The 144,179-nt window shown below is 35.5% G+C and overlaps 3 protein-coding genes and 1 long non-coding RNA gene across 8 annotated transcripts; 2 read left to right on the forward strand and 2 right to left on the reverse strand.

Annotated features, from left to right (window-relative positions):
• Positions 1-1,081: 1,081 nt before the first annotated feature.
• Positions 1,082-40,168, reverse strand: PLAA (phospholipase A2 activating protein). Its single transcript, XM_067744544.1, has 14 exons — positions 39,857-40,168; positions 33,362-33,555; positions 26,322-26,422; positions 26,114-26,234; positions 23,704-23,871; positions 22,885-23,020; positions 20,638-20,807; positions 16,892-17,049; positions 15,987-16,206; positions 13,836-13,907; positions 10,891-10,959; positions 8,292-8,393; positions 6,594-6,758; positions 1,082-5,560 (listed from the first exon to the last, which is right to left on the reverse strand). Exons 1-14 carry the CDS (start codon positions 40,003-40,005, stop codon positions 4,995-4,997), a joined length of 2,391 nt encoding a protein of 796 aa, XP_067600645.1. The 5' UTR covers positions 40,006-40,168; the 3' UTR covers positions 1,082-4,994.
• A 2,400-nt stretch (positions 40,169-42,568) lies between these two features.
• Positions 42,569-120,837, forward strand: IFT74 (intraflagellar transport 74). 5 transcript variants are annotated; one of them, XM_067744545.1, is made up of 20 exons: positions 42,569-42,689; positions 47,426-47,564; positions 51,053-51,188; positions 53,374-53,422; positions 55,010-55,108; positions 55,275-55,335; positions 57,712-57,771; positions 59,111-59,172; positions 75,939-76,077; positions 77,498-77,560; positions 82,646-82,789; positions 84,133-84,173; positions 86,869-86,948; positions 103,391-103,444; positions 104,774-104,871; positions 105,371-105,497; positions 114,416-114,579; positions 115,488-115,613; positions 119,099-119,159; positions 120,527-120,837. In XM_067744545.1, exons 2-20 carry the CDS (start codon positions 47,445-47,447, stop codon positions 120,643-120,645), a joined length of 1,803 nt encoding a protein of 600 aa, XP_067600646.1. In that variant the 5' UTR covers positions 42,569-42,689; positions 47,426-47,444; the 3' UTR covers positions 120,646-120,837. The 5 variants fall into 5 exon arrangements, with proteins under 5 accessions (XP_067600646.1, XP_067600648.1, XP_067600651.1 ...); XM_067744546.1 differs by lacking the exon at positions 42,569-42,689 and adding an exon at positions 42,715-42,861; XM_067744547.1 differs by lacking the exon at positions 115,488-115,613.
• On the reverse strand, positions 64,133-67,943 carry LRRC19 (leucine rich repeat containing 19). The gene is made up of 4 exons (XM_067742439.1): positions 67,863-67,943; positions 66,099-66,612; positions 65,252-65,440; positions 64,133-64,728 (listed from the first exon to the last, which is right to left on the reverse strand). Exons 1-4 carry the CDS (start codon positions 67,941-67,943, stop codon positions 64,400-64,402), a joined length of 1,113 nt encoding a protein of 370 aa, XP_067598540.1. The 3' UTR covers positions 64,133-64,399.
• Positions 120,838-122,012: 1,175 nt separating the features above from the next.
• LOC137227914 (uncharacterized) lies at positions 122,013-137,345 on the forward strand. Its single transcript, XR_010945053.1, has 3 exons — positions 122,013-122,589; positions 124,482-124,575; positions 133,527-137,345. It is a non-coding gene; the product is annotated as an uncharacterized lncRNA (long non-coding RNA).
• The last annotated feature ends 6,834 nt before the right edge of the window (positions 137,346-144,179 follow it).

Raw genomic sequence — 144,179 nt, forward strand, 5'->3', positions numbered from 1 at the left:
TTTTGTGATTTATTATAGTGTCCAGGAAACCCAGGGTCAAGTTTTAAGTCCCAGGAATTCATCTTAGGCCTAGCATCAATATCAGCTTACCTACTTTACAGAAGTATGTTGGTCAACTTTCTCCTCTAAAACTTCCATTACCCACCTTATTCTGAAGGCTGTTTTCCTCCATGACAGGCACGAGTGGTTTACTTTTGCCCTCAAAGTCAAGATCCTGCCTTTCTTAGTATCCCTGGAAAACAAGCATCCTAATTTCAAATATTAAACAAATAAAACCTGATAACCACTTTAGGAAGCAGACAGGTGGAAAAATATTTAAGAACAAGAAAACTTCAAAAAAATGTTCCCCCATCTTTGTTGAGATGGTAACTAGAATGCCAATTATACCATTTTTATTCTCCTAACCTCCTTTAGTTAAGGGAAGGAAAACATCACTAAGGAAGCTCAGATATGATGCAATCAAGTAAAAAAAAAAAAAATCAAACAAAAAACAAGTACTAATCACCTGTGAATATTCTGGCCACAATAGTCTAATTTCAATCTAACCAAGCCTTTGGATTTAGCTTTCTGTTTATAGGAAATAGGTGTGGCAGGCAAATTCTAAGAGGGCCACCAAAGATCCCTCTCCCTGGTATTCATAACCTTGTGTAATCCACTTTTTTTGAGTAATTTACTTCCAAGCAATAGAGTATCTTGATGTTGACGGGATGTCATGTTTGTGATTAAATTATAAAGATTCTTGTTGGTCCTGCTAGCAGACTGTCTCTTCCTGGCTTTGATGAAGCAACTGGCCATGTCAGGGAGGCCCACCAGGCAAAACTGATGGCAGCCTTGGCCAACAGCCAGCTAGGAACTGAGGTCCTTAACTCAGCAATCAAAAAGAACTGAACACTAACTACATAAGTGAGCTTAAAAAAATGCATCCTTCCCCAGTCCAGCCTTCAGATGAGACCCCAGCCTTGGTGGGCACCTTGATTGCAGCCTCATGTGAAACAAAGAAGCAGAGGAAGCAGCTAAGTTGTGGCAGGATTCCTCACTCACAGAAAATTTGAGATAATAAATGTGTGTTATTTTAAGTCACTAAGTATTGAGGTAATTTATTAAGCAACAGTAGATAATACAGTAGGGTTATAAGAATGTTTGTTACAAATACAAAACGGGAGTAGTTAACACTCTGGATTGGCCAACACACTTCAAAGTCAATGATAAAAAAAAAAAGAGATGGAGGAACTGTTGTAGATTAAGAGACCAAACAGCCATATAACCAAATAACTAAATTCAATACATAAACCTTGATTTTTTAGATTAGAGCCTTTAGAACAAAAGTTATAAAAAACATTCTTAGGACAATGAGGAAATTTGAATATACACTGGATATTAGATGTTATGAAATTACTAATTCTTTTAGTATGTGGTTATTAATAAGAATATTCTTTAAAATGTTTTTTCTTAAAAGATGCATAATGAATTATTTAGTTGATAAGTGTGTTATTTGTAACTTATTTTAAAATAATTTCAAATGGAAGTATTAATAATAAAGCAAATATGGCAAAATGTTAACAACTGCAGAACCCAGTTGGCAAGTCCATGGGTGTTCATTGTATGTATGAACATTTTCATTAAAAAATTGAAAGGAAGCACATGGAAAAATGTTAAATGAGCCTTCAAAATTGTATTTATAATGACAACTACACTGTGCTACAGACTGAATGTGTCTCCTCAAAATATGTTGAAACCTAATCTCCTACGTAATGGTATTTGGAGGTGGAGCCTTTGGGAGGTGATTAGATCATGAGAGTGGAGCCCTCAGGATTGAGGGGTTCCCAGAGAGCTCCCCCCTCCCTTCTGCCATGCAAGGACACAGGAAGACAGCATCTAAGAGCCAGAAAGTGGGCCCTTACCAAACACCAAATATGCCAGCACCTTTATCTTGGACGTTCCAGTCTCTGGAACTGTGAGAAGTAAATGTTTGTTGTTTAAGCCACCAAATCTATGGTATTTTTGTTGTAGCAGCCGAAACAGACTGAGATACTGTGTATAATTTTCTACAGAAGAATGCACTAGAATTTAGAGTAATTATAAATTATTTTTTCTAATGATTGAATAACATTCCCTATTCTCAGGTGGGTAATTTATATCTCAAGACCTCTAGGAAGGATGATACATCACTAATGATCCTCTATACATTTTATTATTTTTTCACAAAATAACCATAATATACAGTGATAACTGCTAAGGAAGCCATAACCCAGTCTTATCCCCAGAATTATCTTTGTGAAGGTTTTTAGCTATGCTTCTTCCATTATTTTAAGAAGATTATGAGGTAGATAAAAAAAATTTGTCACATTGTTATTTAGTTATAAATTCAGCTAGTCATGAAAAATAATCATAACATGCTCATTTTATTTATTTATTTATTTACTGGCCACACCGTGTGGCATGGGGGATCTTAGTTCTCTAACCAGGGATCGAACCCTGCCCCCCTGCAGTGGAAGCGTGGAATCCTAACCACTGGACAGCCAGGGAATTCCCTAAAATGCTCATTTTTAAAAATGTAATGCCAGAGGGGGACTACAATAGTTAATGAATTAGAGACAATGATAAGTTAGCTCTTTTGCAGGCAACTGTTTCTAATGCAATATGAAGGACATTAACTCCAAGACTTTTACCACTGGAGGTGATTTGGCAACATTTATCAAAGTTTAAAAATGTGCATTAACTTGACCCACCAATTCCAAGTATAAAATGTATCCGAAGGAATTAGTAAGAAACATGTGAGATTTGCCATAGCATTGCTTGATAGCTGAAATAGGAAACAATGTCAGATAATAGGAAATGGGCACATCGATATAACATATTTATTAAGGTGGAAATATGTGTACTATATGTCAAGTTTAAAAATCAGGTTATTGAACAATGTGTATCATACAATCCTTTTTTTAAAAATAAAACATGTTTACATACCAATTGATATGGCACAATATGTCAAGAATGATTCTCTCTGGGTAGTGGAATTATAGGCAATTTTTATTTAATGTGTGTGTGTTTTATTCAATGAATGTGCATTTTTCTATTCAGAAAAAAATAATAAGGGAATGGAAAAAAGTAACTTAAGTAACTTTAAGTAACTTAAAAAAATCTTTAAAACAATTAGATCACCACTTATCACTTATCTTTCAAGTGGGATTTTTTTTCCTTTTTGCTAAACTGTATTTTGTAATTTTTCTTCAATAAACATAACAGTATAATAAAAGTGGTTATAAAAACACTTGCACACTAATGGGAAGCAAACAGTGTTTACCATTTGCCACCCCTTACATTCTGAAGAGTAAACTCCTATTCTTAACGAAGACTTTACATCCTACCATTATTCAAAGGTACCTAGTATTGCAAAATATTGCAAATAAATTGCACTTACAATTGCATGCTAAACATGACATGTTAAAAAGAAAGCACTGTATTGTAAGCACTGAACCAGGCTGACCCAGTTACACTCTTAATGCAGTCATTTAACTTTGACTTAACCCCCTAAATCCCAATTCAACAAAAAGCAAAGCACAGGTAACTAATGGAACCAGCAAACAATATTTAACGTCTGGGTACACACCAGAAAATTGCAATTTAATACTTAGCAAAATACATATCCCCTCAATTTACATTTTACCCATGCTCTTTTGATATTCCAAAAGTTTTTCCTTGGACTAATCTAGACAATCAAACCATTCCTCTCTTATTGGGGAGGAACTGTTCTTCTTAGACTGCAATTTGGCATTAAGCCAGGAAATTCATGGTTCTAAATATCATAAATGTTGGGAATGATCCTCACTATTTCAGATTAAGAATAGTTACACTTCTCTTAAGAAATTAAGGTTCTCTTAGACACAACAAATTATATAATTAATGGGTTGGTTCCTTCTTGGTGTTAGTTGCTAGGATGTTCATAGACAAATTTGTGACCCCTCCCTCTCTAGGAAGTATGGCATGGTTTGTACTTTTCCTTTTTTCCATCATGATTCATCCCACTATCTTTACTTCTGAAAATAGAGATAACATCACCCTACATTTAACAGGATTTGGGAATTAAATATCCAAGTGTTTAGCACTATACCGGGACCATGTTAGAGGCTCAAAAATACTAATTTCCCATGACAGTCTCTGGACTTGCAAATAACAGTTTGATGTATTCTTGCTCGCTCAATTGCCTGATAATATTCAACACATTCCAAATTCCCTTTGATATAATGGAAATGACCAAAAATAGACAATCAGATATCGAAATTGGAATGAATAATGAAGTTACCTCAAATAGTGAAGGGGAAAAGAAACTGGATCATAAGCCTGTAGTCAATTTGGGGCTTCATCTGTCTGAACTGATACACATAACACAGCTTAGTAATTTGCTTTTACTTCAACTGAAAATAAGCCATCAAACAAACTTTCTATTTACAGAGGACTTAAATGAAGAAATTATTTTATATCTTTTCAATATATGGAATAATTTATAACAAACTTAATTTTAAAAATTCTAAAGTAGTTGTCCTAAAACAAAACCTTGAAATCAATCAGTGCTGTTGAAAGAATCCAGCAATGAAAATGAGTAGAGCAGAAATTAAATAAAAGACAACCACCAACAAGTAACAGTCTGGGGTATATAAGTAGTAAAGCAGATTACATAAATAAAAGCCCTTGTCTTCTCCTAGTTGGCTAAGGTAAGGGAACTACACCACTGTAGTTGTGTTGCTGTTGGTCATAGCTCATTCTTAATTTATATCTGAACTATTAAAAAACCTATCCCCATTACCCAGGAAAATTTCACAGTTCACCAGTGCAAAAATTTTATTTCTCCTTGGTTTCCCCTCCCCCGCCCCCACTTTACAAGATCTGAAATTTTACTTAATCCACAGCATTCTTTTCATCATCTGTAATCAGACATGTGAAATGTGAGGAAAAAAAAAAAACTTATCAATTTAAAATCTCAGTCCCCAAGCCCACTGTTACAGTAAATTCAGGATAAGTCTACAGCATTCACTTACTTTAGCTGGTTCTGATACCGAGGCATACTTTTTTATTTGAGAATCAACGCCTAAAGATTTGGCTAATTGTACAGCGTTTGAATCATCACTGATAAGTGTCCCAAGAGCCACAAGAAGTCTAAAAGTGGCTTCCAGGTCTTGTACAACTTCCAAGACTGTGCTAATTACTGACAAGCACTGAGCTTTCCCTTCAATGTTATGGTCTTTATGAAAACAAACAGAATAGTTCAGGGTTAATGTAGCCAGAGCAATGTGAATGTTCTTATTGCTCCCTGATTTCAGTTCTATTGCATGGGACAGTAGTGATTCTCTCTGGGACATCATGAGCTTTTGTCCTGCCTGGCCAACAAAACAATTGCAAAAAGTCCTGAGAGCAAGCAGCTGGTTTGCTGGCTTTCCTTTAGGGTTCAGAAGACTGATGAGATGGCTGCTGAACCAAGCTCCTTCTTTTTCATTGCAGAAGTTCTCATTCACACTGGGATGTTTAATTGATAACCGAAGAATGTCAAGTGCAGGAAAGACAATATCTATTGAAAAGAAAAATTCATTAATGTTAAAAAAAATTTTAAACATTAAAAATCATACGCCTGCTTTACAAAATGTGTATACTTCTGAAACTTGTGTTAACTGATTTTTCATATTTATAGAAACTGCATTTATTGCTACAAGATCACATTACTTTAAAAATATGGTAACTCTCCTGGGTTACTAAAATAGCTTGACATACAGTGAGTATTCAATAAATCTTTGTGCAAAGAATAGGATTGGGACCTTGCTTTTAAAAAATTCTAAAACAAGACCAAAGAATTGAGGGAAAGTTCTTTATAGGAGAATTCCAGTTCACAAATGCCAATAGGATGCTTATTATACACATTGGTAGAAGGATTTATATTTAAGGGACTGGGTAGACACCATGTAAATGAATGCGCTAAACAATCTTAACGTCATTAAAAGTGAGGAAAGCAGAAATTATGGGCCCTGTGATATAAAGGTAGTATGCAACATTATTTATAAAGGATATTCACCTGAAAAAACTACTGAACCAGAATCTAATTATGTCTAGCAGGAAAAACACAGATAGAGGAACACATTAAGTGATCAGCCAAATTCAAAATATAGGACATTTTGCAGGAAAAATGATTTTTTTCTCCAATAAATCAATTACATGAAAAAATAACGGGGAAGAGGACACTTTTAGAATAAAAAAGAGTTAATTAACTAAATAAAAGAAAACATACTTATAGCAAATGTTTGTAGCCTATGTTTAACAGGTCAGATAGAGTTTTGTGGATGGCTTGCAGGGAACCCACAAATGCTCTGAAAGAGTATACAAAATGGTCCATGTATGGGATCATTACATTACCTTCAGATTCTCTTAAGGTATGTGACCAAAGCAAGACTATGAGTTACAGTGGTATAGTGAATCCTTTTTGTGAAGTTTTTCCCAATGCGAATTTCAACTAACATGTCAACTTTTATTTAATCCAGAAACACCAGTAGTATGAAATTAAAAGATATAATTTCTGCTTTCTAGTTACATTTTAAAGAGTGTTTCTGTACCTTCAGGCCAGTTAACAGCTTTCCATAAAATCTGAAGTTGTTGGGCTGTGGGTTTTTCTGAAGAATTATTACATATTAGAGACAGTATCTTTTCAAGAAGTACCAAGTCATCCTCAGTTAACTTCTTCTCTTCCGATGCAGTTCCATTAAGTTCCTTCAGTTTACCTAGAACCCAAATCCAAACCTTCAATTTTCTCTAACTGTAATTAGGCAGATATATCACATAAATGCCAACATTTTCAATAAAAGTACTCTACCACACACCATGGGGAGGTAAGACTTTTCACAGCAATTATCAAAGACCATAAAACAAGAATAAGGCCTGGGAGTAATTTTAAGCTGAGTATAGTATAGAAAAAGAAAGATTACTGTTATGATTTTTATTTTACCTGTTGTCTTCTAAGATCTTCTAAAGCTTTTTGCTTTGAATAAGTTTTTAAGTATACCATATTTGTTATCATTTTGAATGCTTTTCAAAGTAATATTATGTCATATATAAGTCAATCCCCTACTTTCTCAGAGAGAAAATTTATAACATCTTTTAGCCAACTTATGGCAACTTCTATGACTACCAATGAAATAGTCAAAAAGCTAAATGTGTATTTATATTTAATTTATTGACTTAGTTTCATCTGTACATTTGACATCACATTTAAAAAAAAAACATTTAATTTGCTTCCCATAATATTGACATTTCATGAAACTATTTCTTTCAAACTCTTCACATGCATCTTCAATATCAGCATCTTTGTCATCATTAATGTTACTTTGAGTCATCTAACACTATTTCCTCAAAAGTTTTCATCTCAAAGAATAAAAAAAGGCCAAATTTCCATCACAAAAGGTTTAAGAAGATACAATGTCCAAATTTACAAATTTTTATCTATCATAACTGGAAACTTGGATCTATTTCATTATTCTTTGGCATTAAAAATTGCTTAACACTAACAGAATATTAAAACAGTTTATTAAGGGAATACAAAAAGAGATCTTTTATATTTGTACAAGAGTTTAAAAATGTCAAGTTGTCTAAAAGTGTGTATACACTTCTTTATTGTTCAAAAATAAAGCAATTAAGAAAAGACCTATGAATGATTTTTATAAAGACAGTATGAAGGATGATGAGAAACAAAACAAACCTCCCCAAAACAATAACACCCCTGTCATATATTCAGGTATGTATGTTATCTTATCTCAATAGACTCCCACCATAATCTTTGAGGAAAACAGAGCTAGTAATACTCTCAGTCAAAAATAAACAAACAAAAAACAAAACCTAGTCATTTTGTTTTGAGGAAAACATTAACAGAAAAAGCAATGAAAGCCAACTGAGCAGTTTCATTTTTACAGACAAGATCTTTGTTTTTTAAATGCTTTACTCATTCGTTTTCATTATTTTTTTTCTGAAATCAGTTAAGAGCTTAGGGAATGTGACTGATATTTTTCCCCTTTAATTTTTTTTCTCATTAAAGTCATCAAAAAGCATTTACTTATATTTGTGTAAGGTTTCTTATAAAGTATTAATGTCCATTATCAGATCGTGTATTTTTAGTTGACTCAGTTGTGTAATACCAAAATACAAGTCTCTATCATGTAAGCACCTGGTTCCCAGCACATGCTTAGGACAGAAACAGCCTTGAGAGTAACTCAAGGAGTCTGTGGATATGTGAGAAAACTATTTAATTAAAATACACTTACCTAATATTTGTGTAGGGTTTGCTTGATCAAAAGTGACAGCCTCTTTTTTAGGAAAATAAATATTCACTGTCTTAGATGCAGCTGATTGGTAGGCACTGTTCCCTATTTACAGAATAGAAGAAAGTGAAAATCGTTCAGAGTGGTCAAGAGCAAGATTTTTCTAACTGATTTTTGTTTTCAAAATTACTGAGATACATAACTATTCAGTGCATGCAATAAAATAACAACCAACTTCAGAAAAAAAGAAAATAAATCCGTAAGATTTTATATACTGTATATATTTGTTAATATAATAAATTTTAGTTTTTGGAATGGGAGCTTCATTGTAAAACAAAGCCTTTCCATTTCATATTTTCTACTTCTCTCATATTTTTAAGATTCAATCTAAATTGAAAGTTTTTAAAAGATCAAAGAACACAAAACAATTATGAAACTTTCCATTTCCTTCTTCTCCAGGCATACTAATCTCTCTTTTCTCATTCCAAATCATGTAGTAGGCATTGTCATTTTCTCCAATCATTTTCTACATCATTTTTATAAATCCCTCCCAAGTTGTAAGCTCCTGAAGGGCATATGTATTTACTTCTTAAGTCCCCATTATAGTAACACTAACTCAGTATCTGATGATGAACAAAAAACTGCCACAAGATGAAAATTCAACAATACTCAGTGTATAAGCTACTTCAACTAAAGCATAATTTAAATCTCATTTATGTCTTTCATTTCAAATCTTAATTTATACAACATTTTTGTTCTGATGTAAAATGAAGGTATTTTGCAAAAATATGAATAAAACATTTTAATCTTCTGAGTATATTAGGAATAGAAAGGGGGAAGGTAGATAAATGAAGAATGAGGTAAGTGCACAAAATTAATTCTAATTGCTTACAAAGCATAAAATATTTATTGACATGATCAAAGACACTGCCTGTACTCCTGGTTGTTAGAGTCTAGTTGTGGTAAGGAGACTGCAAATCAAATTATCATCCAAACAATTAAATACAATGAAAAGTTCTCTGAAGGAAAAGTATAGGATGCATTGAGAGCTTATGACAGACTAGAGGATCTAGCAAGAGGTATATGTGCATATCCAGGAAGTTTCACTGAATTCATTTAATAAATACTATACTGCAAAATTAAATAAAAAAGAAAAAGGAGGGAAAAAGCCAAACAATAATTACTGGTCAAAATAGCAAAGTAGAGGGCACAAGTATTCCCAAAGAGAACAGCAGTACCAAACTCCTGAGGTAGAAAACTGCATGCCATGCTCAAGACACTGATGCAGGCCAGTATGGAAGAAAAAAGGCAGAGAGGAATGTGATACAAGGCGAGAGAAAATAGTCAATGGGAAGCTATTACAGGGTTTTAATCAAGGGAGGGGCATAAACAGAGGACGACTGAGAGGCCAATTTGGAGGCCATTATTTCATTGGTCTAGGTGAGAGATGACAGTGGCTTAGATAAGGTATACAAAGGTCCATTACATATACCAAACTGTTAAAAACTTTAATTTCTTAAAAATGAGAGGAAGCACTGTTAACTTTAAGACTCTTTTGTAATACAACAGGTATAACATTACTAAGAATTTATTCCATATAAAATGATTTACATATATTTCGTAATTTTAAACTCTTATTTCTAGGAAGTAGATATAACTTTACAAATGAGAAAAAGAGAGGCACAGAAACAGAATGACTTGCTCAAGGTAAAACACATAAAAAGTAGTGGAACTGAGATTTGAGTCTAAGCATTCTCACTCCAGAGTCCTTAATCTTAATTACTTACTACATTAAACTTCAATACTGCCAACCAATGTTACTTTCACAATGAAAAAATAGCTTAAAAAATCACATACCAACTTAGTTCTCAAGTAGAGTGCTGGGTTTATGAATATTTTATTATGCTCAATAACATATATGTCACACATATTCCCTTGTATAGAATAATAGGGAAATATATATGCCAAGAGATCTGTCAAGCTTACAAGAGGTGAACCACAAGTTCGGTTCTGCGTTTTATGGCAGCCTATACAGAGTAAAAAAGTATGCCTGCATATATTCAACAATGCTAAACAAGTAAGATGTGTCAGGGTTTAGGCTGGATACTAAGAATAAAAAAAGTTAGTTGCTCAGGGGAAAGCCAAATATTCCAGGCCTAAATCGTAAAAGCAAATTCTTTCCTGAGTCCTCTCAATGTGTAAATAATATTCTAAACACATTAAGTATGTAAGAATGAAGTGGAAGAGATGGGAATAACTCAGATTTTGTAAGGATAGTGAGGAAACCAGCCTTAACACAGTAGAACAGCAGTTTTCAATCCTGGATGCACATGAGAAAATTATAAAACTACTCTTGCTAAGATCCCAACCCAGAGCAACATTAGATCAAGTGAGCATCGCTGGGGATGAGGTTGAAGTAGTTTTTCTAAGGTCCCCAGATGATTCTAATGTGCAGTAATGACACAATTCTGAGAACATTCTAAAAGCCAGGTCAAAAGTTTGGTCTTGATTTACTGTATAAAAAGTTTTCCAGCAAGAAGAAGATGCCAATTTCCTTAACCTTTCATTACATAAAAAAAAAGAGGAAATGAAAAATGTGTACCTGTAAATGGATCAACTCCAGCTATAGTAGCTCCCATACTTGCAGACCCGGGTACATACCGACCACCACCTAAAATGCAATAATACTCCTAGTAAGCATAGGTAACAGCAAATGATAAAGTTCAAACTGCTCCTTCTTTACACAGAATGACTTATTTTCATTATTAGTCACACTTCAGAATGACATCTTAATAAAACAGCTGTAAATTTAATACAGCAAAATGCTTAGAACAGTATCTGGCATGCAGTTAGATCTCAATAAAATTAGCCGGAAAAGTAATTCTCAAGTTATAAAATAAATATTACATGCCTTATATACTATAATTATAGAAGTTTAATGAATTATAAAAGCATTAATAGATTGGAGAGAAAGAAAGTCAGAAGTTTCCATAATGAAATGTGAACACTATTTTATTGAAATAGAGATGGGATTAGTTGGCACATAAGACAAATAGAAAAGAAACTAGGTAAGAGTTAGGGATGCTATGATAATAGCCCAGTCTCAGATTTGAGAATACTTGTAGCTGCTTTATTGAAAATGGAAAGAAAGAAAGAAACAGGAAAAACAAGTGCAGAGACAGAATCAGCAGGATTTGGAGATGTTCGGAGTCCTGGATCAGCCTTTGTGGGAAGAAGAAAGATGAGCTATTGTTCTAGCCCCTCTAAGCTTAATATTCAGGAGTTGGTATAACCAGTGCAACAGATACAGAAAAAGAAAACAAAACTAAAAAACAAAACTGCAGATGTGAACAGGATTCATTAAAATAATGAAGAACACAGAATAAGTCGATTTGCTGAGTTTTTACCATATGCTGGCTAGCATGCTAAGCATCTTATATGCATGAATCATTTAAATATTAATTAGAGATCATTATTATATAATATTTCAGAAGAGGAAGGCTGAATAATTTGCCCAAGGCATTATTATGAGGCAGAAAGTAGTCCTACACTGTTCCAAATGTGGTTCTCTGACCACCTGAATGAGAGTCACTGGTTCAATATGCAGACTCCCAGGGCCTGCCCATAATAATAGCCTAGTAGTTCTCCAAATTAGCTTCACTTTAGAAACCAATAGGGAGCTTTTAAAACTACCTAAACAGCAAACCACACCCAAGACCATATAATCAGAATTCCTGGGGAAGGGATCCGACTCTGAGTATTTTTAACCTCCTCACTAATCTAGTGTATCAGAAACTCTGGGTGGGACCTTGCAATAACTAACTTAAACAAGCATCCCATGTGATTCTAACTGACATTAAATGTTTGAGAATCATATAAATGAGGAAAAGAAAAAAGAATTAAGATTGACCTTAAGTGAGAAGCAAGATGGGTAATGTTTTGGCCCCAGTGCTGTTGGTAAAACTGGAGGAACAATATCAACAATAGTAATAGCTAACATATATTGAGGGCTTAAATATATTCCAGGCATTTTGCTAAACACTTTATATGTACTATACCACTTAATTTTTATAATATCTCAATACGGCAAACGTTTTTACCTATCTTTTGTAACAGTGTGGTTCAGTTAACCTATTAATTCCATAATTCTCTTGGACTTTTAGTATGCTATCTTGCATATCTCCATAATCAGTGCATCTTCTGAGTTACTGACACTGTGCAACAGTGAGACATGCTCCAGTTACGATGGCCCCAGTTGTTCTCTTGATTTTGTTGGTACTGTTTGAAGCTTGGTATATTCTTTCTGTTCCAAAAAAAAGCTGCTAATGAGATTCAGGAACTCTGTTGTTCTAAGTTTCAGAGCATCACTGTGCCTGAATATGCTGATAGAGAAAGTTATCATCTTATCTACTCTTCAGATCTTTACTGCCTTTTCAGGGTCACCAAAGACTTCCTTAATAGCCATCATGCTATCACAACATTTAGCTTGATAGTTGGTTTCTGTAGTACACTGGTACACTGCACAGGGTACAGCTATTTATTTGCATCTGGGCCACCAATGCATTCTTAGGAGAAGGGAAGCTCACTGAGAGCAGTTCACAACTTCATGATACTGACCCAAGGTTGTGTGTTGGTCCCATCTATGGTTTAGAAAGGACTATACGGTCACTTTTAGAGCTCACAGTACTAAGTCTGCAAGGCCAATAGATACCATAAATACTACGAATTTCTTCCCAAATTTGGTATATTGTCCAGGAACTCTGGCTGAAGATCCAACAACAGCATCATAAAATACATCAAATGCTATTCTGAAAACAGAGATTTCTTCAGTTGTATTAAAGTCCAATTTTTTTCCAGTAGTGTTGATGCTGAGGCATGCATACCTTTGGTAAATAAAGTCACTTTGAAGAGACACCAACACCTCCAGGGCTTCATGAAGGCCATTAATAACTTAGATTAGGAAGACTAATCCTGGGTAGCTGGGTGGACTGTCTCCTTCCATGCTAAAGGCAAATTATGCCTGGGCAAACTTCTTGACTGCACTGCTCCATCCAATCTCAGGGACTCACATGGCTCCTTCTCTGCTCGTGATCAGTAGCATCTCGCCAGTGATAGCACTCATGCTGTGTCTTGGTTGGTGGATTCCCCTATTATCTAATTTCACAGATAAAAAAAATAGGCTCAGACAGGTTAAGTAACTTGCCAACTTCTCATAGCAAGTAAGTGGTAGAGCCAGATTCTGAACCAAGGTCTGTCTGACTCTAAAATCTATGATCTTAATGACTCTGCTCTCCTTCCAGGAAGGACCACTGGAGAAAATGATGAATTTTAATAATATGTTATTAAAAGTCATGAGGAAAGCTATAAAAGTACTCGAGGAAAAAGAAAAAATTAGAAGTTAAAGAAAAGGAGATCCATCAAAATTGGAAACACAGATAATAAGGGAATTATCAGTTACTGGATAATATCTTCAAAATGTAAAGCTGTATAATACAAAATGTTATACATTTAGTGAAGAAAGACATATTGATCAAAACTGCTTCCCACCTGTAAAAGGATCTGCTGCAGGCAGTGTGTTAGAAGATCCTGATGAAGAGCCTGGAACATACCGACCACCACCTGTGCATGCAAACAAAGAAAAGTCTCAAGTACGCCAGAATCCTGCATTTCATAAATGGCACATTGCTTACATCAGAAGACTCTAAATTTGGGGAGAAATAAAAGAGCAAGGCTGTCCCATGACAGAATAAGAGGAGTTACAGTCAGAAGTCTTATAGTTGGAAAGGTTAGTAAGAAACTAAAATTTCAGTGATTCTCCAAGTTTTGCTTTTGTTAACTTTAATCCTTTATTATATCTTAGCTTCTGCACTTAAATATTAAAATAACTAGGAATTCAAATACAAAAAGATAAATTGCAGTTGGTCTCTGACCTAAATAATATACACATACAATCAGTTCCTGTTCCTATACGAATTCACTAGAATTCCTGCTGCTGTTGTTGCTATCAAACCACAGGCACCAACTGTGAATCTTTTAGAGAACCCCTGGGTTCATTAATTCATGTGTCAAACAGTGCATTCAGTGCTGAGATCTAGCAGGGAACAAGATTGCTTGTATCCACTGAAGCTTACAACCTACTGGAGAAAATCACAAAGGGGATGAGTGGTTCAAAGGAAACAGGCTTCCCATTTATACAATTACAAATGTGTGGTGTGTGTGAGTACGTTTTGTTAGTATCTCTAAGGAAATAATCAGAGGTGTCTACAAAAAGATATATCTAAGGATGCTGACAGAGTTTCAGAGGAGCAAAAAAGCCAAATTGTTGTTAGATTTCCAGACAGAGCCAGCTGCTTTTCGGTCCTCCATCCCACAAGATAGCTTATGAAATACAGTACTCTTTTGTACTGTAGACTGATATTCCAACCAACAGAAATATACAGGTAATAAACATTTTTTTTTCTTGTTCTGTCAAGTGCATCTGCTGGGAGGGTCCTATCATTTATAGTTCATAGTGAATCAGTCTGATAATCTGTTTAAGTCAACATGCAGGTGAGATTAACTTTATTATGTGAACAAACAATGGAATTTTGAACTAGAAGGAGAGGAGATAATTTAGGAGCATGAAGCATCTGTGAGGGAAGAAGAAAAAAAAGACCTGAGACAAGAAGAGGATATGGGATCCTTGCAATACGAGGAAGAGCACTAGCACATGAAAGATAGAGTCAGAAATAATAGGAACCCATTAACAATAAAGTGTCAATTTCAAATTTTTATTTAGAACTAGCCTTATATCTAAGAAAAGATAGATATAGGGCCAGCTCTATATCTATCCCATATCATGGCCTCAGTTCCCAGGGCCCAGAGCTCAGGCTAATACTTCTAGAATTAAACTCCATTTCCAAGGATCCCAGACTCAAACTAATACTACTGGGATTATAATACTACTGGCATGAGAACCTAATCCCATTAATAACATTTTAGACGCTGTATACTATGTTATAAACAACTGACTTAAAATGAACAGGAGGAGGGCTTCCCTGGTGGCGCAGTGGTTGAGAGTCCACCTGCCGATGCAGGGGACGCGGGTTCGTGCCCCAGTCCGGGAGGATCCCACATGCCGCGGAGCGGCTGGGCCCGTGAGCCATGGCCGCTGAGCCTGCGCGTCCGGAGCCTGTGCTCCGCAACGGGAGAGGCCACAACAGCTGGAGGCCCGCGTACCGCAAAAAAAAAAAAAAAAAAAAAAAATGAACATGTGGAATACAAATAACATGTAAACTAAAACTACCCATAGTTCAGTTCTAGATTTGATGCATAACTAACTAGTTTCGCCTCATGTGAAAACAGAATTTCTATTTACTAAATTTCACCAAAATATATATTTTAAAAAGAAGCAATAACATGAAGGAACTTACAGGTTTCTTTTCATTTCAAATGACTGAATTAGTTTCAGTTTAATTTTATTTAGTTTACAGTGTGGCTGTATTTTTGAAAGAGAACGATTTACAACTGTTTCCATAAATACAAAATTACTATATAATTTGAGTCTCAAAAATATGTATCTGCGGCAAAAACCTGCTGTAAATCTTGGTTTTTATTTAAACAGCTAATCATAATAGGTGTTTAAACACAACAAATAAAGAAAAAAGAATAATCAACATTGGTGGAAGTATATAAGACTTAATACAAACCCTAACTTACCTGTAAACGGATCTGAAAAACTGGGATTCCCAAGTCCCAACATTTGACCTTTTGTGTTATCAATAATAAATTTAGCCACCTGATCCAAAAACATAGGATTCAAATCATTCTTCTGCAAGAAGTTGTATGCAGTTAACCAGGGATCGTCAGTGATGTTATATGGCAGTTTATATGATGGTCCACCTTCGTTGACATCAATTGAGAAAACATAATCAAACTCCTTTAATAGGAATATAAAAAGGAGATAAGTGATTACTATCTGTTCACATAAATTAATGACATACATAACACAGATTTATGTTAATAATTATAGTGCTAAACTTTCTCCAAAGCACAATTTTAAAATCTTCCACTTGGCAAATAATGTTTAATAGCAACCATATGCATGTGGTGCAAGAATAGTAGTTCACTGGCAGGTAGATGTGGGGGATGGATTATTACTACATATTAATTGTAAGACCAAAGGATGGTTTCCAATTAATTGATCTCAAGGCCAAAAGTATTAGCTGTTACCTTACCCTACTCATGAAAACATGCTGGCATTATAAGCACAGCCCTGCAGGGTCCCTCATGGCCTGTCAAGTTAAATATAACTAGGCACAAAGCATTAGATGAAAGGTGACACAGAAGCGCCTAATCCAAAATGGTTGGGAACAGCTTATCTATGTAACTACCAAAAGGCAAATAATGGCAGTGTCCATCACAAATGCAGCTCTCTCTACATGCAAAGATATCAAAAAAAAAAAAAAAAAAGTCTACTTCAAGACTAAGAATCTCCCCATTGAAATCTATTTTTAAATGTCAAAACACCAAAGAAAATTTTATTAGCATGGGGAAAGGTAAACAAAAACTTTTAATTTGTCTAATGCTTTAAGATAATAGCAATTAGAAAGAAGTCGACATACTTTCCCTTCATATAAAACTTTTCCAGATGTTTGCTGATTAGCACCAGATGAGCCAACAACATCACCAATTTTTATCCACCTCCCTTCACTAACACTCCACTGATAGGCTTCGACTTTCTCCCCATCTCTGATTAGGCGAGTCTGTCCTTCTCTAGTACCTTAAAATAAAAATTTTAAGAATCAAAGAGAGAATGGCAGAGTAAATTTTACAAACATTAGATCGAAAAGTTTTAACATTAAAGTTTATATATAAAAGAAAATATGTATTTTGGTTTAATAGAAAATTTTATGAAACAAAATATTTTAAAATGTAATTCTACTGGAAACTGGCCAAAAAGAAAATAACAGTTTAAAAGAAACCCTACTGCGACTTCCCTGGTGGCGCAGTGGTTAAGAATCCGCCCGCCTGCTGATGCAGGGGACACGGGTTCGAGCCCTGGTCCGGGAAGATCCCACATGCTGCGGAGCAACTAAGCCCGTGTGCCACAACTACTGAGCCTGCACTCTAAAGCCCGCGAGCCACAACTACTGAGCCCACGTGCCACAACTACTGAAGCCCGCACGCCTAAAGCCCGTGCTCCGCAACAAGAGAAGCCACCGCAATGAGAAGTGAGAAGCCCACGCACCGCAATGAAGAGTAGCCCCCTCTCGCCGCAACTAGAGAAAGCCCGTGCTCAGCAATGAAGACCCGATGCAGCCAAAAATAAATAAATAAATTAATTAATTAAAAAAAAAAACTCTATTAAGTAAAGGATGGTTAAAAACATGTGATTCTACTAAAAAGCAGCTGGCTGATCGAAAATAAAACAAATTTTATTAACGAGTATCTTCTGACAATACTTCATTTCAGTAAATGATTCTCCATTCTTCTAGCTGATCAGGCCAAAAAGAATAGAAGAGTGTGATTCCTTTCTCTCAATTCTAATCCTTCAGCAAATTCCATCAGCTCTATCTTTAAAATATAGCTAAAAGACTACCTCTTCTCACCATCTCCATTGCTACCTGTTGGTACAAGCCACCATTATTTCTCCGTTGCACTGATTCAATGGCCTCCTACTATAGGCCCTGGAGCACCCTAGAGTCTATAACACTGGCTGTTTATTCTGCCTACGACATTCTCCACACAGATGTTAGCAAGATTTGCCCCCTTGTCTCCTTAAGGACTTTACCTGAAAGCCACATTCTCAGCAAGGCCTTCAGTGGCACAGACTGCTAGCTGTCCTCCAGAGATTCCTGCTCCTATTCCAATGGGTAGAGCTGTAGCTGTCTAGTCGAAGACTACCTTATTCCGCCCCCTTACATTTTGTAGTCCCTAGATTACACACTGAGTAATGGTCAGTGGAATCTGGGTAGGTGTGATAAATGCCAGTTCTAGGCCTAGTTCATCATCTTCTACCCTCCCCTCTTATGCTGTCTAGTGGCTGAATATCTATAATTCAGGGGGACCCTGCAAGCACATGATGAAGATGGTGATTTCAGCATGGGTCCCTCAATGACCCAGAGGAGTAAAATTATTCTACGAACATGTTCCAGCATACCCTGCTGTCAACTGAACTTCAAATGTGCAACAAATAACCTTCTCTTGTGTTAAGCCACTGACATTTTAGGATTTATCTGTTACAGCAACCAGTGCTATCCTAAGTATTATACATTTCCTGACCACTGAATTTCAAACTCCTGTTTTATTTTTTATTAAAACTCAATGCCTGCTTTACTTTTCCCATAGTACTTATCTGACATACTTGTATATTTACTTATTAACTTTTTAATTATCTGTCTCCTCCTGTACAACATAAATTTGTGAGAACAGAGATTTCTGTCCCTTTTGTTGTCTGTATTCCCCAGAGCTTAGACCAATGCAGAGCAGACAGTAGGTACCTAGTAAATATTTATTGACTGTGTATATATAGACAAAAAAATTACATTTTTGCAAAGAACTGTAAGAATATTAAAAACATGAAATAATACAGTGGTGTTCAAACTTTTGGTTTCAATATTTCTTTACAGTCAGAAATGTTATTCAGAAGCCCAAACAGCTTTTTTTATGTAGGTTATATCAGTTGATTTACTGAATTTGAAATTAAAAATGAGAAGAGCAAAAAGTATATTTACTTCATGGAAAACAGTAATAGATCCATTACATATTGAATAAGTAATAGTTCAATGAAAAATAAGTATAGTTTTAAAAATTTAGTGAGAAGTCTGGCATTGTTGTACATTTTTGTAAATCTCTTTACTGTCTCTCTTAATAGAAGACAGCTGGATTATCATACCTGCCCCTGCATTTAACCTGTTGCAATCTGTTGCTTGGTTGATGTATACAAAGAAAATCCAGCATCACACGGATAATACAGTTGAGAAACAGAGGACTAGTTTAATAGCCTTTTCAGAAAAATGTGGATATTCTACAAGTAGTAGATCCTAAAGGTTACAAATTTAGAATCTGAAACTGTATCAATGAACTTTTCATGCTCTATTATACTAAAATCCATTGATCTTATACTCTGAACAGTTCTTTTACCCATGTATGATTTTGTAAGACCATGAACTGGTCATTTGGAAAATACTGATTCACTGAGCTATGCAGATCTTCCATATGATTACACATTTTATTATTCAATATAAAAAAACTGCATTTGTTAATATTACCACTAATATCACAAGTTTTCCAAAATTCAATTTTCACTTGGAAGTCTGAATTTTATCTTTGGCAACGAATGCTGTCAGTTGTTTTCCTTAAAGTGACATTCTCACTTTGTTCATTTTCAAAAAAATATCTGCCAAATACCTAAGCCTGAATAACCGTAGTTGTTCTTTGAAATAAAAATGGAATTCCCTGAAAAAAGGGAGAGTTCAGCCTGCAACTCAAATGACTGCAGAAGTACTTACCCCTGAGGCACATGGTACTTCGGTAAACTGTATGTGTACTTTACATTTTGTCATCCAGAATGTTAAAAAAGACACATACTAAAGGGCCAAAATGTAACAAAATTAATTTTTAATGCTTCATCAGGGACACTCCTAAGGGCAGATGGCATTTTTTTCTTTTTTAATGACGACTGCATACCAGTGAAGAACACCATGACTACCTGAATAGTTTGGTGCCACTGCCTCCATCTACGTCCTAAGGAGCCAGCAGTTCTACCCACCACCGCTTTTATACCATAAATGTAGATGATAACACAGTGTAAAAGGTAAATAACATCTTAGTATTATAAAACTAGCTTTGACCACATGGATATCCTGAAAGGATCTCAGAATCCCCAGGGGTCCACGGACCAAGGGATCATGGACATATCCAACCTAAGATTTCATTTGAGACAACTACTGTCCTCTGATTTTAAAATCAAATGATCCCTAACGCATTAAGCAGACATTGCTTTATTTAAACTCATTTTTATTTTTAGTCTCTACAACCTCTCAGAGAATCCAATCAACCAAAAGGTATTAAATGAGTGATTTCCGAACACCTACTATATACGAGCTAAGTATTAGGTGATTTATTTAAAGAAAAAGATTCCTGTTTATGGGAACTTAGCTCGAAGTCTTTAAAACTGTGAGGCAGAGGCAAAAAGAACATGATTTTTCACTGTGGTTATGCATAATAAAAAGTCTCAAAGATCAGTACCTGGCAATGAGAATAATACTGAATGACTTAACAAAACAATCTTTTTTTCTTGTCACTCATTATTCCAAAAGGCAAACAAGGCAGCATTTTTTACTACTAGATACATTGAAATATTTACCAGGTTCATTCAGATGTTCCCTCCCAGGAAGCTGCTCAGCATTAATGTCCCCTAAATCACCAGTTTTGGAATCAATGGTTGCCTGAGAGAGTTCTCTTTCAAAAGCCTTGATTTCTTCAGCACTTGCTGTCCGATCCTCTGATTCTGTAAACACTCTAATAATACCATCACTATAAGGAAACAGAAAGTGATTTTAAGTCACTGCCACAGTAGGTTAACATTATCACACTTCAATGATCCAAAGCAAAAATAATCTGTATTTGTGAATACGAGAAATGTTACTATGTATTTATTGCTGAGTGTAGAACTATGCCGATTTCAGCACACTACCCTCTATTACTTTCTAAAGCAATGGAAAGGGTGGAAAAAGACTATTTAAGGAAAAAGTTACTGGGAAAGAACAAAGAAATATATATTTAACACAATTTTCAATTCCAAATTAAATATTTACCCTCATAAAAATCTACAGACATAGCATACACTTTTAAAATGAACATTACACACATAGGTATTATGGTATAAAGAAGGGTAGTAAACTGTTTAACTTATAAAGGGCTCAAATACCCAGGACAGGGCTTAGAAAATAGATGCTTGATATCCGTTAATTAGAAATGCATGGAGCCTGTCCTTACTATGCCATTAACTAGCAATGTAACCTAACCCGAATCAAGAAAAAAACAGCTTCACCTCTGGAATAGATGACAGTCCCAGCCTCTATTCTCAGAAAAATGACTTCATTTCCATAATTTCTCTTTGTGAAATTTTGGGGTAGGGGAGACAAGTTAGCCACTTTCAACTGTACTAATCCTACTCAACTCTGCAGAAAAACTTTCTTACTTAACCTTCTACTAACAGCAGTGTTACCCCTTTATTTTTCTTCAACTTTAAATGATTTTAGGGTAAAAATAACTAAACCAACAAATCAACCTCTGGCCCAGCCAAGGAGTAAAATACATCCGCTTTATTAGACACTGTATCCCTTATGGCTGTCGCCCTTTTTCCTCTTGCCTTCAGTGCCACAGTAGTCTATAATCCTTTCCCTCATCCATTTCTTCAAAAATCTCTTTCTATCTGTCTCCTCTCATTTACCTTTTTCTATCATTTTCTATGAAAATGTGATGTCAAAAAAGTCACTGCTAACATCTTTCAAAGCAAATCCAAAAGCTTTCCTAACTTTCCATTCCTTAACCCCTTCATGTACTTATTGACACTGATCACAATCTCCCTCCAAAATCTCTTTTCCATCTCTGAATTTCAACATCTGGATTGCTTTTTGTTTAGGCTACTGGCTTCTTTTTCTACCCACAGTGTATCACAAGTTCAGTCTTTAGTTCTGTTCCTCCCCTTCTATGTTTCTTCCCTCAGAGAAAGATGCCCTATTGCTTGACTCTGGAAGCTCTGTGCCAATCTTGATCTTCAGTCTCAGTTGCTACACTAGGACCCAGTCCAAATGCCCATGACCAATCTGCATGAGTGTGGCTTATCACCACTCGGATCCCAGGAAGTTATCACCTTCTTCACCAAACCAACTCTCACTCTTGTCCATTTTTATTAATGTGGACTTCTAATCATCCAAAGTTTGAAACTCTATCCTTTTTCTGACACGCCCCCTTCTGATCATTTTCCCTCCGCATTATCTCATTTTCCAGTCTTTTATCCATTAGCACTGCAGGGTCAATATTTCACAACTTCACACCTACTACTGCAATTGCTTACCAACTTGGTTTCCTGCCCATTGTCACCACTAGTTAAATCTAACCTACGTATTTAATAATTCATAAGTTCTGCTTTAATCACAGCACTTCTTGCTCAAGAGCTACAACCCTTTAACCCCAAGCACTGAATCTAACAAATGCTGGGCATTCCAGGTTCTCCATAATTAAGCCCCACGCTACCATCTTCCCCTGTCACCCACTGTTCCCCAGCATTGTTCCTCCACCATTTTCCTTCATTATCTTTCAAAACCCAATTCAAATTTCTTCTTCTCCAGAAAGTTTGCCCACACCAAATCTCTAACTTCTCTAATTTCATGTTTCGACTGCAGAACTTACAGTGCAATACTATTATAATATATCATGTATCATTAGTGCAAAACCTGTTATACCTACTACTGTTTTGTTTAGTAACACAAATGTGCCTGTGGTCTCCCCAGTTCACCTGAAATTCCTATGGCTTATCTCTGTGCACTCTAACACCTACCTAAGGCCTAGACACATATTATTGATTGATTGACTAGAATATGAGTACCTCGCACCAACCACAATGTCACCATTGTCTAGCACACAGCAGCACCATATAGACTGAGCTGGAAGTCGGATTGTTTGAGCACATTCCCCATGTTTCCAGATTCTCAGAGATCTGTCTTCTGCTGTTGTCACAAAATCTAAAATTAATGAATACAGGAAAAATTAGTTTGAATATATAAAATTAAGTACATTTATATATACCACCTTTCTAAATAGGCATACTGATTTTTAAACCCCAAGTATTTATAAATTATAGCTTTAAATTTTATGTATTTGTCACTTATACAATATACAACTTCAAAGAATCACATTTTTATATATTTAACATCTTACACACTATACTTTATACCAATAAATTATAAGAAGTCTTTCCTCAGATGCCCAAGAACTTTTTTTTTTTTTTTTTGCGGTACGTGGGCCTCTCACTGCTGTGGCCTCTCCCGTTGCGGAGCACAGGCTCCGGACGCACAGGCTCAGCGGCCGTGGCTCACGGCCAAGCCGCTCTGTGGCATGTGGGATCTTCCCGGACCGGGGCATGAACCCGTGTCCCCTGCATCGGCAGGCGGACTCTCAACCACTGCGCCACCAGGGAACCCGCCTAAGAACTTTTTACAACACACCATCAAGTCTGAATTAATATAAAGATGATCATACAGTTTCCTCCTTTAGGAAAAAGATACTTATGAAATAAAGTTACTAAATTACTCAAGTTACAGTTAGTAAATTGATTTAAATCATTAGCCCTCTGCCCCCCACCTCAAGATGGAATAGAACAATGCTCAATACAAAATTTAAAATATGTAGTATAAGACAGTCTTACCTTTACAATTTGGAAAGACAGATATGCTATAAATATAATTTGTATGACCATAAAATACTTCAAGACACTCGCCAGTGATTTGCCACCTTCTAATACTAGCATCATTTGCACAGGAGAGAAATTCTGTTTCACTCAAAATTGCCAAGCCTCTTACACAGTCTTCATGCCCTGTATGAAAAAAAAAAAAAAAGAACATGATAAATCAATAAAAATGGATCATTTGGTTGATGGCTCTATGTATTTTATTAACATTATAAAACACATACCAGTGAATATTAAAAACTGATTTTCAAGTTAGAGAAATACTTTTTTTTTTTCCAGTAGAAAAACCTGATAGCCAAAATTTGTACTGTAGGCTTGGCAGTATTTTTTATCACCAGTCTTGGGAAGTTCTATATTTACCATATCTTCTCTAAATTATTTCTTAAAAATTTCTTAAACCCCTCCAGAAATAAGTTTCTGATCCCCACAATTTTTTTTAAAGGAAATCCTTTATTTATTGATTGATTGATTGGCTTCACGGCATTTGGGATCTTCGTTCCCGACCAGGGATCAAACACGTGCCCCCTGAAGTGGAAGCTCGGAGTCTTAACCACCGGACCACCAGCGAAGTCCTCCAATTTTTACTTGACAATTCATGTCAACTTCTCTTCCCCAATAACAAGAGTAATTCATAACATACACAATATTAAAATATACACAGATATATAACGAAGAGTAAATATCCCCTAAATTTCTCACCACATAATACTGAGATTAATATTTATAAAGCACCAAGAAAAGAAAAACTAAGATTACAAAAAAGATTTCAATTATTTAAGAGTTTGAAATAAAATATCATAGAAAAGTAAACTTTATTAAAATGTGAAACAGGTTGAGAGAGATTAATTTATCTAAAACCACACAATCAGTGGCAGAGCTAAAGCAAGAATTCAAGTTTCCTGCCTCCTATTCCTGCCTCTTTCGATTCAACCAAAACATAAATATAAAGCCAAACATTGTTGCTTTACCAAGGGAAATATTTCATAATTTATATAAATGCAGGCATTAAAATGATAAAATAAAAATTAATGACTATTGATTTTTTAAAAGGGCAAGAATTTATGGAATGAAAACTTCTTGTGTTATGTTGATTGTATATATATATATACACACACGTGTGTGTGTATTTATTCCTCTCATCAAAGGATATTAAATGTTTTTAAAAACTTGATAAGATTCCAGTTTTTTCAATATTAATTGAGGCATTGTAGATGCCACTACAATTTTTTTTAAAAGACAAAACATTCTCAGAAGTTTGTGACCTAATAAAGGAGACCAGAAGTCAAAACCTTTCCCATGCTCAGTATTTCCTATGCTGATTCAGATTATCTATAGCAGATTAATAAAAACTTAACACATATGTTGTATGTATGGAAGCAGAAACAAAGGGATGTTTAGTTACAACTCATTGTCTACTTTCCACCTACAGATAGTTTTATCTGCACAAAGGGACTTCTTGAAGTATTATCCAGGATGCTGATCAACTTTTAAGGAATAAATAAAAGGAAAAACAAACAAACAAACAAAATCATACCAAAAATGTTAAGTGCCCCACAAATAAATCATCAGTTCTAATATTAGACAGCAGATGCCTCGTTTTAGGAGTTATTTAATAGCTGAGGTTTTAAAAGACTACCCACCTGAAACCACAACATAAACAAAGCCTGAAAGTTGTTATTATTAAACAATGTACTTCAATATTAATAAAAGCACAACTGATGTTTTCCTCATATATGAAGATAACACTACTGACCCACCCTCAATAAGACTTATGCTTGGAAGTTTCAGGCTGAACTTGTTCAAATGACAACCAAAACATAACTGAGTACCAAAAATTACATATATAAAATACACAGAAGCACATACCCATATTGTAGCTATTTATTAGTCCATATCTGGTTGTTTTATGAGAGGTCTCAGTACATATTTTAAAAAGATATTACCGGGCTTCCCTGGTGGCGCAGTGGTTAAGAATCCGCCTGCCAATGCAGGGGACACGGGTTCGAGCCCTGGTCCGGGAAGACTCCACATGCCGCGGAACAACTAAGCCCGTGCACCACAACGACTGAGCCTGCGCTCTAGAGCCCGTGAGCCACAACTACTGAAGCCCGCGCACCTAGAGCCTGTGCTCCGCGACAAGAGAAGCCACCTCAATTAGAAGCCTGCGCACCGCAACGAAGACCCAACACAGCCAAAAATAAATAAATAATTCAAAAAAAAAAGATATTACATATTAACTGTCAGAAAATTTACATTCACCCAAGTTAAATGGCTCAAATACCACTTTAAAACTTCTAAATTTTTGAAAAAAATCACCTGTGCAAATAGAAAGCAAAAAGATTACAAAAGCTGTCTACTCTGATCTTACCAGAAAAAGTCCTCTCGCATCTTCCAGCCTTCCAAAGTTTAATAGTCTTGTCTGCTGATCCAGTTAACATTAAGCCCTGCTCAGGTAATATCTTTACTGCCCATACTGCAGCTGTATGACCCTGTGAGAAAAATGGGTATTAAGTTAAATTGCCACAGAATCATCATCTTTAATTATTTTCTCGAATATTCACATAGAACTACAGTACCTGTAAGGTCATCATGCATTTGTCATTCAGCCAGACTTTAGCAGTAGTGTCCCATGAGCCACTAAGTAATGTCCCAAATTTTCCAGATGAAAGACTACAAACTAAAGGGGAAAAAGGCATTAATTAATACATTTTCATAGAGAAAAATGCTCAACCTTGCTAGTTACTAAAACACTACAATTTTAAAAACACTTTATGAAGTGACAGTATTAGCTACTTAAGGCTCAACTCAATGGAAATGCAGACGAGTGCAGCGGTCAAGAGCACAGACTCTGGTGCCAGACTGAGTGCGTCCAAGTCCTAGCTATACCACTTAGGAGCTGTCTGACCTCAGGGATATTACTTAACATCAGATTCCTAGACTGTAAAATGAGGGAGCAGGATTAAGTGGGCTGCACAATCCCTTCCAGTTCTAAGAAACTACACAGGAAAATAATGCAAATGATTTTCAAACGCTATTTATATAGTTATTTAGGGTCACTTTAGTTAACACGACAGAAAAAACTAGAGTCAAGCTGACTCATTTCATTACTCAACAGTAGTGAAATGGTTAATTAAATGCCTTATGATCTTGATGTAACACTGTACAAGCTAAAAATTATAAGTATGAAAAATTATCTAAAAACATGGAAACAAAAAAGACAGAGTTCTGATTAAAAATGGCAGATTATCCACAGTAATGCTATAAATGGTATTAATCTACAAGGACAAAGAAAACAGAAAACAACATAACTGACTTAGCAAAATGGAGGAGGTTACACAGAAAGCGATTAGAAGCAGAGTAACTGGCCCCACAAAACTGAGACTAAGTATCCAGCCACTAGGTTCCATAGAGGATGGGGCTAAGCAGAGGACCTGAAAAATGAGAACAGTGATTCAAAGGCTGCACACAACAGAGTGAAACACTAGACCTCTCCTCTCAGCCTACAGTGTCAGGAAAGTACATCCTTATCCACTGCAGGAAGGAGACTGGAGGTTTATTCTCTGGAGGAACTGAAGCAGAGTTTCTAGACTCTGGTCACCAGGCATAATAAAGGGCTGGAATAAGGAACCCTAAGAAACACAAGGGGAATAAGTAGAAAGTCTCCATCGTGAAATGTGGTACCTACAGTGTCCCTGCTCCCACAGTATCCGCAGCCAGGCATACATCCCACTCCACCTAAGTAAGAGGCAGGAGGACTCTTTTCTAGAGGACTGAATAATGTTAAAGAACTCCAGATGCAGACATTCGAGAGGGTTTCCATCTAAAAAGTCAGACCATCAGATCACCCTCTAACGAAGCCCACCAAACATCAAGCTCCACCTACATGAAAGAGAAAAACCAAAACAAAGAAACAGAAAAATAAGGGGGAAGGGGTTTGGGGGACCCATAAGAAACAAATCCAATTTCAGGAAGCAGAAGAAAAATCTTCAATACAGTATTATTTGCAAACAGATATTATATAAAAAAAGAACTAATGAGAGAACGAGAAAACTAAATGCTAAAAATAGAAGAACCAAACTGAAAAAATAATAAAAAAAAAAACTAGGGGGAGAAAAGTCTCCTGAGAATTAGACCCAAAAGGCAAATATATGAAAAATAGGAAAGGATAATTAAGAAAGTTAGAAAGTAATTTCAAAATGTCCAACATCTAACAGGGATTCCAGAAAGAGATAATTGTGGAGGGGGAGGAGAAAGATGAGGCAAAGAACACAGAAATAGTACAAGAAAGATTCCTAAAAATGAAGGTCATGATATCTAGATTGAATGAACCCACAGAAGTGCCCAATGAAAGGCACTTTGAGAAACAGAGATAGACATGCATTGTGAAATTTTATAACATTAGAAATAGAGAAGACTCCAAAAGTTTGGGAGGGGACCAGAAAAGTGATGCTATTTTGATTCCCCATCTTTTCTACGGGACAAACTTCTAAATAACGTTATACATTAAAGACAATGGAGCAATGCCTTCAAAATTCTGAGGTTAAATGGTTTTAACACAGGATTCTACGTCTAGCCAAAAAGTCAAATATTCAATAAGACTAGAATAAAGCTATTTTCCAATATGCAAATACAATATATTTAACCCCCATGTCACAGCTTTCTTAGGAAGCTGCAACAGCTGTATTACACTAAAATGAAAGAGTAAGTTAAGAATGACAAAACACGGGATCTAGGAAATAGGGAAATCCGGGATGACATTAGCCCAGGTAGTACCAATCCAACAAAAGTCTAGAAGGTTACAAGAGGAAGTTTCCAGGAAATACATGGAACATATAAATATTTTAACGTGTGTGGTAGCCATTAGTTATATTCATCAAATATTTTCTGCTCTTCACCTTCTAAGCAAATGGTAAAACTGAACTCCCCAGTTCCTTTGGCTTTAGGTATGCTACATGACTTGTTCTGGCATTGAAAAATGAGCAGAAATAATGTTACTTTTAGGCGGAAGCTTTAAGGATAGGTGCACAATGAAGCCATGCTCCCTCCCCACTACTCCAATCTCTGTGAAAGCACATGCTGCAGTGAAGCTTCTGTCATCCGGATCCCACAAGGAGTAGAGCCCCCTGCTGCACTGGATCTATAAGAAGCAAAGCAAACTTATTGCATTAAGCCACTGAGATTCTGGAGTTGTCTGTTACCACAAGGTCACCTAGCCTACCTGACCGATTCAGAATTAGTAGCAAAAGTGAGGCACTGCTGAAGCAAAAAGCTGAAATATATGGCAGTGGTTTAACAGGCAGGTAATGAGGAGACTATTACCACAGAATAGAAGGCTGGTGCTCCTTATCATGTAGTAAGGAACATTTGATAAAGCTGTTACCGGCAATAACTCAGGACATGACAAACTTGTAGTCTAAAGAAACAGGCTGGAAAACAGGACTTCAGTGATGGGTGTCGCTTACTACTGGCCACATTTGGCTAGGTACTAAAAGAATGGAATGAGATCAAGAACTGGCTGGTTCCCAGCCAGAAACGAAGAGTCCAAACTTAGGGATTTGCAGAGTTGGAAGAGCCAATTGCTTCTCAAGCCCAAATGAAAAATGTAAACCCGAGAAGTCCTTTCAGCAGCAAAGGACAACTGAAACCCAGCCATGCAACATGAACAAATCAAAAACATGGCCATCCATCCTGCACAGTGCCAAAACTTCCAAATGGATTTAAAGCATTTTCAAAGCAAAGAAAATTAAGGTTGTTGCCCTGAAAATAAATGCTTTCACCTGGGAAAAGAGCTCAGGGAAAAGAACCTAAAGGTTCAGCTTTCCAACTAACGTCTGAAAGGCACAAGGTTTCAGTAGCTAAATCTGAAGAGGCACACAGGGAAAGAAAGGAGAGATGGGGAGTAATACAGCAAATCTAGACTACAGCTGAGGTATGACTACTGACAAAGAGATCTGACTGGAAATCAAACAGGTAAAAAACATAAGTTTTTCAGAGAGTTATGCTGCCAATAACTAAAAATGTCTGTGACTGTTCAAGACTTAACACGACCCTTGTGCACCTGGCTCCCACAAGCAGAAAGCAAGTTGAAAAAGTTGGTAGTCCCCAAGGAGGGTCAATGTGACCAAGGAGAATAACAGAAAAGAATCCCAGAGGGTTAAAGGAGAGCCATGAAGAACAATGGATTGGGAAACCCCTTTTGGAGACCAGAGGGAACTGATCACAAAAACCTATCACTCTCAGAGTAGGGGGTCCTTGAAACAGCCACCCATCTGAATTTCAGATGACTACAGATTAGAAACTGCTGTCTTGCATTGCTCCCTTTTCTGAATGGGAGTGCTTCCTCTGACTACCCTCAATATTCCACAGTTGTATACTGAGTGAATGGGTGACAGATAACTTGTGTTTTTTGGTCCACGGATCTCCAAATTTAAGAGGAACTATGTCTGGACCTGATGTAGAAACACCTGAGCATCATTTCCCTGATATTTAGAATACTATGTATCATCCAGAAATTCTTAATTTTGAACTTGATGCTGCAACTGGATGGGACTTTTGGCTTGTCTGACATTCAGAGAGAAGTGGGTATATTTTGCCTGCAGAAGAGAGAGCAAGCTGAATAACTAGTGACCAGAGGCAAACTGTGGTAGCTCTCTTTTTGGGCCCTGGCACTTGCCCCGAAGTGTGGGATGGCACTTTCCTCCTCCATTACCTAAAACCGCAACTTGTAATGTAACTGGAAAGTGTTATATATATACACTGACTAAAAAACAGTACCACTCTACCATTTAGAAAATAAAATTTGGGCTAGAAAGCTAACAGAAAAATGACATGACATAAAGATGTCAATCATTAATTTCTTTATTTCCTACTCACTAATGTGGTATGTTTTAAATTTAAAAAAGAAAGAAAGAAAGAAAGGAAAGAAGGGAGGGAGGGAGGGAGGGAGGGAGGGAGGGAGGGAGGGAGGGAGGGAGGAAGGAAGGAAGAAATGACATTTGGCTTCAAACCATCGAGTAACTTAACAAAATAACAAAAGATGACCTTATGATAAAGTAGAAACAAACCAGGCAGAAAAAATACTCTAAAATGTGAAGCAGTATTTTTACTGCACAGGTTTCTACGAGAAACACATTAAAAAAAATCAAGATAGGGCTTCCCTGGTGGCGCAGTGGTTGAGAGTCTGCCTGCCGATGCAGGGGATACGGGTTCGTGCCCCGGTCCGGGAAGATCCCACATGCTGCGGAGCAGCTGGGCCCGTGAGCCATGGCCACTGAGCCTGCGCGTCCGGTGCCTGTGCTCCGCAACGGGAGAGGCCACAACAGTGAGGGGCCCGCGTACCGCCAAAAAAAAAAAAAAAAAAAAAAAAGAATGGATGAATCTTAACATCATGAAAAGAAATATTACATGCCTCCTGTTGTGCTACAACATAAAGTATAAAATTCTTGCTCAAAACTTGAATCTGAATCTGATCAAGCTTCTAGATCTAATAGCTTACAAGACTACGGGACTGAGGAACATGAGGCTAGAGAAATGAGGCTATAACCAGCGGAATTCAGATTACAGGAAATTCTACAGGTAAAATAAGCTGGTTTCAAATAGAGAGGGGATTTAAAAAAAGAAAGAAACCAATAGATGGAAAGACAAGTGGACCTTTGGGTCACAATTCAAACAAACTGTAAAAAGAAACATTTGAGACAACTGGGTAAATTTGAACACTCACTGGATATTTGGTAACGAGAAATTCGGTTTTGTTTTGTTTTAGGTGTGATAATGATATTGTTTTTAAAAAAGAGAGAGGGACTTCCCTGGTGGCGCAGTGGTTAAGAATCTGCCTGCCAGTGGAGGGAACACGGGTTCGAGCCCTGGTCTGTGAAGATCCCACATGCCGTGGAGCAATTAAGCCTGTGCGCAACAACTACGGAGCCTGCGTTCTAGAGCCCGCGAGCCACAACTACTGAGCCCACGTGCCACAACTACTGATGCCCATGCGCCTAGAGCCTGTTGTCTGCAACAAGAGAAGCCACCACAATGAGAAGCCCGCACATCCCAACGAAGAGTAGCTCCCGCTCGCCGCAACTAGAAACAGCTCGCACACAGCAATGAAGACCCAACGCAGCCAAACGTTAATTAATTAATTAGTTAAAAAAAAAAGAGAATCCTTATATTTTTGAGGGGTCAGCAAACTGTGGCCTGTAGGCCATCTGTTTTTGTACAGTGCACAAACTAAGAATGGTTTTTATATTTTCAAGTGGTTGAGAGAAAAAAAAAGGTACTTCCTGACATGTGAAAATTATGACATTCAAATTTCAGTGTCCATAAATAAAGGTTTATTGAAACACAGACATGTTCACTCATTTATTGTCAGTGGCTGCTTTTGCACACAATGGCAGAGCTGAGCAGTTGTGAAAGTGACTGTATGGCCTGCATAGCCTAAAATATTTACTACCTGGCCCTTTACAGAAAGTTTGCCAAACCCTATTGTAGTGCTATATATTGAAGTATTTACAAATGAGAGAGTATATTGGAAATTTCCTTTAAAATAATATTTTGGAAGAAGCAGAAGATGAAGCAAGATAGGCCTTGTGTTGATAATCCTTGAAGCTATGTAAATACATGAGTAGAAAAGATCATTACACTATTCTCTTTTATGTTTGTTTATATATAACTTATAAAATACTATGTCTCTACTTTTGTATACATTTGAAGATTTCCTTCAAAAAGTTTAAAAAAATCTGTATCACCCTGTATTGAAGATTTCCCATACCTACACACAAAACATTTTACAAACTCCTTAAAGAAATTAAGTTTAGACTGCTTATGGGCCATACTATTTGCTTACAGATGTCCCAAACTATTCCAGATACATAAAAAAAAAAGTAGTATACATACTGCACTGATTAAGCATATCATTTTATAACAAAGAGCTGTTAAGCAAACACAAATCCAGGAATATAAAAGAATCAGAAATACAAATCACAGAAAATGCTGTTCAAAAGTATTAAATACTCTCAAATAATGATACCAGAACCCTAAATACATTCCTTCTGGGGCTTTAATTTGCTGCATAAATACAGCCATAACAGCCCAAAGATAAAGAAGTGCTCTCAGTTTTCCTGAGTAAATGAATTTCTTGCACAAGATAGCTGAAAAACCAAAATTACAAAGTATATAAAACCATAATCTTTTCCTTTTTACATATATAATCATGTCAACCATTACTGATGACAATAAGTCTGTAACAGAGAATTTGCAGAACAATGATGATCCAAAAGGTTTTCACTATTAAGCCATAGCTATAGGTAAAAAATAATAATAATAAAAACTAGGGGGCTTCCCTGGTGGCGCAGTGGTTGAGAGTCTGCCTGCCGATGCAGGGGACACAGGTTCGTGCCCCGGTCTGGGAGGATCCCACATGCTGCGGAGCGGCTAGGCCCGTGAGCCATGGCTGCTGAGCCTGCGCGTCTGGAGCCTGTGCTCCGCAACAGGAGAGGCCACAACAGCGAGAGGCCTGCGTACCGCAAAAAAAAAAAAAAACTAGGGAAAGCAGATATAAGAATTTTATCTTCAAAAGGATGAAACTTATTCAAACAGAAAAATACTAAAGCATTATACTCACCAGTATTTTTGTGACCTTTTAGTACATAAAGTGGTGCTGGACTCTCCAGTGAGAAAATGCAAATATTGTGGTCATTTCCTCCAGTGGCGATTAGTCCATGAGGGTACATGTCACTTGAAGGTATGATGCATACACAAGAGACAAAATTGGAGTGGCCGCTCATACAGTGCATTTCTGTAAAGCCCCTGTTAGGACTGGAAAGACATGATAATTCATAAGATATACATTTGTCCTCTGACTTAGCCTAAGATAGACGTTGTCAAAGTACTCATTTTCTTTTAGTATCTAGGTTGAACTTTATATACCACTTTAAGAATCTATTGTTTTAAATTAAATATTAAATACCTAATTTGTCTTAGCTACTACAGAGGCTTAATCAGATTAGGAGAAGTTTAATTAGTGTTTCACTGTTAAGAGTATGTTAATTAACAGAAAGAACAAGGAAGGAAAGGAAAGGAGACAAATATCATAAGTGGTTTTTTTTTTCCTCCATCTGCATTTCTACTTATCAGTGATTGTTACCTTAAGAAATCCCTGGTGAAGTGAAACATTCATGCAATTAGGATAATGGAATCTACTATCAATAAGCCATAAACACATTGAGGACATTTGCACACTCTGAAACGTTAACTTAGTACTCATTAGTATAGCATGTGTATCTAAATAGCTAGACTATCAATCACTTTCAATATGCAAACTAAAGGAACTACTACAGGACATACAAATGACTGCTCTAGGGACACAGCATATTAATAACTGCCTGGGAATGAGAATGATTACCAATTTGTTATACACATCCTTCACTTAGTACCACTCCCTTACATAACAGGTCAAACAACAGATTATGATATACTATATGTGGAAGGCAGTAAGTTAGCTGTAGAGGGGGATAAAAGAATTATATCCCTGATTCAAGCTAAATCAAGGAGTTTGTGATCTAGCTGAAGGAGATAAAACAACTGAACATAAAAGGGAAGATTCCCAGATAAAGACTGCCCACATGCTCATCTATATTCACTCCTTTCCCAAACACCACTACAACAATATGTATAATGTATATTTTATATCTATCTATCCATCTATGTATATTTTAAGAAAGGCATAAACCCACAAGGCCAGAGAGAATAAGAAAAAAAAGAACAGAAATATAACTGAATACTGAAAGCTGACAGAAAAGTAGTAAAGGCCTTAGGATACTTGAAAAAAATGAGTTCTAAGCAGGCATCAGGGAAAGTAAGAGGCCCAATTTACCAACGAATCTGCAGAAGGCTCAAGAATTAGCAGTACTATGTATCTCTAGGAAATGGGAACAAAAAACTAGAATTAGGAAGACTAGTTGAAAGTCTTTGGAATCAGACACAGAATCATATCAAAAAATCTTCAAAGGAAGGTATTTGGTAGTAGCTAGTTTTAACTTGTTTACTTTATTTTGGTGGTGTTTTTTTTTAAGTGTCGTTTTAGAAACTTTTTTTTTATTTGTATTTTTATTTTTGGTTGAGTTGGGTCTTTGTTGCTGGGCACGGGCTTTCTCTAGTTGTGGCGAGTGGGGGCTACTCTTTGTGGCGGTGTGCAGTCTTCTCATTGCGATGGCTTCTCGTTGCAGAGCACGGGCTCTAGGCGTGCGGGCTTCAGTAGTTGCGGCTCGCAGGCTCTCGAGTGCAGGCTCAGTAGTTGTGGCACACGCGCTTAGTTGCTCTGCGGCATGTGGGATCTTCCCGGACCAGGGCTCGAACCCATGTTCCCTGCACTGGCAGGCGGATTCTTAACCACTGCGCCACCAGGGAAGCCCTAGAAACCATTTCATCAATAAGCCCAAAGAAATGTAAAAGATAGGACATGTTTAAAAATCTATATTATATAAACCACTAAATCTACCTAAATGTGTCCCTTAGCACTCCCCAGTACAGATGGGTGCTTGTGTGTATCTACTGTAATGATCTGTGAAGCTCTTAATGGCAGAATCCAGAGCTGGTTCTGCCCAAGTTTGTAGCACAATGTTGTACAGGGTAATCATTAAGTACTTCTTGAATCAGTGAAAAAATGCTTTAAGCATCAAGAAAAAAAAAAAAAAAAAAAGACAAGACACTCCAGCCAGACAACTGCCCCTCTTGTACCCAGCAAAAGTCTGAAGTTTTTTCTTTAGAAAAGGTGAAAGTCTTTGGCTGGGGGTAGACAAAAGGCACAGTTGATCCTTGGGGTTTGAGAAACATGTACATTCACCATAGAGGCCAAGACCACCAAAGACAAAATCTAGAAGCCAGGCAATCATCCTCTAGGCAGGAGATCAGTCCTATGAAACAGTCCAGCCAGATAACCCTACAGTGAAGCTCATAGCCATGAAGCTCCATGGATACACAGATCTTTCAAGTTTTTTAGTTCTCCACCCTTAATGGAAAGCACAGAATAAGAATTACCAGACATTTGGGGTAAAATAGTGACCAAAACAAACAGGGAGGGGAAATAACCAATTTGGAGGAAACAGACCACTAAGGAGAAAATAACTTAAAAAAAATCAGCATTGCCATCCTTAGGTATAAGATATTGCAACCATGAAACAAAAACATAATTTCACAAAAAGTTAAGGCAACTTCTGAGGAAGTATAGTAGAGAGAGAAAGAAAGAAATTTATAGAGAGAAATTAAAAAGCAATTTAGAAACAAATTCAATATATGAATAAAAAGTTCCAGAAAAGAGGACAGAGAAAATAAGACGAAACCAAAGAATTTAAGAAAATGTCCCAGAACTTATGGACATGACTTATGGACATTAAAAGGGACCATACTTAATGAACGTGAAAAATGAATGAATATAGACCACCTCCCAGAGAGAAAAAGTAACACGTCAAGAATAAGAATGGCTTCAGACTTCTCAACTGTAACACAGTGAATACAGTGGAGCAATGGCTTCAAAATTCTGAAGAAAATTTGGAAACTACAATGCTACAAACATTTAAATTATTATTCAAGTAGCTAGGCAGGCTAAAATCATGTTCCAATTGCAAGGTCTTAATACATTTATTATCACTGCACTGTATTTCAGGAAGCTCCTGGAGGATGTGCTCCAATAAGGTATCAAGGAAGAAAACCAAGAAAGTTAAAGGATATTGATAATAGAAATCTGACAAGAGGTCCAAAAAGGGATCCTTGAGAAGACAGTGAAGGGAGATCCCAGGATCAGCTGTGCACCAGAGGCAGACAGACCAGGTCAGAAAGTTTTCATCATCAGGAAAATGAAACTGTTATATATTCAATGTGTCTAGAGGTCTTGAGAGGAGAGTTAGACAACTAGCAAACAATATGAAGTTGAATTAATGATAAATACATAGAAAATTAAACAAATGAAAACCAAAAATAAGACAATTATTAGCTATAGGGAGATCATAAAATTGTTGAGGAAAAGTTATCATAGTTTATTCCACAGCTCAGGTGTAGACTCTGTACAGTCACAAAACACTGATTTAGTCTACATTAAATTAAACTATGTTATAAGGATCAGGACATAGAAAGGATGCATATGTGATGGGGGTTGGTAGAGGGTAGAAATGAGAGCTAAATTTTCATATTCCATAATAAGAACTAACAGAAAATGCTAAAACAGAAAACTAAAAGAAATTTTAAATGAAAAGAAATAGTAGTATAGCACTTTATATACAGATACAGAAGCAAAATTCAAAAATAAGCCATTAAAAGACATGAAAATTTTGCCTCCAAGAAAAGGGAATAGTGGGTCGGAGGGTAGGAAGGGAATGGCTCTAATTTCTTAAACTCTGTATAACTACTTGACTAAGGACCCAAGGTGCTGAGTGTTTACATGAGGGAGAAGTCACTCCAGCCTTGGCATGGTCAGGGAAAATTTAACACATGATGCTGAATCTGAAGTTGGCGTCTTTCAAATACGGGTAGTTTTCAAAAGGCAAAGCAATCGCTGGTGACAGACTTGGGAAATCCAGTTTACTCTGAGGTGGGCTTCTAGAGGCTTGAAGCAGTCTGCAACAAAGGCATGTTGACTGGTTCAGTTCAATGTACAACCAAAAACTGTTATCTCCATTCTGAAGCGCCTTCAGAAGACCCGGAGGCTTTCTGGGTTTTCAGTGGGCTCTTGTGAAAGATGAAATATCTGGTTTAGTCCACCCTAGAATAGAACTATTTTGCCTCCTTGAAACTAAATTAAATCCCCCATCATTACCAGTCCACCCCTACATTATCCACCCCAATTCAGAGTCCTATCAACAATGTACATGAGAAAATAAAAATGTTTACTACTTGGCTCCAAACATTTCACTGCACTTCATTAATTTTATTAATATACCATGAAATAAATAGAAATTGTCAGGATGTCAGCCTTGAGGACACTTTTTATCACACTAAAGGTACGGCTGAGACACTTGTTAGGATGCCTAAGAGTGACTATGAGATGCTCTACCACAGCACTTGGAAATGAGAGGAAAACAACCTTATCTCACCAATCCCTCACTATGGAGTCCTGTGCCTGGTACAATGCAGGCTCTCAATCAGTGTTAATTGAATACCACATGAATTCTAAAAAACAAAACCGAAAGACAACATGAACTAAGTGAAAAAAAAAACAGTTTTCAAAGAGAGGGTCATTGCAGCTCAAAGTTTGTCAAGTTCCTGTGATCCAGTGATTTAAGCTCCCGTCAACCTACCACAGTCCTCCACTGTAAAAGTTTGAGGATTTAGCTGTTCAACAGAATTCAACTATTACAACAAGCATCCTTTAGCTACTCTCTACTGCAATGTTCATATCCTACTGGGCATGTGCTTCTACTGAACAAAATTTTAAATGTACAAGCTTAATCAGTAATTTGTACTCAAATACACAGAAGTTATGTATCAATGTTACCAAGTGGTTTGGAATATCACAGAATCTTAAGCATTAGAGAAGACCTTATCTAATTCAATATAGGAGTTTCCTCTACAATATCCCTAGTTTAGTCTGTCGTATTTTGGCTGCACTACTTCAAAAGCCTCTAAACAGGTCTCCTTCCACATTTATCCCTTTGCGATTCATTCTCCACCTGAAGCTAGCAGAAACTTCTCCACAGGTAAATCAAATAATGTTGTCCTCTGCTTGAAACTCTGAAGGCTTCCACCCACTAACTTCTTTCCTCAGCCCTCTTCCCAGGGCATGATCTGGCTCCCGCCAGCCTCTAAGACCTGCCCTCACCTCACAGTTCATTCCCTCCTGCACGTTGGGAATTTCCTCCTTCTCAATCCAGGGCCACTGTGTTTGCTCCTCCTACAGTCTACAGTGCTCTTCCAATTCAACCCTTCTGGTTCCTCACTCCCTAGACCAGCTCAAACTCAGTATCATTTAAGAAAAAAAAACAAATACCAAAAACACCTTCCTCAGAGAGGCTTCTTTCTTTAACATCACCCTCCACTCAATTCTGTATGTTATATCTATATTTGTTTTCTTCATAGTACACATGCCAATGAGTAATTATTTACTTGGTTGTTTTTTCATCCATCTTCCCTCCCAGACTGTAGGCAGGATCTATAAACACAGGAAATTTGTCTGTCCTTTTCTTCTTCCGGATCACAAACAAATAGGAGCCACTCAATAAACAGTTGTCATCTGAATTTATGGAGGAAAACGTATGGTTTCAATGAGTGAAACCTCTGATGGGAGAGTTACTACCTGAAGTAACTTACCTCAGTTTTTCCCTATCTGAACTGAAATCTGTCTTCCAGGTCTTAAATTTCCTGTTACAACAACTAAATCAGGGCTAAACCCTTGAACTTGATTTGGACTGGAGCTTAACCTTCTGTTTCCTAATATTTTTTTTGATTAATCTCTCTGAAAATCTTTTAAAGGCAATGGGCTTTCTCTCCCCAAGAAAACACACTCCGCCACATCAAGAAAACACACTCCGCCACATCCAGAAGACATTTGAGAGGTTTCATCCCCTCCGCCCAAGTCTATCACATACCCCAGACTAAGAAAGTCTGAGCTGGACAACGTGGAGAGGGGCCAAGACAACTTTTTGCAATGCAATTTTTGAGAACCTTAATTCTCAAATTTGAGGGAAGACTACAGAACAAATTCCAGGGAAAGAAGTGGACTTCCTTAAATTACACATGCCAGATGCTTTCACACGGCCTCATTAAGGAGGGTGCACCTGGCGTCAAAAGTTTTTCAAATCGAAAAGAAACACAGGAAATCATCGTCCACAAACTGAAGCCACAAAAAATAAGAAGTTCGTCCAAGGTGACTCAGTCGTTTAGTGGTCAAATTAGGACAAGAAAGTAGGTCTCTGTTCCCCCAACCCGGTGCTCTTTCCACGTAAACCTCACTAGTTTCTTACACTGCGTGCCCAGACTGCCAGTGCTCTAAGAACTGGGAGGGAGCGTGGACCGTCGGAAAGGCCGGGAAAAGAGGAAAAGGGCAGGATAGGGCAGGAAAGGGTCACTCTCTTCCAGGAGAAGGAAGCTTGCAGCACAGCCGGGTAACAGCGGGACTCGCAGCGCTCACCTGTCTGGGACCCAGAGGCGGGTGGTGCGGTCTCGGGACACGGACACAAAAGCCCCCGGTGGATAGAGGCAGCATACCAGGCCCCGCACGTCCAACTCGTGGCCCGGGAGCGAGCAGCTCAGCCGGTACCTGGCGGCGCCACCCGCCATGGCCCTAGGAGGTCCGGCGCCCGGTGCCCGAGCACCGCGCAAGATCAGTCCGTCTGAGAGGCCGGGCGTGCAGCAGGAGACAGCCTTGAAGGTGAGAGGCGTCGGGACCGGAAGAGCCCGAAGGCCGGTGCGGAAGGGCGGCCGGGAAGGGGCGCGCCCAGCGAGCCGAGTGACACAGCAACCCTGACGTGCGCACCGGAATTCATCATCGGCCTTAGCCCGCCATGACGCAGAGTGTGTGCGTCCCGACTGCTGAGGCCGTTGAAGAACTGAGGCTCGATTCCCTCATGCGCGCTGGACCGCCAACGGAGAAAGAGATACCACCGTCCAGCCCCTCAGAGTGGGCGCCCGAATCCCTAACTTTCCCGAGCCCGCGTCCTCACCGAGCCCCGGCTGAGCTTTTTATTGTGATGCCGGATGTGGGCCGGACTACAAATCCCACAATGCCACGCGCCAGCGGGGCGTGAGTCGTAGGCGCGCCAATCCGGATATTTTAAATCTTAGTCCGCTGTGCTGAGGGCCGTTCTGTGGCTGAGTGAATTTGCGTCGCATGTAGAGTTGGGGGCAGGTTTACGCCGCCGATTTCCCCAAACCTTCTCTGAGTAGTTCCCCGAGATTTTTTTTTTTTAATCTAAACTTTTTTAAATTAAAACGAGAGAGCTTGGGGTCAAGTTGGAAACAAGTCACTTTCCTTGAATTCTGTGAATACTAAGCCGGGTTTTTGGTACTTTAAAAAAAGTTTTATTTTACGTGTTAAAGATTTAAAATTTTCTCTCAAACTGTCACATCTCTATACAAATGGCAAATGCTGGGTCCTTAACGTCTGAAAACACTAAGGGAGAAATGTCAGTAGCTTCTTTGTGAGACAACATACGGAATAGTTGGACAGTTAGAGGTTGTAGGAGAGGAAATATCTTTTTTTCTTTCTACTCTTCTAGCAGAAAAGTTTTCTGCTGGGGCTCTGTAGTAAAAGACAGTAACAAGAGAAAAACAGGTGTTTTAACGTGTATGTCATATATACAAGGGCGAAATTCAGAGATGAATAACTCAAAGAGGTGACGAGAGCTTGGGCTTATATGGCATCTTAACAAAGGAACAATAAGTTTTTACACAAGCGATAAAAGAAAAGAACTTTTAAATCTTTAGAGACAGCAAATTATGGGAAGCCGACTATATGGGAAACTAGCAGTAGTTAAAGGCTAATTAATTAGTAAAGTTTTTATGTAGATTCTACTGGTGCAGTCTCCAGGATGGTAAAGGTCTGAAGTTGTCTCCAATGATTAACTTTTGTCCTTCCTGGTTAAGAAGCAAGGAAGGGCACTTTTGAAAATTTATATTCTGCTTTTAAGCAAATAGCAGAATAGTAGAGAACTTTTCCTGTACCTGCTTTTCACTTGCCTTCCCCTCCAAGTAATCCTTATAATACCAAAGTGGCATATTTTGGGATGGCAAATTCTACCACCCTTCACTGCAACGACCATAAGTATAACAAATGACCATTACAAATATGTTGGTCTCAAATGGAATAATTACGTGAAAATGTTTTACAAACTTTGAGAACTCAATCACATGACATTATTTCATTTTGTATTGCACTGGTTTTAACCCACTTGAAGGCAGGTATACAAGAGAATAAATCTGGGCGTAAAAAATGTATACAAGGGCTTCCCTGGTGGCGTAGTGGTTGACAGTCTGCGTGCCGATGCAGGGGACACGGGTTCGTGCCCCGGTCCGGGAAGATCCCACATGCCGCGGAGCGGCTGGGCCCGTGAGCCATGGCCGCTGAGCCTGCCCGTCCGGAGCCTGTGCTCTGCAACGGGAGAGGCCACAGCAGTGAGAGCCCCGCGTACCGGGAAAAAAAAAAAAAAAAAGTATGCAAGATGGGAATAATGTGAAAATGTTAAAAGTCCAATATGTATGTATGTTTAGAGATCCCATCACATTTTTTTTTTTGAACTCCCATCATATTTAAGCTGTCTATTGGAAGACTGGAAAAAAAACAAACTGCAAGTTACTTTTATTAGAGAAATAGGATTTGAGACGACGTAATTCTCATTTTTTAAAAAAACATGTTTAAAAAACATTATTTTAAAACAACTTTGCTTTTAATTCAGCCCTCACAAAATAACTCTGAAAGGAAGCCTAAAGGTATAAAACTTCCAATGAAATGAAACATGGTACCAGAATCGCATCAATACTTAATGCTGTATCGTCTATGTTGTATTCCTTCCTTCTAACAGGAAGGAAACTACTACTTATGAGAAACAAAAAGACTGTACAATGAATGCTGCCTACCACGGAATAACTTCAAATAAGTCTTATTAAAAAGTCTGATGTATTACAAATAATGTTACACAGCGATATGATAAAACTCGCTGGAGTGAGTTCAGGTCATGCACACAATCAAGAGAGGTTACTCTGATTACAAAGAAAACCAAGGTTTTTAAAAAATATTCTTCCCTAGCCAACTCGCCGTTTTCCCTGTCTTCCAGAGGTATCGAGGTAACAGAAGTTAGTCCTCAAACATCGCGAGAGCATTTCACTCTCGCTTCACTGAGCGAAGGCCGAGGATTGGCCAATCAGGAGGAGGGGGCCTCACCGCGACCAGCCCCCGTTGCCGGGAGACGCGAAGGCAAGCGGCCACTAGGGGTTAGGCCTTGAGGGCCCAGGAAAGCTGCGCGCAGGTGAGCGGGGCGTCTCGGGTGAGCTAACGGGTTCGCGGGCCCGACTAGAGGGCTACGCGGTGGTGGAGGGCTCGGAAAGAAGTGCGAATGCCCTTGAGTCGTGCGACTTCGCTCTTTCCGCGCCCCGCCGCGGAGCGACCTCCCTCCTTCCGCGCCCTCAGCGCTGGCGGAGGTGAGAAATCCCGGTTCCTCTTTGCCTCCCTTGCCGATTATTTTAGCCTTGGAGATGCTGATGCGCTTCAAACAAAATAAATCCAGCTCTTAGGTGTTCTCCTCCGCCAAGGAAGTTCCATTTATAGTCCGGCAGAGCGTGAGGAGAGACCTCAAACAGTCCCTTGTGGAGACCTGCCAAGGCGAGACCAGAGGGAACGATTCGAGCGCCTCAAAGATAAAGTTCACTGTGGGCTGAGGGATTTTACGCGAAGTAATAATAGATTTCTGTCTGTTGGTCAGAGCGGAAGGGACTTAGCAACTTTCCACTTCTTCCTATATGTTAAAATGGTTGATTCGGGGAGGATAATGATTGTAATAATTAGGAGCCAGATATTTCATGTGAAGTATCTGGAATCGTCACAGCGGCTGTGCAAGCTAGAGCTCGCTTCCACACTGCAGATAGGGAAACACGTCCAGAGGGGATAATATGGCTGGTAACTGACGGAGCTCCGTTAGCGTCCCTAAACTTTCTGGAACCTCTCTGGTTCTGTGAATAACCCCAGCGATTGTGTGAACATTTGAATGACTAACCCCGGAGTTAGTGGCATATTTGTTACTAGTGCCTTTCCCTTTTATTTTACCCGGTGGAACTGATCTAATGCTAACTAAACTTCTTCCACGATAGTAAAGCAGTGGCAAAGAAAATCAGGTGGAAATTCTATATATCGTACATTTTCTTAAATTTCCTCAGGAAAGCTGGATTAACACTAATTCTGTTGGAAACAGGTTTATTGTATTAGCTTTCTCTGGGAGAAACCGTTTTGACCACAGATCTTGTCTGCCTTTCAAAAAGTTGTTTCATGAAACTCTCTTTTCTATTTGCAATAATAATAGTAGTAATTTTACTACTTTGTCCGAAAAGTTCAAAATGGCAAGAAAATAGAATCACGGAGCTAGTTGGAATGGGAATGTTGTAAGTTTGGCGTGAACCTATTAAATATAAAGTGATAATGGGATATCTGAATAGAAATTCCCAATAAACAGTTGAAAACTTAGAATTGGTGCCCAGTTTAAAGGACAGAACAGGAGATACTGATTTATGAGTAAACAGCCTAGTTCAAGTTATAAGAAAAGGATGAAATATTATGGAGAGACGAGAAGTAATCCAAGGACTGATCATGAATGATGCTAAGGAAAGCCAGGGAAGAAGTACTGGGCATGGGCTATAGAAACTGAGAAACCATTTTAGTTCGAGAAATGATTTATTTCCTTTTTAATAATTTATTAAATTTTTGTAACTGGCAATGCCTTCATGTGGGAGGAAATTCAGACGGCACAAAAGAACAAAGTTTTTGCCTGGCCCTGAGATATATGCTGGGGATATAAAGATAAATAAGATCCAGCTCTTGCCTTCAAGGTAGAGAAATACTTAAGCAGATTATTTCAATTGGTGTGATAGGTCCTGGGCCAGAGATGTGTATGGATCCATCGTAGCATTTAGGTCAGCCCTGTAAGTTCACATTGAAGAAGGTGGGGGTGGTTATGGTCTGGTCATTGAAGGATTCCTAGGGAGGATAACAGGCAAGATGTGTGTTATGCAAGGGGACCACTCAGGAGGCCAGTATAATAATCCACTTGAGTCCATGAGGCCATGAGCAGTACTGTAGGAATGGAGAGGAAGTTAGATTTTAAGCATATAGGCATACAATCAGTAGTATTATTTCATTAGCTATGGGAAATGAGGGAGAGGGAGAAATCAAGGACTACGTTTCTGACTTGTGTGGCTAGAAGTTGGTACCAAGAGGAAGAGCAAATCTGGGGGAGATGACAATGAGTTTACATTTAAATATATTTATTTTGAAATACTGATGATATATTGAAGTGGAAATGTCAAGTAATTATTTGGATATAAACATCTTAGAGTGTGAGAAGTCAGGACTAGAGATACGGTGTTGTGAGTCATTAGCTTATTGTTAAAACCCTGAGTGTAGATGAGGTGGCACAATGAGAGCTTAAAGAGGAAAAAGAAAAATAGACTGTGGATGATATCTTGAGAAATGCTGCTAATAAAGGCAGGTAGAATAAGATGGAGACTGAAAAAGGAGAAACAGAGGAGGGGAGTGTCACGGAGATGGTTTCATGTAGGAGTGGACACCAGTAACAGAGAGATGACATTTACATTCCTAGCTGCATTGGCAGGAACCCTTTGAATGGAATAGTAGGAATCCAGGAGATAGAGGAAGTGGAAAAAGTAGAGAATAATGGATATAAGCTATTTTTTAGAGTTTGCCTGTGTAGAAAAAGGACATATAAGACTGTATTAAAGGTGGTTTCAGGATCAAGAAATTAGTTTTTAAGGTTAGGAAAGAATGGAACATGATAACAGACTGAAAGAAAGGAGAAAGTTTAAAGACATATGTAAGAGCTGGATAATGCCCCAAAGGAAATTGGGGCAGGCGTGAGGGAGAAGGAGGTTGGTAAGGAGAGGGAAGCTAATGTCCCAGAGGTATGGGATCAAGAGGATAAATCAGAATAGAGACTGATCTTGAATGAAAGAAAGGATGGCTATTGAGATTGGAGGTCAGGGTGGATATAGGAAAGTTTATGTGCTCCAAATGTGATAGATTTCATGTCTTAATTTTCTCAATTATGAAATTGAGTCATCTGCTGAGAGTGGCAAGAACAGACTTAATTAGAAAAGTGGTTAAGAATTGGAATCATCAAGGACGGAGTAGCTTATAAAGGATTAATAAAATAATTTCTGAGATGAGGGTCCATCTAAATTTGGTTACTATGGCTTTGCAGTTCTCCAGTCTGTATAGTCTTGGGATTTCCATCAACAGTGTTCAGCAGTCCAGGTTGAATGTAGAGAATGGTTTCTGATTTTGCCAGAACGGTTGAAGAAGAGTTCGAGGATGCAAATTTGTTGATGGTGCTCCTGAGACAGTAATTTAATATTGAGAAGGAAAGGAGTCCTTGAAACTGACCTCCTCAAGGTCACTAATGGTTTCTTGGATGGGGATTCCAATGGACATTTCAGTGTTCATCTTACTTGAATTCCCAGCAGAAAATGGCATTGACCATTCCTGCCTTTTCTTGGCATCTCTGACACATACTCCTGGTTTTTTGTTTGCTTTCTGAGTCTTTGTTTTCAGTCTCATACTAGTTTCTCCTCTTCTGTGCAATCTCTAGGTATTGACATTCCTGAGGCCAGAGTCTTGGGCACTCTTTTTCTCCATATTCTCTCTCTAGTTCAGTATCTTTAAAACTGTTTTGAACATGACCTATAATAGGACATATATTTTACATTATAGACCAGTATACACATATGTGTAAATTTATATAAATATAACTGAAAAAGAATTTAATGAAACAGTACTCTTCCTATGTGCAGTGAACTCCCTTGTATTTTCTATTTTATTTCATATTTAAACCATATTGGTCATAACCTGCTAAATTGTTTTCATAAGCTACTAATAGGTTGTGACCCATAATTTTAAAATGCTATTTTAAATTATTAGCCCAAACTTTAAATAATAATATATTCTGATGAGTAAAGGAGGGGGCTGGTAAACTGGGAGAGAATGAGTGAATAAAGGAAATAGTTTAAGGGGAGGTGTAGTGAGAATAAAGGTGAGAAAAAGGTAGAAGGAGAGGAAATTAAGGCCAGAGAATAAAGTGTTTCAATTAAGATATTTGAGATGAAGCAATTCCAGATGATGACAAGCTCCAGCTCTGGCCATGGCTATGAATGACTAAAATAGAGTTGAAATAATTATTGAAATTTAGGTCAGGGAACTGTGAAGCTAGAATGTTACATATTGAATCCAGGATCCATATGGAAGTCATCCAGGATGTTGGTGGTACTGGAATAGAGGACTGTGAACAAAAGACTAGTAAACATGGGGGAGAGATTAGGAGGTCCCTAGATAAAAGCAACCAAGAAAGATGCAAGGCAATATAGTTGCGTTATTTGGTCCTCAAAGGAAGAGAATCCTGTTTATTTTTTTAAAAACTTGGAAGAATAATGTTTTGACAGTGACATTGTGGAGCAAGGAGAGTGCGGTGTACTCCTTTGCTTTGGAATTGTGGGACAGGAAGCTAAAACAGCCTTCACTACCAAAAGCACTTTCAGGAGAAGACGGGAACCTGTTACGGCAAAGTGTAAAAGGAACTATTTATAATAGGATTGAGAATATAAAGGAGTTTATTATAGACCAGAAGTCACAGAGAAAATATCGGCAGAGAAGAAAGATACTGGTTTTGCCGGGAGAGAGAACGCTTACTAGAGTATGGGATGAGAGTCCAAGAGAGAAAGATATCTAGAGGGGCTTGCATTTTGATAAGATAACAGGGAAATGAGGAGGGCATGTTGTAATAAATGACTTCATGGTTCTAAATAGAACATTAATGTCAAATCTGAACAGAATTAAAGCAAGCTCAACCTTGTACGTAGTGATACCTGCAATGGCAATTTGCAAGAAAAGTCATCATGGATTAAATGTTTGAAGGAAGGGTATGCAGGTCACTACTATCTTGCTACAGAAGATACCAAAGGAGACCTATTCCTTGTTTCCAAACAGTGGTTAAAGTGAGCAAGCAATGGCCAGTAATCACAAACCTTCAGCAGCTCGGCCTGTTTCTCGAGGTGGGATTGGATTGACAGGAAGGCCTCCTTCTGGAATACGGCCCCCATCAGGAAATATTCGAGTGGCAACTGGAGTAAGTTTAAAAATAATTGAATTATTATGCATATATCCTGGTAGAATTTGGAAAGCTTGTCTATAATAAGAGATTCTTCTTTGTTTTTCTTTATAAAGAAAACATATTATTATATAAGTATGTTTTTTGGAAAACATCTAGAAGTATAAATGTGGGAGAATGTTTGAAAGACACTGTTGTGAGAAAGAGGCCTGCTCATGCTGATATTCAAATTTATTTTAAAGCTACAATAATTTAAGTGGTATAGTGTATTGGTGCCAAAACCAAGTGAAATGGAAAAGACCAAAAATGGAATTGGGCATGTAAGAATTTAATTAATGATTAAGGTGACATTTCAAATTAGTTGGAAAAACATGGAGTATTCAGTAGTGCACTCAAATAACTGGTAAACCATTTTTTTTAAAAAACCAAGTCCCTCCCTCACACAGAATTCTAGATATTTTAGAAATTTTATATTTAAAAAATGAAACCATAAATATATTAGAGGAAAATATGGGTAAGTATTTTGTATAAACTTGGCGTAGTCTAGGCCTTTGTAAAAATAACAGGAAACATCGAGTACTGAAAAGGAAAGTATTTTTATATTTATATATTTGAATTTAAAAAAATTGAAAACATCATAAAAAGGTTAAAAGAAAAATGATAAACTGGTTAAAAAAAAAAGTATTTGCAACATATATGTCATACATAGAATTCAGACTCTTAAAATGAAAAAGGAAAGTTTACTCATTTGTAAAAGCTCTTTCTGTATTAAAGCTATAAATCCTATGTCCAGTCAAAATTCCTTGAGATTTCTCTTGGGGTAGAGGAAGGAATATCATTGTAAAACTATTCTAGCATTCACTTAGAACGGTACAAAGGCAAAAATAAGAAAAAGTACAATACTCTAATATAAAAATATAAGAAGTAAAACAGTGTTCTGGTTGCTACAGCAGCCTAGAAACAAACTCTAGTAAATGTTAAGAGCTTAATGTTAGATAGAGAGTGTCATAAATCAGTGAATCAGTAAGAGAAACACACCACATTAGAAAGAATTGGTAAACTTTATAAGCTGATAATTCTAAGCAGAATAATATCCTGTAAGGATATTTATTACATTTTCATTATAATTATAATAGTGAAAATTTGAGAACAGCCTAAATGGCCTTACAACAGGTTAATCTTAAATAGATTATGATATGTCTATCCCTATAATCGGCTATTAAGTAGCCTTTAAAAATTATTTTCAAAATATATTTCAGGAAATAATATATCTTTATAGTACAGTATTAAGTGAAAAAAGCAGTGTGGTGTCCTTTTAACATAAAGATAGATATATATATATTTACATTTACATAGAAAGAAATGAATACACCAAAATATTCATAGTTATTTCTCTGATGCTCACAAGAGATGGTTTTGCCTATCTCAAGGTGCGTGTGAGGTACTCAAGCTCGGACGGTAGACTAATTGCAAACTAGAGATAATGTTGGGTCCTGTGTTTAAATCATAAGAAGAGCAGCAATTTTTGGAGGGAATAATTTTGTTAAAGTTAGGTTTTCTTAAAGTTTTAAGATTTTTCTAGAGTTTTAGGTAATATTATCAACATCATCATCAACTTATACTGAAATGATTTTTCTAAAGTCTTCATATATATGGTACTGAGCGAGGGTATCTTTTTCTATTATTCTAAGAGTAAGAATTTATGCTTGTTAAATATTTATAAAAGGAATCTGAAATATATTGGCCACCTACTGTTTGCCAGGTGCTTTAACTAATTTTTGCAGTTACTAAAATAGTAATGCTTGCTGTAAAACATGCAAAGGAAAAGTGTCAAGAGTTCCCTCCTTCTACCCCAGGTATAACCATTGTCTAAGGTGTGATGTGTATCCTTCTAGACTTTTTCTATCCATTTACAAACACTAACACACATCCATATATAATTGTATGGTTTTAGTATTTTCCAAAATGAGGACAGTGCTATATGTATACATTCTTATTTATCTTGTCCTTTTCTTTCAATAAGGTATTGTAAATATATTTCTGTGTGAACACATGAATACCTACTCCATTCTTTTCAATGTGTGCAGTTTTTGGGGTTTTTTTTGCGGTACGCGGGCCTCTCACTGTTGTGGCCTCTCCCGTTGTGGAGCACAGGCTCCGGATGCACAGGCTCAGCGGCCATGGCTCACAGGCCCAGCCACTCCGCGGCATGTGGGATCCTCCCGGACCGGGGCACGAACCCGTGTTCCCTGCATCAGCAGGCAGACTGTCAACCACTGCGCCGCCAGGGGAAGCCCTGTGCAGTTTTAATTTATGCTTTCTTCTCTATACTTTCATCTGGTAAATTTTTTTTAAGTGATATAGTTATTTGAGTAGCTGTCATAATTATGCTTGCATAGAGCCAAAGAGGAAATTATTCAGAAGGTTTATCCAAGGAGAGATTTAGCATTCCTTCCCAAAAATCACTCAGGATAATCCTGAACTCATTTCATTTGAATTTGTAGTTGACAGTATTCCTGTATACAATGTATTCTTTGGAATGTGTTACTGTTCCTGGCCCCCATACTCAAATTAATTACCAAGTACTTCTCAGAGTCACTTGAGAACTATGTTAGCTGATAGAATTTGAGGCTACCAGCTAAAAGAATTAAAAACAATCAAAATCAACCAGAATGGTTGTATCTAAACTCTATCTAAAATTTCTACTACATATTTAAATCTACTAGTTTATTCTTTGACAGAGAGTGAGAAAAAAGAAAAGAGGGAAAGGAAGATAAACAAAAGAAGGATATCTTGGAACAGTTTCAGGCTGTCCTTTATACCTTCCCATGCCTGTACATACTATATGAACTGACAAGAAGGGAGTCTTTTGACCTTTCCTCAGGGTGTATAATATTACATTAGATTCTGCAGACCTGAAGTAGAGAATCATGTAGAGTAATAAGATGAATGCTTGCTGAATGATGGAAACGCTTTAATACTTATATGGCTATCTTGTGATGTAATTATATCTTTTTTTCTCAAGATGAAAATTTCTTTATTTTTTTCTGATTTTAATGGTAATATATACTTACTGTAATGATGTTGAAAATATGAAATTATATAAAACATAAAATAAAAATGAACTATTATACATTATATAGGGGTAAACTTTGTTACTATTTTTTAATGTAATCCTCCAGACTTTATTTTACAAAAATGGAATTATAACCATTTCCTATGATTAAATAAGAACAAATAGGTGGACATTTTGCTCCTTTCCAGTTTAGGAGTACTATAAATACATCTACACATAGAATTTTAAATTTTAAAGCAATGTATTATTTAATTATCATAGAATTTTAGAGTTTAATTTTATTTAATATTTCAGACATTTAAAATGTAAGGAAAATTTTACAAATTATATAGAATCTTAGTTTTTTTTAATATTCTCTTTGCAGTCTTAACAATATTAGAGGCACAGTCTTTTTCTTGTTTATTAAAACTGAATCTTGTTTGTCATTTAGATGCCACCTGGAACAGCAAGACTGGGCTCTCGTGGTGGTCCCATAGGGACAGTAGGAGTTCTGTCCTCTCAAATCAGAGTTGCTGATCGTCCTGTGACACAACAAGGTTTGAGTGGAATGAAAACTGGGATGAAAGGTATCTATTTTAAGAAGATGAGTATATTTTGTACAAGTATTACAGTATCATGTTACTAAATCAGAATTGTAGACTGAAAGAGGCTATTTTACTCAATTCTTATTCCTTGATTCACAAAATTGTAAGGGTTAAATAAAAGAATGAATGTGAAAATTCATTGTGAACTAGGGAGTTATATACATATATTAACTATTTTAATCTTCATTTTTCTTAACATAAAAGTTTGCTATAACTTTTCCTAAATTGAAGTATAGTTGATTTACAATGTCATGTTAATTTCAGGTGTACAGCATAGTGATTCAGTTATATATACATATATATGTATATATATACTCCTTTTCAGATTCTTTTCCCTTATAGGTTTTTACAAAATATTAAGTATAGTTTCTTGTGCTATATAGTAGGTTCTTGTTGGTAAACTTTGCTATAACTTGAAGAAATTTGAAATAATTTGAAGAAAAGAAAAGCTCAGGAATAAAAATTAGATTTCTAGTACTATATAGAAATATTCTGAAATACTTTTTTGTTTTTGGTTTCTATACCAAAGTGACACTGGTAAGGTACTTGTGTATTTATGAGTAGTGAATCAAGAATTGTTACTTTTGGTAATAATATTCCATTATAATGCTTAAGTAAGGAAGTGAGGCTAACACATAGATTTATGTACTACATCTCTCATTATGCCTCTCTGTGTTTAGAAAGGCATAATAATATATGTTATGATTCAGAAAGTTGGTCTATAATATATATATAATTCAAAGCACGGTGAACTGTTTTATAATGAGCTTTTTATTTTCTGTATTTGTGCAAATGACTTATCAGGGATGAAGATACTCTACTGGTACAAAATTAATTATAAGATGTCATACTACATTCTGTAATACAGTATATCATGCCTTTCAGGAGACTTAAATTTTCTTACTTGTATTATAATACCCTTAGCTCACTAAATATTAAAAACCAATTGATTACTGGACTTCCCTGGTGGTCCAGTGGTTAAGACTCCATGCTTACGATGCATGGGGTGTGGGTTCAATCCCTGGTTGGGGAGTAAGATCCTACAAGCTGTGTGGCGTGGCCAAAAGATGAGAAAAAAAAAACAATTGATTATTTAGAAATGCTTGCTTAATAATTATCAATACTGTGAAGGAAAATGAGTCAAAATTTTGTAGTTGTTTAGTCTTTAAAAATGTCTTCATAGAAGTGTTTATGTTTAATATTATTTAAAAACAAGGGTAGAAACATACTACAATTCTATAGAGAATTCATCAAATTTTATTACTGTATTAATTTCTCCTTTAAAACAGAACCAGTATCATTTAAGATAGTAATTTTCTACTTCAAAGCCTTGTGTGAAAGAGTTCTGATTGTTACCATCATGCACCACTGTCTGCTGTGACTTTTGCTCTTACCTGTTCCAGTTTTTCATTTCCCATTCTAGTGAGACATTCTCTCCCTCTTCTCAGTATAGACCTCAGTCAGTACTCCCTAGCCGTTTCTCTCATGCCTTGCAGGACACTTTACCTCTCTCCAGGTTTGGGACATTTAACCTAGGAATACTTTTTTAGTCCTACTGAAATGTAAGATTATGTTTCTTTCTAAAAAGTCTCTGAAAAAATTATGTAAAATCATAATATCTTGCCTACATTGAGAAATTTGTAGTCTAAATCTGCACTGTCCATTATGATAGCCAATAGGTATATGTGGCTATTTAAATTTAAATTAATTAAAATTAGGTAAAATAAAAATACACTTCCCAGTAGCACCAGCCATATTTCAAGTGGTCAGTATTCCCATGCAGCTACTTTATTGGACAGTGCTGCTATAGAATATTTCCATTGTTGCAGAAAGTTCTTTTGGTTAGCCCTGTTCTAGACCCCCTTAGACCCAGTTTCCATTCAGCCAACCTGACCTGTAGAATCCACTGTTTTTGTTTTTGTTTTTGTTTTTTTGAGTCCATTGTCCTGACACTCTTTGTGGTCTTAATTCAAGCTTCCATTATGTCATGATGCTAAGATATTAGTTCTCTTTTCTATTTCAGTGCTTCTTCCTTATTTTCAGATTTATTGGGGCATTTGTCAGTATTATTAGAGAGCTGTTGAGTGTAATTCTGGTTGTGCTTTGGATTTGCTATTTTGGTGGCATTTTCAAACTGAACACTAATACTTAAAAAAATGTTTTTTAGGTCCCCAGAGGCAAATTTTAGACAAATCTTATTATCTTGGGCTTCTTCGGTATGTTAAATACTTTTTTTCTATGCATGATCATGAAGTTTTTAACTACGGTACTTATTAAGATAATTAGGTTGTAAAGCAATTATACTCCAATAAAGATGAAAAAAAAGATAATTAGGTGTCTGTTAATTCCTAAGAATTTTGTATTCTAACATCATTTTTGGTTAATTTGGCTGTAAATAGATGTCATCACAAAATGTGGTGATACAGTTAGGCTGAGGTTTTAAATTTTATGTATTTGAATGTATGTGAACTATATATTTCAAGCTCACTGTTTTTCATTTAATAATAATAATCTTTTATGCTTCTTTCACTAGTTATTCTGAAATATATTATTCATACATATATGAATAATATATTATTATGTATTAATGATATCTGTATTAATGGTAAAATATATATGCTTATTTATAATAAGCATATATGTATTAATATATATGTATTAATGATAAAATATATATGCTTAATATATTTAGTACAGAGTTTTAAGTAGGTATGTATTTGGTCAGTTGCTATAAATGTGGCCTAATTTTAATTAATTCATAAGCTTTGTTATATATCTCTAAGTATGCAGCTCTAAATTAAGAACTCTTTTCTCTTTCTATACCTACCTTTTTCTCTGCTCAGGTGTCCTACTTTCTTATCTCCATTTTTCCATTACACTTTGTTTTCTTGTTGGCTCATCCTCTATATCTTCTTTCTCTCTGACTTGCATTCCATTTAATGCATCCTTGTATCGTGTCCTGAAAGCTCTGTTTTCTTTCTTAGTCCTTCTTAATTCTTTTGTTGTTCAATTACCTGAATCCTTTTGATTCTCAAACTCCAGAAGGCAATAGGAGAAGGGTAGGTTTTCTCCATCTGTCCTCAAAGTTGACATCAGTAAGAAAGATAGTGAGGCCATCAGTTGAATTGCATCTTTTGATATCCAGCCACTTTTTAATCAAAAGAAGGGAAGGTGATAGAGCTGTTTCTCATCATTGCATTGCCTCTCTTCTCCAGGATTTGTGCTTCTGTATTAAAAAATAGTTTTACCTATTTGTGTAGTTGACTGTAGAGCAGTGGTTCTCAGTTGGCAGTGATTTTGCCCCCCAAGGAACATTTGGCAATTTTTAGACACATTTTTAGTTGTCATAATTAGGTTTGGGGGGTGTGCCACTGGCATCCAGACCAGAGATGCTGTTAAACATTCTACAGTGCACAGAATACCACCCCCCTACCAAAGTATTATTCAAAGACCTAAAATGTCAATATTGCTGCTCTTGAGAAACCCTGTCCTAGAGGGTAGCAAGAGCTGTAAGGGTGACAATTAGGTATCTACTTCTGTCTTAGATTGTACCAGTTTGCCCAGGTTTCCATACCAGTACTGTTTCATCTTTTTTAATAAATAGAGAACCTGTATCAGTTTATCAGTTGGGATATACCTCCTTAATCAAATAAGCCACTTAAATTGTTTTTCTTTTTTTAGTGAAATTTCACAAAACCATTTATATTATTGTTACACATTTATGAAAAGTTTGTTTTGTTTAACTAGAGAGACTGTTTTCTGGATTGGAAGTATTACTGACTTTTTAATTTCTTTTCACTTAGAAGTAAAATAAGTGAACTTACAACAGAAATCAATAAACTTCAGAAAGAAATAGAAATGTACAATCAAGAGAATTCAGTATATTTGTCATATGAAAAGAGGTGAGTAATTTTGCAGTTAAAGTATGCAAGATATGTTTTTATTATGAGTAACATTTAATGTAGTATGTATCAGGAGTTTAATACTGAATTTGTAGTTATACATAATATTCATAATGTTCATCTGCCTATTTCTGTATTTATGAATGTTTTTATTTTATGTTTCCAGAGCTGAGACTTTAGCTGTTGAAATCAAAGAGTTTCAAGGACAACTAGCAGACTACAACATGGTATTTGTTCTTTTCTGAATCTCTTTTGAATATTTTCATTGTTTTTTACCAGTTTAAAAAATGTTATTTTAAATACCAAATAATACATGAATACATGCGTAGTGAGAAAGATTGAAACCATAGAAAGTGTAGATATTAAAGTTTCGCTTTGCTTTCTCCCTCCTTTCCCTCCCCAGAAATAATTTGGCTTAACAGATTGATAAGTATTCTTCAAGCCTTTAAAAAAAAAAAAAAAAGAATTTATCAATACTTAAAAATACAGAAACATGCACACATTTTTTCCCTAACAATGTTAAAATAATAATTTTTAAAGTAGATAAAATTTATTGGGTACTAGCAATGTCATTACTTTAAAAATGTTTTTGTCTTTCTATGGAGTGTTGTCATCATGAAATTTTAAAAATTTAATTACTTAGTCCACAAATTACCTTCATCAGTATGTTTCATTCAAAATACAGTGTTTGCCTTCTGTCAAAATAGAGTATCTAACATAAACATAGTTTTGCTTCCTAATGTGGACTTCCAGAAGATGATTCCTAATGTGGATTTACAAAAGAAATGATCCCGTTGGCAGTGTTGATTACTGCCTCAATCTTTGGGGTAATCTTGGCCCCATGAAAATTTCTAGTGGCAAAATTTTCTTCCTTCCTACTCTGTAGGTACTTTAGGCAGCAGTGGTCTCTGGACTTATTGAAAACTTTTATCTCACTTCTCCAACTAAAAAATAGCGTTACAGGGCTTCCCTGGTGGCGCAGTGGTTGAGAGTCCGCCTGCCGATGCAGGGGACACGGGTTCGTGACCCGTTCCGGGAAGATCCCACATGCCGCGGAGCGGCTAGGCCCATGAGCCGTGGCTGCTGAGCCTGCGCGTCCGGAGCCTGTGCTCCGCAATGGGAGAGGCCACAACAGTGAGAGGCCCACGCACCACAAAAAAAAAAAAAAAAAAAAAATAGTGTTACGCAAAATAAGAAACATGCCACCATAACGGTTAGGTGAATTATGATATACCTACTTGATATTGTTACATTGTACTCATAAACAAAATTTCTCTGATTATAGTATATTGTAATTTTCACATTTGTTGGACTTTATAATCCATAATATTCTGTAAATGATGTTCTGTTCTAAATATGAGAAAAATAGTTTTTTTGTTTGTTTGTTTTTGTTTTTGCGGTACACGGACCTCTCACTGTTGTGGCCTCTCCCGTTGCAGAGCACAGGCTCCGGATGCGCAGGCTCAGCGGCCGTGGCTCATGGGCCCAGCCGCTCCGCGGCATGTGGGATCTTGCCGGAACGGGGCACTAACCCGCGTCCCCTGCATCGGCAGGCAGACTCTCAACCACTGCACCACCAGGGAAGCCCGAAAAATAGTTTTTTATAAAATATAAAAAGACATTAGATGAAAGGGATTTTTAGTTGTACTAGAATGCATTAGGTAAGTTACTTACTATAAAAATATTAATAACATGTAAAATATGCTGTTTGTAGGTTTTTCTCTGATACAGAGAAAGCAGTTAGTTAGCCAGATATCTAACATATAGTAAGGTCTCAATAAATATTAGAGCTCATTAGCACTTATTATTCATACCACAAGTGAAAACGTGATATATAGTAATTTATATTATATTAGGAAAGCTTAGTCTTTTAAAATCAATTACATCCAAATAGTTTGCTTTTAGTAGCCTCCTGTTCAGATTCTGGCTCTACAACTTGCTAAATTTCTGTATCTGCAAAATGTGGACAAAATATCTACTTCATAGGGTAATTGTGAAAATTAAGTGAAATAATACATCTAATAAGTTCAGAACAGGGTTTGGTACAAGGTAAATAGATAAATATGTTTGCTATTCCTGTCATTGCCTAACTCTTTGAAGTACGCTAACTAGTGTTCTGTTTGTGCCTTGCCCTGTTTTTTTTTAAATTTTTTTTTTAATTTTTAGAAGACCAAGAAAATCATTTTACATTTACACTGGTGTAAATTTGTAAATCCGTTAACACTCCTCCCCCCTGAAAAAAAAAAAAAAGAGAGAGAGTGTGAGATCTTCCCCCAGATTTTGTCTTCTCAACATCCTTCTTTATAAGCTCAGACATCTTTTCAGAGCAGACAAAGCTCTTTGAGGTACGATCGGCAGGAAGAGTAGTTCATTACTGCCTACTTTTCCACCCTAAAGACGTAGTTTATTGATTGCCGTAATTCATAGTATATGCTTACTTAGATAGCTCAATATTTGTTTTTGTCTTAGAATGTAAAGTACTTGGAAGTATTAATACTTAAATGACTACTCATTAGTTGTAAGATTGAATACCTATATTATGGATTACAGAGAAAATTTATGAAGACTAATATAATACGGTTTTTTTGTACTTTTCTTTTTAGTTGGTAGATAAACTTAATACCAATACTGAAATGGAAGAAGTAATGAATGATTACAACATGGTAAGAAAATTTATAAGTATAAGCAATAGATCTACATTGCCTCTAAAACAAAGCATTTATATGTAGAAATAATTTGATAAAACCTTATGTACCTTGGAGATAGGTATTACTCTCATCCTAAATACTACTGTTATAGTTGAGTTCCTTTAGTTGCTCTTTTAAAATTTCTTCCTGTTGGTTGGCTCTCCCAAGTGGATGCTTCAGTGTCTTTCTGCAAGGCTGTGTTTAAACTGGTCTCTCACTAAGCATTAGTTAGGGAGTCCCGTCTACATATATATTATGTATATAATATACATAATATATATTATGTATATAATATACATAATATATATTATGTATATAATATACATAATATATATTATGTATATAATATACATAATATATATTATGTATATAAATTAGTTTCTATATAAATTAGTATATATATATACTAACTGTATATAAATTAGTTTGCAATACTTCTGGTTTAACATTTGTGCAAATGGAGCTGAGTACTCAATGAAGAGTTTTATTAGAAAGGGAGAAAATGAATAGTTACCATATGATGCCAGACATAATACTACTTTTGATTAGTAAATGAGAATTTATGTTCAGTGGTCTTGGATTATTTGGTAGAAACAGTAAAATGATAATTGCTAGCTTAATTGATTATAAATATTTGGAAAAAAATAACATACAACTTATAGCATAGTTTATAATTTATTTATACAATCAAAGACTATTTTATAAAAGCATAGGATTTATAAAATGACTTTTCTAAATTGGGATTCTATTAATAAAAGCAATGATAATGTAGTGAAATTATTCTTAGCTTTAAAACACAGGAGAATTCCCAATTTAAAAATTGTATTTTTAATGCCAAATGTGAAAAAGTAAAATCTTTGTGTTTTCTTAGTTTTTTGGGATGGGTCCAAATTCTAGGCTGAATATGCACAGGTAGAGTCAACTAGGAGTACTCAGGTAAAATCCTAAATGATTTAAGAATGCAACTTGCATTGGGTGTAAATTTAACATATTACTAATCAACTATTGAATACTTTAAAAAATCTTGAAATTCTGTTTACATTAATGAAGTTTACATTAGATTACTTGACAGATCAGTAAACAGTGAATATTTTTGGTGTGAGATTACAGTGCCTGTGAAAAAGACCATTTATTTGTATTTGGTGTTTGTAGTGGTTTGTTAAATGAAGCATACTGTATTTTTTAAAACTTTGCCTGTGGCATTATGATTATTATAATAATCTCTAATTGGTTCATAATTAGAACAACCTTTAAAGAGATAGTTTGGCCTAATGGTAATTTTTATCAATAACTTTTGTGTTAACTCTTTATTCAGCTTAAAGCTCAAAATGATCGAGAAACACAAAGTATGGATATTATATTTACTGAAAGACAAGCGTGAGTACACTCTGTTTAGAAATCAAACAGATTTATAAGTGACTTGTATAAGGTAGTTTACCTTCTGAGCCATTTATTTCTTTACAATTTTCTTAATTGGTTTTCCCTGATGTATTTTTTATTTTAAAAAGTTGAATATTTGCAATACAAATTGTATTGTTTATGTATCTTATCTTCATTCAGAGAAATAAAATTTCTACGTCTTGGAGTTTAAAATCTAAGATGGATAAGAACATCTTCATCTCTACCATTTGCAATTTTAACTTGAACTCTTTTTTTTAAAAGATTTGTTTATTATTTATTTATTTTTGGCTGCGTCGGGTCTTTTTTTTTTAACATCTTTATTGGAGTATAATTGCTTTACGATGGTGTGTTAGTTTCTGCTTTATAACAAAGTGAATCAGCTATACATATACATATATCCCGATATCTCCTCCCTCTTGCGTCTCCCTCCCACACTCCCTATCCCACCCCTCCAGGCGGTCACAAAGCACCGAGCTGATCTCCCTGTGCTATGTGGCTGCTTCCCACTAGCTGTATATTTTACATTTGTTAGTGTATATAAGTCCATGCCGCTCTCTCACTTCGTCCCAGCTTAATGCGTCGGGTCTTAGTTGCGGCACACGGGATCTTTGTTGAGGCATGCAGGATCTTTCATTGCGGCATGCAGGCTCTTCATTGTGGTGCACAGGCTTCTCTCTAGTTGTGGCATGCAGGTTCCAGAGCACGTGGGCTCTCTAGTTTACGGCACGTGGGCTTTAGTTGAGGCACGTGAGCTCAGTAGTTGTGGCACGCAGGCTTAGTTGCCCCGCGGCATGTGGGATATTAGTTCCCCGACCAGGGATCTAACCCTCCCGCCCTGCATTATAAGATGGATTCTTTACCACCGGACCACCAGGGAAGTCCCTAACCTGACCTTTTTAACTAATTCAAATTATGAGATTTAAGCCCCAGTCTAATGAAATGCACATTATTATTCAGTGGGCTATTTATGTTATTTCATTATTCAATTATTAATTGATAATTAGTTGTTATATTAGTAATCTAATCATAGATGTAGATTATTTGTGCATCTTTATATATAACCTGGTTAAAGACCAAATACCAAGTAACTTTGAGTTTCGTTATAAGGTAAATGTGGCAGTGACAGTAATGACTACAAAGATAATAAATGGATGTAGTGTAGTTATCTTAGCCCATTTGGGCCGCTATAACAAAATACCATAGACTTGGTTACTTATAAACAACAGGAATTTATTGCTCACAGTTCTGGAGGCTGGGAAGTCCAAGATCAAGGCACCAGTATAGTCCTATTCTGGTGAAGGCCCTCTTACTGGTTCATACCTAGCACCTTATCAAGGTATCATCACATGGTGGAAGGGGCTATGGAGGTTTGTGGGATCTCTTTTTTTTTTTTTTTCAGTACGCGGGCCTCTCACGGTTGTGGCCTCTCCCGTTGCGGAGCACAGGCTCCAGACGCGCAGGCTCAGTGGCCATGGTTCACGGGCCCAGTCGCTCCGCGGCATGTGGGATCTTCCCAGACCGGGGCACGAACCCATGTCCCCTGCATCGGCAGGTGGACTCTTAACCACTGCGCCACCAGGGAAGCCCTGTGGGATCTCTTTTATAAGGGCCCTAATCCCATTCAGGAGGACTCCACCCTTATGACCTAATCACCTCCCAAAGGCCCCAACCTGCTAATACCATTACCTTTGGTGGTTAGGATTTCAACATATGAATTTTGGAGGGACACAAATATTCAGACAACAGCATTAGTTAACATAATTATTCTTTATCGACTTTTTGATCTTAATTACTGTCTAAAGCAGTGCAAACAGAAGATGAGCTATTTTGTACATACTAATACTGCACACATTTTGTTCCATAAACTTATCAATATCAATTTCCTTGAGAGCAAGGATAATAATTAACCAAAATTATGTAACATCAAACATACTGTCATATTACCTCTGCATGTACAGTAAATATTTGATGAAGAATAGGATTTTAAATATAAGGATGAACTATTTGAAAGATAAATGTAATTTTCTATTGATGAAAAACAAAGGAATCTCATTTTCCCCGTCTATCATTTGATGCTACTGTAAAGTGCTATCTTTTTTTTTTTTTGGCTACACTGGGTATTAGTTGCGGCATCTGGGATCTAGTTCCCTGACCAGGGATTGAACTCAGGCCCCCTACATTGGTAGCGCGGAGTCTTAACCGCTGGACCACCAGGGAAGTCCCTAAAGTGCTATCTTAAAAATTACAAATATACTGGAAGTCTCTTCCCTTTTACAAAGAAAATTCCATATTCATGGTGACCAAGCACTTACTTGAAAACTTCCTTTTGTTGTTGTTCTGGTTTTAGACCATTTAGCAAATATTTATCATTTACTACATATAAAATACTTTCCTAGGTACCTAAAGAATAAGAAATAATAAGGTATACCCTGTTGAGGACCTTATATAGTTTAGAACATTTAGGTCCTCATTTATTTCATCATTTATCTGAAAAGTTATATGATACCCAGGTCAGATTTATAAATATTATATGTACATGTTTTATAGATATTTTATCCAAAAAGATAACTCCCAGATTATAAATTTAAGAATTTCATAGGTTTTTATGTCTACTTGGTTCATTTGATTAAGGAAAATGTTCTTAAAATAAGGTACTTTGTCCTGAAAATGTCAGCAGTTTCAAAACTTAATATCTGTAGTTTGTAACTAAGGCTGAGTGAAATAGGTTCTACTGACCCTTTAACAGGAAATTTAAATTAATAACAAATTATTTTTATAAAGTTTATTTTTATATATCACAGGATAGATTTATTTCATGTGTTAATCAGATAGCCAACATCTTAATAACACGAGACTTTACCTTGACTCTGTACATTCAAAGGGAGCAGGAAATGTCATACCTTGAGAAAGCAGGTATAAAAATCTTGTTTTTATTCTCTTCTCTTTTAGTACCACCATTTACTGTGGTATGAGACCATCTAGTTTATTATGGAACACCTATTTTTAATAAATTGGTTATAGTATATAGCTTCAATATGTTACTATGACACCTGTGGCTTTAATTCAGTTTCATGTGCCTGCTTGAACTAATGATTCTCTTCCAATTCTAATGTCTACAGTTTTCTAGTTTGGTGTTAGCTAAAATCATTTATCCGTTAAAAATATATGAAATTATAATTTTAAACCCATTTATTTTTCTTTGTTTAGTCAGATATCTATTGAATACCCAATATTTAATTATAAGAGGCTTTTGAATGTAAGAGATGAAAGGTAGTTTTTGCTCATTCATAATTATATTTCATTTTACTACATTTCTCAAATATGAATATTTGCCTCAAATTAAGAAATGATATTTTGGTAAAATGATAGATTATTTAGAAAAAGATGACTTTTATTTTTAAAGTTATCTCACTCTTATAATTGAGATTTAAAACCATAACGTATAATTTACATTATCTGTTAGGAAATATTACACTTAAAACATTTGTATATTTTATTGAAAACATGTTCCTATAAATACAAATACGCATTACAAATGAGTCAGTTCTTTTATTTCACAGGGTATATCATCCAAAACAGTTTTTATTTTCCTCAGTAGACATTTGAAATGAATTTACTATTGATATAACCTTAAAAATGACTATTTTTAGGATATAATGTACATCTACATTATTTTTAGTCTCTTTTTTCTAAGAAATTATCAGGTATGTACATGTGTTAAAAACTTTATGTTATAGAGAAATTTCAACATACCCAAAAATTAAATAGTGTATTATACTCCTATACACCCATCTCCATCAGCTTTTATCCAACCCTGCTCCATCCAGACCACTAGACACTGTTGCCTTCCCTGTATAATGATGAAGAAAATTTAAAACCCCATATTATTTAATCCATAAATATATTTCAGTGTTTTAGAGATATTCCTTTCTCTAAAAGATATGAATACTGTATACTAAATTTCCTCACATATGGAAGGTAAAAATGATAGATTTTGTTACAGTTTTTAATGCCACTATTTGCATTAAGTTGTTAAAATTATGATTGTAGCCAATGGATTATAAGGAATTGGCAAATAATTCACTTTAGACTCTTCCTATAATAGTCTCAAGGCCAGTATTCTTTGGACCATTGTTGTCCTATGAGGTATTAGCAGCCATACATCAAAGAAAAGGTTTTGTTGTCAAGGAAGTTTGGCAAATTCTTAATATTTCGCTCTTGAAGAGCAGAGAGCAGTTTAGTAAAGCCTTGGGTAGGTCCTATAGTAAAGAAACTTGTTTGACTTTGTTTAAACCCAGTATTTCCTAGTAATTCTATAGTAGTTTGTCCATGTACCTTTTAATCCCCCACCCTGTAAATACTTCTGAATGTCTCTCTGGAAATTAATGTTCTAGAAGACAATTTGGGAAACATTGCTCTATCTACAGCATGGCAAAGAACTGACCACGGACCAACTGAAGATTCCTCAGCCACAGCACAGAATCATTTGAATAAAAATCTAAAGAGAGGCAGAAATAGGTATTTTAAAAAACAAGATTCATAGATGATTCCCGCTTTGGAAGCCACCATATTATTCAATTGTGACAGTCATACATTTTGATGACAGTCTTTCTTTGTAACGAAAATCAAGAGATTGTGCCTGGACATTGAACCTGTGCTTTAAGTCGCTACTAAATTTTCAGAAATTTAAAAAAATTAAAAAAATTTAAAAAGCATTTTCCAGTTCCATGAATTCATTCTATGGGCATAAAATCAACCTTAGCGTGTTGTCAGTTTAAACTATGTCTGTTCTTCACTTTGACTTGTGATAAAATTCCATAATCTTTATTTCTTTACTGATTCCAATCAGTAAAACTTTAATATGTATTACATCACATATCTGACTAATATGAAAATCTGTTCATTTTAATTAATGAATAATTTACTTTAGGCCTTTTCCTACTGTTATGTATGGTCCCCTGAATACTGCTGAGAATAGTAATGCTAGTATTTTAACTGTTAGCTAACAAGGAGTGGCAGTTACTGTATTTGGACCTACTTGCACAATGCCAATGAGAAGAGCATAATTTTATGATATATATGTGTGTTGCAATTAATATGATGGTCTACTAGCTATAGTTCAGTATGTCATGTATCAAAATCTCCACGTCTAAACTGTGAGTGAGCTGTTAACATTTTTTAAAGAATCAAACATTGAAAGAAATTAATTTTCTTCACGTAATTCATGAGTATCTATGTATTTGTCTTCAATAAACCCATCATCATCTACCACAAATTGACGTAGTTGTTCAAATATTACTATAGTTTCTTCGGAGCTTGTGTCTGGTATCTGTGGAGGAGGACTTGGGTTTCTGGTAAAACTATCTTCATAGGTTTCTGCTTCATGCTCTTCCAGGCGATGATGCTTGTAACTAAGCAGAAAATTATACCATACTGGACATTTGATAGCAATTGAAATGAGGAGTGAAGTCATCAGTACAGTGACTACCACACTGACAAGAAAAGTCCAGCTTTTTCCTTGAGATTCACGTTCTTAAATGGAATACCGAGAAAGAGAGGGTGGGGGTAGTTTTGTTAAATTGACAAAAATAAAATAATCATAATTACATGTCCTAATAACTCCCCAATATTGGTATTAAAAATAAATGTACATAATCTTCTTTAAGCAAAAGTTACTAAAACTGCCAAAAATAAAGATATTTCATAGTGTGGTGAAAGAATACCTTTTTTCAAAATATCTACCTGTCTTTGCAGGTATTGTTTATCCGTTCACCTAGGAACATTATTGATTTATACCTGTTAAGAATTGTGACTTAACTAGTTAATACCAAGGCTCAGAGAAGTTAAATATCAATAATTTGCATAACGGCATTTGACTGATAGCTAGCAGAGCCTACTTTAGAAACCCAGTGTTTTGTCAGTCTTTTCTTGGGTGGAGGAATTGTTCTTTTACATAGTTTCTAGAAATTTAAAATACAAAAAAATAATGAAAACTATCTCGATTTATTTGGTATGCTATCCTCAGCAATATTATTATTCAAAACCAGTACATTACCTGAATTTCTTGTTAAGTTGTTCAAAAAACTATTAAATGTTGAATTGCTAATGGACTCAAAATGAATGTAAAGATCTTCAGTTATAGATGAAGGAAATTTTGAGTAGCATTCAGCCTTGTAAGGTACTGTTTTGATATTGTAGCACTTCAGTGTATCCGGATAGCTGCACATGGTGATGTTCTCATTTTCTAGTAAATTAGAAAGAATAAGATTTATTATGGAAAATAATATTATTATGGTTAATAAATTATTATGGTTAACATTTTATAATTTTTTATCTAGAATTTTTTGACATATTTATCTGTCATCATTAAAGGTATTATAAAAAAGAAACTGTTGTATTTGCCTAGCAACACAACAAGCGAAATGCCCATTTCTGTTTATGTTATAAATGTAGCTTAAGTGCAGTATCTGTTTATTGTTTAGTTTGTCTGTGTTAGTAATGTAAAAATGTTATGATTTAGATTATGGTGAACATCTGGAACATGGCATGTAGTTTAGAAAGTGGATCACCTGTTTTCACCTACTCTCTGACAAGCTATCCTAAGAAAAGGAAGTGCTTTTAAAAATTAGTCTTATATATCGAAACTGCAAACTTAGTATACAAAGTGACAGTTTCATCTCATATATATAGAACATTTAAGTTTCTTTTCTTCTTTTTCTTTTTTTCTGGAGAGGCAGAGGGAGAGCTTGTACTCAGCAATTTCTTTTCAGTGTTTCTTCTTGTTTCCCTTAAACAGGAAGTTTCCTTTTCTTTTAGACATGAAACAAGAGACTTTTCTGGGGTAGAACAATCCAAAATCAATCACATTTTGGTTTTGACTAATTTAAATTATGATTGCTTACCTAGTGTCACATTCGATGTGTTCAACCAGTTTTGCAAATTCAGTAGACTACAAGAGCAGTTCCACGGATTTCCGTATAAAATTATGAATTCCAGATGAAACAGTTGTGGTACATCAAGATAGCTTATCAAATTGCCTTGCAGATTCAATAGTATCAGGCTTTTTAGAGGCACAAATATATCATGATTCAGTTGAACTATTTTGTTTTGGCAGAGATATAACTGTTTTAGTTTATCTAAGCCTGTAAAGGCACCCTGTTGAATTATGTGGATGGAGTTTCTACAGATATTTAAAATTTCTAGATTGGAGAGGTTACCAAAACTATTATTATGTAGGATAATGACATTGTTCTCAATCAAATAGAGCTCGGTGAGTGAAAAATATGTCTGTAGAACTCTTGTATCTGTAACATTCAGAGTAATTTGGTTATAACTGAGGTCAAGTATAGTAACATTTTTATTGATATTTGCTGGAATCAAAGCATAATTCTTTGCAGTGAAATTACATTTGACTTCCTAAAAAGAAAATTAGAAATGCATTAATAAGGAAAAATGCTAGCAGAATTTCCCAAATTTTCATATGCAGGCAATTAGACATTAGAAGGAAATACTTTTAGAAAAAAATCTACTATCTAATCTTTTTTTTTTTTTTTTTTTTTTTTGCGGCACGTGGGCCTCTCACTGTCGCGGCCTCTCCCGTCGCAGAGCACAGGCTCCCGACGCGCAGGCCCAGCGGCCATGGCCCACGGGCACAGCCGCTCCGCGGCACGCGGGATCCTCCCGGACCGGGGCACGAACCCGCGGCCCCCGCATCGGCAGGCGGACTCCCAACCACTGCGCCACCAGGGAAGCCCTACTATCTAATCTTTTTATGTTAAAATATGAAAAAGGTAAAGCAAATACTTTTTTTTTTAATTGGGATGGAATGTTGAAGATTAAGGAATTCTGATATATATAATTGAGGAAGGAGATTGTAGTTTGTCATACAAGTATCTTCCAACTGTTATTAAATAATCATTACAGAAAGAAAATATTGGTATATTACCATTTATATATGTGGAAATAAATGGTAAATAATAATTCTGTTAACTTATTTAGTATTTCAGTGTGCAAGATTGACATTTATAATGAGAAAATAATGTAAAAATGTAATTTTTAAAAATCAGAGCTACCAGCACTACATCTAGGACTATTAAATAATTAAGAAACAATATTCAATATATATCTCTATAGGGTTAACAGCTCAAAATTTGGTGTTTTGAAAGAAAATATCTTGTAACAGAAATTGAGCCATGTGTTGAATTTAAAGAGTCAGGCAACAGAAAGAAGTGCTTTCCTTATGTGGATATAAATCCAAAGAAATAGTTCTTGTTTTGACTGTTTTTGTAGTTGAAATGTCCCCCAATAATAATAATAATGTAACAACAGCAATTTCCCTCATAAATACGTGGTTTTTTAAAAAGTTTCCTACATTTTAAAGTGTGTTTTTTATGTCTTAACTAATCTCCGGTTTTGTAGTGAAATTTTACGTATTTCTCCTTTTGTCAGCTTTTAAAGAACTCAGTTTTTTAAAAAATGAAGACCGCTTTTGTCAAATTAGAATCTGGCTCAGAGATCACATGTTTTGAATATACACAGCTAACTAAAGAGTTTGTTTTGATAGCTTGACTTTTTTCTTCTTTCTTTTATTGCCTTCAATATTTTACTAAATCTACACAAAGTGTACCTTTGAAAATATTTTCACTAGCTTGATTGTAAAAACTTACGGTTTTAGACGTCTGGCTTTCGTCTGATAACAATAGCATGGAGAGTGGCCAAAACAAGATTGTGATGCTTGTGATTTTCATATTGCAAGCCTGACAGAAAAGAGAGTATTTATATCTCATTAGGAGACTAGAACATTAGAGATTTTTTAGGACATTTTGATTTCCATTTTTCTCCTTTTAAATCTATTTTTTCTTAAAATATATAAAATATGAAACAAGTAAATATCCCTTCACCCTCCCTGTACTCTAATCTTAAAAAACTGGAAAGCTCCTGGGGAGAATGAAAGACAGTAATTTTCAGGGTGTCTTTTTAGTTCCTAGATCTAGTGAAAGGAACTTTAAAACAATTGAAGTGGTTGTACATTTTAAAATTTTAATATATGTGCACAAAAGCAAGTCCAGAAGGATATATATTTATGTATATATACACGTTTAAGTATATGCTTATATTGCTACTTCTTGATTTTTCAATTTTAGGCATTATCTATTGATACTATCCTTTGACTTAACACTTTGGGAGATGAGAGTCCTCAGCTTTCTTTCAAACACTCCCTACCTTCATCTTCAATGCATCAAATATTACTTACTGTCTCTTTACTTTCCGAGCATAGTCACTTGTAATTTTGTTTAGATGAGTACTCAGTGTTTATACTATCAGGAATGTATAAAGCTGTCAATGACTGAGCCCTGTTAACAGGATTATTATTCTGTTCCTGCACACTGTTTTTCCTCTAATTAATTGTCCTGGTTTTCTTTTCATGTGCTTAGGGTTTTTTTTTTTTTTTCCTCACTAATTTATACCCAAACTCTCCCTAGCAAATCTCTCAATAGTTTATGTATATTAGATAGTTTAATTTGTTTCATTTGCTTGAAGAAGTCTCTCCCAGAGCCTGCTGCCATGCTCTGATCTAGATGAGCTGATCACTAGGCCCTCTACACAGCCGTTGACTTCCACTCTCCTTCCACCCTCATTGTAAAGACTCCCTTTTGCCCTTGTTACTGGATTCCTGTTTTCTAGAATGCCCTGTCTTGGATTACTGCCTTTTTTCCATGGAGCTTCCTGCAGGAGCTTCCTGAGAAGGTCCATAGAAGAGAATTTTTTTTAGACCGTGAAAAATATTTTGGCTAGAAATAGAACTCTAAGTAGGAAATAATTTTCCCTCAAAAGGTTGATGGCATTGCCCCATTGTCTTTGGGTTTCTAGTATAGTCGTCCCTCAGTATCAGCAGGGGATTGGTTTCAGGAGTCCCTACAGATACCAAATCTGTAGATGTTCAAGTCCCTTACATAAAATGGTGCAATATAATGAATACAGTGGACCCTTCGTATCCACGGGTTTTACATCTGTGGATTCAACCAACCATGACTGTATTACTGTTAAGAACTGTGATGCTATGCCGTTCTAATTCTTTATCCTTTTATGTAACTTGCCGTTTCTTAACCCCAAAGCTTTTTCTTTGCTCTACAATATTATATAGTTAGAGGTGTACAGTATAGTGATTCACAATTTTTAAAGGTTATACTCCATTTATAGTTACTATAAAACATTGGCTATATTCTCTGAGTTGTACAATATAGCCTTAATATGGATATTCTGAAATTTCATGATCCTTTATGAGAGTCTGTTTTCATTCATGAAACTGGGCAGTTGGTGGGCACTTTCAATCTGGAAACAATGGGAAATTTTCTGAATTATTTGATTGATGGTATTGATAATTTTCTTCCTCATTAAAAAAAAAAAAAAAACCTCACTTCTCTTTCTAGAACCCCCTTAATTAGGTGTTGGATCTCCTGGTATGATTTTCTAATTTTTTATGTTTACTCTTCCACATTTCATCTCTGTGTGTTTTTGCTCTGCTTTCTGGAACTTTATCATCAAACTCTTCTGTTAAAGTTTTCTTTTTCCTGTCATCTTCTTAATTCTGAAAATTACTTTTTTAGTATACTGTGGTATGAATATATTTTTTCCTTGTTTTTTTCTTGTATCTCTTGTTTTCTTTTTCCTTGAATAGCCTTTGTACTCTCAAGTTGTGTTTTTCCAGTTTATTTTTATAAGTATCCTTTATGTTAGAGGTTTTCTTTTGAACTTTGTGTATCTGTTAATATTTGGTTTAGGACTTACATATAAGAGTGGGAAACAAAAAAGCTGATGGGAAACTGTGCGTTTGTGTGGTTCTTATTAACTTCGCTATTATTTTTTGGCCATGCCGCATGGCCTTTGGGGTCTTAGTTCCCTGACCAAGGATCAAACCCGTGCCCCCTGCAGTGGAAGCGTGGAGTCCTAACCACTGGACCACCAGGGAATTCCCAGTTCTTATTAACTTTAGATCTTACTGTAGAGTGACCTTAATGGACTGTTTTTTGGGGGAATCCCTAAATGTCATTATCTTTAGATTGTTTCTCTTGGGCTGCTTGGATTCCCCAAAATGACATTTTTAATCTGCCTGAAAAGGTGAGGCCAAGTAGCCAGCATTCTGAGAGCTCAGTGGTGGAAAAGTTGAGTTTACCTCAGTAATTAGTATGTAAACTTTAACTTACTCTCCCTGCTTTTGGCATAACGTCCCTGCAGTCACTTGTGCCTAGTGCCCAGATTCTGTTTGTTTTATTTTCCCCAGAGCAAAAAAACAGAAGCCTTATTTTTCTGCTTAGGTAGGAGAGGACCTTTACCTGGCTGGGCAGTGTCAGGGAGAAAGACTTTCAACTATGTTTCAGCCCCTCCTTTTCTACTTCTAGAATATCTGGTACTGCCAATCTCTGGGCCGTCTAGGGATTCTGCAGTGTAAATCAAGTGGCTTCTCAGCTTTCCCCACTGCTGGCTTGGGAGAATTTTGCTTTCCCAGTCAGTTTGCCCTTAACTGTTAGCTTTCTAGTTTCTAGATTTTATTGCTGTTGTTTCCTCTTCCATTCTTTTTGTCTTTATGAGTTTATATACTTCAAATTACCTTTTATTTTCATTTTAGTAGGGTTTTGGACAGGAGTCAAAGTTAGTGGGTACATTCAACATGCCATGTTTAACTGGAAACTGCCATTTATTTCAGTAATTCTTCTTACTATAAGTACTTTCCATTTAGTCATTTTATTCATGACCTTGATATTTCTTATTTTTATTTCTGTTTTGTTAAAGTCAACATTAGAAACTGCTGCATAAAGCAACTATTCTCCAATAAAAATTAATTTTAAAAAGATCTATTAAAAAATAAATAAATAGGGACTTCCCTGGCGGTCCTGTGGTTAAGACTTGGCCTTCCAGTGCAGGGGAGTGCAGGTTCAATCCCTGGTCAGGGTGCTAAGATTCCACATGCCTTGCGGCCAAAATACCAAAACAGAAGCAATATTGTAACAAATTCAATAAAGACTTTAAAAAATGGTCCACATCAAAAATAAATAAATAAATAAGAAATAAATAAGAAACTGCTGCAAACAAATGATCTGTTTGAAATGATATGAATATGTCCTGTTACTATCATCCTTAGTGGTTAAAATTTAGTCTTTTGAGCCTTCTTATTGCACTTGTTACAATTAGTTGCTTATGATTTTTTAGGAAAATTTATTCCACGAGAGCAGGAGGTAAGAAACTACTCGGTGAGCAAGATTCATTTCAAGTTACTAAAGTCTGTTGCTGCATTAGCAATGAGGAATTTATTGTTATGCGAGTACTGGTCTATTCTAGTTAACTTCCTCATTGCCTTCCATCTGATGATCTGTTTATGTTTATTCCTTTTCCACTTTCTTTCTTTACATGGCTAAATCAAAGTTTGAAGAAAAAGCCACTGTTCTCCTAGATTTTACAATTTGAACGTAGATCATAATAGAATCCCTTTTAGAGTCAGAAATGAATTCAAGCTATCACTTATTCCAGACCACTGCCTACAAAAGGAGATCCCTAAATCATAAATAAAAGGTAGTTTACCCGTATTTAGTGATTTCTAGGAATAAGTGTGCAACCTCTCTAGTGGCTTGTTTCAGTATTTCTCAATGGTGTAGTGAAATTCTTCCTGATGTTTTTGTAGGATGCCCATGTGGGTAGGGCAGTGGTAAGGAAAAAGAGCTTCTTTTTTTTCCCCAAGAAATAAATAGGATAAGGGTGAATAAAGGAAGCAGATAGGCTACAAAGAAAATTAACTAAACTAAAGAGTTTATGTGGAATAGAAGCAGCCGGAGAAGGTAATGGATGGAGGTCGGGTGGGACTGTGAGACTTGTGAAAATGGAGACAGAGGATTGTCTTGTATTTATTATCTTTATCATCTGTGTTATACTAATAATTGTCTTCTCCAGTATGCTAAAGTGAATAAAATCGTAAGGGTTGGAAAAGGAATCTTTTTTTTCCTTCTATTTGATAAATTTTAGAGTTAGAAACTATATATACTTAGAGCTTAAGATAGATTCTGTACAAGAAAGCAGTCAATAGATCTAAACCATTATTAGGTCTAAAGCTATGAAATGCATTGATTGAGCCACAAGGTCCATGGGGCTTTTCATATATTTGTACATGTTTTGAGAGGGGAAAGATTGAAAGATGGGGTAGGTGGATGTTGACCATCACAACACTAAATAGACAAATCCTTAGACAGCAACATTTGCTAGCTTTATTGGCTATCTTGAAGACATCAGATTGGCAGAATAACTAGCCAATAGTTTATGCAGAAATTGTTCTTGAGTCAGTTTACCCTATTTAAAAAGTTGATTTAAAAGGAAACAGCTATTATTGCCTTTTTCTCCCTTTGGATTTTTTTTTTCAATTTGATATTTATTTTGAAATGGTATGTGGGCTTGAGTTTAGTGATTAAAAAATAGAGAATAAATGGAATATCAGTTTTTTTAAAAACTATCTTACAAAATGAAGTGCCCTTTTATATAGCCTATAACCTATATTACAGAAAAAAAGATTTTCACAAAAGCAAATGGTAGATATTAAAAAAGAAACAATGTTCTTCTTAGTGCAGTTTCAAGTACAAGTTTCTGAGAAGTTTTTGGTCATGTACTTTATATGACTATTATATACCATGAAATAAAAAGATATTGCAATTATTTTGGTTTTGTTAAATAAAATGTATATACTGTAATACAGTTTTGTCATTAAATATTTTAGATATTTATACCAGAATTCAATGTATTTGGAGTAAGGTATTAATAATTCACAATTAACTTATCTCTTGTAATTTTATAGAACTTCTTTCTTCAAACTTAAAAACTTTTATAATGGAAACTATCAAGAAAAAACCTCTAAGTAGGATAGTCATTGCGTAGTTTCAACAATTATCACCTGGTAGTCAGTCTTTTTTCATCTTACAAATTTGTTTTTAAGTTAATATCACTTCAAAATGCTCTGTGATTAACATAGTTCAAAATAAAAAGATCTTATAAATTTGATTGGTTAGATGAAACCTTTTTTTTTCAAAAGAAAAATAATTAATTTTTATTACGTTTTCAATTTATTTGGGAAAGATTTTTTGGCCATGTCCCAGGTTTATATTTCTAAGGTAGATCTTGTGAAAAATACAATAATATTTTCTTCTCTTTCATCACTTATTAGAGACAGAGATTTTTGTATAGACTTAACAAGTTTAAATATGATTTAAAAAAATTCATCAGTAATCACTGAACCTATAAATATATAGGATCTTACCTTTCCTTTTTTCTTTTGTCTCCGAGACTGGTGTGTAAGGAATGTACTCTCTTTCTTCCACACCATTAAAAAAAAAAAAGTATGTCATATGATTTTATTTCACTTTGTTTTAACCTTTGTACCGTGAACAGGTGGAAAAAACAAAAAAGAAAGAAACTAGACTTCCTTAGCAAAAGATTGACTAGAATAATAATTTCTTAAAGTCATCTTTGACTTTTTCAGTGTAACAACTAAGGTGGCTTGCTTAACCTTTGTGATTCTTAATCTTAGAAAATTTAAATATTAACAAATTTACTTTGTGAGTTAAAGTATATAATATTGAGAATGCATAATTTGAAAGATACATTGCTAAAGTGATTTAAGTGTTGATCCTAAAGGTACTTTGTATTTTGAAAGATTCAAGTTGAAAAGGTTCCACCAAGTTTTGTATTCCACTGAGTTTCAACTTTGTTGTTTACTCATTTTTATGACACCATCATTGGTAGTTTTACTGCCAAGTTATAACAGGAGCAGACTGCTCAAATCATCAAAAGACCCGACCCTTGGCCATTACGTGACCTTCAAAAAAATCAGTTACCTTCCTTGTGCTTCCTTGTGTAACTTCCCCTCTGTAAAATGGAATACTTTACAACATTAGTTCCCATCTAACTGTAGTAGATATATCAGGCAAAAACATGGTTAAGATTCATTGTTGGTAGTAAATAATCATGGAGTTCAGAATGAGTTAGATCTAACAAACTTCTCTGGGCTTCAGTATCCTTAATCTGTGAAACAAAGAGATTGAAATAGATAATCTTTTCTGTTTGAAATTTCTATGAGCACATGCATATACCTGTGTAAATTGTAGCAGCAGCAGACACATTTTTTTATGCTATAGTAATTGAGGCTCAAAGTGAAGACATCACTTCCTGTTCAATAATGAGACAAAAATAAATAGAAATTCCAGGTTGTCTGTTTCATTATGTTCATCTTTTATTTGGTTATTATGAGATGCTCTCTGTAGGAAAATTTCTGAGTTTAGATTATCTTATTCTGGTACTAGGGTATGAATGTGTAAAGTGTGTGGAGGATAGATATGTGGATCTATGAGGCTCAGTTAGTGATTATGAAAACTGTTAACGATATCTACATTTGAAAGAGATTGAATAGAATAATTATATTTTGAAACTCAAAGTAGAAATTTATGATATTGAGACTGAGAATTTATCTTCAAGCAAGCTTTTTATATGTAAATCTTGAAGTATTTACATGATAACTAGCATCTTACCTCTATTTTTTTCAGAATTTTTCTTTACCCTATTTATAATTGATCTTGCATAGGTAATAAGTGGCACATCACTGGTATTTCTTGTGATTATATGATAAAGATTGTTATTGTTTGTAATTAATTTCATTACGACTACTTACATGATTAGACTTATAATGTTCCTGTTATATTTTCAAGGAAATTAGCTTATTATTTTGCAGTGCTAAAGTACAGTTGATAATTTGTGAAATATCAATACCAGTTTTAATTAAAGCAGTAGATAAAAGGGAATTTAAGCAAAATATATTAATCTAAAGCTATGAATTTTTTAATCAAATTGCACTGTTGGTCTTCCTACTCCCCAGTGCAGTCAGAGCTGTGTTACTTGAGATGATTTATGTGGTAAACTTCCATGCAAGATTTCATTTGGTCAAAGAATTCTATAGCTAAAAGATACTTGAAAACCACTATTCTAAAATTTAACTCTCTTGTTTGTCTTGAGGGTATGATAACAAAAAGTGCAAATACATTCTCATATGTATAAGACTTTAAGGATTTTCTGTGATAATCTTTGTGGTTTTTTATAAGAAAGTAAAGTGGAGAATAAGGAAATACAAGGATTTGGAGATTGAGAAGAGAAAGATGTAAAATAAGTCTGTGTTTTGTTTTGTTATAAATTTATTTGTTTTTGGCTGCGTTGGGTCTTCGTTGCTGCGCGCGGGCTTTCTCTGGTTGCGGTGAGCTGGGACTCCTCTTTGTTGCGGTGAGCAGGCTTCTCATTGCGGTGGCTTCTCTTGTTGCGGAGCATGGACTCTAGGCATGCGGACTTCAGTATTTGTGGCACACGGGCTCAGTAGTTGTTTCTCGTGGGCTCTAGAGCACAGGCTCAGTAGTTGTGGCTCACGGGCTTAGTTGCTCTGCAGCATGTGGGATCTTCCTGGACCAGGGATTGAACCCGTGTACCCTGCATTGGCAGGCGGATTCTTAACCCCTGTACCACCAGGGAAGTCCCAATAAGTCTGTGTTGATGGGGCCAAATTTTGTACAGGTCAAATAAAATTTGTGTGTACATCTATAGGGACTTTTAGATCACAAACTATGGTTAAATAACTTTTACATATCCTACTTAATTGAGACTGAGTAAAGTTAATTGATTTTTCCCCTCAGTATTGTAAGAGGAATATTGTATACCTTTGATTTCAGGAAGGAAAAACAAATTAGAAGTGTAGAAGAAGAAACTGAACAGGAAAAACAAGCAGCAGAGGGCATTATCAAAAATATGCCTCCAGAAAAACAAGTCAAGTATATAGAAATGAAAACCATGAATGAGAAATTGTTGCAGGTAATACTAACTACTACTCTGTGCTGGGCATATAGCAGTCTTACTACTAAAAAGGTGATCTGAAGGTGGGCAGCATTGGCATCCCTTGAGAGCTTGACTAAACCTACTAATCAAAGTCTTCATTTTAACAAGATGATTCATATGGACATTTGAATTTAGGAAGCACTGATCTAGAAAATTTCGTTTTCTTATGTTGCATAATGACCTAGCTTTTACTCTGTTATTCAGTTCTATGCATCATTCATTTTTGCAGGTCATAAAGATACATGAAACAATTGTTTTTTAATGAACTTTTAATGAAAACATTAAAAGTCCTCATACACCAGAGCCATATGGATATTTACTTTCTTTCCTTTTCTTCCTGCCTAATAAACAGCAAGTCGTTTACTTGCTATGCCCTTAATTTGAACAGCTTTTGTCCCCTAATTATGGTGTTTAAATAAGAAATTTGGATGTCTACTGAGGGATTATTGAGAATCCTCTCAACATTCAGTCATGGTAGTGACTCAGGTTTACAAGGTAGTGCCCTTTCATGTCCAGATATCCCTTAACCAGTTAACAGAGAATTAGTCCCTGCAAATGCCAATAATGAATGTAGTTCTAGTTTCTCAGATAATCCTTTATTGAAAATTTAATATAACTTTTTATGTTAGACAGAATTTATAACATATAATGAAACATTGATGAAAGAATATTATAAAAATACCAAAATATTATCAAAATATAGCTAATATCACACAGGGGTGTTTGAATGGGTCTGGTTGGCCCTTGAACACCTTGGGTGTTAGGCACACTGACCCCTGTGCAGTTTAAGTCTGTGTATAATTTATAGTTGACCCTCAGTATAGAAGGTTCCACATCCACGGATTAAACCATCCATGGATTGAGTAGTACTGTAGTACGTATTTCTTGAAAAAAATCCACATGTCATTGGACTCATGCAGCTCAAACGTGTCTTATTCAGGGGTCAACTATAAACAGTTCAAGGGACTTATCCCTAAGAGTGAGCCATATAAATGGCTACAGGTCTTGGCCTTAAAAGAAAATAGGCAAAAGATATGGAAACATGGTTAAAAAGACAAATAAAAATTATAACTTTAAACAGTATCATCATTAATTTGAAGTATTCTGATATTTGATATTCTCAGAATACAGTGATGATTCACTGTGAAAAGTTCTGGCTCCCTTTAAAAAGCTCATAAGTATTTTAAAAGGTTGATCTTGGCAAGGTTTTTAGTAATAATGAAATAAATTGGCAAAAATAGAAATAATGAATGTTAATAAATTCTAGTCAGATTTTAAGATATGGGTTGAAAACATTTACAAAATTTACTTTGTCACATCTGTATTTAAAATGTTGAGAAGGAAATTATTCTTAATGTAATTTGCCTATATATTTGATTTTTTTCCTTCTTCTTAGGAATTAGATACACTTCAGCAACAACTAGATTCACTGAACATGAAAAAAGAGAGCTTGGAATCTGTAAGTAAAAATCAAGTAAAAGTTTTCATATTACTCAGCTACAAAAGAAAATTCAGTTAAATATATTAATGGAACTCATTCAGGTACATATTTATTTAGTAGTTTACTAATAGAAATGTAATAATTTTTTTTCCTATTCAGGACTGCAAATATCTTAGTTTAGTAAGAAAGCAGATTCAGTTATTGAGTACCTACCCTGTACAAAAATCATTCTGCCTTGCTGAGGCACACAAAATCTAATGGTAATTTAAAACTACCAATGGCAGTTTTCACAGAACTAGAACAAAAAATTTCACAATATGGAAACACAAAAGACCCCGAATAGCCAAAGCAATCTTGAGAAAGAAAAACAGAGCTGGAGAAATCAGGCTCCCTGACTTCAGACTATACTACAAAGCTACAGTAATCAAGACAGTATGGTACTGGCACAAAAGCAGAAATATAGATCAATGGAACAGGATAGAAAGCCCAGAGATAAATCCACGCACATATGGTCACCTTATCTTTGATAAAGGAGGCAAGAATATACAATGGAGAAAAGACATCCTCTTCAATAAGTGCTGCTGGGAAAACTGGACAGCAACATGTAAAAGAATGAAGTTAGAACACTTCCTAACACCATACACAAAGATAAACTCAAAATGGATTAAAGACCTAAATGTAAGGCCAGACACTATAAAACTGTTAGAGGAAAACATAGGCAGAGCACTCTGTGACATAAATCACAGCAAAATCCTTTTTGACCCACGTCCTAGAGAAATGGAAAAAAACCCCAAAAATAAACAAGTGGGACCTAATGCAACTTAAAAGCTTTTGCACAGCAAAGGAAACCATAAACAAGAAGAAAAGACAACCCTCAGAATGGGAGAAAATATTTGCAAACAAAGCAACTGACAAAGGATTAATCTCCAAACTATACAAGCAGCTCATGCACCTCAATATCAAGAAAACGAACAACCCAATCCAAAAATGGGCAGAAGACCTAAATAGACATTTCTCCAAAGAAGATATACAGATTGCCGACAAACACATGAAAGGATGCTCAACATCACTAATCATTAGAGAAATGCAAATCAAAACTGCAATGAGGTATCACCTCACACCGGTCAGAATGGCCATCATCAAAAAACCTACAAACAGTAAATGCTGGAGAGGGTGTGGAGAAAAAGACACCCTCTTGCACTGTTGGTGGGAATGTAAATTGATACAGCCACTATGGAGAACAGTATGGAGGTTCCTTAGAAAACAAAAAATAGAACTACCATCTGACCCAGCAATCCCACTACTGGGCACATACCCTGAGAAAACCATAATTCAAAAAGAGACATGTACCACAATATTCATTGTAGCACTATTTACAATAGCCAGGTCATGGAAGCAACCTAAGTGTCCATTGACAGACAAATGGATAAAGAAGATGTGGCATATATATACAATAGAATGTTGCTCAGCCATAAAAAGAAATGAAATTGATTTATTTGTAGTGAGGTGGATGGACCTAGAGCCTGTCATACAGAGTGAAGTAAGTCAGAAAGAGAAAAACAAATACCGTATGCTAACACATATATATGGAATCTAAAAAAAAAAAATGGTTCTGATGAACCTAGGGCAGGACAGGAATAAAGACGCAGACTAGAGAATGGACTTGAGGACACAAGGAGGGGGAAGGGTAAGCTGGGACGAAGTGAGAGAGTAACACTGACATACATACACTACCAAATGTAAAATAGATAGCTAGTGGGAAGCAGCCACATAGCACAGGGAGATCAGCTCGGTGCTTTGCGACCACCTAGACGGGTGGGATAGGGAGAGTGGGAGGGAGACACAAGAGGGAGGGGATATGGGGATATATATATACATATAGCTTATTCACTTTGCTATATAGCAGAAACTAACACAACATTGTAAAGCAATTATACGCCAATAAAGATGTTAAAAAAAAAAAACATACAAGCAAGAGACTAAAGACAAGTGAAGATGGAGAAGTCAGTTCATTACTTTAAAGATGTAAAAGCTTGCATTTGTTTTATTATTTATTTAAAGCGTTTTTAAAGTCACAAAACATGTTTTCTATTAAAAAATTGAATAAGATGAAAGTAAAAATGCCTATTTATTTTCCCTCTTTCCAGACAGAACTGCTCTCACATTTATTGAGTGATTACTATGTGCTTTTTTTGAGCTCTTTACATATGTCACCAGCATTGTCATTTTATCTTCACAGCAATCCTATAATCCTACCTTCATTTTACTGTTGAGAAAAACCTTAAGTGGGATGTACACTGGATATGCTGTCTGCAGCTTTTTTTTTTTTAACCTAACATTCTCTCTTGAATGTCTATTCATGTCAGCTCTTAAGATATCTTTCTCATTTTTTGAAATTACTGCATTGTATTACATTGTATGACTATATATACCACAGCCTTGTAGATGACTAGGTTGTTTATATTGATAGTTTTTTGAGATTATAAAACAATGCTGTAGTGAAAACACATTTTATGCAAAGTTACTACGAGTGTATCTTAAGATAAATTGCTTGCATTGGGTCAGAAGGTACAAACTTCTAAAACGTTGTAACATTGTCAAATTGCCTTCCAAAAAAGTTCCATTTTCTACTCCTAATCTCAATGTATGAGAGTGCCTATTTCCCCCGTACTCATTAACAGCTGCATTATCCATCCACCTTTTCCATTTTTACTAGTTTAATAGTTTAAAATTAGTATCTTGTTTTAATTTTCATTTATTTATACAAAAAGTTGAGTATCTCTTTATATATTTGTTGGCCAATGCATTCTTTTTCTGCAGACTACCTTCCCACTGTCTGTACATCAAATCTTGCCTCCCTTTCTTGATTTCCTATGTATTCAGGTAGCTATAACGATGATAGGATTAGTAACAATTGTAAATTGACATGATTGCTTTCACCTAGCTTGCAAAAGAAATAAACCATGAGTATTTTGTAATCATTCTTTTGGAAATTTGCTATTGAAAAAACTAGTTTGCTTAAAAATATTAAGATGATTTTCTATATCCAGTTGTCTACATGTGGGTACACAGAATTTTTATTTTCTTTGATCTCTATGGTAATAAAAATATGCTTCAAGGAATAAGGACTGCATTTATATAGTATTAATACAGCCAGCTTTCAGAATTCCTCACTATCTTTTTTTAGGGTGTGTAGGAGAGAGTTAGGTCTTATTTCATTGGCAGATTAGTTTCCACAGGAAGAGGTGTAGGGTATAACCTTGGAATTAGTGTTTCTATTGATGCCACTCTACTTTGGCATTAGTACATGTATGCCTAAAATTACATGAATTTAAAAAAACTTACAGTATTCTCAAATGAAGAAAATGTAGATCCTAATTCTGTTTAACTTTAGCTGGATTCCTTTGTGGGTCTTTTTGGGGGGGGAAGATTTGTTCTTCAAGATAACATTATGTCAAATATCAATCAAGTAGTGTTTATTGCATATCTTCTGTATGCTCCCTACTGTGCTAAGTATTGCTGATTCAGTTCATAGGAGTGTGAAAAAAATCAGGTGAAAGATCAACAAGAGCTTGAGTCTTCAGGAGTGGTTTTATCAAGATGCAATGATGAACATGTCTATAGGTGGTTAAGCAAAAGGGACGGGGGAGGTACTATGAAAAGGGATACATCAAAATGTCTGCATTTTTTCTATCGGTATTTTATTATCATGCCTTTTCACCTGAAGCTAATACATTACTTAAGCTGTGTATATAACCCTTTGCCTATGGACTTTCAAACATTTCCTCTTGTTCACTTTTTCCTTTTTTTAAGATTCCTTCTCTTTTGCTTTCAAAAAGGAGGAGGTCTCCCCTCTTAAAAATCTTGTTCATACTGTGAGCCTGTTTTCAGATATCATTAACTTTTTTTTCATGATTAACTTTTATTTTTGTTAACTTAGAAAAATTATTTAGATATCAGGTCATCAGTTTTCTCATCTGTAAAACAGAGATGATAGTACTATCTTACAGAGTTGCTTTGAGTGTTAGAGATAGTATATAAAAAATATGAAGTATAGTGCCTGGCACAGAATACGTGCTCAATAAATAACAGCTTCAAATGTCATTTTCATCATCATCATCACCACTACCACCAACATCCCTAGCTCTTTTGGTTATCTTTTAAAATTATCACATCCCTTGTTTTCTCTTTGTGAACAGTAGAACAGTGGTGAATACATGATAATTTTACTACTCGTGTCTATTAGTTTCCTAGTGCTGCTGTAATAAAGTATCACAAACTGGGTGACATAAAATGACAGAAATTTCTTGTAGTTCTGGAGGCTGAAAGTCTAAAATCAAAGACTTGCTTCTTTTGGGACACTAGGTGGAATCCTTCCTTGCCTCTTCCTAGCTTCTGGTGCTGGCTGTCGATCCTTGGCATTTGTTCCTTGACTTGTAGCTACATCACTCCATTCTTTGCCTGTATCATCAAATGGCATTCTCCTCGGGTGTCTCTGCTTTTTATCTCTTCTCTTCTAATAAAGAGCAGTTAATACTGGATTACGGTCCACTTTAATGACCTCAAGATAATCTTAACTTGATTAAATCTGCACAGACTCCATTTCAAATTAGGTCACGTTCACAGGTGCTGGAGATTAGGACTTCAGCATACATTTTTGGGGGATATAGTTCAACCCATAAACTTGTAGGAAAGCATATATATGATCTATTCAGGGGAAAATATCTTCCCTCTAGCGATCAGTTCCTTGGACTTTGGATTGGGTTTTGTGGTTAAAGTTATACCTACATCGTTACATTTTCTTTATTATCTTCCCATTAGTAGAGATGTCTTTATCTTTGTTTAGGTCTTATATTTAGAAGATAAACTAAAGCTACCACCTTCTTGTGAACCTTAGACTGAAAATTGCTTATGAAAGTATACAGGGATTTATTTTTATTCTTCAATGTTTAGAAACGTACTTTGTAGCATTATTGAGTACTCTAAGTTCTTGATATCTCTATTTAAAGATGCTGGTAGTTTAAATTTGTCCTTAGTCTTATAAACTGAAAACTATTTGAATAGTTTTTGATAAAATACTAAAATTATTTTAATTCTCTTCAGGAAATAGCACACTCCCAGGTAAAACAGGAGGCTGTATTGTTGCATGAAAAACTTTATGAGTTGGAATCCCATCGAGATCAAATGATTGCGGAAGACAAAAGCATGGGATCCCCAATGGAAGAGAGAGAGAGATTACTTAAGCAGGTAGGAAAAACAAACATATGTATTTTAATATGTCAGGATTTGGTAAATGTATCAGTCTGTTTTATTTAAGGCATATGAATTGAACAGAAAACTAATAAGTTTATTTTCTTAAAAAACAGTGAAAAGTGAACTCCATCTAAATTAATATGAACTGCTTGACTAAGAAGATCTAGGTAAAAGTCATTTCTCAAATAAACTGTTTTTTTTTTTTTTTTTTTTTTTTTTGCTTAAATCCTAATTTTATATGGTCTTCAAGCATATTTTGGTCATTTTTTCATGTTTTGGATCCTTATAAGAAAAACTTGAAACTCTTCTTATTGATCAGTAAATAATTAATCTTATTGAAGATGTATTCCATTATTTGTTTTGGGCCTCATATTTAGAAAATGAAGTGCCCCAAGGCTGACAACTTTGTGTGGTTATTTCTATCAGTGCCACCATGAAGTGAATGGAATTAAAATGTCCTGTGAAATCACAGTATGTCACCATGTTATGTCAGATGTGTTCAGTAGCTTTCTTACTATTCCAAGACTGGCTTTAATTTATCCTATTGTTTATCCTGAGACACCCTAAATATACAGCCCTTAGGAGCCTATATATTTGGGAGCACCTCTAGTCAGGAACCTACAAATGGGACTCCTTTGTGGTCTTAGATTGAATCCAGTGGGTTTGTAGGAGGCTTAGGGATCAACTCAGGAGCTATTTAAGTGTTAGAATCATTCTAGAAAGGTATCAAAATCTAGAATCTCTGAAGTTCCTTGGAAAGAGATCATTGAAGGCAGGGGACGAAGAGTGTGATCTTGGTATAGAATTTCTAGATAGAATACAGAATGACTAGTTAAATTTGAATTTCAGATAAGCAGTGAATAATCTTTTAGAATAAGTATACACATAAGGACAATAAGTGTATTCCAAATACATACCACAAAAGTTATTCATTGTTTTTCTGAAATTCAGATGTAACGAGGATTGCTAAATCTGGCAGCCCTACCGTGTGCATGGGTTGGGGGTGGGGAGCAGGGGGAGCAGGGCGGGGGAGACAGGCTCAAAAATCCTAGATATTTATGTAAATTGATCCAGGCCTGAAGATGTGTTAACTTCTTGGTGCCACGTGGATAGGTATGGATATTTATCAGTCACCACTCTTCCTTTGAGGAGGAAAGAAAAATCTGTGAATAGTTCCCTAATGATGTTCCTTTTAACTTCAAAGGCTGAATTTCAAGAAATAAGTTTAAAGCGACTAGATTTGATATTTTAGTACACACCCTAGAAGGAAAATCTCTTTAAGATAGCCTAACAATGAGTAATTCTTTAAATTCTGTTTTCTCTTCATGCCTTTATAGGTTAAAGAAGATAATCAGGAAATAGCCAGCATGGAGCGACAGTAAGTACTTTTACACTAGGACATTTTACATTCATTTCTCATCTTTTAAATTGCATTCTAAATGTGTAAGAGGTGCATATTGTTACAGTAATTTTTTCTGTGATTCACACTGACAATATTGATGCAGCTTTCAGTTTTATTTATAGCTTTAAATAATTCTTTGAATGTTTAGTTAAGAGCCATTACATAGTATAATTGCTTTTTAAAAACAGCTTTATTGTGGTATAATACATACCGTACAATTCACATTTAAAGTGTACAATTCAGAGTTTTTTATTATATTCACAGAGTTGTGCAACCACCACCTCAGTCAATTTCAGAACAGTTCAGTCACCCCAATAGAAACCCATATCCCTTAACCATCACACCTCTTATCCCCCATTCCCAGCCCTAAGCAACCACTGTAACTTATGTCTGTGTAGCTTGGCCTGTTCTGGACATTTCATATAAATGAAAGCATACAATATATGGTCCTATGTGGCTGGATTCTTACACTTAGCATAATGTTTTCAGGGTTCATCTGTGTTGTAGCATGTATCAGTATTTCATTTCTTTTTATTGCCAAATAATATCCCATTTGTGTGGCTATACCGTATTTATTTATCCATTCATTAATTAATGGACATTTGGATTGTTTCTATTTTTTGGCTGTGATGGATCATGCTGGTATTAACAATCGTGTACATGTTTTTGTGTGTGGACATATATATTTTCACTTCTCTTGGGTATTTACCTAGGAGTGGAATTTACCTAGGAGTGCTGGTTCATACGGTAACTCTATATTTAACTTTTTGAGGAGGTGCCAGACTATTTTCCAATGCAGCTGCACCATTTTACATTTTCACCAGCAGTGTATAAGTGTTCCAGTTTCTCCATGACCTCACCAACACTTGTTATTATCTGTCATTTTTGATTACTGTGTAGCCATCTTAGTAGGTGTGAAGTGGTATCATTGATTTGCATTTTCCTGATGATTAATGAATGATCTTAAACTCTTTTTCCTGTACTTATTGGTCATATATATATATTCTTTGGAGAAATGTCTATTCACATTCTCTGCCCATTTTTAAAATTTATTTATTTATTTTTTATAGATCATTATTGGAGTATAATTGCTTCACAATAGTGTGTTAGTTTCTGTTGTACAAAAAAGTGAATCAGCCATATGCATACATATATCCCCACATCCCCTCCCTCTGGAGCCTCCCTCCCACCCTCCTTATTCCACCCCTCTAGGTCATCGCAAAGCACCAAGCTGATCTCCCTGTGTTTTTGCCCATTTTTAAATTGGGTTATTTATTGTTTTATTATTGAATTGTAAGAGCTCTTTATATATTCTAAATAAAGTCTCTTATCAGATAAATGATTTGCAAAAGTTTTCTTCCATTATTTGGGTTTTCTTTTCACTTTCTTTATGGTGTCCTTTGAAGCACAAAAGTTTAAAATTTTTTTTAAGACTTTATTTTTTAAATAAATTTATTTATTTTATTTATTTATTTTTGGCTGCATTGAGTCTTCATTGCTGTGCACGGGCTTTCTGTAGTTGTAGCGAGCGGGGGCTACTCTTTGTTGCGGTGCCCGGGCTCCTCATTGCAGTGACTTCTCTTGTTGCGGAGCATGGGCTCTAGGTGTACAGGCTTCAGTAGTTGTGGCTCATGGGCTCTAGAGTGCAGGCTCAGTAGTTGTGGTGCACAGGCTTATTTGTTCTGTGGCATGTGGGATCTTCCCAGACCAGGGGTCAAACCTGTATCCTCTGCATTGGCAGGCGGATTCTTAACCACTGCGCCACCAGGGAAGTCCCAGTAGTTTTAAATTTTGATTATATCTGGTTTATTTATTTTTTTCTTTTGTCATCTGTGCTTTTGGTGTCATATGTAAGAAACCAATGCCTAGTTCAATTTCTTGAAGATTTATGCTTATGTTTTTTTATTTGTGTTTTATAGTTTAGTTCTTATGTTTAGATCTATGACCCACTTTTAGTTAACTTTTGTGTATGGTATGAGGTAGGAGTCCAGTTTTATTCTTTTGCTTGTGTATATCCAGTTATTCCAGCACCATTTGTTGAAATATTCTTTTAAGAAATATTATTTAATGTTCTTTCTCTGTTTAATTGTTTTGGCACCTTTGTCAAAAATCAGTTGTATATAGATACAGGGTCTTATTCCTAGACTCACAATTCTATTCCATTGTCTATCCTTAAAAGGATATGTCTATCCTTATTCCAGTATCATACTGTCTTGATTACTATAGCTTTGTAATAAGTACAACTGCTTTTGTTAAAATTTTAACCCATATAATCTTCTCTCAATGGTAAATTTTCTCTTATTTTCTAACTTTTAAGACAAACTTGCTAACTTAGTTTAGTTTATATAAACCTACAAAAAGAAGGTTGCTAAAGATTTTTTATTTTCTTAATATCACAAGTAAAGCTCAAAAGATGGCTGGCAGGGAAGGGTCTACTGTTGAAGTCAGGCAAGCCAGCATTCTCAGAACACACTTTGTACTCTAAATGCGAATCATGAAAAAAGATTTTTCTCTCAAATTTATAGTATTGTCCTCAGAATAAAGCATATTATTTATTGATATTGTTTCTGCAGATTCAAAAAGATGTAAGATTTCATAACATCGTCACTAAATGTTTTTACTGAATATCTAAATTGTCTGCCATAAATTCATTAAATAATATTTTCAACAGGTTAACAGATATAAAAGAAAAAATAAATCAGCTTAATGAAGAAATTAGACAACTTGACATGGATTTAGAAGAACACCAAGGTAATTTTTTAAATATTTTTATGAAGTATAATATAGATACATAGCAGTATTTATACAGTATTAACTTGGGCCTCAGGGACTGTTTACCTGGGGTTTATTATTTAATTCTTTGTGATATCACTAAGTTTAACTATTAAAATACTAAACTATTAAAATATTTAGTAGTAGTAACTAAATATTATAGTTAGTATTGAATCATTTAAGTAATATTTTAAATGTTATAGTTAGTATTGAATTTTAATAGTAACTAAATATTTTAATAGTAACTAAATATTATAGTTAGTGTTGAACTATTTAAGCCAACTAAAAACTTATATAACTTAAAATGGTTATATAATGGCAAGAATTTATTTTGTTTTGCAAACAAATTTTTTGTTAATTGGGATGTAGTTGTTTTACAATGTTGTGTTAGTTTCTACTGTACAGCGAAGTGAAGTAGAGTTCCCTGTGCTATACAGCAAGAAATTTTTTTTTTTTTTTTTTGCCGTACGCGGGCCTCTCACTGTTGCGGCCTCTCCCGTTGCTGAGCACAGGCTCCGGACGCGCAGGCTCAGCGGTCATGGCTCACGGGCCCAGCTGCTCTGTGGCATGTGGGATCCTCCCGGACCAGGGCACGAACCCGTGTCCCCTGCATCGGCAGGCGAACTCTCAACCACTGCGCCACCAGGGAAGCCCAAGAAATTTTTTTTTTTTAATCAAGTAAAATGGTTTAAAGTTGCTCACAGATTTCTAAGTTATACTTCTTCAATATTGTCAGCTATTAACTGGCGTAAGTGGTAGAGTTACAGGGGAGTGAGGATCACATCACAAATATCACAAAAAATGTAGGAAGAATTATTCGCTAGGGGACCCACTAATGTGGTGGCAAGTACTGATTATTCCAGTCCTCTCTCAGCTTTCCCCAGCAGTGGGATTTGAAGTGCCAAGGCAGGGACCAGAGCACTTCGGGTGGAAATGCTGTGGTGGGGATTTGGGAGCTACAGTGTATGTGTGGTTGAGGGAAGAGTTTGGGCATCACAGGTTCCTAACCAACTTGTCTCTAACAAGGGAGGAAAAGCTGGGTTACTATGGCACTTTAATCACAGATTAACTGCAAGCCAGTTAATATGCTATTGGATTATCAAGAGTTGACTATATATTCTTATGAGTTAGGTATTCTATTGTAAATAATATGCCTATTATGGCTAAAGAAACATTCATAGCAGGGGAAAAGGGTGTTCTTTTCCTAAATTAATTTTTTATTTCAATTTTAATGCAGTGTATTAGTTTTACTTATACATTTTATTGACTTATGAATAATAGCATTAGCTACTATTAATTGATTACTTACCTGGACTGGTTACTTTGTGATCTTTGCAGGAACACTTTGAAGGCTTCTAACCTCTTTTATGCTTGTTGAAACTCAGAGAAGTTAACTCAAATTCTCACAGCTAGTAAGGGGTAAAGTCTAGATATAAATCAAGTTCTCTTTGACCCCAGTGTTAGCTCTATTGCCCAAACCTAATCTTGGCTTTCTGATATGAAGTGCTGTATTTGTGAAATAAAAATATTCTTGTGAAATGCTTACAGTCTTATTTACATGTGGCTACATGTAAACAAGACATCTAAAATCAGACAAACTTTAAGTCCTGGTTGTTAGGTAAGTAAACTTATCTGAGCTTTCATTTTCTCATCTGCAAAATGAATATAGTGGTCCTACCTCACTAAGATTTACAAATAGTAAGTGGTACACATGGCAAGGTAGGTTCACAATAAATTGTTACTAAGGTCATGTTGTTTTCTTTATTAAATTATTTTATTGCTTTTAATTTATGTAGATCTAGTATATAGATTTTCTTTGTTAATAAATTATTCTGAGAAATCTGATAATGTTCTTGATTGCAGATGCTTTATGGGATACATTTTAAATAATATTCCTCCTTCTAAATTTAAATTTCTAGCAGAATTCTATTTATTTTTCCAGTAAAATAACTCATTTGGGGGTAACAATTTATTTTATTTTATTTTTACATCTTTATTGGAGTATAATTGCTTTACAATGGTGTGTTAGTTTCTGCTTTATAACAAAGTGAATCAGTAATACTTATACATATGTTGCCATATCTCTTCCCTTTTGCGTCTCCCTCCCTCCCACCCTCCCTATCCCACCCCTCTAGGTGGTCACAAAGCACCAAGCTGATCTCCCTGTGCTATGCAGCTGCTTCCCACTAGCTATCTATTTTACGTTTGGTAGTGTATATATGTCCATGCCACTCTCTCGCTTTGTCACAGCTTACCCTTCCCCCCCCCCATATCCTCAAGTCCATTCTCTAGTAGGTCTGTGTTTTTAAACAATTTATTATTAATTGCTAGTTCTACGATAAATAGAATGCTTTGAATTGTAGCTTCCCTTTTCCTTTTTGTTTTCGTAAATTCTTTGTCCTTTTTTTTTTTTTTTTTTCTGGCCGCACCACAGCTTGCGGGCTCTCAGTTCCCAGACCAGGGATCGAATCGGTTCCTCCTGCAGTGGAAGTGAGGAGCCCTAACCACTGGACCACCAGGGAATTACCTGTCCTTTTTGATTAATGTAGAAAGGCACAATCTATAATGTAATGTAATAGTAGCAAAAAAGCATATATATATGTACATATAAAAATATATGTGATATATAAATATTATGTATTGTATGTTCACATATATATCAATGCATTAGTTTTTTGTTCTACTACACTTTGATCATCCTGGATTATTGGGGTTTTTATTAGAAGGTCACTTGTTATTTCAGGACCTCATTATTTCTTTCCTGAACTATTTCAGTAGTCTACTAACTGGTCCCCGACCTCCAATCTTGCTCCCTGTCAGATTCATCCACCACAGTGTTGCCAGAGTGACTTATGTGAAATGTGATTCTGTATCATTCTCCACTTAACAGTGGTTCCCCGTGACCTACAAGATAAAGTTTAAGAATCTTTGTGTGGTATTCTAGTCCCTCCATAATCTGACCTGTACATTGTCAGCCTCCTCTCCTACCCCTCAGCATCTCTATCCTTACATTCTAAGAATAATAATAATAATCTACCAGTGGTACCTCACACCTCACCCTCTTATCATACATCAAAGGATTGTTTCATGCTCAATCCTTTGCTCCTATTATTTGTTCCCTTTTCTTGAATGTTCTTTTCTCTGTTACTTACTTTACTAACTTTTCATTTTTTAAGATCTAGCTCAGGTATCCTTTCATATCCAACATAGTAACCCTAATTTCTCTCCCTGACCTATTTCTGGGCTGGGCTAAGTGAGTGATCCCCTCTGTTATCAGAACACACGGCATAAATGTATTGACCACATTACTTTACCACTTTCTACTTAGGTGTTTGTCTTTTCCCTTAAGCTCTACATCCTCCAGGACAGGGACTGTGTCTTGTTCACTTTGGTAACCTCTTTCATCAACACAATGCCTGGGAAAATAAACATTCAATAAGTCTTTGTGGAATGAATTAAACAGTCCTGTATTTTATTTATATATTTTTAAATAATTATTATTTTTTTGGGCTGCACCATGCAGCTTGTGGGATTTTTAGTTCCCCATCCAGGGACTGAACCCTGGCCCTCAGCAGTGAGAGCATGGAGTCCTAACAGCTGGACAGCCAGGGAATTCCCAGTCCTGTATTTTAGAAGGGAAGGATTTGTAGAATGAATTAAAGGTGAGAGTTGGGCTCTAGTCACTTCTTTGGGCCCTCTAGTTCTTAAGATATACAAATGCACTCTTATCTACAGAGAGAGCTTGATTAGTTAGCAACAGTTTTATTACTTTTTAGAGGATTCCTACCTTCGATTTATGATTTCCAGTAAAGAGGTGGATTCTTATCTACATCTGCATTCTCAGCAGTCCCTTGACTCAAGATTGTGGATAATCTGCTCCTTAAGATGTGGAGGATTATCAAGTTATTTTGACTTTCTGGTCCATACTTATCTCTGCCCCCAGCTTTATTCCTTCTGGCCATTTTATTAATTTCTTAGATGTTACCTGGTTTCTTCCATTTATGGCACCTGTGTGTAATCCAGCTAGGCCACCTTTTGCCTTGTAGGGGTTCTGGTTAACATAACACTTAAACTGTAAATGTGTTTGTACATGTCTGACTTTGTTAGTACTTGCTCCAACCCTTCAGTTTTCAAATAAACTTTTAAAAGGTTTGCATAATTCATTCTAAATTTAAAGGCATCCTTTGATACTGGTTTAGGTACAGTTATGTTCTCTGCTAGATATTAATGGTGGTCCTGTAATCCAACAGCTTCTTCAAGTTCATCATATTTTTGCACTTTTTAAGTCCTTAAAGTTACAATTTGCTAAAAGTTACATTGTCTCAAAGTTAACTTAATAAAATCAATTAACAGTTATTTGGCTATTCTACAAAAATCTTCGTTATTCCTAGATGCTGAGTTATCAGTTTCTGTGACAATCTGGATAATGCAGAAAAAATCCTCATAATACACTTACACTTTTGACCAATTCTAGATGGGCTTCTTTGCTCTCAAATCTTTATTTAGTCTTTGTAAGTAATTTTTAAAGGAGAAATAACCTGATAACAGAGAATTTTCATTATAATAAGATGTCATTACTTTTTTAAACTGCTGGGGGATTTAATCCTATTATGTTAAGTATTTGTTAGACTTCACCCCTACAGTAGTTTTACTTTATTGCTGGATCAGGTAACTTTGTTATATGGGTTCTAAAAAATACTTAGGTTTAAATATGTGTACTATCCTATATTTTAGCAGGAAAGGAATTGTTACTATTTTTGCTAACTAGAAGCAGTGAGAAATAGCTCTATTGAAAGTTGTTATATGGTCAGAATTCGGCTACAATCTGCATCATTATTAAAGCAGAGCACTATTGGCAGATGCCATGCTACTTTTCAGAAAAGCCTGATTTCTCCTGGAATCCATCCTGATTTCTCCTTTCTCAAGCTGAAGTGCCAACCATTAAATATTTACTTAATTGTTGCTTTTTAAAATGCTGCTTCTGTATGAGAAAGGGAAAGTAATGGAAAAGGCGTTGTAGATCTAGGTGAAGGCAACAAGCTAATAGTAGCCTATATTCTCATTCAACATAGGATATTATTTTTATTATTCTTTTACCTAAAGATTTACTTCTAACATATGGTTGAGTAGTTAGTTTTTGATAAGGTAATTGTTGACTAAGAAAATTTATTCTCACCACAAATTAATTTTTGTATATTTCATATTGAAGGTCCCTCAAAGTAAATGGTGTTTATTGGTCCACTTAACTCAGGCCTCTACTGTACTCTTCACTATATTCCGTTAAATTCTAAAAAGAGCAGTGTTACTATTTTAAGACACGACAAAACCTTTCATGGTGTAGGAACACAAAATAAGTGATTGTCTATGCAGAACTCCTGAGCCTTTTGAAATCTGGTTAATTCTCATCTTTACCCAGTGCAGCTTAGGTTTAGACTTTCTCAGGTCTGCTAAATTAGTTACCATTTGTCCATCTGCTTCCAGCTTCCAAAATTTTATTACTATTGTTTCCTCTCCTATTTTCCTCATTGCTGGGAGTTTGACCTTTAAAAATTCTTTTTACTATAATTTTAGTGGAGTTTGGGGGGTGGGGCAGGTTAGGGTTAGATGTGCATGTTCAACCTACCATCTTTGTCAAAAAATTACCAGTTATAAACTTACCCAGAATTTCTGAAGCGTTTTAATCACCTTGAATGTACTTCATTTTATGTGTGTGTGTGTGTGTGTGTGTGTGTGTGTGTGTGTGTGTGTGTGTGTTGCCTCAAATGACCATTCTCATGTATTGTCATTAACTGTGCAAATTATCAGTCAGCATCTAGGAGGTTACCCCTTACTAGTTTTAAAAAATTTTCCTTAAAGTAGTTAAAGTTATTTTAAAGACTCCAATTAACTTATTTTTTTTAATTGTGTACTTTTTATGTACAAACCTGGTGTGTACTTAATGTGGAAAATTCAAGCAATACAAAAGTGTATAAAGTAAAAATCATCTCCTTTCTCCTCATACGCATCCCATTCTTCAGAGGTAATCATTGTTTACAGTTTGATATGTATAGCCTTTTAGACTTTTTTCTATACACAGCATATATATATATATATTTAATGTATATATATTTAATTGAGTGATACAGTTCTTCTGAGCTTGAGTCTTTTCATTTAACTGTATATAATGAACACTCTTCCATATGAGGATGTATATACTTCATTCTAAGAAGTATTGCATAGTAGCCAATGTCAGGGCTTTAAAGCCAGACTAAGAATGGTCCCTGGCACATATTTAAGTACTTACAAAAACTATTAGCTGTAGTCATGTTGATATTCTTGTTAAATAGTATTAGCTGTATCCACATTGACATTAGGTTGTTTCTAATTTTTCACTACCAAGAACAATGCTGCACTAAATAACCTTGATACATATATGTTTGTTAATTTGTATATTTCTATAGGCTAAATTTCTAGAAGTGAAATTTTGAATAGAAAGTTACTTATGTATACAATTTTGATTATTTTTGAAAATTTCTTTCCAGAAATGGTTGTACCAGTTTATACATCCAGCAGCAGTATGTGAAAGTGCATCCTCACCAGTGCTAATTACTTCTCTGACAGTTCACTGTTCTCAAAGGCCTGAATTTGTAGTACTACCATGATCCACGAGGTGGAGCTAATTTTCTGGACATCTGCGTGCTCAGACAAGGCTTAAGGAACACAGTTTACAAAGTACAGTCACATTTCTCCCCAAGAAGGATTTTTGGGCATTATTGCTCACTACAAATTATTCCTTCAATTTTAGAGTACAGTATCTTCCCAAAGATTGATAAAACGGAATATCATGTGGTTATCAATACAGCATATCACAGACATCTAAATATCTAACAGCTACAATGTGATAAATATGTATCATAATAGAAGTATGCATAAAATGCTACAGGATCATTGGATTACTGCCCTAAACTTCAAATGAATTCATTGCAATTTACTCTATAATTTAAATGCTGCTTTCAAGGGTAGTAAAAACATAAAATACAACCCTTTTCTTTGGTTTGTCTGTAGGATACTTCTTCCTACTCATAGTTCCAAGGCCCAGGTTAGAAGCTTTTATTCTCTGGTTATGTCAGGTAAAATAGAATTTATAAAGACAGAATAGTTTTGTTTTAGGGCACGGGTTCTGCAACCCGCATGCTAGGATTCAAATCTGAGCTGTGCTGTTTTACTGGCTGATCTCAGACGTGCTACTTGACCTTGCTGTACCTTAGTTTCCTCATCTTTAAAGTGGCAATAATAACAGTACCTACCTTCCTTTTAGGGTTACTGTGAAGATTAGATGAATGGAACGTGTGTGTGTGTGTGTGTGTGTGTGTATGACTCATAATAGCATGCAATTTAAAAATTGCACATAAATGTTAGTTATTGGCTGTTATTATTAATGCTATTAATTTTTTTTAGTTTTTTTAAAACAGCTTTACAAAGGTTTAATTGACATACAATACAGTAAACATATTTAAAGTACATAATTTGGTAAGTTTTGACATATGCATCCACCTGTGAAACCATCACCACAATCAACAGAGTAAACATACTCAACGATCCCCAAAATCTCCTAATACCCTTTTGCAGCCTCTCCCTCCCACTCCTACCTGCTTCACTCTCCCATCCTCAAGTAACCGATGATCTTGTTTCTGTCACTGTTGATTAATTTACATTTTCTAGAATTTTATATAAACAGAATCATAACTATGTACACATTTTTCTCTGGTCCTTCACTCAGCATAATTATTTTAAGATTTATCCATATATTTGCACATGTCACCAGTTTGCTCCTGTTCATTGCTGAGTAGTATTCCACTGTGAAGATAAACCACAGTTTATTTATTCATTCTTCTTTGTCTGACTTGGATTAATTATTTTTAATGATTCCATTTTATCTTCTTTATTGGTCTTTCAGTTATAATTCTTTGTTTTGTTATTTTAGTGGTTGCTTTAGGATATTGTGTATATCTTTAACTTATCACAGTCTACCTTCATGTTATACCTCATTATGTATAGTATAAGAACCTTGACAATGGCATGCTTCTACTTCTCCCTTCCTGGTCTTTGTGGTATTGTCATCACACATTTTCCTTTTACGTATTTTATAAGGTAATAACTACATAGCTATTTTTTTTCACACACATACACTGTATTTTATTTTTACAAGAGATAAACTGACACCAAGCATTGTAAATGGTTGACCACAACAAAAGCAACAATGATTGCAATTACTGAACACAAAACACACTCATACTATGTCATAATATTGACATTCAGTCCAGTAATCCTCCATTGTAACAACAGCTCCTTTACTTTGCAGTGAAAATTGGTTTGTATATTTTTTGCCTCTTGAGTCCTTGTGGGATTTTTTTTTTAATTCAAACAGAAAGTCAAAAAATTATAATCATCCTCATCAGTTCACTCAGTCCCATGTCATTAGTTTTTTTTTATCTTGATCTTTCTGAAAATGCTTATTCATTCAGTTCAGCAGTACAGTCAGTTACCAGAAACCTGCATGTCTCAGAGTCTTTTCCATGAATTCCTTGAAGATGAAACCCTTTTATAGGAACATTTTTGCAAAAGCATCCGAGTACACCCAGAACTGTTTGTAAATGACAAAAGACTTTAAAATGACCACGGTTAAAGATTTGATGAAAGTTCATAATAATGCAATTGACAAGGAAATTTAGTTATTTCTGAGATATCCATTTTGCATAGCTATTATTTTTGACAGTCAATTATATTTTTAAACGATTACTAATAAGGAGCAAAATCTTACTATTTACCCATTTCTGCTGTTCTTCAGTCCTTAATGTAGATTCCAGATTTCCATCTGAGATCTTTCTCTTTCTGCTTGAAGGACTTTGAACATTTCTTGTAGTTATGGTCTGCTGGTGATGAATGCTTTCAGCTTTTTTATGTCTGAGAATGCCTATTTGCCTTCATTTTCAAAGGATATTTTTGCTGGGTATAGTCAAGGTTGACAGATGTTATCTTTTAATACTTCAGAGATGTTGATCCACTGTCTTCTCACTTACATTGTTTCTGATTAGAAATCTGCTTTTTTTAAAAACATTTTTATTGGAGTATAATTGCTTTACAATGGTGTGTTAGTTTCTGCTTTATAACAAAGTGAATCACTTATACATATACATTTATCCCCATATCTCTTCCCTCTTGCGTCTCCCTCCCTCCCATCCTCCCTATCCCACCCCTCTAGGTGGTCACAAAGCACTGAGCTGATCTCCCTGTGCTATGCGGCTGCTTCCCACTAGCTGTCTATTTTACATTTGGTAGTGTATATATGTCCATAGATACACTACCACTCTCTCACTTTGTCCCAGCTTACCCTTCCCCCTCCCCGTGTCCTCAAGTCCATTCTCTAGTAGGTCTGCATCTTTATTCCCATCTTGCCCCTAGGTTCTTCGTGACCGTTTTTTTTTAGATTCCATATATGTATTAGCATACGGTATTTGTTTTTCTCTTTCTGACTTACTTCACTCTGTATGACAGACTCTAGGTCCATCCACCTCACTACAAATAACTCAATTTTGTTTCTTTTTATGGCTGAGTAATATTCCATTGTATATATGTGCCACATCTTCTTTATCCATTCATCTGTCGATGGACACTTAAGTTGCTTCCATGTCCTGGCTATTGTAAATAGAGCTGCAATGAACGTTTTGGTACATGACTCTTTTTGAATTATGGTTTTCTCAGGGTATATGCCCAGTAGTGGGATTGCTGGGTCATATGGTAGTTCTATTTTTATTTTTTTAAGGAACCTCCATACTGTTCTCCATAGTGGCTGTATCAATTTACATTCCCACCAACAGTGTATGAGGGTTCCCTTTTCTCCACACCCTCTCCAGCATTTATTGTTTGTAGATTTTTTGATGATGGCCATTCTGACCGGTGTGAGATGATATCGCATTGTAGTTTTGATTTGCCTTTCTCTAATGATTAATGATATTGAGCATCCTTTCATGTGTTTGTTGGCAATCTGTATATCTTCTTTGGAGAAATGTCTATTTAGGTCTTCTGCCCATTTTTGTATTGGGTTGTTTGTTTTTTTGATATTGAGCTGCATAAGCTGCTTAAATTTTAGAGATTAATCCTTTGTCAGTTGCTTCATTTGCAAATATTTTCTCCCGTTCTGAGGGTTGTCTTTTCTTCTTGTTTATGGTTTCCTTTGCTGTGCAAAAGCTTTTAAGTTTCATTAGGTCCCATTTGTTTATTTTTGTTTTTATTTCCATTTCTCTAGGAGGTGGGTCAAAAAGGATCTTGCTGTGATCTATATCATAGAGTGTTTTGCCTATGTTTTCCTCTAAGAGTTTTATAGTGTCTGGCCTTATATTTAGGTCTTTAATCCATTTTGAGTTTATTTTTGTGTGTGGTGTTAAGGAGTGTTCTAATTTCATTCTTTTACATGTAGCTGTCCAGTTTTCCCAGCACCGCTTATTGAAGAGGCTTTCTTTTCTCCATTGTATATTCTTGCCTCCTTTATCAAAGATAAGGTGACCATATGTAATGCTATTAATTTATAAACTGAAACTTTAATAACTTTCCTGGAGATTTTCCCAAAACATATTTGGAAAGTATTTTCCCCAGGATGTACAAGATAATATATTCAGTTTATCAGCTGGTATCTGAGTTTCAAATGGCATCTTTACATTGCTGTTTTGTAGCTTCTCAATATACATACAATGAAGAAGAATGAATCATTGCTTATTGTTCAATTTGGGGATTGGTTAAACTATTTATTAGTATGGTGGTATTATCTTCAGACCAGGCACTTCAGCACCATCTGAAACTTGTTAGAAATAAAACTTCTTGGACTCTACCCCAGACCTACTAAACATGAAACCTTGGGAATAGGGCTTAGCAAATTGTGTTTCAACAAACCCTCCTGATGATTCCGATGCATGCTAAAGTTTGATAACCACTGCTTTAGGAAATAATTAAGAACTTACATTGTGTTTAGTATACATGCCAAGGATTACTCATTATACCATCTGATTTTATGGACATTACTCTGTTGAAACAAACTTCTTCATAGTCCTTTTTATTTTCTTTAGAAATGGTGAGGCTTTAGGCAATAATTTAACTTTTACATATTTAGAGAATTTTTATTGTATATATTTTAAATGCCTCTAGTAGATAGAATAATCAGACCTTGTCTGCATAGCTGTAAAGAAACTTTCCTGCCAAAATTTAAAACATTTTGTTGAATGTATAATTGATAAATTGGGTGAAGCTTGAAGCTAAAAGTTAGTTTAAAACATTAAACTTATATGTACTCATTTTAGCATACCAGTTTAGCAATATTTGATATATTAGTTTATCACTTACTGCTATAGTGATGTGTGAAAAGTAGGTGAGAGAGAGCCTGAATGTAAAAAGATGAAGTTTAATAGGACTCCAAAACTAATTAAAATTGAAGCAGGAATGGGGGAGGAGAAAGTGCTGTATCTTACTAAAATATGTGAAAATGTTAGAGGGGGTTTAGATAACTGCTCAATGTGAATTCATGTGATACAGCCTCCAGAACAGCTGGAATCGTAGATTACATTAACAAAAGATGAATATATGGACTATGAGAAGTGATAGTCTGCTTGGAATCCTGTTTCTTGGCATCATACTTTAAAAGGAATGAAGAAGAACTGGAGTAAGAGTAGAATGAACTCTTAGTCCAGAAGAACTGGGCTAAGAGTAGAATGAACAGAATGATAACAAGACTGAAACTATGACACATAAGGAACACTTGAAGGTACTGAATGCTCGAAGGTACTGGGATATTTAGCTTGCCTCAGAAGGACCCCAAGTGTTAGAAAGGAAAGAATCCTACCTTCCAGCAAAAGTACCTTGGTGTTTATTTTTGCCCCTCCTCTCTAATTTTATTTACTATCTGCTACTTTTTCACCTCTAAAATCAGTAGGTCTGCTGACTTGGGAGCCTTGCAGCCAGAGGAGTCACTAGCTTGTGCCTTGTTGTACACTGATCATGAGAGAAGATTGGGGTGGCTACCTGTTCTGGAAAATGGTGATCAGACCCTTCTCCAGGGTCAGAACTGCTTCTCAGAGTATAAAAGCCAAGATTGCTCTGTTAAGCCTTGATTCAAGAGAACATTTTATGATAGAGAGGTAAAAGAGTCAGATGACCTTACTGACAAGTGAGGAGAAAGGTGGTTATGGTGGTACTCAGCCCTTTAGTGCTGGAAGAAGAGCCTAGTTCCCTTACTCCACTGGCTGGCTATAGCTGAGAGTATCAAAAAGCAATAGTGTCCTTTCTACAACATCCCAAGTCTTTTGTAACAGTCCGTACTCATTTCTTCTTCCCCCCTTGTAAGGGGAAAGAGGCCTGAATTTATAGTGGAAATTTTTGGGTACTTGTCTTACTAGAGCATAAATTTCTTGAAGGAAAATATCTTATTCATCTCTATAATTCCTCCGTTACCTGTTAAAATGCCTTGCTGATATGATACTTTCTATATAAAAGCCTTCTGAACTCTTTTCACCCATCTAGTTATCATAGTACTTCATATATAGCTTAGTTACAGTACTTATGTTGCATTGTAACTTTTTGCTTTTGTTCACCTAACAGATTGTACACCCTTCTAGGATAGAGTGGCAACTGTCTTGTTCATTTTGATATCCCCAGCACCTGTTATAGTATCTGGCACATAATAGGTACTCACTAAACTTGGAAGAAATAAATTATGTAGAACTATGATCACATCAAATACTCAGAGTTTGAGGATAGCTCTAAAATAACCCTCATTTTATGAACGTGTCCTTTTCCCTCTCCTTTGGTCTCTTCATTGTTGATCTTTCTAAAATGATTAGACCCTTTTTATGGCCTGCTTTGCACCTCCAGTGTGATAACTGATTAGCTTCCCCTGTCTATGATCTTGTCCTCTCCTATAATATTAAATCTAAGGATAGATTTTGTAACAAGCCCTATATTTTACCCTACTTTAGGACTGCCCACATCTGTACATTGCCTCTTATGAGAAGCTCAGATATTAATCCACCAACTGAGAAATCACAAAATAGAGGAGTTCACTAGGGCCCTGATCTCTTCTCTTTTTAGCAACAGTGATATGGGAGGAGGTTTTATGAAGCTTGGGAATTTGCTAAGATATATGGGAGCTCTGTCCTAGCTAATCCAGCTGGCCAGCTGTATAGCTGGGAGACATTGACCAGATATGTCTTCCAGCTCAATCTGATGGCAACTTGGAGCATGGATTTGAGGGGAGAAGGAGGGAGGAATCTCCCAGGTTTCTGACTTGGTTGATAAGTGTATGGTGAAGGGCTTTCAAACATAATAGGCAATACAGAGGGGTACAGACTTTGAGGGGGAAGACTCATGCATTTAATTATGGATAGGCTGTGTATTAGGATGTCATGAAATGTGCCCACATGAATACATGTAGTAAACAATTGGATAAAACAATCTGAAAATTAGGAAAAAGGTCAAATTTAAGAGTTTTTAAACCACAAGAATGAGTGGGATTTCCTTGGATATAATGTAGCATTAGAAGTCAATGAAGAGCAGAATCCAGAATTTAAATGAAGAAAGGGAAAGTTATGAAGAGAAGACAAAGAAGGAATGAGAGTAAGAAAAACCAGAAAAGCCCAACCCCCAAGCAACAAAAAACATAAGCGGAAAAATAATTGGAAGAAGAAAGGATGTATCAATAGTGTCAAATATTACAGAGTAAGATAACTTGAAACTGCCCCTTGGATTTGATAATTAAGGAGTCATATAATCTTACTGTGAACAATTTCATTGGAATGTCAGGAGGAGAAGCCTCATTGCAGTGTCGTAAGGTCTAATAGCAAGATGAGGAGCTGGAAACAGCATGTGTAGGAAATTCTCTTAAGTTTAGAAGAGGAAAGATAAGATGATAGTTAAATGCCTATAAAGCCTAGGATGCAGGCCTTCTTCTTAATCCCTTAATGCCTGACCAATCTCCCAAGAGGACAACTTCTCAGACAGCCACACAAGGAACTAGGACTTTTTTAGAAACCTAGGCCATGGCAGATTCAGCAGATACTAGCTTTTCTGCTACTTCACATATGTTATATAATATTTACGAGCATATAAGCCTCCTGTGAGGATATTCCAGATCATGTATGCTGCAAGCTCATATTCTTTCTTTGTTTCCCATCCAAAAAACTATTGCCATAAATTACTGAATGGTAACATCATTATAGGGCTAATCTTAATCTGTCTATAATGTATTTTTCAAAAAAAACTTAATCATATACAAACTTTGTTATTAGTGAAACAAAAAGATCTCTCCCCTTCCCCTTACAACTAATCGTGCTGCATCATTATGCCCTGAGACCATTGTTAATCATCTGAACTGATCAGTAAAGTTGTTAATGCATCCAAAGTCTTAGAGTGAACCAAATGTTTCCCATTCGTTCTGAGTGTTCACTGGCTGGGAATTCATGACCTCTGGGTATTTACTATCCTTATACAGTAGCTTTCAGACTTTTTACTATGAGTACTGGTGGTGGGGGCCTTGACAAGGTTTTCTCTGTATAAGGATTGTCCTCGGTGAATTTGGGAAAAATGTTTTCAGACCAGAAAGCAGAAAAGCTGTCTGCTGACCTGGGTCTCTGACTTTGCCATCACCTTTGTGTAATCGTAACTCACTTCCCACCCAAGCAAGTATACAAGTGGAAGTCCGTAGCCTCCACGTAATTAGGGGCTCTATTCTGACTGTCTACCTCCACTCCCTAATGTTATTGCTGCTCTAGCCGGTACTTGGCAAAACTGTAGAGCTTATAGGAGGATAGATAGAACACAGACTGACCAATGGGTTTTAGCCTCTGGACTCTAACTATTGGCTCCCCCATTTTCTTAGAACTCTTCTTCCTAAAGTCCTTCTAAATGCCAGCTTCTTACCAGGAACACCCTTAGGAATCTCTTAATCTCTCCATCTTTGCTGGGCATTGTCTTAGTAAGCTTCCTTTGTTTCTCTAGAATGCTACGATCTAACTGACTTTAATGAAGAAACTGTACAGATTGGATCAAGCACAAATTTATTCTGCTTTCTTTACCTGGGGCTCTGGGAGCACAGGACTGCAGCCATCTCACTAGTTCAGGAAAATAGCCCTGGGCCTCCAAATCTCAATTTCTGTTACACTGAAAATCCTGTTTTTCTAAAATAATCATGATCCACCTCTACTAATGGTCCCTTTATGCAGCTAAAGTGTCCGATTTCATCCATCTGTACGGGCCATGGATTTTTGCCCTTTTAATCATGTCTTTTACATATATTAAATGCAACATGGCAGTTTCTTCCTCAATTTTCTTTTTATTTATTTATTTTTCAGTACCACAATGTCCTCGATTACCCAAGCCAGAAACCTGGGAGTCACACTTGACTTCTCCCTCTCTGACCCTCACCAAAATCCTCACCTCACTCTGGCTCTTAAATGTCTCAAATGAAAATCCTCTACCTTACATCCTAATTGCCCAGGCAGTCTTCCTCTTTCATTTGGATTACTTTGACAACCTCCTAACTGGTCTTATTGCCTCCACTCTTACTTCTCTTTTATTCTCCAGATCAGAAATGCAAGTTGATAATTTTATTCCTCTGCTTAAAATTCTTCAGTAATCTTTGCCCTTAGGAGAGAATCCAGACTTTTATAACATGTGTCTTATAAGGTCTCTCATAACCTGCCTCATCTTTGTGCCACTTTTTCACTTCACATTCTCTGCCTCAGAACTCTTTCGGTTTTCTGTGCTACCATATTCATCCTCACTTTCATATTTCTGTACTTATAATGCTTTGACTTTCAACTCCTTCTATATTTTGACCAAGTAACTCCTATTCATCCATTCTTTATAATGCAGCTTCAATATTACTTCTTTAGAGGAAAATTTCCTGAATCCCTGAACTAGATTAATTGTCCTTGCTGTGTGCTGCTATAGCACCCTTTACTTTCATATGATAGCACTTAGTACATTTTAATTGTTAAATCTCTAGACTTTAAGCTCTGTGAGGGAAGTAACCCTGCCATCTTGTTCGCTGTTATGAGCTATTCAGAGATGAAATGAAATTTCATGGGAGCGTATGTTTCCCGTCACCAGTGTGTGCATGCGTAGGTTGAATAGCTCCAAGTTGGAAGTGAAATAGAGAACCATTGGAGAGTCTTTCAGTCCTTTCCAGTCAGGGGATTGTTCTTTCCAAATAGTCAAACATACACATATATATAGCTGTTTTGAAAGACCCTGTAAGTCAATGTAAATGAATTTCACCTAATTGAAAATACTGAATATTTAATGACTAACGGCATATCGAGAACCTAAGAGATATTTCTAATTTAGAGTACTATATCTTAAGTTCTTGAAACTAATGTTAAATTTTTTATCTCTTATAGGTGAAATGAATCAGAAGTACAAGGAGCTAAAAAAAAGGGAAGAAAATATGGACGGTAAGTGATAATCTTATAGATGTGAAAATATATTCTCAGTTGTTCATTTATACTGAATCAGAGATCTCATTTTGAGAAGATTTAATGACTAATAATAGAAGTGCAGAAGTGTGGACATTCAAAGCATTTGCCTTGAAGTATTACTAAATATCTAGCATAGTTTAGATGGGTAGAGAATTCTAGAAAGATTTTGTACATGTGTATGTATGTGTATGACTGTATGTTAGGGATAGATTCTAAAGCTAATACGTACATTTATAGTCTGTATAATCTATAGACCACTCATTGATTGTTGAATGTTCTCTTTCACATGCTTCACCTTTAATATCTTTCACCTTTTTTTTAAGCTTTTCATAGTACTTCTCTCATTATTTATTAGCCCTCACCTCTGATTTTGTTTCTTGGTTCTATTACTGACTGAAGCTTTAGTAGCCTTCTATTGTAGCTTCTTATTCACTTTTTTAAAAAATCTGAAAAAAAAATCTGAATTTGACTTTGTAAATAGATCTTCACTTAAACTTATGTTGTACATTCATAAGTTTATCAAAATTGACTATATTAACAATTACTGGTTTCCTTTTTAAATTATTATTTTTTAAAAATCTGACATTTTTATAGGTCTGAGGCCGATTGTTACCTTCATAGAAACATGTCATAAAGCAGTAATTACCAACTCTGGCTTAACGATATCCCAAGATTTCTTTAAAATCTCAGCAAGTACCAAAAATTATCTCAGAATTAATTTGTTGTTTCATGCTAACAGTAAAATTATTTTAAGTTAATTTTTGGAAGATCCATAGAAATATTTTAAGAATGTAAGTAATAGCAAATTATGTACTAATTCTATGTTAGAGAAGAAAAGGGAGGATTTCTTAGAATATTTATTTGTAACAATAAATTACTAAACTTACTTAGTTGAGACTAATTTGGCATTATAAAATACTCAATTTGCAGGTAGTTAGTAATATTTTCCAAAGTAAAGTTAGTGGCTAATTATAGATGTTAATTGTAGGTGTATCAGTGAGATCCTAGTGTAAAAACATAGGATTTATTCTCATCTCCATTTTATCAACTGTTACTTCTGAGCCTGAATTTATAAATTTTTAGTTTATTTATATTAAGGTCATAACAAACTTTAAAAGCCTGAAAGTATGTAGAAATGTTCTTATTGAGTAGTTTAATTACCCTTGGGTTAATAAAAAATTAAACAGTGATAGTTTAAAATTTGCCTTGAATTTCTAAAAAGTACTTTTCACACCTACAAATCAGAGCTTATGTAGTGTTTAGCTATATCAGCAGTAGCATCTCATCATATTTTTCAATTGGCAGCCTTTATTGAGACTTTTGAGGAAACTAAGAACCAGGAACTGGAAAGGAAGGCACAGATAGAAGCCAACATTGTTGCACTCTTGGAGCACTGTAGTCGAGTAAGTACCATGTACCTGTCTTAGTGTCTTCATTATTTTTACTGTGATTACCTTTCTAAATACAACTCAAAAACTGCAGTGGTTCACTATTATGTAAGAGTACAGGATACCTAATGAGTATCTTGATTCCTCAAAAAACATTTATTGAGCAGCTACTATTGTGTGGTACCATAGGAGGAAAAATGCGTGGTCTCTTTTCAATATTCTAAGTGTTTTAAAAATCCAGTCAGTTCCTAAAATAGAATAGTTGAATTTTTTCTACAGTAAAATAAAGCAAATGTAAAAGAAACAATTCTGAATTTTAATTTAACCTCTCCTTATTGAGAAAACCACTTTGAATCTCACTGTATTCTTTTATAAAATATATATATAATGAATGATGTATTTCAAAAAAGAATACCCTTTCAAAACATCCAGTCCTTTAGCAGCATTTTCAAGAGTTTTATTGGAAAGTTAAATCAGTGGAATTTTTTCCACTTTTATGTCTCTGCAAATACAGAATATAAATCGTATGAAACAGATATCCTCTATCACCAATCAAGAGCTGAAGATGATGCAGGATGATCTCAATTTTAAATCTACTGAAATGCAGAAATCACAAAGTACGGCTAGGAATCTGACTTCAGGTGAGGAAACAACCTAGATTTTAATATCCTTTTTTTCTGTAACAAACTGGAACTTTTAAAATCTAATGTTATTCTCTTTGATTTTTTTTGAAAGACTGAGGATATAATTTATGACTGCCTATTGCTGCAGTCATTCATAGGCTCAGAATTTTTTGTGACTTTTCATATCAACTTAATAGTAATTCATTGGAATATTCTCACTCATTTAACATTTATTGAGTATTTGCTTTATGCCTTTGCTGTAACTTGAGTATACAGGGATTAAAAAAAAAAAATCCAGTCTGTTTCCTCAAGAAACTTGCAATCTGGTGGAATGCCAAACAAACAATTGAAGTGTAATGAAACAGTGTTAAGATAGAAGGATAAGGAGCAATGGACGTGCACAGGGCTCATATCCACTGTGGTCTTGGGTAGTTAGGAGAGAGGTATCCTAGAGGTGGTAATGTTTTAATTATAGTTTCAGCCATTATGACTAACATGAGACTAGAGTAGCATTTTCCAAAAGAAATGTAATGCCAGCCACATATATATTTTGAATTGCCTAGTAGCCACATTAAAAAAGTAAAAAGAGACAGGTGAATTTTAATAATATATTATATTTAACCCAGTGTATTCAAAATATTATCATTTCAACATGTAGTCAATATAAAATGATCAATGAGATTTTACAGATACAGCCCATCTCAATTTGGACTGGACACATTCCAGTGCTCAAAAGTCATATGTGGCTAGTGGCTGCCATTTGGATAGTGCAGGTAGAGATTAGAAACAAATATAATTGAGCTTAAAGAGCCTAGGATAAAGTCAAGTCAAAATTTGTATAGTATCTTTGGTTTTCTGAAGTGGTGGATTCTAACTATGATGGTGTATGGTGACTTTGAATTAGCTATGTTTTATTTATCTACTGGAAATTACTCTGGCAGTTGTGAGATCATGGAGAAGGAAGACGCCATTTGCTAACTTAAAAATGTTTAAAGATTCCCAAAATGGAATAGTTTCCATAATATCCCTTTATCTGGAATCCCCAAATCTAAAAAAGCTCTTTACAGCAAAACCTAACCTGACCTGAACTGACATGAGGCTTTTTAATTATCCTACCTAGTGTGACTGTTCATACTTTTTGCTGCAGAAGTATATTTATCTACTTGATGTCGGGTGCTGCCTCAGACCCTGTCATGGGAGTTATATAATAATCAGTATATATACTATATTACTTTTCTAAAATTCAAAGAATTCTGCATTCTAAAACACAACTGCCTAGGAGTTTTATATAAAGGATTGTGAATCCACAAATGCATATTGAACGCTGTTAACATGCAGTTGAATTTAAATTGATGATATAGGTGGAAAATTGTCATTCTGTACATTTATTTTATCTGCCCAGATTTGCTTAAAGTTTGTTTGCCATAGTTTTATTTGTATATCTGAATTATATTCCACGTAAGTGGAGTAGGTGCATTCTAAATTTGATTTATACCTACTGTTGGTTTAATTATGAGTATTTTTTTAATTGTGATAAAAAACACACGAAATTTACCATCCTAACTATCTGTAAGTGTACAGTATAGTAGTGTTAACTATCTACACATTGTTAATGCAACAGATCTCTAGAACATATTCATCTTGCAGAACTGAAACTTATACCATTGAACAGCAGCTCCCCATTTCCTCCTCTTGAGCTCCTGCTAGCCACACTCTACTTTATATTTCTAAAAGTTTGACTATTTTAGATACCTCATATAAGTGGGATCAGGCAATATTTGCCTTTTTGTGACCAGTTTAGTTCACATCGTAATGTCCTCAAGGTTCATCTGTGTTGTGACACGTGACAGGATTTATTTTTAAGGCTGAATAATATTCTGTAGTATGTACATACCACATTTTCATTATTCATTCATTCGTTGGTGGACATTTAGGTTATTTCCACCTCTAGGCTATTGTGAAATCCTGCTGCAGTGAACATAAGTGTGCAAATATCTCTTCAAGATCCCATTTTCAATTATTTTGGATGTATACAACTATGAGTGTTTTTACATCTTTATTTTCTTTTTTCTATAAGCTGAAGAATTTTATGTTTAATTATTTCATCTAAGAAACTTCTGTTTTGTGTTTTAGACCATAGTTTTAAATTTTTCATTTTCTAAAGTCAATACTAATTCAACAAGTTTTTGCCTCCTTTAAGCTACCTTTGTATAATGGCTGTCGAGAAACATACATTTTTTAAAAGGGTAAATATCAATACCGGGAAATGAATTCAATAATCAGGACTTTGTATTCCTTTCATACTTTTATACTTTGTGTTTACATTTCTTTTAAAAACCTAGTCTTCTCCAGAGATGTAGAATTAAAAAAGAATGAGAACTGGCTTCAATGGAGATAAAAATCTGGTTTGTTACTATGATAAGGATTTTACTGAAAGTTTCCCTTTTAAAGTTTGAATTATCTGACCCCTACAATTAATTTCATTTAGTCAGTTATTTTTAAGTGTTAATTTAAGCCAAGCATATAAATTGTTTTTCTTCTCTTAATACCATCCCCCACAAGAAACTTTTTCTATCTGGAAATCACCATAAGAGGTTTATAATATTCTGGTTCATCTTTCAGAGATAATGAATTTTACATTCCCCTTTTGTGAACTGCCTCCCTTTGACCCTTGAAGTTAAAATTGGAACTCACCTGATTTTTTTAGTGTACTCTGTGCTTCTTAATGGAGCAATATCACTCCCAAGGGGGCAAAATTACTTCTTGGGGGGAGGGTAAAAAAATTTTATATACTAACTATAAAGGTGTGTGGCCCTCCAAAAGGTCACTGTACATAAACAGATAAACATCTGTAATATAAAAAATTCATGGGAGGTGACTGTGAAAACAATAGTCTACAAAAGGCTCCTTAGGGGGACAGTAATGAAAAAAAAAAGGTTAAGATACACTGATAAACTGCATGAGTAAAGAGACAAGGAACCTGTCAGCAATAGTTTTTATTTATATTTTTGGAAAGGAAGCTCCAGGGAATAAACAAATGCGCTGATGGCAGAATATTTCAGGAACATTTCCCCAGGTCAAAGTGGTTCCTTCTGAGTTTTGCTACTATGTACACACTACTTGGTAAACTTTGCAACTTCATAGCATATCAGAAGGAACTAGTCTGCATCCTCTTCCTGTCTCTTCTCTTGGAGAAGCTTTTAGCTTTTCATGGGGTCCTGCGGTTGAAGGAAGATAAACTTTACCCTGTACCAACCAACCGTTTTCTCCCTTTCTCTAGAAAAAGCAGTATATATAGTTTAAAAATGTATTTCCCTAATATATCTTTAAATTAAACTTGTAGTTAGATTTATATAACTTTTCACCGAACAGCCAAAATATACAAAGTAAGTACATTTCCTATTTAGAGCATTGAAACACCATAAGCTTCAGTGACTTTGATTCAGCACTTTGATTCTCAACTTAACTATTTCCAACCCTAGTAGAAATATTAATCCAATAAAACAAAACCCTCAACATTTCAGTCCGTATATTGGTATATCTTTTAAAATAACATATAGTCAATGTGGTTGAGTCTTAAGACTCTTTAAAGAGACAGAAGGAAATGTTCACATTTAATTATACCAACTTAGGACAAATTTGGTTGGTAACAACCTCCTTTCTTAAATCAATGTCTTTTGAAGCTTTTTTTTTTTACTATTTGGTATTTTATACTCTATGTGATTTTTGTTATATTCATAAGTAGAGAGTTGCTCGATTCTTGAACATGACATTTTTATTATAATGTCACCTTCCAGGTATATTTTAATCTTTCTGATTTCATAGGTAGAAGAGGAAGGTTTAATAATTAGCAGCTTTGTATTGATTTTTCCATTAGAGAATCTTTATAGGTAATAAAACTTAAATTTATTAAGTCCAAGTAAATTTTGCTAAATCTTACATGAAGAAACCAACTTACTTAGTCATTGCCTGCCCTGTATAAGAGAGACATCCTGGTAAGAAGGAGTGCCAAAAATCTATGTATAAACTCTAACCAAATCCTAATCTGACTACTGAAATGTGTATGCATTGAGTAGGCTTTATGGGACCTAGGAAAAAGCAGCAGCTAGAAGTTGAAAGAACTGAGTACAGAGATTTAAGATGCTACCCACTCCAAAGGAGAAAAGTTTAGAGATTTATTTAGTTCGGCAAAGTTAATTGCTTATTTATAATATATATCAGCACTTTTCAAAGGAGCAGAATGCAAAGTCTCTACAACATGTTATTTAAAATATCCATTATAAAAATTTACACTTAGTAAATTTACTAAATTTACATTTAGTAAAAATGAAGAAAGAAGAAAATGTGAGTCAAGGGAAATCACTACACACTGAACCTGAGATAATCCAGATGTTGAAATGAAAAGAAAAAGGACTTTAAAAGTTTATAAACATATTTAAGGGCTTGAGGGAAAATAAAAGCATAAAAAATGAACAGATTGGAGAATCCCACAGAGAAATGGAAATTACAAAAAAGAACCAGGTGAAAATTCTAGAGTTGAAAATATAACTAAAATGAAAAATTCACTGACCTGAATAGAAGATTGAAGACAGCAGAAAAAAAGAATCAGTGAACTTAAAGATAAATAAATAGAAATTATCTAATCTGAAGAAGAAAAAAGAATGAACAGAGCCTAAATGACCTGTGGGACAGTTTCAAGCAGTCTAATTTACATGTAATTGGAGTCCTAGAAGGAGAGGAGGGACAGAGAATGGGGGAGAAAAGATAGTTGAAATAATGGCTGAAATTTTTCTGAAAATTTAATGAAAAACTTAATTGTACAGATCTAAGAAGCTCTTTGAACCCCAAACAGGGTTAATGTAAAAATTCCTTACCTAAGCACATCATCATCGGACTGCTGAAATGCAGCAATAAAGAAAGAACAATAAAAGGAGCCAGAGAAAAATAATATGTATACACAGGGTACAATATATCCCACTATGAGATTAAATTTTATCATAAAAATCATTGTGAAGTTTGTATTTTACTCTGAAATATGTTACTTTAATATAAAAATCTACCCCTAAATCTAAGTAATTTAAGGAAGATGTTCATATTTGGCTTTTGACACTCTGAAATACCACTATTTTTTTGAGGGTATTCATATTCCTACTTTAAACTAGAGGAAAAGTGAAGGTAAAATGTTCTAAGATGACAATGCATCACTGTATGCCTCTACAAATAAGTAACTACAGGATGTATTGGGTTATTCCCATGCCTATCCCTGGGAACACAGAAGAGAAGAAACTGGCCAAGGCAGGTTTGAATCCAGATTTCTTCATCTAAATATACAGGATATATATTTCAATTCCATTTTAGTATCTGTTTTTGAGTTAGCTGAAATCAGATTTTATTTTGGTATCTATAAGGAAGGCAGAACAAAGGATGGGGCCTGGGGAAAGAAGCCTGAAGTAGCAAAATTGACCAAGTGTTACTGTTCCTCTTCCCACAACTCACTGTTGCTCATTGAGGCATCTTTGGATCGTAAAGTAACATTTGCTATTGTAAAATATGAACCTTTCATAAACGTGATAACAATATCACTCAGCACCAAAGCTTGACTGGCTGTTGACCTTGGGCAGTAATTACCTTTCTAAGCTTTAGTTTCCTCATATAATAAAATTTACCCTTGCCCAGGGCTATTAGGGAAAGTAAATCAGATAATATATAAAGCCAGGCACATTCCAGGTTCTCAGTAATGTTGGTTTCCTCTTAAACCTTTCTTTCTCTTTAAAAAAGAGACCTTTAAAGCCAGCATCACAAAGTTAAGAAGTCTCTGAAATAGAGAAGGTAGGTATTATATAATCCTACCAGAATGGAATATTTTTAAAAATACTGTTTTCTGATTATAAATGGAATTCATATTCATTATAGAGGATTTAGGAGATGTAAGCAAGCATAAATAAAAACTAAAAATACAATCCCACTATCAAAAGTTTATTACTATTAAAATTTTGGTATCTTTTTAGTCTTTTTTCCGTATTTTATCACATCTTGGAAAAAAATAAAAAGCCTTTTCCGAGTATTCTCTGCCCAGCTATTATCCCTCTCTTTCAAAGGTTTCACAGTCAAATTTCTTAAAACCTTCCTCTCACTCTTGATTCCATTTCTTTCTGTGAAATCTGTTCTCAGAAGATACATCCAGGTTCTCCTGGTCAGTAAATTCAACACATATTTTGCCATCTTTTTCTTTTAATCTCTAAGTAATATTCTGTACTACAAACCACTTCTTTATTCTTGAAATATCTTTTCCCCATGACTTCTGATTTTTCTCTTATTTCTTTGGTCATTTCTTATTCTATATGGATCCTTCATGTTAATTTATTCTTTAAAAATTTGGTATTCTTATAGGTGCAGTCATGAATCCTTTTCTGTTGATGATTTGAACCACTCCCATTGTTTCAGGTGCCATCTCTATGCTGGTGGTTTCAGAATCTGTATCTTCAGAGCTCACATTTTTCCCTCTGGGCTTTAGACCCATATTTCTATATATGGACATCTTTACTTATCTCTGTTTGGATGTTTCTGAGGTATCTCAAACTCAACAAATCCTAAATCGACTTCAGTGTATCATAAATCCCTCCAACAGACAAAAATTTATATGTCCCTCTGCTTACCCTCCCATACGCTCATTTATTCAAGTTGGAAACGGGATTCCGCATTTTCTCTCGCTCAACTACTGTATCCGGTTGATTGCCTGTTTTGTTAATCCTAAATGCCTAATCTTTTTTGAGTCCCTCCAGATCTCTCCTGCACTGTTTCTTCATTTATTTTTATCTGACATAACTGTATATTTTATATATATAGTCTTTTTCCACTGGAATATAAGTTCTTTGTTTGTTGCTATATTCCCCATGCCTTTCTATTTGCCTGGCACATAGAAAGCATTTATTTAATAAATACTGGGTTTTTTTTAAAGATTTTTTTTGATGTGGACCATTTTTAAAGTCTTTATTGAATTTGTTACAATATTGCTTCTGTTTTATGTTTTGGTTTTTTGGCCGTGATGCATGTGGGATCTTAGCTCCATTACCAGGGATCTAACCTGCACCCCCTGCACTGGAAGGTGAAGTCTTAACCACTGGACTGCCAGGGAAGTCCCTAAATATTGTTTAATGAAAAAAAAATCCCCACCAGTCTAAGATTTCTTGCCTAGATCACCGAATCAACACTTAACTGGTCTTCCTGCACATAGTTATGCTATTTCGATTAATTGTCCACATGGCAACTAGAGAGAACTTTCTAAAATTTAATTATGTTACTCTCTGATTTGAAACTCATTGATGACTTGCCACAGCCCTTAGCATAAAGTCCCAACTCCCTGTCTTGACTTAAGCCCTTTATGAACTGAAATCCTTCAATTTTTCAGTTTTCTCTCCTACCACCATCCACTTTGAACTTTGGGTTCTAGTCATACTTCTCTTATTTGTGCAAAGGTACCATGCTTTCTTACCTCTAGACTTTTAGACTTTACCTCATGCTTTCTTACCTCTAGACATTTTTGCACATGTTGATTATTTTCTCTGGAACACTCACTTTTTCCTTTGTGTGGTTGATTCCTAATCCTTAATGCCTTAGTTAAAAGGCGTGTCTTCAGAGAATTCTTTTGACCAATGCCACATGTTCTGTGGTACCCTGTATTACTCTTTTCATAGTAGTTATCCAGTTTACTGTAAGTGCTTATTTAATTTCCTAATTTAACCTCTAGAATATAGCTCCTCGAGTGAAAACAATGATGTCTCTGTTGATTTCCATTATATCCTCAGCACCTGGCACATAGTAGATGCTCAATACTTTTGAAAGAAAGAATCGCGCACACACATACACACACACATGGGCAATTTTCATTATTTATGGAGTCTGTATTTGTAAACTTGCTCTCTCACTGAAATTAATTTGTAACCCCAAATTCATATTTGCAGCACTTTCATGGTCATTTGTGAACACACGCAGAGGTGAAAAATTGGAATTCAAATTTGAAAAATTTGAATGCTCGAGTTCCCAGTGGAGGTTGATTAAGGCAGCACTATGCCTTCCTGCATTAGTTCTCATACTATAAACAAGTATCCTTTTCATGGTATATTATTTAATGTCACTTTTTTTTTTTTAACCACACTTTTGTGTGTTTTTGCTAGTGCTTTTGCTATTCAAAATGGCTCCCAAGTATAGTGCTGAAGTGTTGGCTAGTGTTCCTAAGCGCAAGGCTGTGATGTGCCTTACAGAGAAAATATGTCAGTTATATAAGCTTCACTGAGGCATAAGTTGGCCTTGAGTTCAATGTTAACAAATCAATAATATATATTAAATAACATATTTAAAGAGAAACATACATAAAACAAGGTTATGTATTAGTTTGATGATAAAAGTATCATCAAAGTTGATAAAAGTATCGTAACCAGAGACTCACAGAAACCTAATCCTGTATTTCCCATAGGAGTTCAGTATTTGCTAACTCAGTGTTTACAATGACTTTTCGGAATATAACTACCACAAATAATGAGAACTGACTATATATGTACTTAAAAAATTTTGCTCATAACGTTTCATAACTTGCTTTTTTCTCCACATAACTGTGTGTATATGTCATGCACATATTAAAAATGATGAATCTTTATCTCATATATTATTAAGTAAGAAAAAGAACTATGTGTGTTCTTACATGTTTGTATGAGAATGGAGACAAATGTGATTAATATACATCGGTTTATGTTGGTTACCTGGGGGGTAAGTAATTTTTTAAAAATTTATCTTTGTATTGTCTCACTAGTTGCAGTGAATGCATGTTTCTTGTGCAGATACTCTTGTAAAAAAATGCATGATTTTTAATGATTGCATTTCCTTTTGTGTAAGGAATAAAATTTCGACTAATTATGGCCTTGAATCTTCCTGCGTTTCAGATAGTCAGCGTCTACAGTTGGATCTACAAAAAATGGAGCTACTGGAAAGTAAAATGACTGAGGAACAACAGTCTCTAAAAAGCAAAATTAAGCAAATGATAACTGATCTGGAAACATATAATGATTTGCCAGCTTTAAAATCATCAGGTGAAGAAAAGAAAAAGGTAAATGGTAACAGTTCTATGAAATTGTCATTCAAGTTGGTTTTTTCTTGATTAAATTTAATAATATATGTATTTTTAAAAATTTATTATTTTCAATTGACTATTTGATATATAATCTAAGAAAAAATAAAGAAGTTTACATATATAGTAGGAATTTAGAGTGATTTAAGTTTCAAAACAAAAGACAAACATTGAAAAGCAAGTAATAGTGTACTTCAAATATAAACTTTGTTAAATGCAAATTTGATAACGATATTTCTGTACTTAAGACTTCTCAGTGGCTTTTCATTGCCATTTACATTAATTTAAAGTAAATCTGGGACTTCCCTGGTGGTGCAGTGGTTAAGAATCCACCTGCCAATACAGGGGACACAGGTTTGAGCCCTGATCAGTGAAGATCCCACATGCCGCAGAGCAGCTAAGCCCGTGCGCCACAACTACTGAGCCTGTGCTCTGGAGCCCGCAAGCCACCACTACTGAAGCCCGCACGCCTAGAGCCCGTGGTCTGCAACAAGAGAAGCCACCGCAAAGAGAAGGCCGTGCATCGCAACAAAGAGTAGCCCCCGCTCTCTGCAACTAGAGAAAGCCCGCGCGCAGCAAGGACGACCCAATGCAGCCAAAAATAAATAAATTAAATAAATAAATTTACAAAAAAATTTTAAAATAAAGTAAATCTGGTGGAGTACAAACACATATGACAGCCCTAATAAGTTATTATTAATATAGTTAATATTAATTTAGCTTATTATCATTAAAAGGATATTTTTACAAACAGCTTTTAGAGTAATTATAGCCTTGGTAGAATTTTATCAGAATATTATTGAAATTGTTTAAGTCAAATGCTGTTTATATTGTTCTACTAGGTATCTGCTAAAGCCTGTTACTTACTTCTGTTTGGATCTATCTAGAAATTGCATCAGGAGAGAACAGTATTATCAACCCGCAGAAATGCCTTTAAAAAACTAATTCAGAAACTAAACACAGAATATGAGACACTAAAAACACAATTGCAAGAAAACGAGACACATTCTCAGGTAAAAAGAAAAAAATAAGACTGAAATTCATTCTGTTTTTAGGCTATCTGGCCTGTTCTCTTGATCTATATTTTCACTCCCAAAGCAATCCATTCCCTTTTTTTTTTTCACCTGCTTTATTTACCGTCCAGATTTTCTGGCTTTGAAGATAACTAGATTCTGTATAGTCTCCACTCAGAATGAATTTACTCCTGCTTTCCTGACTTCTGTAAACTTATATCGAAGGCCAACTCTATGCTAGGCACTGTTCTGGGCACAGCCCTTATGGTAATGGCTTTTAAAAATTTCAAAAGTAAAGTTTTTAATGCAGAAACTTTGCTAATACATAAATGCTGCAGATAACAAAAATGAGCCGTAATGACTAATATCCCACCACCCAGGAGATGATTCTGTGTATATGAAGACAGATATTTCTAGTCTATATTTCTATGTTATGTGTACACTTAGTTTATACATGTACATACGTACACATTTATTTCTGTATATTTATAGAAATGGAACCATATTGTACCTATTATTTGGAAACTTGTTTTTCATTATTAACTATACATCATAAATACTTTCCCTTGTCAGTAGATTTTGTAAAAATATGATTCTATATAATATTTGACTATATGGATATAGCATAATTTACTGAGTCAATTCCAAATTGTTGGACATTTAGGTTATTTCTTGTTTTCAAACTATTCAAATAATGCTATAAAGAGCAGTAATGTTCTTGAATTTCTTTATTTACATCTCTGATTATTACACAGGATGCATAGACAAGCCCCCTTTTCATATCACTCATCCTGTTGATAATTACCTGAACAAGGTCTAAGGTCTTCTGCATTGAGAGCTCTTTCTAAGGGCAGAAATGATGTCTCTTTCCCTCACTTTCTTCCCAGCACTGTGCTAGTGGTTGGCACATAATAGGTGTTCAATAAGTATTTGTTGGAGGATTAAATGAAGCATGCGTGTCATATACAAAATCAGTAATTGTGGTCTGATAAAGGTTGGTCATTCTCACATCTAATTATCTACATTAGCAATTTGCAACTATGATTTATTAATGCTAAATGCGTTAAATTTTTTCTTCCTTCGTGTAGTAATATGATGATGATGATAGACAACCATCATTAACATTTTGGTATAATATCCTTGTAAATTTTTTTTCCTTTGCAGTTATACACCCTTAATTATATTGATTTTTACAAATAATGAAATCATTCTATGCATATGCTCTTTAAGCAATTGTTTTCTTAAGTGTTTTCAAGCGCTTTTTTTGATGATATTTTTATGGCATCAGCTATTTCATTGCGTGGATGTACCATTTAAAAAAAAGACAAACCTTATATTCTTCTTGAAAGGGGTGGACTCTCATCAGAGTTTGCCACAACTACTAAAAACTTAGAAGTCACTAATTTACATATTTCAAATTTATTCGTCAGTTACTCTGTCTCTACTTTGTAATATACAGGCCTGGATATCGACTTGTGAATAGCAAAATTATCCTAGTCTGTTTAGAGTGGGAATGGATACTGGAGAAGAAACATAAGAAAAAGTTTATGAGGCCATTGTCTTATGTTTCATAGGAAAAAATACTGATATTTCATATGGATTTTTGACCCTCCTCTTCCACTGAATGGATGATTTAAAGAGGAAAACATTTGACAAACACAATTTCTTAGAGCCAGTCAGTGGCTACCTCATTTATTCCCACATTAAGTACTAATCTTATTCGTAACCCCACGTACAGGAATTTGTAACATAAACCACAACTTACAATGCTTCTCTGTATTATTTGTTGCCTTTTGTGAATCCCAACTGTTTGAATCACATCCTGGTCTCCCTATCTTTTGCAGTTATTTACTCAAAAACTGGCTTTTGAGATCTGTAATTTATACAATAGACCTTTTTTTTTTGAGTGGTTATTGATTTGAAATCATTTAAACACATTTATATTGGAACAAACTGTAAAACTCCTAGAAATCATAGGGGAAAAGCTCCTTGACATTAGTCTTGGCAACAAGTTTTTTATTATAACACGAAAAGCACAAACGACAGAGGCAGAAATAAATAAGTGGGTCCACATCAAACTAAAAAGTTTCTACACAGCAAATGAAACAACAAAATGAAAAAGCAGGATAAGAGTAAATATTTGCAAGTTATATGTCTCATAAGGGGTTAATATCCAAAACATATAAAGAACTCATAACAGACTTGTAAAATAAGTTGTAGGGAGAAAAAGACAGATGTGTGCTTCATAACATCCTTGGAGCTTTAAAGGCAAGTAACTGAAATAGATGTATAATATAGAAGGAATTTGACCATCTGACACAGTGTTGCTTTTATATCATTATTCATGTAGCACTTAAGGGGTCTGCTGCATTATAAGGCCACCCCTTTGTATGAAACAAAGAGGAAAAATTTGGTACTTGACTTTGCAAAAGGTTATTAGAGATTTATTGTCAAAAAGTGCTGACTGCTTCCTTAAGTCCATCTTAACTTCAAGGTTCTATCAGGGGAAGCTAGATCTGATTTAGTAGCATTAAGTCACAGCACATACAGTTCATATAATTAATTAGTTATGATTCATCCTAATATCTAGATTTATCTCTTTGGAGGAAACAATGGGATGGATGCTACATTAAGACTGAACTTATGCCCTGAAAATAATTTTAACATGAGATTAGAAAGAAATATTAATAATGCTGTTTCAATTATCAGATTTTTTAAAATGATTATTACTTCTTGGAAATGTCCAGGCAGAACATTATTTTAATGTTTCATTTTTCAGACTGTCCTTTGTTTAGGAAAAAAACTATGTGCATCTTAAAAAAGAAAGACCATAACCCAGAGTTACAAGGTTAATTAAATCAGAAAAACAATTTAATTCTATAACAGTAAAATTGTCTTTGGAGGAAGCAACCATCAATATAATATCCACATTAGCTTCCTGTTGATGCAGAAATTATTGTAACAGTGCCAGCTTTTTACCAGCCCTCTTATAATCTTCACACTGCAGCTCAGCTCTTATCACAGCCTGTGGAATTAGACAGGAAATTTAGCCCTGGAAATAAGGAAGTTTCTCCTATATAGCTGAACCTTTGCAGTATTAGAATATATAGTACTTTTGTGACATTAGACCTTCAGGTTTCAAGGAGAGATTCCTATCATGTCCCATTCTTCTGTTTTAAGTTCTTTTAGGAAAGGGAAAAATCATAAATTGTCTTTCAGTTGGTATGTTCATTGGTATAATAAATAATTTCCAATTAAAGTAAACAGAGTAAACCTGTTGTCAAATTCAGCATTGTATTTATTATTGTATTACTGTTATTTAATTTTTTTAAATTCCTTTTTTGTCTATCATGGCTTTATCTCAATAAAATGCAGGGAGTTGAAAAGATTTAAAATTGGGGGTGTTTTTTTTCTTATCATCTCAAAGGGGTGTATAATTGTTTTGAATATGGGCACTGGTTAACATTTTTCTTTTGTGTTTTTAGCTTACAAATTTGGAGAGGAAGTGGCAACACCATGAGCAAAATAATTTTGTGATGAAAGAATGTATCCTTTAAAAAACTGCGAATGAGCTTGACTGAGTGATTTTTTTAGGAATTTCTTTAAAGACTGAAATGAAATTCAGTTCAACATCAAATACCTAATATGTACAAAACACTGGCTAAACTATGTGGGAAATAAATGAATAAGACTTAGTTTCCATTCTATGATTTTGTGTGTGTGTGTGTGTGTGTGTGTGTGTGTGTGTGTGTGTGTATACACCAAACTAATAGAAAGCAGACTGTACAAAGCCATAGTGCAGCATAGTGATTAAGTGTACAGGTTTTAGAGTCAGGAGATCTAATTTTAAATATTGACTCTACTACTTATAGGTTATGGACTTTGGACAGTTTACTTAATTGTTTAAACCTCAATTTTATCATCTCAAATACAGTTAATACTTCCTTCTCATAGAGTTGTTGGGAGAATTACATATAACCATATATATGTATATGTATGTATGCATGTACGTATGTATGTATAGTCATTTGTTGTTACTTATAATGCTGTACCTTGGATATCTGGGCAGCAAAGGGAGAGATAAACCAAGTAGTATCATGAGAAATTTGACCTTCGAACTCATCTGTGTTTCAGCCAATTCAGCTTCATCTACCAAGATAAGTACTTATGTCCCATCTTATTTCTATCAAGATAGTTCTTATATTCAGTCTTCTTGCTTGTCTTTTTTATGGACATAGAAGGAAGCAGCTGCTGAGGACAAGTATTGTGGAGTTGTAAGAAACATTTCCCCAAAGGTTGTTTCCTAGTCCCCTTTTGACCTATTTACGGACATCTCTGCTTAGAGAACTAGATCCTGACTCACTGGTTGCATAGATTCTCCTCTAGGACACTACTGAACATCAGCTCAGGGCAGCATGGACCCCAGCTTACCTCCAGATGAGATGCTTTAAGGGCTTTATTCCCAGGGGGTGTGCAACTTATTTTAAAAGCAGAAGATTCCCATTCACAGTATGATAAAGTCCAGAATTCTGGTTTTGTGCAACATAAAGTAGGTGATTTTGAAACAGAGTGAAGTCTAGAGACCTGCCTGAAATCCTGTGTAGTACTTTAAAGGACAATTCTTCTGAACATTGAGTTGTTCTGTGGCCAGATTAAGATTGAGATGAATGAAATGTTAAGTCTAAAAAAGATTTTATACCATAGGTGAACTTTTTTGAAACAAGTTTTGCCTGGCCTTTTAGGTTTCAATTGATGCTTAATCTGTTTTTTTTAATAACTATTCTAATTGTGCTTTTTTGTGCCATCTTCAGTTTTCAATAAGAAAAATACTAGTACAATTTGGGTCCTTTCTGGGTCACAAAATTAGATTAATATTTGTTTTGATACTGTTTCCCCTTAACTCATGTAATTAGTCATAGCAACCAAGAGTCAAGAGAGTGATTACCGGCCAATTATGAAGAATGTGACCAAGCAGATTGCAGAGTATAATAAAACCATCATGGATGCTCTACATAGCATGAGCAGAAACTGAGTCTGAACCAACTACAAGTCTCTATAGAAATATCCTTTTGCTGCTAAACTTCATACATGCCGGCTGAAAAATAATAGCTTACCCTTGAATAGTTTTACCTAAAATTTTTGAATGTTACAATTTTTGTGGCCTCTTTGAAGTGTGAAATTTTAAATAGTATAATAGTTAAATAAATAGTTTACTTATAAAAAAGTATCGTCTCCTTTTATACTTGTATTTGTTTTGCGTGGGTGATAAAATGTCTCAAAGAACCAGGAGAAAAACAAACTAAAAGTGGCCATTGTTACTTATTTAGTTGGTATAATACATCTATGGCAGCACATGAGATCATCTTTTCATATGTCAAGCCTAGGAGGGGTGTGTGGAGTATGATTCTGATTTAGCACTTATCAACCTTGCCAATTTTTGCTTCTAGAAAAAGTAAGAATAGAAGGGAGATATTTAGTTTTGAGCTTTACTTCTCAAATAGGGTATATTTGATGTGTTTTAAGACATATAAAGTCACATGTAAATATATAACTTTTTATAAATCAGTTATTCCTAAAGATTTCGAATTAAGACTTTTAATCTTTACATTTTTAAAATACTTTCTCACATGTAAATATTTGCTAGGAAAAACATGAAATTTAAAAGAAATGTTGTACTTATGGCCGGCTCTTCTGGACTATGGCTACTGCTGTTCATTTCCACCCTGGAGTATACATTCACTCTTTAGTACTATAGGAGGACTTAAGTAGATTAATTTATAAGCATTGCTAGAACATTTGAAAGGAAAAGGTGGAAGGAGTAGAATTGTGTTATAGGAATCTGGGAGACATTATGGTAACTAAAGATGTATCCTCTCTTTTGGGCAGGAATGAGTCACCTTGCATATGCACCAGCATAAAATATTCCTTAAAACTATCCTTCCTTCGCTCTGATATCATGTTCATCAAGTTATTCTTCTTCTCAGTATTCATGAAACACAAGCATATTAGTTTCTTTTTTAAAAGGCTTTATTGAGATACAATTTATATACGAAAAAATACCCATGCATGTTGCTTTCTTGAAGTAAATATTTATCATTAAATTATTCAACTTTAGTTCTGTGTGAGTTTAGGTAGAGGGGTGAACACTGTTGAGTTTGATTAATTCTGAATTACTAGTATGGCTGAAGATCTTGCACAGTGATAAGTTCATTTAGGTGGCATTCATAAAGTGTGCTCTTCAGATCCTGAGCTCCTCAGATTTTTAATAGGTGTTACACCACCAAAGGATTCATAGTCAAAGGAATTTGGGAAACATTATTTGAAACAAAGGTAAATTGTTTTCTTTCTTCTTGACTGCTCAGAACCCTTAATGTGCTAATGTGCAATAAGTTCAAGAAGAGTATATACTATTAATATTAGGGTCTTTATTTCTGAGTAGTGGGATTGTGGGTCTTTTCATCTTCGTTGGACTTCCTGATATGTTCTCAAAATTTTCTGTGATGAACATATAATACTTAGACATGCAATAAAAATTCAAATAAAGTCATATATACAGTTAGTACTTTAACTTGTAGAAAGGACATATGATAGTTAAGACAACTCTGTAGTCATTGAACTAGAACTGAACCAGTCTTTACCCAGAAAGGAAGTAGGAGGAAAATTGCCTATTCATTAGATATATGCATTTGCATTATAACAATGTGAAGTTTGGCAGAAAAAAATTTTGAAAATTTCTTGAAAAAAGCAAGTTTCTCAACTTCCATTCTAAATTACTCATATATGATATTTGGGGAACATAATTGAGCAGGATTTCTTTAAACTAAAATGTGTTATCTGAGGGAAATTCTTGACTAATGTCTCTTCCTTCCTCTCAGAGCTTTTCAACAAATCCAACAAGAATATTCTCTCTGCTAGGATAGACCTGGAGGCTACTATCTGCATGAACCGGCTCTTCCTCAGTCAGTCACATTGCTCAGTGAGTTTCATTCCTGTTAAAATAACACCTTGTAAGTCATGTGGAAAGAAGCTGCAGACTGAACAAACATGCTGAATAGTCTTACTAATGAACGTCAACATGGGAAAGCTAGCAAGTCTTTGTTTTTCCCATCCTTATCTTTATCAGTAAATAAACATGAGTTCTTTATACTCTTTTTCACTAATGGGAGTCCCTGATTTGGACCATATTCTGGTTTTTGTTAATGTATAGAATTCAGGCAGGGTGAGAGGATTAGAGCATGGAGTAATGCTGTTCACACTAGAGATGAAAGAAGATAGAAGATAATAGAAGCTCCAGGGGCTCTTGCTGTCCCCCTGCCCAATTTCTCTGTTGTTCTTTCCTTTAGCTATATGATTCCAGCATAAACAACCTTAATAAATTAGAATGTTTAGGCTTGAAGTAAGAAGAAATCAACATGGACTACTAGAGAGTACCTTTTTAAATAAAAGCAGTTTGTGTCTTTAAATTGCAGATTCATAGTTTGAGAACTGAGATTAAACATCTTTAAAAAGACCGGTTTTAATACAAAGGTAGAAAAGTTAGGAAAGACAGATAAACAAAATGAAGAAAATAAATTACTTCTGATCACACTAGTCTCTAGATGTGCATCTATGTGTCTTGTCACACATAATCTATTTTGCATTATATACTTATGTATTTTTAATAAAATTAATATACTGTTCTTAAACTTACTTTTGCTATTTATAGTTTTGCAAACATTTGTTTGTGTCATTATATATTCATGTACAACAACATGTTAAATTGCTGCGTATTATTTTATTATAGGAATACTTTCTGAAAACAAACGCCATGTTATTGAATGAAGTTTAAGGGGTGGGGTTAAGTGTAAGCTTTGACTAAGGTAACTGAGTTTGAATCACAGCTCCACTACTAACTTGTTATATGACCTTGGGAAGTTACTTAGTCTCTGAATTTCAGTTTCTTCATCTATAGAATGAAGTAGTAGTGCTTAACTCATAGGATTGAGTCAAAGTGTATGCAGGGTCCAAGGCTTTTGACACAAAAGGCTCTCAGAAAGGTGGCGTGCTTAGCAGTGTGCAAGAGTGCTTGTTTTCCTGCTCTCTCACCACTACCTGCGTTTTCCAGGTTGACGTTGCACTACCTCATTTGTTTTAGTTTTTTTAAGTAAACCAAACTGCCTCCATTACTACGACTAGAAACCTTGTGTTTTAATCAAGAAAGCACAATGCAGAATGTGTTTTCATACTAAAAAAAGAAAACAAAATATTTTAAAAACTATTAAAAATATTTATTCATTATAACTTTGTAATAACAAAAGCTTAATGCTTACTGCTTATATTTAGAAGATAATAGATTATACTTTGCTGCCTCAATATCTTCTCTCATAACATATTGTAATGAATTGCTGCTCTGAAACCTGACTATATAACCTTAAGGGGCATAGGAATAACCTGTGTATAAATAACCTAATCAGTAAACAAGGCTGTTCTGCCTGGTCACTTTATCCTCCTCTAGGTCAGAGTGATTACACATAAGGAGAAGCTGTGTCATGGGAGGGAAAATAACACCCATTGGAGAGTCTAGTATAGAAGAGAGTTTGGAGGAAGCATGAGTCAGAAGGATTTGAGTGGTCTCCTACCTAAAAGAGGCTTAGACACACTAGATGAGCACTTCACAAGAAAAATATAAAAACTAAAATGAGATTTTCAAAATTAACTTGTTTTATTTCAAAATCTTTTTGTAAAACGGTATTCTTACCATGATAACAACATAGTAATACCATGGAAGAAAGCAAACTTAATTGATTAGAATTGTATTTGGCATAGGCTCAAGAAAGAACTGCTACTAGCCAAACTGAAATATTATTTTTGTGTTGTCACTTTCAACAGATAAACTCACCCTATTAGAGGAAGTCTCAAATGACATGATGGTGAAAATATTTGGAAGGCAGCTATGCTCATCACTATACCACCAACGCTAAAGGTGAAAATATTTATCTGATACAGTCTATAAGCTCAACCTGAATTTTTTTTTTTTATCAAAGGAAACCACAGTTCATTTTTAAAAGCCTCTCTCAATCTTTAAACAGCTTCTTGTTAAAATGAACTTTCCCTCTGTTTACTGGAGTGAGGGAGGGCCACCTTAGAGGCCAAGGATTACCACTCCATCCCCGCCCCAGCCAAGGACAAAGCAGGGACCTTGTGTCTCAGGATTAGGGGAAATGGTTAAGAAGGAGAGGAAGAGAAAATTGCTTTTCCAGCCTCTCTGACTTCCCATGTAGCCTACAGAGAAAAGCAAGCATCCCTTGGGAGGAAATAACAAAAGTGCCAAACAGTAGATGGATGGATGAAGCCTAAATCCCTGCAGAGTACCAGAGCTCTTGCCTTTGTAAGCCACATAAGCTCTGTCCCTTGCTCATGGTGGTTATCAGAAGGCCAAATGGACATTTACTACCAATTGGCCCTACCTCCCTGGGGGCCTCTAACCTTGAAGACGTTCCTTGGCTCAGTTCCTTTTTCTGCCAGAAATATCAAAGTCAGAGAAGGGGGGCTGGTGAAGCTGTAAAAGTCCAGTTGCCTTGTTTCCTTTTTCTGTGGCACACTTGAGGTAGCCAGTTAGATCATAAGAGGTATCCATAAGAGACCCTAAGAAACAGCTAATGGAAAGAGGTGTCAGGTAATAGATAAGCAAGCTTCTTACAAAAGCACTCACCACTGTATTATCTCTAAGGTGCCCCCACGTCAGCCAAAAAAAATGATAAAAGGCCTCCATAAAATAAACATTCAAAGTTTCTGTGATCCAGTATCTTTTTATTGAGCACAGATTAGATTTCCAGGACAGGTTTTCTGTATCACATACTCTGATTTGTCAGACTTTTGATTCCTAAGAAATTTCATGACCTCACTGTGCACTGCCATCCCCCACCCTAAACAATAAGCTCAACAAGCCATATCTCTTAATTATCTTCTCAGTAAGTATTAAGGTATGACCTGATGAAAAGAATTTTTTAAAGAGTATATTGGATTGATTGTCTGGAATTCCATACCAAGCTAATGTTTTGACATTATGTGATCACAGCCTCAGAAATGTAAACAGAAAGGACATTTCCAAATAAAGACTGGAGAGGAGATTTAGCACTAACACATGGCATCTCAGTAAGGAAAAATCGCTGGAATTTTGACTGCCACACGGGTCAGACCCTTTGTCCTGTCATCTGACTTTATCCCTGTTTCATCCATGGTGCTAAAAGCATCCACCATATAAGTATAATAAGTCATTTCTTTAACTTTCCTCATTGAAGCAGCCATCTGCAAAGATTTTCCTCACTTACTAGAAGAAATAATCCCCCTTCATATAACCCAAGCTAGTCATACACTTCCTGTGGATCTTTCCTTCACACCTTTCTCTTCTGCTTGTACATAATGATTGAGGAATGCAGCATAATGGAAAAGGCATGGGACTTTGAGTTTGAAGAAGCACCCATGCAGCTCACTAGCTGAAGGACTTTGGACAACTCATTCAGTCTCCCTGAGCCTATTTCCAGGGTTATTATGAGACTCACATGTATCTAATATGTGTGAAATTACGTTAGTGTATAAAATACTATATAAATAAAGTAGTAGTTACTATATTCCTTTCACTTGTACCACTACCTGCATGCAAACATCTGCATCAGTACCCATTCTTCCCTCTCAGAAGCATAACTGTCCCTTCTCAGAAGCATGTCTTAGAAGCATAGTTTCTAAGTCTTTCTAGAAGTCCCCTCTCTATTCAAGACTAGTTCCTACACTGGTGCTCATCATATCCAGTCCAGATTCCTTATGAATCTTCCTTTATTTTCTATCTTTCATCCCCTTCCTCCTATGGCTTTAGCCTTTCCTCCATTGATTTCATCCTCTCAATGCAGAAACACGTTCATCTTCCTCCCATTATTTTCACATTTGAAGTTCTTAAAAGACTAGTTTACTTCATACCCCAAGCTTTTTTCCAAACACTACTCCCTCTACTCCACTGAAATTGCTTTTGTTAACGTAACCAATGCTATCTTTTTTTTAAAGCATCTTTATTAGAGTATAATTGCTTTACAACGTTGTGTTAGTTTCTGCTATATAGCAAAGTGAATAAGCTATATGTATACATACATCCCCATATCTCTTCCCTCTTGTGTCTCCCTCCCACACTCCCTATCCCACCCCACTAGGTGGACACAAAGCACTGAGCTGATCTCTCTGTGCTATGCAGCTGCTTCCCACTAGCTATCTATTTTACATATGGTAGTGTATATATGTCCATGCCACTCTCTCACTTTGTCCCAGCTTACCCTTCCCCCTCCCCATGTCCTCAAGTCCATTCTCTACATCTGCGTATTTATTCCTGTCCTGCCCCTCGGTTCTTCAGAACCATTTTTGTTTTTTTTTTTAGATTCCATATATATGTGTTAGCATACAGTATTTGTTTTTCTCTTTCTGACTTACTTCACTCTGTATGACAGACTCTAGGTCCATCCACCTCACTACAAATAACTCAATTTCGTTTCTCTTTATGGCTGAGTAATATTCCATTGTATCTATGTGCCACATCTTCTTTATACATTCATCTGTCGATGGACACTTAGGTTGCTTCCATGTCCTGCCTATTGTAAGTAGTGCTGCAATGAACATTGTGGTACATGACTCTTTTTGAATTATGGTTTTCTCAGGTTATATGCCTAGTAGTGGGATTGCTATCTTAATTACTAAAGTTAATGGACTCTTAGGTTTTATTCCAGTAAAACTTCTGTGTAGGGTTTAAAATTAGTAACCACTACCTTCTTGAAACTTTGTCTTCCTTTGCATTTTGTGACATCATTTTCACTTAATTCTTCTACCTTTTTGTCTACTCTTCATTCTTTTCCCAGACATCTCTTCTGCTTCTATAGGAGGCTTAGAGAATTTTAACTTGCCAAATTGAATTCTTTCTTCTTGGCTATTGGAATTATCTCAAAGAGTCCTATGTGTCAGGCTGATTTCATACTTTGATAATGAGTCTGTGATTAAGATAACTATATAATGAAAATTGGATCGTGACTACTTATTTCCCATAGACTTCTGAAGTGTCACTAGATGTAGATAAATTTTAGTACAACTAATGAGTTCAGTTGTGGCATCATCTAAAGGTAAAAAAAGCTGCAGTAGCAGCAATGAAAACAACAAAAACCCCATTATTAAACATTCCCTGAACGCTATTGTTATTGTAAAGTATTGCAGTCATTTGAGCATCTTGTCCTCATCTGGTACTATTGGGCCACAAGTATTTTCTTCTCTCTTTAAGGTAGGCACCAGGTGGTAGGAAGAACTTCTCACTCATTTCTACTAAACTATGAGATCTTTCACCAGGCTGTAAGCTCCCTGCAGACAGGGATTATGTCTTAGTCATCTGCATCCTCTCTGCCAAGTGGACCACTTGGCACATAAGCTCACAGTGAATGCTTATCGAATTGAATTAGTTTGGGTGGGTTACACTAAGCCAAATTGAGAAGGCATGAGAGTCGCTTTGGAAAGCAGTTTGAAAGTGTCTTAAAATGGTAAACATAGAGTTACCATGTGACCGAACAGTTCCACTCCTAGGTATATGTACCCGGGAGACTTGAAAACATACATTCACACAAAAACTTGTATACAAATGTTCTTAGCAGCATTATTCATAATAGTCTAAAAGTGGATACAACCCAAGTATCCATCAACTGATGAATGGATAAATAAAATGGGGTGTATAAATATACACAATGGAACATTATTCGGCCATAAAAAGAAGTGTAGGGGCTTCCCTGGTGGCGCGGTGGTTAAGAGTCCGCCTGCCAATGCAGGGCACACGGGTTCGTGCCCCTGTCTGGGAAGATCCCACATGCCACGGAGCGGCTGGGCCCGTGAGCCATGGCCGCTGAGCCTGCGCGTCCGGAGCCTGTGCTCCACAATGGGAGAGGCCACAGCAGTGAGAGGCCCGCATACCGCAAAAAAAAAAAAAAAAAAAAGAAAGAAAGAAAGTTTAGATGAACTTATAGGCAGTTCTCAATAGGGATTTATTTTAACAGCATGATCTTTTGGACACTTAGCAAATTATCAAATATTGTTATTTAATAGTGTGTGAAATAGGCTGGGTTACACAAAAAAACTTACATTGCAGTCTGCTACCTCTTGAGCTCTGCATGAAGCTCTCCCTGCCCCCTTCCCAGCTACACTCTGGCTCCCCAGGCCTTCCTCTCAACCTCACAGATTTCTGGCACTAGTATCAGCAGAGGAAAGACTGAGGATGAAGGCAAGTGGATTAAAACAATGGGGAAGGGAAGAAGACAGAGTAGGCGAAGTACCTTGTGACCTTAAAATAACGAGCCACATTTTCCTGTGTGTCTGGTGAACTGTCTTTAAAGACAATTCCAAAAAAAAAAAAGCTATAAAAATGTTTAAAGGCAACATCCTTCAGCTAGGAGCCTGCCCTACCAAGTTGGCTGCTTTGAAGCTCAACACACATCTGAATTTAACTGAAAAGCAGATTTCAGTACGTTTGGAAGGTGAGGAATGGGAGTGAAGTGAGGATTAGTCTTACTGTTTGAAAATCATTGTTTATAACTCATATTACAATCTATTGAAATAATTGATAAAAGAAGTAGTGTTCCCCCTGCTCTCAGCTATTATAAAAAATAATCAGGTGTTCTTGGTTGAGATGGAAATAAATTTCCAATTTTGTTTATTCAGGGTAAAACTCTGCTGTGTGCCTCTAAACTTTTCAAAAATTTTCAGTTTTTTACACGGAAGCAACAACATAGTGAATGAGCAAAGAGTGAAAACTTCATTGCAAGTAAGATTTCTAAGTAGCTGTGGTACACAGAATTAAGATTTTGATATCCTAATCCCCAGAACCTGTGAATATGTTACCTTACATGGCAAAATAGACATTGCAAGTGTGATTAAAGATTGAGATGGGAAGATTATTCTGGATTATCTGGGTGGACCCAGTGAAATCACAAACCTCCCTTTAAAAGGGAGGCAAGAAGGTCAGAGCCAGAGAAATAAAACATGAGGGTTAGAAGCAAATGTTGGAATGATGTACTTTGAAGGTAGAGGAAGGATCTATGAGCCAAGAAATGCAGGCAGCCTCTGGAAGCTGGGAAAAGAAAGGAAACAGAATCTCCCCAGGGCCTCTAGAAGGATTTAAACCTAAGACTTCTCAGACTTCTGACTTCCAGAACTGTAAGATAATAAATTTGTGTTGCTGTAGGCCATTAAGCTTGTGGTAATTCACTACAGCCCAGATTTATGCAACATATGCCACAACCCTCTGCAATTACTTTTTCACCAATTATAGTTTCCATCCTCATACTTATTTGTCATAATTTCATTGCCAATAGCAGGAACTTCTAATGGTGTGAAGTCCATCATATGCGGAAAGCAAAACGTATCTGTATATATAAAGCCAAACATACCAGCAAGTAAGGCTGCCTGTTTTCATTTATCAAATTCATTCAACTAATGCTTATTGAATAAAGAAATGAACAAGACCAACAAAATTTCTGCCCAGATGGAACTTACATCCTAATGGAGGAATAAACAAACAATGCAAGTTCATGTGGTGATAACTTTTCCTGGTAAATGTCAATACTGGCTGATACTGGAAAATTAAAGTGTCTCTTTGTAAACCCAACTGCCAAGTTCATGAACCCTTTACTACCATAAAATATGTTTTTCCTGAGGCATTCAAGTAAAACCTCCAGGGGTTCTTCAAGACATCTCATCTATTTCATATCAACTTTCTCAAACTTTATGGGATAATCAATTTCTAAAGTGATTAAAGGCATAAGTGAATACCACAGCTTCTGTCCCTAGGATCCATCTCTAGCCTAAATGCGGTGTTCTGACCAACATCCCAGAATAACCCAGGACTGTTTAGTCTCACATTGGCTCCAGAATGTCTGTATGAGAGGGCCTTAAGGATTGTAATTTCATTGAAAGTGTGGCTAGGAGACTTGTCTTAAAGCTGTATTTGACTAGCAAGCACACTGTTTATTTGGGGAATAGTGATATAGATTGGGAGTGGAATTCAAAAGCTTCCCCTAAGCTATTCTTTGGTACTGCCACTGCAACACAGGTAAATAGAGAGCTGAAGAAGATCTAGTTACTGCCATGGGCAACTTGGGAGAAGTTCTGGTCCAAATGAAGGGAAGGTTGAGTTCAAGGGAATCAAAAAGCACAGTTAGCTAGACATATGGCATGTACCAACCAAGTTCTCTTAATGTGCTGCCTTTGCATTACTTGGGAGTAGAGCACCTCCCAACAAAATGTGGAAGTATACTTTTCTTACCTTTATGCCTGAAATAATTAACCAGTAACTATCTCAAGTGACTATAAGTGATATTTAATGGAACTGCACAGGTAGTTTCATACTATCTATGATTTTGCCCAACAAAATTAAACTCCAAGTAGGAAGTAAGTCTACATGCAAAAACAGATTTAAAATTAAGAGACATCGTTCAGGGACTTCCATGGTGGTCCAGTGATTAAGACTCCATGCTCCCAATGCAGGGGGCCCGGGTTTGAGCCCTGGTCAGGAAACTAGATCCCACATGACGCACCTAAGACCAGCGCAGCCAAATAAATAAATAATTAAAAAAAAAAAAAAGAGACAGCCTTCATTCCTTTATTTCCCTTAACTTTTATATTCAATTTAACAGCAGCTTCTAAAACTTCATCTCCAAAATATCACCTGTTTAGTCTATTTATTTTCATTTCTTTTATTATAATCCCAGTTCAAGCCACCATCATGTTTTAGTTAGACCTTAACTTTGTTCAGTTAAGGTCTAAGCAAAAGTTAAGGTCCCTTGCCTCTCTACAATCCATTCTTTAAGAGCAGCCATGATAATACTTTTGATTTTGTTGAAAATATTTTAAAACTCAGTAAATACAAAGAATTTTACAACAAATGCTAGTGTACTCACCACCTGGAATTAGTAAGTTATTAATATTTTGTCTTTACATATGAATGACATTACAAATATGATAAAAATAGGTATTACATGTATGGTGATGTCGTGTTTGTTTCTTTCTTCAGCCCCATAGCCCAGAACTAATCACCACCTTAAATTTGGTGTTTATCCCTCAAGGCTGTTTTTATACCTTTACTTGATACATGTGTTTATAAACAAAATATAGAATTGTTTTGTATGCTTAAAACATCTATATAAAAGCTATCATTCTGCACCTTCTTTTTTTCGACCGAACATTACTTTGTTGAAAGCTATCCATGTTTATTCTTACAAATCTTGTTTATTCATTTTAATTGCTGTGTATTGTATTCCACTGTATGAATAAAATACAACCTACTCTTCAGTTTTGCTACTGATTGATGTTTAGGTTGCTTTATATTTTTCTCTATTACAGTGCTCCAGTGAACATCCTGGTATGTGACTTTCTGTGCTCATGCATACAACTTTCATTACTTGGGTGTAGAATTGCTAGATCATAGGGTATGCATGCACATTTTCAGTTAGCTCTTTCCAAAGTAGTTGTGCTGATTTACAGTCCCACCAATCAACTCCTGAACTTGGTATTTTCAAACTTTAAATTTTTTCAAATTGTTGTTTTAATGGGATTTCCATGATGACTAGTGAGGTGAAGTATCTTTTCACGTGACTCTTGGACATTAATTTTTCTTCTTCTGTGAATTATCTGTTCATATCTATTACTTATTACTGTTTTGGATCCTAATTATTTACACCATATATAGTTTAGTTATATCTATATCTATATATTGATATATATCTCCCAAATATCTTCTCTCAGTCTATGCCTTATCTTTTCACTTTATGTAAGATGTTATTTGTATTTCAAAATTTTTAATTAAAGTAATTTTTTAAATTATTTCATTTATTTTTTATTTTTGGCCACGTTGGGTCTTTGTTGCTGCGCGTGGGCTTTCTCTAGTTGTGGCCAGCGGGGGCTCCTCTTCTTTGTGGTGTGCAGGCTTCTCACTGTGGTGGCTTCTCTTGTTGCGGAGCACAGGCTCTAGGCGCATGGGCTTCAGTAGTTGTGGCACACGGGCTCAGTAGTTGTGGCTCGCAGGCTCAGTAGTTGTGGCACATGGACTCAGTAATTGTGGTGCACGGGCTTAGTTGCACCGTGGCATGTGGGATCTTCCCAGACCAGGGCTCGAACCTGTGTCCCCTGCATTGTCAGGTGGACTCTTAACCACTGCGCCACCAGGGAAGCCCCTAAAGTAATATTTTTAAAACACAAATTAGATCACAGTCTTCCCCTGCTTAAAACCTCCAGTGACCTCCCACTGCTAAACATTTTGCCCTGACCCACAAATCTGTTCTTCGTGATCTTGGGGAAGCCTTTTCTGATCACCCAGTCGAACACAGCCCCCCTCCTCCCACCCGGCAACACTCTATTTACATCATCCTGTTTAATTCTCTTCCCAGCACGTATGTTTTTATCTCTTCATGGTATGTTCTTAAGTGTTTGATTAATTCCCCCCACCACCACCCCCTGCTAGCCTACTTCAACCCAACTAGAATTTGAGCTTCATAACAGACAGGACTTTGTCTTTTTTACTGTGGTACCCACCAGTGCCTTGAACAATGCTAGTGCACACTTAGGTTTTTATTAACAAAATGAAACAATGACCTTACCATAATTCTGTACAGTTTGTAGTATATATTGGTATATAATAGAATGTGGACCCGTCCTCAATAATGCTTAGAATAATGCTTTGTATATGGTAAGTTCTCAACAGATATTTTTTGATAAATGGATGATTGTTTTTGTCATTATCATAAAATTCTGAATTAAGAAACTTATGCTCAGTGTTAGATAATAAAAAAAAAATGTTGCATAGTGAACAAAACTAGATAAGCAGCACTCATCATAGCATTTTTCTTGATGGGATTTCCTTCTTTCCAGATATACTGCATATCATAGAAGCCCTACAACCAGACTTACATCAGCTAAGAAGTTTGGGATATCACTACAACAGCCTTTCCAGGAGAAAAAAGGGTTACAATACAGAGGAAATCTGGTTTCAGAACAATGGGGAACACATATAGAATAGTGGTTAAGAGCATGGGTTCTGGAGGTAGTCAAATCCGGGTTTTATTCCTGGGTCTGCCACTGGTTAGGGTAACCCAGGACCACCTACCTTCTCTAATTCTCAGTTTTAGCAACTGCAAAATAAGGAAAACAATGTCTTCTTTATAGCATATAGATGAAATGAACTGATACAGTAAAGCATCTGCACAGTGCCTGCCACCAAAGTGCTCAATAAATAGTAACAGTTAATATTATTAAATGGAAGTTATTATATATTCCCAGATGTTATATAATGGAAATACAGAGATTTTAACTTTTAATGGCATTTTAAGACTACAGTCTGGTTATAATGTACTGAGGAATACTTTTTCACTGTAAGAACAAATTGCCTTAGATGATTTACTTCCTGTCTTGACTTCTAGTTTTCATGGATGAATTATTATAGATTTGTGCAAATTTCAAGCAATATTGACTAAGCTTTTTATTTTTTAAAGTTCATTACTTTACTGATACATTTATATAAATATACATAACATTTTAGATAATGCATAAATGTGATCATATACATGTTTTCATAGTGAAGTTTTTTTTAAATATCTCTCTCCCCCCTCTTGAGCCTCTTTACACCCCATTCCCGTAGTAGCCCGTGTTAATAGCCTAATATGTATCCATCCATTTTTTTCTCTTGATTTATACAATTCTGTGCAAACCTATTAATTAATATACTTATATACCTATGCAAATACAGGGTTTTTTGATCATTAATTTTAAAAATGAGACCATATTCTCAAGCATGTTGCTTTTCTCACCCAGCAATGCCCAGAGGAACAATTCACTTGGGTATAATGTGAATTCATATTTTAATGGCAATACAATATTCTATGATTTAGATATAACATTATGTATTCAGCAATCCCCCAACTGCTGAGCATTCATTTTGTTTCCATTTCTGGCACTACAAATTGTGCTACAATAGACATATTTATATGTCTTTATCTACTGATGTGTTTATTTCTTTGAGACAGATTCCGAGGAGAAGGATTGCTAGGTTGGAGGACATGTTTATTTTTAATTTTAATAGATATTGACAAATCTTTTCTACCAACAGTAAGAAATGTAAAAACATTTTGTGTCACTTTTACAGAAAATGGCACTTGTACATAGTAGTGTTGTAGCAATAAATGTGACATCTTTTTTTAAAAAAAGAACAATAAACTTCTGGTAAGGAAGTTTCAAACAAAAGAAGCATTCCATTGGGCTATGTCCTCCTTTTTTAATTACTGTAATTGGGAAGTCGAGTTGGGTAGGGGATGGGGGCAGGGAGCAGGAGACTTGAAGAAGAAAGGGTGGTGAAATAGAAATCCTTCCATGTTTACTTTCATCAATAGGTGACTTTCCCCTCCGCAAGTGGGCTGTCCTAAAACAGGATGTCTGAGCATCCTGGTAATACACGGTCATATGGCTGTTACACACTTTTTCTTGCAAGTTCAGTGGCTTCGTATTCTTTTGGCTAAATGTTTTGTGGTGTACAGAATGCTGAAATATAACACTTAAACATTTTTCACTAATTTCCTCTGGTAAGAAGATAGTCCATCATGTGAAAGTTTAGATGATGCTATCAAGTCCTTCAGGAAGTTCAAAGTTAATTGCTCAGTTCACTAAATTTATAGTGTATCTTTGTAGGGAGTAGAATAAAATACCATCATTTACTTATTGGAATGAAAAACGTCTTGATAAATTTATCAAACTGTTCCTGTTAATAGGAAGAACACTAATAGACGCTAGTTAGCATTTTGAAAATTTCTCCTTTAGTAATTTCCATGAGGAAATGTGAGTTCTGTGCATAGTAGATATATAATGAGTAAGAAATATTTATATACTTAATTTGCACATTTACTTTAAAAATATGACAGAAAGATGAAAATTGGCTAAAAAGGAAACTGGTCAAAATGGTAAAAACTTAAAACTGTAACACCTCTTTCCTACATATCAGCAGGAAAAGAGCCTGATTAATTCATGGTCAAGTGAGCTAATGACAAAAGATAGCATGAAGATGAAATTTGAAACAAAGTAGATATAAAATTTAAATTATTTCAAGAATAAATCAAACACTCCTACAAATATGTTTCATTAAACATGAAAATATAGTTTTCAACATAATTTTGTCGAAGTATTCTTAGCTTGCTTTCTCAACACATTGAGAAACTTAGATAATGAGAATACTACCTTAATTTCTTATCACTTTCGTTTTCTGGCTTCTTGCATTATTGTACTTAAGATGAGAGCATTCTGGAAAATATTTATATATATTTTACTGAGAAATTTGTCAACTTTTAAAAGGACTAAGAGTCTATTTTACAGTTTTTAAAAAATATAACATTAACTCATATTAAGTGGTGATATGTTCATGAAAAAGGCAAGAGATTCTTACTCCGTTCCCGCAAAAAGGGGCAGGATATGTAATATTCTTTTTCAGTACCGTTGGGATTGTCTTTCTTCGTCAACTCTAGGTTTGGATAAGCTCTAGGCCTGGTCTTCATCAGGTTTCCACTGAACTGAAGAGAAAGGAGTGAAGGTACAACCAGGCATATCTCACAGAGTGGGAGTGGCTAAGAAGTACCATATCTCTTCTTTTAAGTCTAAATCTTCAAAGAGGATAATGATTAGAGGGTAGTTTAAACTATCAAGCCAAGGAAATGCACACACCTAATACCTAACTGTCAAAGGGACGATTCACAACTTGGTTGCATAACTGGAGGAGAAAAAGAATATTTGGGATTAGAATAAACAAACATATATACAAACAGTTGTACGAGATCTGACAAAACTCCAAGCGGTTCTTCCCATAATTTGGAGGATTTTTTAAGAAGGGTGCCTAGCCATCCAAAGCTTATCTAATAACAACTCAAATTCAACACAAATCAAGCAAATTATCTTCCTAACCTGCTCCTCTGCTTTTGACGCCTTTTCTGTATGACAGAGCCTATTAACTGTGTTCTATTTATAGTTTGTATTGTGTTATTCTATCTGTATTTTTAGAGAAATCAGAACAGGAAAACCTCACTGAATTAATTCTAACAAATTTTATGTAATATAACCTCTCCAGACTTCAGTTCCTCATTTGTAAATGAGGAATCAAGCCATGTAGGTCAAAAGAATATAGAACTTCAAAACCAGAAACATCTGTTCATACCCCAACTCTGCCACTTACCATGTGTGTTGTCTTGGAAAATTTTAGCAACTTATCTGCATCAGTCTCCTTGTTTTTACATTTTTTGACTTAATGATTTATCTGATAATGTTTCCATGTTTGCTGACATATTGAAGAAAGTTAAATATTAGCTTTAAGAGAGCCATAAAATTAGTAGACATAGATTGCATAGCTTGTATATATTGTAGTGTTTACAAAAAAAATTAGAGTTGAAAGGCTCCTAGGAAAGTGCTTCAATCCACTTGACTCTCTCCACAACCATGTTCCTGACTGCCTCTAGCTGCCTCCACCTGAAATGTCCTCCTCCCCATGTCCGTTATCTATTTTCTAGCCTCACTTCAAAGCCCAACTCAAGTCTCATCCTCTCACTGAAACCATATCTGAATATTTCAGTGAAAATTAAACAATAATTGAAATTTCTGTAATAACAATACTTAAGTTCATTATGTATTTCCACCCTTAGCAATGTATAATAAACTATTTGTTATCCACGCATGACTTGTGCTTAAATTATTCATTCTCTTATTTACTTCCTGTAAACTGATTGAAAGTCTACTACATACTCTGAGATCTAGGACTTTATGTAATGTTTCTTTGTAAAATGGGAATGGAAATTCCTATTTCTTAAGGTTGTGGAAAATTGAATAAGATAACATATATGTAAGTGCCTGGCCTGTGTTATGATTTAAATGTCTTTTTTCTTTCTTTTTTGTCAACAGCTATTTTCTGAAAATTTTTAAAAAATGGACTTCTTAACTTGTTCTCAAAAATTAAGGATACCCTATGAAGAAAGCAGGTTTCTTTCTTTGTCAAAGGAAACATATTGTAACTACCCGTGTCATTTTTATTAGAGTATTTCGGTATCTACTTGGAGATGTCCCTTGAAAAGGTGTTCTAACTTTATACATTAATAGAATTCCATGATCTAATGTCTGGAATACTGGGACAAAAATAGTAAGGAGACTCCTTTTTCCCCACTTCCTTATGTGAGGTTGTTTCATACAATTGTAATACAGTTCGATTCTTTTGTTACATTCTGTATACATTCTGAGATCCCCTGGCCTTCTAAACAATTTTTAAAAATTTGCATGCAGTAAGGTTCACTCTTGGTTCAGTAAAGTTCTATGGGTTTGACAAATGCACAATGTCATATATCTACCATTACTATATCATATGGAATAGTTTCACTGCCCTAAAAATCTCCTGTGCTACACATATTCATCACTCTCTCCAAACCCCTGGAAACCACTGATCTTTTAACTATCTTTATAGTTTTGCCCTTTCCAGAATGTCATGTGATTGGAATCATATAGTATATAGCCTTTTAAGACTGGCTTTTTTAATTTAGTAATTATGCATTTTAGATTCGTCCATATCTTTATGTGGCTTGAGAGCGCCTCCTTTTTATCACTTAATAGTATTCCACTGTATGGATGTATCTGAATGTTTAAAAAATAGCATCCTGCTCTTGCTTCATGCATGCAGTGTCTTTTCATGTATTTCTTTTTTATTGAAATATAGTTGATGTACAATGTAATGTTACAGGTGTACAATATAGTGATTCACAATTTTTAAAGGTTATACTCCATTTATAGTTATTATAAAATATTGGTTATAGGCTTCCCTGGTGGCGCAGTGGTTGGGAGTCCGCCTGCCGATGCAGGGGACGCAGGTTCGTGCTCTAGTATGGGAAGATCCCACATGCCGCGGAGCAGCTGGGCCCGTAAGCCATGGCCGCTGGGCCTGCGCGTCCGGAGCCTGCGCTCCGCAACGGGAGAGGCCACAACAGTGAGAGGCCCGCGTACCACAAAAAAATTTAAAAATAATAAAAAATAAATTTAAAAATATATATATTGGTTATATTCTCTATGTTGTACAATATATCCATATAGCTTATTTTATACATAGTAGTTTGTATCTCTTAATGCCCTACTCCTATATTGCCCCCCTGCCCCTTCTCCCCACTGGTAACCACTAGTTTGTTCTATATATCTGTGAATCTGCTTCTTTTTTGTTATATTCACTAGTTTGGAGTATTTTTTAGATTCCACATATAAGTGATATTGTACAGTATTTGTCTTTGTCTGTCTGACTTATTTCACTTAGCATAATACCCGCCAAGTCCACCCATGTTATTGCAAGTGGCAAAATTTCTCTCTTTTTTATGGCTGAGTAGTATTCATATATATATATATATATATATATATATATATATATATATATATATATATATATAAAACATCTTCTTTATCCATATATATTTCTGATATTCATATAATCCTTTAAAAATTTTTTGCCATTTCCTTCTTCCTTAGTAGTCTCTGTTTCTGCCAAGATGCTTTTCCTCTGGCCTTTCTGTAGGCCTGTACTTTTAAAGGCTTTCTGCAAATATCTGTTTTTCCTGGCTGGCTGTTTAAGAGTGGGACATCAAAAAACTGACTGGAAGCTCTGAGCATGAGTTCAGTGTGTTGCACCTCTCTGCAGCAAATAGCGGAATGGTTTTGTTGGAGGTGCCCTACTGATATATCCGTTGGAGAAATATCAACATCTTCAGACTTATTCACTAGGGCTGGTCAGATTTCCCAGAGATCTGCTGAACTCCTGTGTGGAGAATAAACTTTTGCCAGCCTTCTGTGAGACAATGGGTGAAGAAAGCCCAAGGTCTAAATTCAGTTCAGAACTTTAGCTTAATCTTACCTGCTGTCTACAACTGTATGGTCCAGAGAACCTCTCTTTTATACCTCCTCCAGAGAAAAAGACCTCTTTGACACCCCTGCCCCAGTCTTCTATGTGGTGGAAAAGGCATGTTTACTCCACTGTGTGGAGAGCAAGAGGAAATGCGTCAAGGATCTAACTGTTGTGTGGGTTTTGGGGGGGTTTTTTGGAACAGCTTTATTGAGATATCTATGTACTGTACAATTCACGTATTTAAACTGTATGATTCAATGGTCTTTATTATATTCGCAGAGTTGTGCAACCATTACCGCATCAATTTCATTTATTATTTATTTGAAGTATAGTTGATTTACAATGTTGTGTTAGTTTCTGGTGTACAGCAAAGTGATTCAGTTACATATATATATTTTTTCATATTCTTTTCCATTATGGTTTACTACAGGACATTGAATATAGTTCCCTATACTATACAGTAGGACCTTGTTGTTTATCTATTTTATATATAATAGTTTGTATCTGCTAATTCCAAACTCCTACTTTATCCCTCCCCCACCCCCTTTCCCCTTTGGTAACCATAAGTTTGTTTTCTATGTCTGTGAGTCTTTCATAAATTCATTTGTGTCATATTTTATTTTATTTATTTATTTATTTAATATTTTTGTGGTACACGGGCCTCCCACTGCTGTGGCCCCTCCCGTTGTGGAGCACAGGCTCCGGACGCGCAGCCTCAGCAGCCATGGCCCACGGGCCCAGCTGCTCCGCGGCATGTGGGATCCTCCTGAACCGGGGCACGAACCCGTGACCCCTGCATAAGCAGGCGGACTCTCAACCACTGCGCCACCAGGGAAGCCCTGTGTCATATTTTAGATTCCACATATAAGTGATATCATATGGTATTCGTCTTTATCTTTCTGACTTACTTCACTTAGTATGATAATTTCTAGGTTCATCAATGTTGCTGCAAATGGCATTATTTCATTTTCATGGCTGAGTAATATTCCATTGCACCACATCAATTTTAGAATGTTTTCATCACCTCATAAACAAGCCTGAGTCCTTAGCAGTCACCTGCCCGACCATTCCTCTCATCCTCGACTGCCCCCACTACCCCAGACCTAGACAACCACTAATCTACTTTATTTTTCTATGGATCTGCCTAGTCTGGACATTCCATATAAATGGATTCATACAATATGTGGTATTTTGTGACTCGATGTTTTTATTCAGCATACTGTTTTCAAGGTCTATGCATGTTCTAGCATGTATCAGTACTTCATTTTTTTTTTTTGCCAAAAAATTCCATTTTATGGATATATCATATTTTATTCATTTGTCAGTTCATGGTTTGGGGTTGTTTCTACTTTTTGGCTATTATAGATAATGCTGTTATGAATAATCATGTACAAGTTTTTATATGGACATGTTTTTATTTCTCTTGGGTATATACCTAGGAGTAGAATTGCTGGGTCACATGGTAACTCTGCAGTTAACCCTTTAAAGAACTGTCTGCCTGTTTTCCAAAGTGGCTGCACCATTTACATAATCACCAGCAATGTACAAGTGTTCCAATTCTCCACATCCTAGACAATACTTGTTATTATCTGACTTTTCCATTATAGCCACTCTAGTGTGTGTGAAGTGGTATCTCATTTTGTCTAACTGGCTTTTAAATATACATTCAACTAGTCCTAATTCCACCTTATCCTCACTTCCAGAGGTATAGGTAGTCACTAACTTACCATCTTTTAGAGGTTCTGCAGTGTATATTGCTTTCCCCTCCACCAATCACTAAGCAGTAGCATGTCTGTGCTTGTTATATCAGGTAACTCTGGCTCAACAGTTTTCCAGCTTCTGAAATTTTGTGGTTTCTGCCTTCTCTCCCATTTTCTTTGGCTGGTTGGCTTTATATCCTTGAAGAATTCATTTACTCTATTTTAATGATTTTGAGAGGGAGGAGTAGTTCTGCATATGATTAGTTCACCATCTCTAAACTGGAAATTCGTTTTCAATTCTATTTGCCTATTGAAGTTTTTTGTTTGACGTTTTGAGGAGAATGAGGTTTAACAAACATTTCTTGTTTCTAAAAGAGGCAATCGAGGCATAAGCCACATTTGAGTAAGACATTACGTTTGGGAATAAATGAAAACAGAAGTATACTTGAATTATTTATGATGGTTCTTTTCTCTTATGATCATTTAAAAATTATATGCACAATTACTTATATTGTTTCATCTTTTAAATGAATCACTGAGATACATATTTCAAGTTTCATATACATGATGGCTATTAACTTCCTTTTTAAATCTTTAAGAATATTAATAGTAATATTTATTTTGTACATACTCTATCCCAGGCACTGTGCTAAGCATTGTATATACATGATCTCATACAGTCTTTATAACAACCTCATAAGGGGAGTACTTTCAAACTGCTGTTACAGATAAGGAAGCAGAGGCTTAAATATCTAGTGTAACATACTAGGAAATGGTGGGCTTAGTCCTTTATGCTTGTTTTTCTTATCTTGAGCCTTGTTCTCAACAATATGCTGTGCTGTACTGGGGAGAACCTTGCGTATTCAACTTATAGACAGTCTAGGTTGGTTAAATCTGCCATAGCATGAATTGTGCGTGGGTCTGTAGGTATTATTAATATGTATCTACATTTTAAATTAAACATATATACATGATTAAATAAGTTTTTGGTTAAACAGGATTTTTTCCTGCTTTGGATTTTCTGTCCTTTAAGCCAGGTTAAAGTATAGACAATTATCATCAATTAATATTATTAATTTAATGTGATGCGGGAATGCCAGTTTCAGAAGTCATTTCAAATATGCGCTTTCCGGTGTCAAGAAATTTATAGCACAGACAGACTCTTATGTCCCTGACTTAAAGCGTATTTTGCCAAATGCAGGGAAAAAAAGACCCCCTTACTTAAAAAAAAAAAAAAGTTTGTATTTTGAGTTGTTTTGTTAAATTCTTCATTACAATTTTTGTTTGTTTGTTTCTGTATCTGACAAGAAGGACTATGATTGCTATCTCAGTGGGTGGGTGAGACTGAAGAGATGATACACAATCTAAGGTTAATTTTGTTCTCTTTCTCCATCTCTTTCCCATTTCACTGAAGTGATTAAGAGAAAGAGCTTTCAAGACAAAGGGAAAACTTATTATAAAGGCCCCAAGGCGGGGAATGGCTTATGGGGCTATGAGTTTAGAATATTCCAGGAACAGTGAGGAGGCCATTGTGCCCAAGTGCAGAGGGCAAGCGGAGGGCGGCTCCTATAAAATTGGAGAGGTTGGCAGGATGGCTCCTGCAGGGTATGGCAGGCCACGCCAAGAGTCCACAATACAGAGCCGATGAGTAGTCATGAGTCACAAAGGGCAGGGGCCTTCCATGGGGCAATGCCAGGCAGAAGAGAGTGCCTCATGACCCCACTACTTCATCCCCAAGGAAGCAAAGGGAGAGATTTGGGCCTGAGTGTCTAGCAGTTTTCCAGGCAGTTTTAGAAGTCAAAGAATTATGATTTATTTATTTTACAGTGAGATGCCTGTATTCCTGACTGGCCTGGTGTGGGTAACTTCAGTTTCATCTGTGGACACATATATGTGGACATTTTAAATCTTATATGCAAAAAACAGGCTTTTCAGAGACCTTTTCCTGGACATTTAACCCATCAGTGCTAATGGCACTGAATTGAACAAACTTCTGCTTATGTAGGAACTGGTTAAACTACCTTTATTTGGTTTTCAAATAAAGGTATCAAAATAAATTTCTCCAAACTGGAATGTCTCCTGAATAGAGTTTAAAGGCTCTGTATTTCATGTTTCAACTCTATAAACCTTTGTAAAAATAGCTGCTGGAGATACATAGGACATGATTCCTGTTCTCAGGGAGCCCAAAGTCTAGTATAAGAGAAAGATGGGCAGACAGTTTTCTACAATGAAGCATGGTAGATTTATTTCCCAGTAGAGGCCAATTCAGCTTTTTCTACAGTTGTCACATGTGGTTGTTGATGTTTTTAAACCTGTAAAAAGTGTGGGTTATATCTGATGATGATGATGATACCTATCATCATTTTCAGGCATTATGCTAGATGCTTTACACAAATTAAATGTTATTTCCAAAGAGAGGCCCCTCCCCTACCTTCCCCCATTTAGCACCTGAGGAAACTAAACTTCAGAGACCTGAGTTAGCCCAAGGTGAAACAGCTAGTGTGTGGGGTCTGTGTTGAGTCCTAGGTTGGCGATTCTAAAGCCCCATACTTCCTGCTTTTCTACCAACTCCTTAAAAACTGGTTTCTATGATGTGTATATGGATTGAATCAGAGACAATTTGGTAAGTACTTTACCACCAACTCTCTAAGGACATTTGCACTGGTTTTGTTTTGAATGGTCAAACTGTTCTCTGAAACATGGACCCTTCTGTATTCATTTAGCAAAACTTCATTAAGTATCTGTGAGTGAAGCACTGTGCTAAATACTGGAGATACAAAGATGACTACGACATGGTCCTTGCCTCTGAAGAACTCTTAGCCTAGAAGGGAAACAAGGAATTGTAAGGCAGATCGACAGTACTTTGCTAGAGTCATTGCAAAACCTCTCTTCCTGCCTCTCAGAGGCCTATCACACTCCTCTGCTCAT

The sequence above is a fragment of the Pseudorca crassidens genome, chromosome 7 (genome assembly GCF_039906515.1).
Source record: "Pseudorca crassidens isolate mPseCra1 chromosome 7, mPseCra1.hap1, whole genome shotgun sequence".
Lineage (NCBI taxonomy): Eukaryota > Metazoa > Chordata > Mammalia > Artiodactyla > Delphinidae > Pseudorca > Pseudorca crassidens.

What these genes read in the sequence shown, in the direction of transcription:
- PLAA (XM_067744544.1), bottom strand. Translation starts at nt 40,005, where the DNA reads ATGGCGGGTGGCGCCGCCAGGTACCGGCTGAGCTGCTCGCTCCCGGGC. An exon ending in GGAACATCTGAATGAACCTG is followed by an intron (nt 17,050 to 20,637) that starts GTAAATATTTCA and finishes TTTTATTTTAAG; the next exon opens with GTACTAGAGAAGGACAGACT. An exon ending in TGGAGTTGATCCATTTACAG is followed by an intron (nt 8,394 to 10,890) that starts GTACACATTTTT and finishes TTCTGTAAATAG; the next exon opens with GGAACAGTGCCTACCAATCA.
- IFT74 (XM_067744545.1), top strand. Translation starts at nt 47,445, where the DNA reads ATGGCCAGTAATCACAAACCTTCAGCAGCTCGGCCTGTTTCTCGAGGT. An exon ending in TGAATGAGAAATTGTTGCAG is followed by an intron (nt 76,078 to 77,497) that starts GTAATACTAACT and finishes CCTTCTTCTTAG; the next exon opens with GAATTAGATACACTTCAGCA. An exon ending in TAATTTTGTGATGAAAGAAT is followed by an intron (nt 119,160 to 120,526) that starts GTATCCTTTAAA and finishes TCATGTAATTAG; the next exon opens with TCATAGCAACCAAGAGTCAA.
- LRRC19 (XM_067742439.1), bottom strand. Translation starts at nt 67,943, where the DNA reads ATGAAAATCACAAGCATCACAATCTTGTTTTGGCCACTCTCCATGCTA. An exon ending in AAAGCCAGACGTCTAAAACC is followed by an intron (nt 66,613 to 67,862) that starts GTAAGTTTTTAC and finishes TTTTCTTTTTAG; the next exon opens with GAAGTCAAATGTAATTTCAC. An exon ending in CACATCGAATGTGACACTAG is followed by an intron (nt 65,441 to 66,098) that starts GTAAGCAATCAT and finishes CTAATTTACTAG; the next exon opens with AAAATGAGAACATCACCATG.